The 123,089-nt window shown below is 40.4% G+C and overlaps 10 protein-coding genes, 1 long non-coding RNA gene and 1 pseudogene across 14 annotated transcripts; 7 read left to right on the top strand and 5 right to left on the bottom strand.

Moving 5' to 3' along the window:
* Positions 1 to 4,693: 4,693 nt before the first annotated feature.
* LOC147305787 (uncharacterized) lies at positions 4,694 to 9,182 on the bottom strand. The gene is made up of 6 exons (XM_086278412.1): positions 9,102 to 9,182; positions 7,216 to 7,566; positions 7,025 to 7,117; positions 6,767 to 6,862; positions 6,538 to 6,578; positions 4,694 to 5,066 (listed from the first exon to the last, which is right to left on the bottom strand). The coding sequence occupies exons 1-6, from the start codon at positions 9,139 to 9,141 to the stop codon at positions 4,953 to 4,955; spliced, it is 735 nt and encodes a 244-aa protein (XP_086134538.1). The 5' UTR covers positions 9,142 to 9,182; the 3' UTR covers positions 4,694 to 4,952.
* A 9,111-nt stretch (positions 9,183 to 18,293) lies between these two features.
* LOC147305786 (polymeric immunoglobulin receptor-like) lies at positions 18,294 to 21,038 on the top strand. Its single transcript, XM_086278132.1, has 6 exons — positions 18,294 to 18,452; positions 18,876 to 19,214; positions 19,299 to 19,622; positions 20,353 to 20,457; positions 20,532 to 20,566; positions 20,671 to 21,038. The coding sequence occupies exons 1-6, from the start codon at positions 18,413 to 18,415 to the stop codon at positions 20,800 to 20,802; spliced, it is 975 nt and encodes a 324-aa protein (XP_086134258.1). The 5' UTR covers positions 18,294 to 18,412; the 3' UTR covers positions 20,803 to 21,038.
* A 1,276-nt stretch (positions 21,039 to 22,314) lies between these two features.
* LOC147305785 (uncharacterized) lies at positions 22,315 to 27,064 on the top strand. Its single transcript, XM_086277513.1, has 6 exons — positions 22,315 to 22,405; positions 23,522 to 23,860; positions 24,552 to 24,632; positions 25,165 to 25,257; positions 25,342 to 25,397; positions 25,485 to 27,064. Exons 1-6 carry the CDS (start codon positions 22,360 to 22,362, stop codon positions 25,587 to 25,589), a joined length of 720 nt encoding a protein of 239 aa, XP_086133639.1. The 5' UTR covers positions 22,315 to 22,359; the 3' UTR covers positions 25,590 to 27,064.
* A 3,959-nt stretch (positions 27,065 to 31,023) lies between these two features.
* LOC147305784 (torsin-1A-like) lies at positions 31,024 to 39,405 on the bottom strand. Its single transcript, XM_086278492.1, has 5 exons — positions 38,845 to 39,405; positions 35,192 to 35,457; positions 34,920 to 35,092; positions 32,794 to 32,921; positions 31,024 to 32,718 (listed from the first exon to the last, which is right to left on the bottom strand). The coding sequence occupies exons 1-5, from the start codon at positions 39,011 to 39,013 to the stop codon at positions 32,459 to 32,461; spliced, it is 996 nt and encodes a 331-aa protein (XP_086134618.1). The 5' UTR covers positions 39,014 to 39,405; the 3' UTR covers positions 31,024 to 32,458.
* Positions 39,406 to 41,332: 1,927 nt separating this feature from the next.
* LOC147305783 (torsin-1A-like) lies at positions 41,333 to 47,952 on the bottom strand. The gene is made up of 5 exons (XM_086278934.1): positions 47,769 to 47,952; positions 46,272 to 46,537; positions 46,002 to 46,177; positions 42,467 to 42,591; positions 41,333 to 42,397 (listed from the first exon to the last, which is right to left on the bottom strand). Exons 1-5 carry the CDS (start codon positions 47,950 to 47,952, stop codon positions 42,156 to 42,158), a joined length of 993 nt encoding a protein of 330 aa, XP_086135060.1. The 3' UTR covers positions 41,333 to 42,155.
* Positions 47,953 to 53,246: 5,294 nt separating this feature from the next.
* On the top strand, positions 53,247 to 54,132 carry LOC147305782 (uncharacterized; annotated as a pseudogene).
* Positions 54,133 to 54,463: 331 nt separating this feature from the next.
* On the top strand, positions 54,464 to 68,925 carry LOC147305781 (uncharacterized). The gene is made up of 3 exons (XM_086278933.1): positions 54,464 to 54,620; positions 63,825 to 63,839; positions 68,432 to 68,925. The coding sequence occupies exons 1-3, from the start codon at positions 54,464 to 54,466 to the stop codon at positions 68,923 to 68,925; spliced, it is 666 nt and encodes a 221-aa protein (XP_086135059.1).
* A 4,984-nt stretch (positions 68,926 to 73,909) lies between these two features.
* Positions 73,910 to 89,665, top strand: LOC147305779 (uncharacterized). Of its 3 annotated transcripts, XM_086278153.1 has the most exons (5): positions 73,910 to 73,994; positions 77,271 to 77,367; positions 77,799 to 77,843; positions 83,476 to 83,490; positions 89,092 to 89,665. In XM_086278153.1, exons 3-5 carry the CDS (start codon positions 77,837 to 77,839, stop codon positions 89,583 to 89,585), a joined length of 516 nt encoding a protein of 171 aa, XP_086134279.1. In that variant the 5' UTR covers positions 73,910 to 73,994; positions 77,271 to 77,367; positions 77,799 to 77,836; the 3' UTR covers positions 89,586 to 89,665. The 3 variants fall into 3 exon arrangements, with proteins under 3 accessions (XP_086134279.1, XP_086134280.1, XP_086134278.1); XM_086278154.1 differs by lacking the exon at positions 83,476 to 83,490 and having other exon boundaries at positions 73,911 to 73,994; XM_086278152.1 differs by lacking the exons at positions 73,910 to 73,994; positions 77,271 to 77,367; positions 77,799 to 77,843 and having other exon boundaries at positions 83,340 to 83,490.
* LOC147305780 (uncharacterized) lies at positions 75,118 to 76,424 on the top strand. The gene has a single exon (XM_086277288.1). The coding sequence runs from the start codon at positions 75,118 to 75,120 to the stop codon at positions 75,724 to 75,726; it is 609 nt and encodes a 202-aa protein (XP_086133414.1). The 3' UTR covers positions 75,727 to 76,424.
* Positions 89,666 to 94,706: 5,041 nt separating the features above from the next.
* On the top strand, positions 94,707 to 102,177 carry LOC147305778 (uncharacterized). 2 transcript variants are annotated; one of them, XM_086277084.1, is made up of 3 exons: positions 94,707 to 95,858; positions 96,198 to 96,275; positions 101,347 to 102,177. In XM_086277084.1, exons 2-3 carry the CDS (start codon positions 96,269 to 96,271, stop codon positions 101,835 to 101,837), a joined length of 498 nt encoding a protein of 165 aa, XP_086133210.1. In that variant the 5' UTR covers positions 94,707 to 95,858; positions 96,198 to 96,268; the 3' UTR covers positions 101,838 to 102,177. The 2 variants fall into 2 exon arrangements, with proteins under 2 accessions (XP_086133210.1, XP_086133211.1); XM_086277085.1 differs by lacking the exon at positions 101,347 to 102,177 and adding an exon at positions 96,610 to 97,201 and having other exon boundaries at positions 95,356 to 95,858.
* A 3,644-nt stretch (positions 102,178 to 105,821) lies between these two features.
* On the bottom strand, positions 105,822 to 107,921 carry LOC147305777 (uncharacterized). Its single transcript, XR_015126604.1, has 2 exons — positions 107,214 to 107,921; positions 105,822 to 106,421 (listed from the first exon to the last, which is right to left on the bottom strand). It is a non-coding gene; the product is annotated as an uncharacterized LOC147305777 (long non-coding RNA).
* Positions 107,922 to 109,169: 1,248 nt separating this feature from the next.
* On the bottom strand, positions 109,170 to 113,726 carry hsd17b10 (hydroxysteroid (17-beta) dehydrogenase 10). The gene is made up of 6 exons (XM_086277262.1): positions 113,573 to 113,726; positions 111,546 to 111,710; positions 110,409 to 110,573; positions 110,186 to 110,314; positions 109,992 to 110,100; positions 109,170 to 109,863 (listed from the first exon to the last, which is right to left on the bottom strand). Exons 1-6 carry the CDS (start codon positions 113,594 to 113,596, stop codon positions 109,673 to 109,675), a joined length of 783 nt encoding a protein of 260 aa, XP_086133388.1. The 5' UTR covers positions 113,597 to 113,726; the 3' UTR covers positions 109,170 to 109,672.
* Between the last annotated feature and the right edge of the window lie 9,363 nt (positions 113,727 to 123,089).

Below are 123,089 nucleotides of genomic sequence, written 5' to 3'. Positions count from 1 at the left end.
AGAGCCGCTGAAAACACGAAAAATCATTATTTACTGTCTTCATGTAAGACAAGACTGCTTTATATTTAAAGATACACATGTTGCTTTGATTTTAAACTATTTAAAATGTTCTAATCAATTCTGTTTACAGATACTCTACATAAAAAGGTCAATCATGATCGCAAAGATCTAGATTGCTGAGAATTGTTTAAAAAAAACCGACACGAAAAATCATACAACGATTTTTGATACATTAGTTCTGAATTTAAAATTTACCAGTAGCCCAAAGTAAAACTCCATACTGTGTTGCAGTTGTCTTAGAGAATTACTACAACTTACACATATGAAAAAGAATATTTTCACATGACCCTGTGTACTTCTGTGATTGAGTAGCTTGCTGAACCACCAGTGGTACCCTGAAATCATTGCTTCTAACATAAAAAGTGTTTGTTTTATCAGTCTTTCATATCTTTGTGGACACAAAGATATGGCCCACTCTTATTTACAGTGTAGGCTCAGTTCAGTCGAGGCTTGCAGGTATTCATTTGTGCACTGCTCTCTTAAGTCCCACCAAAGCATTTTAATCAGGTTGAGGTTTGGACTTTAACAGGGCCATTGCAATATCTTTATTCTTATATTCTCCCTCAAAGGGAGGCAGTATCAAATTGGTTCCATTTGTTTGTCTGTTTTTTAGAAATCCATCCATCCATTCATCTTCTTCCGCTTATTGTGGCCGGGTCGCGGGGGCAGCAGCCTAAACAGAGAGAACCCAGACCTCCCTCTCCCCAGCCACCTCCTCCAGTTTCTCCGGGGGGACACTAAGGTGTTCCCAGGCCAGTCAGGAGCGTGTCCTTCGTCTGCCCCGTGGCCTCCTCCCAGTGGGACATGCTTGTTACACTTCACCCAGGAGGCACCAAGGAGGCATCCTTATCAGATGCCCAAACCACCTCAACTGGCTCCTTTCGATGTGGAGGAGTAGCAGCTCCATTGAACTCCTCACCGTATCTCCAAGGAAGAGGCCAGCCACCATTTGGAGGAAGCCCACTTCTGCCACTTGTATCTGCGATTCTTGTATCTTTCTTTCGCTCTGTCTTCACCACAGTGGACTGATAGAGTGTCCGCATCACTGCAGCAACAGCACCAATCTGTCTGTCGATCTCCGGCTCCCTTCTCCCGTCACCAAGACCCCGAGATACTTGAACTCCTCCACTATGGGCATGAATTCGTTCCTGACCTGGAGTGGGCACCCCACCCTTTTCTTGCTGAGGACCATTTGCCTCAGAGTTGGAGTGGCTGATTCTCATTCTTACTGCTTCACTCTTGGCTGTGAGTGCTAGTTAGAAATCTATCCTTCAAATTCTTATCATATTCTTAAGATTTTGATTCTTAAGATATCATGTTTTGTGTGAAGACAGACAACAACAACAACTCAAGCTGATTTAAGTTTGGTGAAAATCGGGTCAAGGTCACACCGTTTTGGGGGAGTCTTATTTTTAGGCTTCTGTTGTGATTTAGGTTTTGAGTGCTCAGATGAGTAGAAAAGCGTTATATAAGAACCAGTCCATTTACCATCAGCTCATCACAGCGGTTGATAGGGGGGATAAAGTAATAGCTAAAGATGCTAAAGAGGATGATGAGACAGACAAAGGGTTATTTAACCTCACATTTCAGCCTATCAATCTCAGGCTATGTTGGCTGATTAGTTTTGTCCTAATCATAAAGTGAAGCATCTGATCCACTGATGTCATTTCAGTTGCTGTGTAGAAGATGCTTAAAAAAGATTGTTCTAACTTATTCACAACAATAAAAGGAGACATTGAAGAGAAGCCAGGAGCCTGTGAAACTGCATCAGTGTCAGACAAGCTGCCCACTGTTCATGTCTTTGAGCGTGAAATTAGATTTTTGATGTGTTGCTCAATAAGCAGTTTACTGCCGCACTGCTGTTCCTCTTTAACATTAGTCTAAAAAACAAACAAACATGTTTTTCGTCACCAGCTCTACAAGGCATGTAGAACTATTTACAACACACTTTGTGTAGAATGAAAGGTACACTCTGTGAGTGGGTGGGGATGTTTCAGGCTATTTGTTGATTATAGTTGAATAACCCACAGATCACCTATAAATAAATGAATAAAGCAACAGGAAACAAAGAGGTGGATGTACTTACTGAGGAAGATAAAGGCGATAAAAGTGTGGCAGACTTTCATTTTGATGCTTTGATCGTTTGTCGCTACCTCCTCGTCCTTCTTCACTGGCAAACCCGAAGCGTCTCGTTCTTTTTATGTTTGGGTTCTTCTTCTAAACACAGGACACACTCAGCCCTACTCTCCTCCCCATCTCTCTTTACTCAAGGTTCAAGGCTCAAGGTTCTTTATTTGTCACATGCATAGTTATACAAGTATAACACACAGTGAAATGTAGCCTGACACGCTCCTCGACATGTGCAAATTTGGGGGGGGTGTAGAGGAAGAACATTATATATATATATACATATACATACATATAGTATGTACATTGGGTGAATGTGCAGTAGTAGCAGCAAGCAGGTGAATTCTGTACATTAATATGAATAGACATCTGACTATTTTACAGGATAGACAATATAAACATATTTAAAATTAAAGGAATTGAAATGTACATTGTGCCTTGGTTTAGAGTGTCTGGAAGAGTCCTGTCTCAGTCAATTATAGATGATGTGAGAGGGCGGGTGTGTGTGTTTAGGGCACGGATGGCTTGGGGATAGAAGCTCCTCTTGAGTCTCTCTGTCCTTGCCCGGATGATGCGGAACCTTCTACCAGATTGCAGAAGTTGGAACAGTTTGTTGCCAGGATGGGACGGGTCCTTCAGTATCTGCGCTGCTCTAGTCCGGCATCTCCTGGTGTAGGTGTCCTGAAGCGGGGGGAGAGCAATCCTGCAGCAGCGTTCTGCTGTACGGATCACTCTCTGGAGAGCTTTTTGGTCCTTCACACAGCTGTTCCCAAACCACGATGTCATGTTCTGTGTGAGGATGCTCTCTACAGCGCCTGTATAGAAAATCCTGAGGATCTTTGGAGAGACCCTGAACTTCCTCAGTTGTCGTAGGTGGTACAGGCGCTGCCTAGCCTTTTTGGTCTGGACCTGAATGTGGGCAGACCATGTCAGGTCTGAGGAGATGTGGACACCAAGATACTTGAAGGACTGCACCCTCTCCACTGGAGCTCCATTGATGATGATGGGCTTGTAGTCTCTGTGCTGACCCCTTCTGAAGTCCACCACCAGCTCCTTGGTCTTGCTGACGTTCAGCTGGAGGTGGTTGTCCTGGCACCACGATGCCAGATTCTTCACTTCATCCATGTAGGCCGCCTCATCGTTGTTGGAGATGGCACCCAACACCACTGTGTCGTCAGCAAACTTCACAATGGTGTTGGAGCCGTGGGTGGCCACACAGTCTGAAGTGTAGAGGGAGTAGAGCAGTGGCGAGAGGACACATCCCTGAGGTGCTCCTGTGTTGATGGTGATGCTGTTGGAGAAGCACCTGCCCACCCTCACCACCTGAGTCCCTGCATTTGATCGTATTAACTGATATAATACAATGAAAGGATAAAAAATTAAAGCCCCATCTAAATGTTCAAATATGTAGAATTCATGTGGTGACAAATGATCCAGTATAATTCCTGGAGCAATTTCTTCACAAATTTCAGAAGTGGAGTTTTTGGTGTAAATTCGGATCTTTTACTCAGTAAAATCATTTTTTTTAGTAGTAATGAAAGACTTACAAGAGCTTAAAACCATTAACAACAACCAATTAACTAAAGAAGAAGTTAAACATAAAGAAAAAGAAAATAATGTTTAAATACAGTTTTTGTCATGGATCCTATGTGTTAGCACATGATACAGAATATAGCGGTGCTTCAAAAACAGATGTCAAGTCATGATTCTGTCTAAATCTTTTTATGAAGTTTTGTCTTCTGCTGGGAGTCATTCCACAGCAACATCAGACATATTTACTTTATTAAAAAGTCAGACCAGATTTTGGGGCAATTTTATACTTCTCTTTTCGACCCATTATCACAGATCAAAAATAAATAAATAAACATAACTAAAAATCCCCCCTCCATGAATCGGGGTTTGTGTCTCCCACAGGTTCCAGGGTGTGTGCTGACAGTTAGCTTTTGTTCCCTGGTAGGGTCTCCCATGGCAAATTGGTCTGGGTGAAGGACCCGACAAAGGCACTTATCAGTGTAAGCTCAAGGGAACAGTTCACCCTGCCTGGGATAGGGTTACCAGGGCCCTGCCCAGGAGACAGGCCTGGAAGGGGGGGGGCCCAAGGGAGAGATCTTGGTGGCCAGGTTGGACCGGAAGAAAATGGGTGGATGACAAAAAAAAAAAAATCCCCCCAAATAAATAAATGAAATTGCAATTATTTTTTCTTTTTCTGTTGTAACCATCTCCAAGTAGGTTATGTTTCTGGTAGTTTTAACATGCATGTGTGTCATTCTTTCTGTGTGTAAACACAATAACTCAAAAAGGTTTGTGTGAATTCTAATAAAACTTTGGTGGATGTTTGCACTCTCAGAGTGCTTCGTGGTTTTTAGGGTAGGAGGGTTTGTTTTCCCCTCTGGTTCTCAGATGTTCTCAGAGTTTGGAAAACCTGTTTGGAAAGAAGACATACCAATATACAAATGTTTATTATTGCTTTGCAACTTTACAGATCAGTTTGATGAGCTGTTATTTAATCCTGATATTTGTCACTACTCCTACAGCACCCCCAGGTGGTGCCTTTGAATATAAGATGAGCTCTAATTTTGCACCAGAATGAGAAGAGAAATTATTTTAAACCAAAATATTATAATGATCATAATGCTCAATCTGTAAAATCGTTATCTTTTAGTAAAGTGAAGAATAAAGAAGTGTTTAAAGATGTTGTCTGTTGTATCAATCTGTGTCTGTTGTGACACATAAATTCAGGCCTGAATGCTGGATTATTTGTGCTTTCATGTCTGTTTAAGTGTAAGGTACACTTGGTCTTCATCCCTGCTGGCTGGATCCAGGCTCTGGTATACTGACTCTTCAGGTGGCAACGTCAGAGGATTGTCATAGAGAACAATCTGGAAAAGACAGAATGATGAAAGTAACCCTGTTAAATCAGAAGCTCTTGAGGTTTGAGATAAGCACCTTTAGGTGGGGGAACTCCAGGCCTCAAGGGCTGATGTCCTATCTCCTCAACATGTCTTGAAGTTCTCCAGAGGCATGGTAATGAACTAATCATTTGATTCAGGTGCGTTAACTCACGGTGATATCTAACACCTGCAGGACACCGGCCTTTGAGGCCTGGAGTTGCCCATCCCTGATATATAGTAATAATAAGGACTACATTACCCAGAATGGCTCCAGGCATTCTGGGTAATGTAGTGCATAGAATGAGGCATTACGAATAGGGATGGGTATCGTTTAGGTTTTATCTGATACCGGTGCCAAACCGGTACTTTTGAAACAGTGCCAGTGCTTAAACGGTGCTCAAACCGGTGCTTAAAGAATGGAGAACACAAACTTTGTCGAAAAACCTCTCATGTTTAGCTGTTTTCCACTTTTTCTTTGGTCATTTTTGGCCAGGGTGAAGGGAGTATCTGCCATCAAGCAAGAAGACAGCCGCATTTAACTACGATGGTGTTTGCTAGTTCACCTTACATGCATTAATGTAATAACGTGGTTAGCCTACTCAGCGTAAATTACACATGAACAACATTATGCTACTCACGCAGAGAAGAACGGCTGCTGCTGCCGTCATCATCCGTCATCATTTCTGCTACACTGGCAGGGCTAGGGATCTGGACTGTACTCTTCGGGTTTTTGGAGGATGTTGCTAACTCCAGGTCCGATAACAGACACCACACCCGCAGTAGATGTGCTCGGTGTGAGGTCTCGCAGCAAGCTATCAAATACGGCGCATTTCTGGGCTTTTAAAAAAAACGCTATGCGTCGCCAGGTGTTTCATCAGATTCGAGGTGTTACCTCCTTTGACAGTATCACAGTATCAGCTTAAAGCACTTGTTGCAGGCTGCTGAGTTTGCATATTTTGCTGTGAAGTACAGCCAGACTTTTGACCGCTTCGCCTTGGGCATTTTTAATCTGTAGCTCTGCTCTAAAAGAACGTACGTACCTGGCCCCGCCTACTATCCTCGGAAACGTAAAATGATTGGCTAGAATCTAAAGTGTATCACAGCTCAGGAAAAAAAAGCACCGAAATGTGCGCTGCTTTTCGGTCTGGTTACTACCGTTTAATCAGAATCAGAATCAGAATACTTTATTCATCCCGAGGGAAATTAGGGTTACAGCAGGCAGCACGCTAATGGCGCATGCGCACTTACAATGTCAGAACGATACCGGTACCCATCCCTAATTAGGAATAGTGCCATCATTATTGTTGTTCTGGCTGAGTATAAAACTTTTGGGCCAAGTCAGTGTACTATAAGCGCTGCTCTATGCTGTTCATAAAAGATGCAAAACAAGATTCCTCCCCCTGCCTTCATTGGTATTCGTCATGTTGACATCATAAACAATAGATTCTGTACAAATTACCTCGCTCTTTTCATAATTCAGAATTTTCTGTTTCTTCAAACCTGAAAACGGTAAAACACAGAAAAGTATTAGACAAACATGAAATATTCTTAGATGTAAGGCTGGTTGGAGACTGTACACTCTGTGCGCTCCACAAATGTCAGCAGTCGGTTACAGGGTTAAAAATCCACACATTAGAATCACTAATCAGCTTATCATAAAGGTGCCAAAGAGGTGAAACATAACTCACAAGAGTCCGTAGTCTTCTTTTTGCAGATGAGATGCACAACAACAAACAACACCAAAAACACCATGACTACAGCTATAACCACAGGCCAGAGAAAACCTGCAGAGAGAAAAGAGAAGACCAAAATATGGGAGAATATAATCTTTGTATAAAAACTACTGTTCTTATATATGTATGTACGTATGTATTTATGTATAGAAAAACTACCCCTTCATGTTTCTGGATTGAGAGAAATAACTTGTGAAATATATTTCACTGCACCTGAATTTACAAATGTTATTTCAGGCTGTTTAGTGATTGCTGTGGAAGATTGAAAAGATTGCGGGCCCAATGCTGGTGTTGAAGCTGTTGATGCTGCAAACAGGGACACAATCAGAAACATTACTGATGTAAAGAAGTTATCAGTGAGCAATGAAAATATTGCATGTTAATGATGACTAGTAAAAACTCACCTTCTGTCACCGTGAGCTGAAAGCTATCAAACAAATATGGATCCAAGTCTCTGTCCAAATAGCACCGGTACAGCCCCGAGTCAGATTTTTCCAGCTGTGTGATGCTGACATAAAAAACTGCATGACGTGTTGGAAACTCTTCTTCTTTGTATTTAATAAAGTATCTGCCTCTTTGAGCTACAAGGTCGGCTGTTTCAATGAGAATGTTTCCCCTTTCACATTGGTCCTTACATAAGAGCTTCCACTTTCCAAAGATATAAAATGAACATTTAACTGTGATGTTTCCTCCTTCCACTCCTGTGTGCATGGCAATCTTTGCATTGTAAGGAACAGTGTTTCCATCCTGCAGTGCTATGGAAAAGATTAGTAAATCATTACTATCACTCAAATAGATATTCGGGTCTGGTGATAATTTGAAGATCAACAAATTGATTTAACAATAATTCTCTGTACAAATATCCACATTTCCTAACACCTGAAATACTATATTAATGTTTTATCAGCTGTAATTAATATTTAGAATCTCTCTATGTTCACCTAGGTTGATTTTCTTGCTTAATTTTATCCTTTAACCATCAACTAAATGCTGATGTTCTTTCAGTGGATACTGAAGCTGAAGACGTACTTACTTGTGAAAGTCTGCTTTGTTTTCACAAGTATTTAAGCCTCAGCTCCACCAAGAGACTCATTCTGCTTTTATGAACTTTATAAAGTGCATTGGCAAAATTCAAGTGGCGCTGTGGGAGTGTTGAGGGTGCCACAGCACCCCCTGTGTAAAGCTAAGATCACTGCATTCCCAGTCAAGTGCAAAAATAAATAAATAAATGCACAATGTAATAATTTAGTAAAATAAACAAAGGTGTTAAAACACTTAAAATATTATTTATCTAAGAAATACATGAGTTGGACAGCTGTGGTAAATAAATCAGTAAGGATTTTTCAAACATATGGTCTTATGATTTTACACGTAGCCTCTTCGTCACCATTGTATTTTTATTTTTATTCCTATTTATTCTATTTATCCCCTTCGTATATTTTATTTATATTGTCTCTGTATTTATATATATGTGTGTGTGTATAACTCTGTAACTTCTGTCGGTGCTGTGCTTTTTTGGAAATCGAATTTCCCAGAGGAACCCACCCGAGGGATTAATAAAGTTCTATCTTATCTTATCTTATCTTATCTCATTAACACGAAATTATGCAAAATGAGCTGACAGATCATTTTGCATAATTTCCGGCTGGTTCAAATGGGCTGGTATCTGATAATTACCACAGCTGTGGTAACGAGCTTGCAGCTGCTGCTGTGTTTACCCATGTCAGTGGCCTCATCCAAGTGAGCATTACTGACAGACCACCATAATGCAAAAGTGACTCACGCACTGTTGTTTTATTAATGTCTTCACAGACATTTTGAACACATCAGTGCCCCTCATGAAGAAATTTATCACCAAGTCACATTATAAGTCACAATATCATAACTGTGCACCCAAATCAAGGTAAGTCTTTGGCTAATTATGAGCAGCACAAGACCCGTTTAACATTAAGCAGTAGTTCACCACTGCTGCGAAAGGGTGTTTGATTATGTTATAATATGTTGATTATGTTACTCAACCTCACGACTATTCCTGAGGCTCTGAATGCAAGTTAACAAAAAAAAGTTTGGTTTAGAAAATGCTAATATAGTTGGAAAAGGCTCTTTGGTTAATCAGAATAAATGTGTTCCTGTGTTGATGTATAAACTATTCTGAGAAATACATGAAATGCAAGAAAGAGACAAGTGGTGTCAGAATGATGAAGGTAAAATCTCCATAGTGACTAATGAATCTTAAAAATTAAATCAAATAACAAAAACCTTTAGAAATAATACAGGTAAATGTACTTACTGAGGAAGATGAAGCAGATAACAATGTGACGGACTTTCATGTTGAGACTTTATCACTCGAATCCTTGAATTTCACTGTCATATCAGAAACTCCTTATTTATAAATGAAGAACTTGTTCTGCTAAACAAACAGTCAGCCCTACTCTCCACCCAAATTTTTGCATCATTTCTCTTATTACAGTCACAGCAGGACACTTGATTTAGCTAAGTCACGGTCAGATGACTTTGAAAGAAAGCTGTTATTGGTATTTTTTTCTTATAAAGATATGAAATAAGAAAGTTTTTTTTGTTTAGTTTTTTTTTAATTATAAGATTAACTGTATGCTCTTTCATGAACCCTCACTGACCTTTAAGGTGTTGTAATTACTTTAAGATTTCACAAGAGAGATTGCAGGAAAACAGCTGCTATGAGGAAGCACGCTCAATGAGTATATCATTTTGAAATTTCTAAAAATGCAAGAACATGAACATGCTGGTGGCAGAACTGCATTTTTCTTTTTCAAAAAAAGAGGGGGAAAGGACATATTTTTCTCTTCCGGGTACTGGTTGTTTTTTCATTTGTTTGTTTTGAAATAGAAATGAATACCTAAATTTAAAAATGTGCATTCTGAAACTAGATGAAAAAGTAGCTGATATAAACGCATCTGAAGCGCTATTATTTTGAAATCCAAAGTTCCATAAAGTAACGCTGAGTGTGTACCCTGTCATCTACTCTTCCATTGGTCTGTGGAAACAAAAACTTTCCTTGCAATAGATTCTGAATTCACACACAAACAAGATCATGGTAGCGATTTCACAAGGCTATTATTATGAAATCCAAAATCAGACTGACGTGTGATATTGACTGAGTAACAATATGAGGGCGTATTCTGTTGATCTACGTATAAACTGGTCTGTGGAAACAGGAAGTTTCCTTATAACAGCCTTCTAGTTTCAGAGAAAAATTGCGCATATAAGACATTTCTGAGGGCTTTCAATTTGAAATTAAAATTCATGTTTCTTTTTTTACAAACAAAATATGATATTGGCACAATAAAGGATTTTCTTTTTACCACACAAATACAAAATTAATTGGTATTTTGTAATGAAATCGAAATTCAACTGTAGACAGGCTCATTTGTGTTATTGTGTCTGTGTGTGTTAAAACAGAATGATAATGATATTTATTATGACACTGATGTTTACACTCTGTGAAACAAAGTAAGCATAAACAGACCGGTGGAAGTTTGGAAAGTTTCCTTAAACGTTTTTCTTCCACTTTCTCTTTGAGAAACCTGTCACGCTGTCACTTTTTTTAATGTGTAAATAACTTTGAGACTATGGGGTAAATAGTTTAATTTTATCAGAAGCATAATGACCATGCTGAGGCAAAATCAGGTTTGAAAACTGTAACAAACTCTAATCAATAAAGATGTGCCTATCCTCACCTATGGTCACAAGCTGTGGGTAGTGACCAAAAGATCAAGATCGCGGATACAAGCGGCAGAAATGATCTATCATGTAGATCGACTTCTTTCCATAGTAGAACTTTTGGAAGTATTAGAAGCAGGTGTTACTGGTAGGGACTCAAGCCAATACCATCATTTGCAATAGTTAATATCATTGTATGTATTATGTAGAGACAAAAGTAGTAGTTTTCATCAGGAACAGGTTCTTTAAAGTGCAAAAGAAGGTTCTGGAGAGCTGCTAAGTCTGCAAAGTTTTTGAAAACTTTATTGAGTTGAATGAACTCATTAAGTAAAAAGAAGACAGAGTCATTCAAATGAAAAGACTGAAAATGCTGAGATCAATTAATTAATAAAACTTCCATACTTAGTAAGGAAAAAACAGGTAATTTCAATTTCAATAAATGTAGTGAAGGAATAATAGCGGTGCTATATTAGGCTTAAATGTGGCTCAGCAGTGCACATTCTTGACTCACTACTTCCTCATTTTAAAATGCACTAAACGTACAAATAATTGTTTTCTATATTTATCTATATTGTTTTGGGTTTCAGACATTTTTAAGACATGTACCACAGCTATTTAAATGCAAAGTATATCCTTTATAATATTACTGACTGCATCTCATTTTCACTGTATTTTATTTCATTTTTACAGCTCAGTATCCAGAGAAAAGCAAAGAGCTGCCTGAGGTGTCAAGACACAAGCGATCCAATTTCAGGTAAAACACACCTTACAAAGTAAGTCTCCCACTTCTATGGGAGTTTCCCTGTGTGAGATTCAGGGAGTGTAAGTGTGAATATGTTAAGGCAACATTGAGTCAGTTCAGTTCGACTTTCTATGACTATTTCATACAGTTTCATCTCCTGTGTTTAATAAAACAAAATTAAGAAAAAGCTAAAGTGACTGTGGAAAATTACAGTATGTAATTTTCACTGTTCACAGCGTCAACCACGTTCCCTACAACCACCAAACTGTATGAACGGGAGCTGGCTGAGAAATCAACTACAGGTATTAATCCACCTTCTTGGCTTTAATTACCTTGCAGTCCTACAGCTGATCATTTTATTAAAGATGAAAGACTTTAGACAGTTTTTCAACTCTCAGTAATGCCATAGTGATCGTTTGATATATGGACCTGCAGCGGAGTTTAGGTCCAGACACGGCTAGTGACGTCAGACTGAACAACCAGATATACGCGGAATTCTGAGGACTCTCCTTATCAATCTTGCACCTTCCGCAATGGGTGGCTCGCGTATACGGACAGGACATGGCTGCGACAAACTTCCCAAATCCACCTTCGCTTTTATAGCCGTGGTCTCTCATCTTGCTTACATGAAGTAATTTACTATTACTACTCTGAACTGTGAATTACATCTGAAATAATCAAATACATGAAATAGAATGATTAATAGTACATTTCCCTTTTTTTAGGAAATGACCTGTATGTATCTGTATGAAATCAATAAAAGGATCAAGTGCTGCATTATCTTTAGTTACATTGATAATATTTATTTATGGTGAAACAGTGGTAAAATATCGCTGTTGCTTTCGTATAAATGAAGCGGACATACCTGAGTGGCCGCGATCTAATCTTGTTTACATAAAGTAAACCTGCTCCCGAGCAGGTTTACGCTTACGGATCTGTTGCTATGACAGCAAGTCCCGTATGAGCTTCGGAGAACCGAACGATCCAAGATCACGCGAAATCATCAGCAATCAAATCCAGCGAGGTACGAAGAACGGACCCCAGGTTATTCTCCTGCTTGTCTTTTTAGTAGACCACATATTGTAGTTATGGCTACAATATGTAATAATACATATGATTTACGTACTACATATTGTCGTATGTAGTACATAAATCAGTTGACACCAAATACTGTACTCAGACCACTTAACCACCTGCAGTATTTAAGTGTTCATGATCTTTTCAACTTTTTAGCGTCCATCAACAGAGTCTGAACAAAACAAGAACAATCAGTAGCAACTTGGATACTTTAATTGGATTGAGAGAGAAAACATTGTATTGTGCTTAAACAGCACAGCTGCTTTGAAAAGTTCAATAGGTAAACGCTCTACAGCAGGGGTGCCCAATCCCGGTCCTCGAGAGCTACCGTCCTGCAGCTTTTAGATGCATCCTTGTTCCCACACACCCGAATCAAATGAATGGCTTGTTATCAGGCCTTTGCCAAACATGATGGCATGCTGAAGAGGTAATCAAACCATTTGATTCAGCTGTGTTGGAGTAGGGATGCATCTAAAAGTGTTCCGTTATTTGAGGTCATGGATGTTATTTGACTGGAGGCATAACTCACAGACACACGAGACGCGCCATTACTCCAATGAGTGTCCTTTATTATTTTTCATCCCCCCCCCCCACAACAACAACCCAGCAGAAACGTTCCTACCACTTAACATTTACCTGATACTACAAAAAGCTGCAGGATAGTAGCTCTTGAGGACAGGGATTGGGCAGCCCTGCTCTACAGTATTTAATGAAAATTATTACCACAAGGGGGCAGTGTTTTCATCAGGTTTTAGTCAGGCAGCCGCAGTGGATTCAGCTCTGTTCTTCTGTACTGTTATTTTCATGAATGACTTTCCAACGATTCTAGTGCTTCTGTGCTCTTCTAGCTACCAAAATAACTGTGAAATTATTTCTGATCAAAAGTTGAGCTAAAAGTAGCTTTAGGGATTGTAGAACAGCTCATGTTGGGCAGATTTTACTTTACTTTTTAAAAAAAAAAAATCATCCAAAACCTACATTAAATGAATAAAATGAAGAGATAAGGTGCTATGTGGAATGGCAGAGCTTGGTCACTGTCTTAAATAGACACTACCGGTATGAAGAAAAGTGTATTTATCATGTTTATTCAACACCAAATCTTGCAGGTATTCGTTAAAATGCAAACCACACCTGATCAACTTCCTAATTTCTTGCTTTGTCTCTTATAGTTTACACCCTGATTGTCATATTTACTGCGGTTTGTGCTACGATGGTTGTCATTGTGGTGCAGGTGGTTTTACTACTACTGTTTTATAAATGGAAGTCAAAGGTGGAAACTGCTGGTGAGTTACCTGCTCAGGATTTTATTTATTTATTTATTTATTTTTAGTTTATTTAAATATACCACTGGGGATGGGAACTGATAAGATAAGTTCTCATTGGCTCATTGTCACCTTGATCTCTAATCAGCATACCAAAGACATTACATTCATGCAAATGAATCACATGCTACTAAGTCAAATGTTTGTGAATGTTGGCGGTATTGGCCGTCTTTGTTGTGATTGGTGTTGAATTCATTGCTCAAAAAAAGTAAAGTAAAAAAAGTTATTACACATATTGCACACAACACTTTTCTTAAAAGTAATGGAGTACTTTATATAATTACACCCAGTAGAAAGACATTCATTATACTACTTGTTACATTACTTTCATGTCAACAATACAACCCTACAGGCTACAGCCCTGCACACCAACACACACCAGCACAAAGAGACTTTAAAGCATCACTGTGATTCTACTGCAGAAACATAAACAGGTAGAAACGGAGGCAGCAGCATAACTGCTCATCAGTTTGTTACCTGTTAAAGTGACTTCTTGACTAGCTTATTGTTAGCATACTGTCTGTGCAGGTGCTTGCTAAGAGCCGAAGTTGCGTTAACAGTATAATGCAGTTGTTTCTGTCTTTGAGCATTGTCCACTTTACCATTTGTGCAACAAAAATAAACGTAATGTCCATAGTAGGGTTGCCAACTATCCGGCTTAGTCCCTTATGAAATGTCCCGCATATTGACCGGTACCTGCAATGTCCCTTTCTGACCAACAGATGGCACTGTGATACATACCAAATCTGATTTGATCGTGATTATATCAGATAAGCGCTTGTGTCCAGTCAGTGATGGCCCATCATGCACACCAGATGTAAGGTGTTATACGTGATTCGTAAAACTATGGCGAGGTTTTGTCTGCGTAGCATAATAACATGAGTCATTAAAGCCGGTATTTACAGTATTTTAAAATTTTTGTCTTGCTTATTTTTCAAAGGAAATGCCCAGATATGACGCAAATAACAAGAAACTGCATGCAGTCATGACGTAGTCTGACCCAAGACAGTACAAATTTCCTGCGAGTAATTCTTCCTCCCTGTGTTTATTTCAGGAGTTAGAGCTCGATATAAGGGTTGAGTCTAAAGTCTGCACATTTAACCTCATTGCATAATACTCACCACGTTATCATTTACAATTTTTGATGTCATAAAAAGCATTTATATAATAAAACAAGTGAACAGATGTTTTTTCACATTTTTACACCTGTAATTTTCTGTTCAATAAACGAACGTTTTGATCTCATATTGCTGGAATTTGCTCACTTGGGAAAAAATATAAACTGATTAAAAATAAAAACCACATCCTAAAATTGTTGCACTTTAAATGTTTTTATTTTAATGAACACATTCTTCAATCTAAATGAAGCAGCCATCTGATGCTAATAAGAAAAAGAATACAGCAATAAATGCGAAATATGCTGTCACAGCTTCATAAGTTAAATTACACACACAAATAAAAAGCAATTTTATGTGGCAAAATGTGATTATTATTCTTACTACTCATCTGAATCACCTAATTAATCTAGTTACTAATTGATCTAGTTACTTGTCCTCTGAAAAGTGCCAGGACAAAATGTATAGAAGTAGTACAAAATAAGCTACAGCCAGATTTCCAACCACTTGATTGGTCTGTTTTTAATAAATCAGCATGGACTAACAATGCCATATGTGAAAAATAATCAGATAAACTGAATGTCCAATGCATCTCACCTGTTAACCAGTACCACCACAAAGAGATCAACAGCCTCATGTATGAAAACTTTTTGCACCTGAATTTGTTTGTACTTTATGAACAAATAGGCCAGTAGCATATTTACTGAAAACAAGTAAGAAAAATTCTGTATCTGATAAAACTAGACAAATGTTTACAGACGTTTTTTCCTTTAAGACACTTTGCCAACAGAAATTCTGTATTTTAACTAGCATCATTAAAAGAAGATAATCCCTGTTAGCTAAAATCAGAGGTTTCAAACTCCTCTGTCTCTGGTTTAAACAGTTCTCTCTACGAGGCTCCATAAGGGGTCAAAGGAACTAGAGATCCTTAATATGGTCTACCCACCAACCAACTGTTCCAAACATCTGTTTACAAGAGATAGCCAATTAGAGAAAAAATAGCTTAAAAGAGGTTAGCTTTAATGCTACAGAAGCTGATTTCAAAAAGAAGATTAACTACAGGGCTGCACCAAGAACCAGTATAAGATAAAGGAGGATTACCTTGCTGACTGAGGTTAGCGAAACGAGATTAGCATAGCAGATTCAGGTGGGGGATTCAAAACATTATTTGATTTAAAAAATTTATGTCATTGTCATTAAATTCATTTTCAATGTGAGATCTTTATATTTAGAATCTTAACACTTTCTTTAACAGTATATTACTTGAGCTAATTCATACTCTTTGAACCATCAAATATACAATATAATCAAAGTTGTTCTATTTTTTCCTACTAGATACATGTTAAGAAATTTCTGTTTAATTCTATTCTTTTTTTTGATGATCACTTCCACTTTCATTTATATCAATTTAAGAAATCTGTATTACCACAGGCTTTCGGACCCCTGAGGAGAAAGGGACTCTTGAGATGCAGATATCTCTAAATATCACAACCTGTTATGTACGGAAATAGACACAATATATTATCTAATGTGACTCCACAAAGTACTGATTAATTCTGATCATTTTTATTTTTTACAGAAAATCTAATCGGTCTTTCTCAGATCTGTCTCCACCACAATAAGGAAGTAGTCACTTCCTTATTGTGGCACCTGGCATCTATTATTATGTTTAAATTATGCTGCATACCTTCTATGAGTAACAGCCAATGGAATTCAACTGAAATTTGTCAGATGTCCTATAAAATAGAAATTGTATGTTTGGAGGTTAAACTGAGACATGTGTTTATACAAAAAGAGAAATTTCAGGGTGGCACATTTTTCTCAGTTTAGAATCTAAAGTGAAACTTGAAATAAGTTTTTTCTTTTTCTTTGTCATATATAATCCCTGTAAATACAATTCAGAGGGACCGGGGGCTTTAGAGACTCATAAGACTTTATCATTGCATTGACTAAACAAGTCAAATTTATATAGCTCAGTTTAAACCACCAATATACAAATCATTTCAAAATTATTTAATAAACAGACTTCAGTTTGAATTAAGTTCTGGAGGTGGAAGTTTAAAATAGACTTTGGTAAAAGAACGATAATCATAAAAACAAGTGTGCAAAAATTACTGAGGATGCAAGTGTGTGTGGGTGCAGGAAAATATGTTGTAATGAAAACTTTTCAGAAAAGGGAACTAGAAAAAGAATGTATGTGTCACACAGGCAGAAACAGAAAGTGTTTTTTCCTTTACACTTAAAAGAAATGTCCAATCTGTCTCATGTGCTGAATGCTGGGTGGGGACTCATCACCTTAATTTATCTTAAATGCTTTTCTTTGTGTAACATTTGTTCTTTAGTTGTGCTCAGATGGAAAGTTCTGACTACTCTAATTATTATCACCATAGTCTTCCTGAACATGCTCTTCATCATCATCCACACAATCATCATCATGTTTATTAATATAAATCCTTAATTTATAAAACCTGGAGTGTTTCTGTGGACGTAAGATCTAGGCGTAACCAGGTGGTGGAGTGTGTCCACTTTGGTGGCCTCAGGATTTCATGTTTGCTTTTGACAGACAGATTGAGGTGATGTCCGCAGTGATGTGGAAGCTTTACTAATATGTTGTGTTAGAGAGAGACCTGAGCATAAAAGTGAAGCTGTCGATTTATCAGTCAGTCTATCTTCCTACCCTCACCTATGGTCACGAGCTCTGAGTAGTACCCGAAAGAATGAAGTCGTGGATACAAGCAGCAGAAATTAGTTTCCTCTAAGGAAGAGTGGCTGGGCTGTCCCTTGGAGATAGGGCAAGGAGCTGGGTCATTCAAGAGGGACTCAAAATAAAGCCACTGCTCCTCCACATCAAAAGAAGCCAGCTGAGGTGGTTTGGGCACCTGACAAGGATTCTTCCTGGGCGCCTTCACGGTGAGGAAGTCCAGGCATGTTGTACCGGGAGTTGCCCCGGAGCAGACCCAGGAGTTGCCTTGGAGATTATGTCTCCCGGCTGGCTGTCTCAGTGTCCCCCTGGATGAGCTGGAAGAGGATGCTGGGGTGAGGGAAGACTGCGTTTCTCTGCTCAGACTGTTACCCCCGTGACCTGAACCCTGTTAGGCACAAAAATCACACAGAAGTGTAAGAATCAGTCTCAGTACTTAAAAAATGATGCTGCAGTTTTTTTTGACACATCTGCCAGTTTGACCTTTTCAAGAAAAGAATATGTTTAAATATCTAAGGTGTTTGTTTAGTCAGTTTGTAGAGAATCATCCTTGTCAGTTGTATTCAACCGGGAGAAAGATCTGTCAACACCTGAGACGTAAATGCCAAATAGATACCAGTGAGGAAGAGTGAAGTGGTTTAACTGGAGGAAAGGGGTGACAGGCATCATCTAAAAATGTTCAACATTTATCTCAGGTTATTATTTCCAAATGAGGTCACAGTCAAAACAAAAATAAGGAAGACTGAGTGGGAAATTGAGTAAAAGCTCAGTTTTGGAGAAGGCGGCAGGGGGGTGACATAACAGTTTAGTGGAGTAACTTAACTCAGGAAGTTGGTAAAGGTTAAACTGAGAAGTTGCAAGGATTTATTTAAACACCAGACAGAGGCAGTTCTCCAGCCATTTGTTGATTGTCTGACTGTCAAACCAACAGGCTCAAGATTCAGAATGAATATCCACCATGTTCTGTTCTTCTGTGTCTTATCAGGTGAGTATCCGTCACCAGAATGACTCTTAAATACAGCAGCTCACATTTTGTGAAGTTTTCATTATCATTATTACCAGTTTCTGGGCAAAAAAAGTTAAATTCATACTAATTTATCTCTGAACACACAGAGACTATGAATTTGCAAATTTTGAATGTTTTTTTATTGATATTGATATCATTGTTTGTCAATAAAATAGTCCAAAATATTTCTTACTGTCCAGGGTTTAAATCCAAAACCCAGAAATGTCAAATTTGGATGACAAAAGCAAGAAAAACACACCTGCAAATTTCATAAATTAGAGACATTAGAGAAAATAATCAAAATACAAGAAGGTATTAAATTAGCTAAATACTCACAACTCTTGAGTTGAGTCACAAACAAGAGTTTTATATTGACCAAGGGTGTTGTTCTTTATATCACAGCAGGACTATTTGACAAAAATACTCATCTCATCAACGCACAAACAAACCTTTATACAAAAGTGGAAGGCGAAGACTTCAGAATTGAACTTGACCATGAAGTGCCTGCAGGAAGTAGAAAATATATCTGCAGGAATGACACTGAAAAGGAAGACATCCTCATTGAAACTACTGAAAACAGAGCTGAGAGTGGCAGATACATAATACGATATGACATAAGTGACAAGAGAGTGCATGCAGTCATCAAAGAGCTGACCCAGTCTGACTCTGGACGGTACAAAATTGGTGTGAGCAATTCTTCATCCCTGAATTTATTTCAGGTAGTAGAGCTCAAAGTTAGAGGTGAGTTTCTTCCAAAGTCAAGGATTTTATATTGATTGCTTCAGGTAGTTCTCTATGTCAGTCTATATTTTTATATCTCAACAGAACTCTGTGAAGAAGATATCACCAATGGTAAACCCAAAGTCTACAGTGCTACTGTGGGAGGAGAGGTTACAATCAGATGCCTCTTGCCTTTACATTCACGAAACATAAAGTTCCTCTGTAAAGATGAATGTAAAACAACGATCATCAACACAAATAATCTCACAATTATGAATGGCAGACATGAAATTGAGTATTGGAGTAACACGGTGTTTAACGTGACCATCACAAACCTAATCAAGTCGGACTCTGGGCGGTACAAGTGTGGCGTGCGAAAAAAAGATGCAAAAAATACATGCCTGGAATTTGAGATCTCAGTAACAGATGGTGAGTTTCTACTGGAAAATGTACCTGCATGTCTCCGGGTCTGATGAACGACTTTACTGATACATGCAATGGTCCATAGTAGTCCTTCCATTTGCTTTCATTGTGTTTTCAAGATGAAGAATGAACTTTTCCAGTCCAACTTGATGCAGTCTGCAGAAACCCTGTGTCAACTTACATCCCTTAATCAAAGAGTAGCAGGTTATAATCAAGCTTATATCTCATTTTAAAATGGGAGAATATGTGAGGCATCTTTTAGAGCCCTTATCACAAATAAAGTTCAGTATAACCAGAAAATCCTTTCCTTATCTGATTAAGTTTACTTCAATATCAGGAATCACACAAAGACGGTTACCACCTCAATAAGTTGATCCAGGGTTTCAGGCAGTTTGTTAAATTATTTTAATGTGCATAAAACTCTTTTCTCCTCAGTCGTTTAGTCCTCTTCTTTCAGCTGCAGTCCCAGGAGTGTGAAAAGTGAGATCATGCAATGAACAAGTATGAAAACAAGAATTAAAACCAGCAGGAATGAAGTTTGTAAGAGTCAGTGTTTATACAACTACTACTTTGGATCTTATTAAGCAGACTCCAATCCTGCTTCATCGTACAGACCTTGAAGGTGTACTATATGAGAGAAAATTACAAGCTAATTTGCCCGAGGTCATCTGCAATTCTCATGTGCAAATGGTTTAATTTGTTCAATCGTTCCCACTCTCCCCCGCCTCTCAATCAGGTAACATCCTGCTGCTGGCTGTATGCGTGACTGTGGTTGTGGTGCTACTCGCTGTTTTTGTTCTGCTCTTCTACAAACTGAAGATAAAGCGTAAGCGTGTTCAGTGTAAGTTACTTTTATTGTTTATTAAGTTTCTATTAAAAGGAAAGAAAAAAACACGTTTCTGCTATATCTTACAGATGTGAACACGAGAGGTAATGGAAGAAATATGGAGGTATTTCTCTCTGAAATCAGTTATTTCAGCTATCACTCCTTGTCATCCCAATAATTTGTTTGTAGGTCTGTCTGTTTGCTTGATCGATTGTTTGTTTGTTTTAGGTTGCTGTCTATGATGATGTTGCTGAAGTCTACCAAAGTGCCACTGACGGGTCAACATACCAGGAGCTCAGCAGCAGGGAAGAAGCGCTGTACTCTTTATTTGAGCCTCCACCAAATGCAAATCTGCACTGATAATCAATAGATTATGTTCGGGGGGGTTTCTTTCTGGTAGAATGTGTCTTTTCCTTTTCCTCACATTGTTTATAAATTTAGTTAGAAAAGAAGAAGAAAGGCAAAAGGTGTGGATTTACTTTGGTAAATCTTTTATTCAGTTAAAAGTAAGTGTTACCTGGTTAGTTATGGAGTATTCAGTAAAGATGTAGTAGTTTCTCGTGGTATTTTTGCTGCATGTGACAATAAAGCTTAAACAGTACGAACAATTTGGAGAGTTTTACTTTTTTTCATGTCTACATAATGAAATAAAGAGAAAAAACATAAAATCAACATTAGCCTTCACTGGTTTATTGCTAGGCAAGGAATGTCTCAAGTCAATGAGCGTGAAGTTAAATTTCAATGTTTAAATGATATCTGATCCCCTTAAATGCGGCCCTGTGAATGTAATTTATTGGTAATGTCACATGAATCATAATTATTCTTTTGTCTGCTAGATACATGTCAAGAACTTCCGTTTATTTCTATTCTTTTTCATGATGACTTCCACTTTCATTACTATTATTATAAGAAATCTGCATTGCTGTAATTTTTACGGCCCTGAGGAGGAACTCAGGTTACCTCAGGTTATATCTCAATATATATATATATATATATACAAACACAATATGCTATCCAGCCTCAATCTGACTCCACAGAATACTGATCACTTCTGACAGGAGATGTAGATGATCTATTTTTTCTTACATCTGTCTTCACCACAATAAGGAAGCGACTACTTGTCAGAGAGGCACCTGGTGTCTATTTTTAATCTCTTTGAAATTATGCTGCAGAGTTTTCAGGAGGAGCTTATCAAATGTAACTAACTTTGATGTTCATATATTTACTCTTTGTAGAGTAAATATGTATATTTTAGAGACATTATCACGTAAACAGAGGATATGACTTACAAAATATATCCACTTCGTGCTGTATTAGGCACATGGCAACTTAGAACAAGACAAAAAGAGCATTTACCTTCTGCTGCCTTCATCAAAAATGGGCACTGATGTACATGAAATACATAAACTGTAAATAATTAAACAATGTGGTCAGACATACTGTGACCATTAAATTTCAGACAGTCAACATCCCAACAAAAAATACTCAGGTTGAAAAAGTTATTGTAGGAAGGAAGATGTGGCGTTAAAGTTCACTCCAGGTGAACCTCAGCGGGGGTTCAGTTAAAGTGTTTTTGTTTTTAAGATTTTATTTTCTGCAGCGTTAGCGGGGAGGGTAACCTTTGTGTTTTCAAAACAAAGAAAACAATCTTTAAATCCTATATTTTACTGGTAACCAGTGAAGATAGGCCTTTACTGGGCAAGTATTACTGGTGAATTCTGAACCAGCTGCAGGTCAATAGGACTGACTGATTCCTAACACAATTAAATGGTGGGTGTAGAAGAAAAGTTCAAAGCAAAATGAGGAAGCGAGACACTGAAGTGTGTAGCTTCAGCTTCCCGACTGCTCAGATATTTAGAGACTAGAAGCAGTGAAGTGATCTCCTGCAGTTTATTCTCCTACTGAATTAACTTCAGAATGAACATCCACTGTCTCCTCTTCTACTGGTCCTTCTTCTTCTCAGGTGAGAACTCATTGTCCTTCTCATCATATTGATTCAAGCGGTTTAAAGCAGCTATAGGTTCACTCAGGCGCTTTACTTTATAGTGCATTTCAGTGTTCCAGTATTAATCATATGCATCTGTTTCAATATATTTTTGTAATCTAATTTAGTAAGAACTAAAAGGAGTGTAAAAAAAAAAAAAAACCTATCTAAACCTAACTGGCCCAATGCTAAAAGAAAGGAAACCACGCAAATTGTGATTAATACTTATTTCCTTTTGTTTTCTGTCATAGTGCTATTTAATTTATGTTTTTATTTATTGTTACGTTTCGGTGTTGTCAGTTTTTTGTTTTTTGCGTGACTGTCATGTATTTCCTGCTTTACTTTGAAAGTCTGTGTTATCTTAGTGTGTTCAGTTTACGTTTCCTTGTCTCGTCAGGTCTAATTTGCCCCAGCTGTGTTTCCCTCCTGTGGTCCATTCCCTGATTGCTCCTTCTATGTATTTAAGCCTTGTGTTTCAGTATGTCATGGTCGCGATCTCCCCCTGTGTTGTAAATAAATAGTTTGTTGTAAATAGCTGTAAATGGGTTTTGTCAATACTTTCGTTTTGAGACACTTCCGTTTTGGGAATTTGGTGGAGAGCCTTAGTGGGTTTTTTTGTCGTGTGTTTTTTCCTTATTTTTATTTTCCTGCGTTGCACGCCGGTTGCCTAGGCCGGGGTGTAACATAATAAACATTATTTTGACAATTTTCCAGCCAAAAATTAACATTTGTATATATATTTGGTTTCCTTTGACGAAGTAGTAAAACCTTGTGCAAAGAAAGAAGGGAAACATATTTAATGAGAATGACATAAGGTAAAAAGAAAAAGAGTTTTAAAATTTTAACTTAGCAGTTAACTGACTGGACCTTTTAACCCAGAGTAAAATTTCCACACTGTAAGATTTAACAAATATAGAGTTAATTATATGAAAGAGAGACGAATGCAGACGTAAATCTTGATTGTCGGTAATAAACTAGATGAATTAAACAGAATCAGAGATATGCTGAACGTTCTCAGCCTGATGCTGGATTCTGTTCAACAATTAACGTTTAACAGAAAAGAGTAATCACTATCATTATGTATGTTTTCCACAGCGCTGTGTAGCTGTGGGCTCATCAATGCAAAAACAATCATCCACACAGAAGGAGGCAGTATCACAGTGGAGTGCTCCTTCTCCTTATCTGGAAGAAAAAAGTTTCTCTGTAAGGATAAATGCGAAGAAGGAGACGTTCTCATTGAAACTGAAGGTGACACAGCTCAAAGGGGCCGATATAGCATCCAGTATGAAGAGGGATCCTTTCCAGTATCGTCTACAGTTCTGTATGTGAGCTTCACAGAGCTCACAAAGTCCGACTCTGGACGATACTCGTGTGGTTTGGAACGGCCTCTCTTACCAGACTCATATCAGGAGTTTGAAGTCAGAGTTATAGATGGTGAGTTTCTTCGTCATTTATAAATAAGGACAAATCAAAATCCTCAGTCATAATCCTCACAATGCATTGCATTTTTATGGATCAGCCATAAAGTTTTCACCATTTCGTTTCATCTGTTTTGTGTAATACAAGTGCCGCACCTGCAGATTTACCTGCAAGAACAGTCAAGACATGTTTTACTTTACAATCCGATATTGAGCCAGTATTGATAATATTAAAACTTTACAATTTTAACATGAGGTTAAAAAAAACTAAACAAAAAAAAACAACCTTTTACTGTTAAAGTCTGATGTGAGCCTTTGTTTCAGACATGAAGGTCACAAATAAGAAAAATGACCTCACATAGACATTGAACAATCCCACTTAATTCTTAAGTCATGCCTTAAACCAAGTAATGGTTTAAGAAATCAATGGTTCTACGTTTTATTATCAAGATTTCTGCAAATGTTAGCTTAATGTGTTCCCGGGTAACATGTATAAAAAAATACTCTGGTCCAAAAATACAGTAATTGGTGGCGACAGTCGATGTTGCCAAAACCCTCGTTTCATTTTTTTTATAGATTACAGACAGCTGCTGATCTTTTAAATGTCATAGTATTATATTTAAATCAATAAACTTAGTTGTTGGTCATAAAGTATTGCATGCATCATGCAGCTACATTAATTAACTGGTTTATTTTGTTATTCACAGCCTTGAAGACTTTCCCTGAGACACTGAGGCAGCTTGAACAGCAGCAGACTGACGAAACCGCTCAGGCTCTTAGTTTCAAAGGTACGAGTGTGCGCAGCTACCTCTCTCATATCTACAGAATATTTTGTTATTTATAACAAAATGTAAAGACTACTTCAAGTTTTTAAAACCTTGTTTTAGGAGTCAGTCAGAAAGCTTAACTAGTGACTCTCTGGAGTGTTTTTATTGTCTGGTACTGAGTGAAATTAAAGTTGATGCCTTGGACTTGGGAGCTGAGAAAGCACAAATAAGCATGTTGAGCAAAAATAAGCAAAAAGAACTCCCTGTATTTTCCTTGTCCTTGAAAATATTTGTCATCTGACTGCTCTTGTATATACAGATTCATGACTATATACACAAAATGCAAATTTTTCACCTTTAAGCTGTTAAAAGTACATTTTTGAAGGCAGAAGTGGTTGGAAGTAGCATAAATAAACTTTATATACTGTCTATATATTCTACATCAAAAGGTATTTAAGTGGGTAAAGTATTCACTTAAATAATGATTTAATTATTATTCATTTAATTTTTCTGATGTTTTCTTTTACTCCTCTGTCTCTTCTTACCTGCTCAGCTTATGTCCTGCCTTTGGTCACATGTGTCTCTGTGCTGTTTGCTGCTGTTGTGTTGCTCTTCTACAAATGGATCAGAATAAGGGAGACTGACGGTGAGTGTCCCTCTAGCTCAATATTAATAATATTTTAACTAAACAGAAAAAGAAAAGAAAAGCTTTTGTATTTGTGCTCCACAGGTTTGACCACCAGGAGGCAGTCAGACACAAAGAACAACACAAGCAGAAACCTGGAGGTGAATCATCTCTGTTTATGTCTAAATTCAGAGGCTGGATCACCGAGTATATGAATGTAGAACTAATACTTTACACTGTGTTGTCAGTTTTCCACATGCAGGAAGTGCTCTCCAGTCTCTAGATGTGCAGACTTCACCCCCCCAGTGGATGAAACCTGCAGCAGTCATAATAAAATCTACTGTAACCTCTGAACCTTTGTTTCACCTTCTCACCATCAGAACTAATGCAACTAAAACGATCTAATCACTCACCAAACAATTTATTAGGAACATCTTGCTTTTACCAGGTTGGGGCCACTTGTCCCATGCTGGAAGCACCTGCCGTGTGGTCATAAGGTGTTGTACATGTTTAGCAACAATACTCATGAAGGCTGTGGCACTTAAACAATGCACAGTTGGCACTAAAGCCCCTTTTCCATTAGTACCTATTCGACTCGCCACAGCTCTACTTGTATGTGTGCGCTTGTCGTCAAACGCATCTCTTATGACTCGAGTGACGCTCATAAAGGGAGCAGCTAAAAGAAAAAGAACATTAAGATCAGAAAAACATCTTGAATCCACAAAAGACTGTTTATATGTGATATAGTGTTTGTTCAGTTTGCTTATAAATGTTATAATTGTGCCAAAAAGGACCTCCCAAGGTGTATAACCTAATAAACAAAGCAGTCTTTATTTAGGTGAAAAACTGAAGTCCATAAAAATCCACAAAGAAAACTCAGAAATGACTCCAAAATCTTCCTGAGCTCCAGAAGCACACATGAATAGGCAAAATAAGCAAACTACAGAATAAGGAGAACATTACACAGGGTTGAAACTCGGGCCAAAAATATAGATGGTCTGACTAAGGAGAAAGTGGAGACAATTTATATACACACAGTAGGCAATAAGGAAAGACTGACAATAACTAAAGTGTTAAGGTCAGGCTGTGTGGCAGGCAGGACGAAGGAGCAGGACTCAAGACAGAGGATTAAAATCAAAACGGCAGCTTTTATTGCTGGAAAAAACTAACATCAAATGCAAAACTAAACTAGAAACAAGAAACTTCAACAAGAAAACAAACCAGAATCTGTCAACTTGGCATAATGAGGGTACAACACAACAAAGAATAAGGGAAAACCCAGGGCTTATATAAACAGTGGCATAACAAGGGAATGAGACACAGCAGGAGAAAACAGTTGGGAGTAATCAGACTTAATAAGACAAAAAAAAAAGCAAAGCAGAATCCAATGACTAAAAACAGACTGTCAAAATAAAAGAGGAAGTATAAAACAGAGAAGCGGACTCTACACTGAAGCTGTGTCCCAATTCAGGGTCTGCACGCGCACTACACGTACTACGTACGGTGCGTACTATAAGTACGAGAAGTGCGGAAGTGAGAGGCTTGTGAAATGGGACGGTATACGCTTCGTCGCGCTGTTCAGGTTGCCTAGCAACCATGATACTAACCGCGAGACACGGTACATACAGCGTTGTTTGACAGAAATGAAGGAGAAAAATGTTTTGTTGGTCATTCATTTTTGTCATGACATCACTATGATTGGTTGAATATCTGAGGCTGAGACCACGGGACTGTAAAACATGATAGTTGGGCTTCATTTCTGTGCTGAACAGTCATTTAAGATTAGTTAGTGAATAACAATTAGCTAATGTTGTTCATTAGACTAAAGTCATCTCACTGTGGTAATGTAAATATAATATAGCCAATATTATAGTATTGTCAGATTATTATGATATAACACACCCAGCACGCCCCTGCGGGCGGTTTATCCTTCAAGCTCGGGTCCTCTACCAGAGGCCTGGGAGCTTGAGGGTCCTGCGCAGTATCTTAGCTGTTCCCAGGACTGCGCTCTTCTGGACAGAGATCTCCGATGTTTTTCCCGGGATCTGCTGGAGCCACTCGCCTAGCTTGGGAGTCACCGCACCTAGTGCTCCGATTACCACGGGGACCACCGTTACCTTCACCCTCCACATCCTCTCGAGCTCTTCTCTGAGCCCTTGGTATTTCTCCAGCTTCTCGTGTTCCTTCTTCCTGATATTGCTGTCATTGGGAACCGCTACATCGATCACTACGGCCGTCTTCTTCTGTTTGTCTACCACCACTATGTCCGGTTGGTTAGCCACCACCATTTTGTCCGTCTGTATCTGGAAGTCCCACAGGATCTTAGCTCGGTCATTCTCCACCACCCTTGGGGGCATCTCCCATTTTGACCTCGGGACTTCCAGGTTATACTCGGCACAGATGTTCCTGTACACTATGCCGGCCACTTGGTTATGGCGTTCCATGTATGCCTTGCCTGCTAGCATCTTGCACCCTGCTGTTATGTGCTGGATAGTCTCTGGGGCATCTTTACACAGCCTGCACCTGGGGTCTTGCCTGGTGTGATAGACCCCAGCCTCTATGGATCTTGTACTCAGAGCTTGTTCTTGTGCTGCCATGATTAGTGCCTCTGTGCTGTCTTTCAGTCCAGCTTTGTCCAGCCACTGGTAGGATTTCTGGATATCAGCCACCTCCTCTATCTGCCGGTGGTACATACCGTGCAGGGGCCTGTCCTTCCATGATGGTTCCTCGTCTCCCTCCTCTTTCTTGGGTTTCTGCTGCCTGAGGTATTCACTGAGCACTCGGTCAGTTGGGGCCATCTTCCCAATGTATTCTTGGATGTTCCTTGTCTCATCCTGGACTGTGGTGCTGACACTCACCAGTCCCCGGCCCCCTTCCTTCCGCTTAGCGTACAGCCTCAGGGTGCTGGACTTGGGGTGAAACCCTCCATGCATGGTCAGGAGCTTTCTTGTCTTTATGTCAGTGGCTTCTATCTCCTCCTTTGGCCAGCCTATTACCCCAGCAGGGTACCTGATCACGGGCAGGGCGTATGTGTTGATGGCCCGGATCTTGTTCTTACCATTCAGCTGACTCCTCAGGACTTGCCTGACCCTCTGCAGGTACTTGGTGGTTGCAGCCTTTCTAGCGGCCTCTTCATGGTTCCCATTTGCCTGCGGGATCCCCAGGTACTTGTAACTGTCCTCTATGTCTGCAATGTTGCCTTCTGGTAGTTCAATCCCCTCAGTTCTGACTACCTTCCCTCTCTTTGTTACCATCCGACTACACTTCTCCAGTCCGAACGACATTCCAATGTCATTGCTGTATAGCCTGGTAGTGTGGATCAGTGAATCGATGTCTCGTTCACTCTTGGCATACAGCTTGATGTCATCCATGTACAGGAGGTGGCTGACAACTGCTCCGTTCCGTAGTCGGTATCCGTAGCCAGTCTTGTTAATGATCTCACTGAGGGGGTTCAGGCCTATGCAGAACAGCAGTGGGGACAGAGCATCTCCTTGGTAGATCCCGCACTTGATGGTAACTTGTGCTATGGGCTTGGAGTTGGCCTCTAGTGTTGTACGCCACATCCCCATTGAGTTCCTGATGAAGGCTCTTAGGGTCCCATTGATCTTGTACAATTCTAGGCATTCCAGTATCCAGCTGTGGGGCATTGAGTCATAGGCCTTCTTGTAATCAATCCAGGCAGTGCACAGGTTGGTCAGTCTGGTCTTGCAGTCTCGGCTGATTGTTCTGTCTACCAGTAGCTGGTGTTTTGCACCTCTGGTATTCTTGCCAATTCCTTTCTGTGTCCCGCTCATGTATTGACCCATGTGCCTGTTCATCTTAGCCGATATGATGCCTGACAGGAGCTTCCATGTAGTACTGAGGCAGGTTATTGGTCGGTAGTTGGAGGAGACCGGTCCCTTCTTGGGGTCCTTGGGGATCAGGACCGTCCGGCCTTCAGTTAGCCATTCCGGGTGTCTTTCGTTAACTAGCAGCTGGTTCATTTGTGCTGCCAGACGCTCGTGGAGTGCAGTCAGCTTCTTCAGCCAGTAGGCGTGAACCATGTCCAACTCTTCATACTGGAGACCCTTTCTTGGATATCTGCCACTGTGATGGTTACTGGACCCTGTTCAGGGAGGTCGCTGTGGTCTGCCCTCAGATCCTCTAGCCACTGAGCATTGCCGTTATGGGTTGCATCCTTCTCCCATATGCTCTTCCAGTATTGCTCCGTCTCCAGCCTTGGTGGTGCTGTTCTCTTATTGTTCCCTTGCCACTGAGAGTACACCTTTGCTGGTTCTGTGGAGAACAGCTGGTTTATTCTCCTGCCTTCTATCTCTCTGGTGTACCTCCTCAAGCGGCTGGCCAAGGCTGTGAGTCTTTGCTTGGCAGTTTCCAAGGCCTCAGGTATGGACAACTTGCTGTATTTCTTAGGCACCTTATTTGTCGCACCTTTCTGCAACTCCGTTAGTTGGCTAACCTCCCTCCGTGCTACTTTGATCTTGCCCTCTAGCCTCCTTCTCCATGGAGGGTACTGCCCCTTGTGGCTGTTCAACTTGTAGCCAAGCATCTCACTGATCACTGCTGCCGTATTGTAGATCAGCTTGTTAGTGTTGGTAATCGTGGTTGTAGGTATTGCCCGTAGTGCTGCATTAACATCATCTAGCAGACCTTCTGAGGGTACTTCACGTAATCTTGGTAACCGGCTACGGGGGATCCAGGTTTCAAGCTTGGCCATGATCCTATTTTTCAGGTCAGTTCCTCTCGCACTCAACGATCCTTCTCCTATCGCACTTGGGGCTATGTACCCAATCTCGGGTGGGGGTGATGATATCTCCCCCCTGACCTGGCGTCCTGACTCCTCCTTGCCGTAGCATTTGTGTTGTACCTCGTCAATCTCTAGCTGTGAGAGCAGTCCCTTCTTTCGAATGTTGGAACACTGAGCTACTAGTTGTTTCGCCGTCATTGTGGATGTTGGGTATCGAAGAATCCATAGGTCCCTCATCCTATTCATGTAGCCCCTTCCGCCGGGGTTACTTGCGTAGTAGCATTCCAACAACGCCCTGTTTTCGTCCCTTGCCCACCGATGCCTTCTTGTTCCAGTAGCCCACTTCTCGTCAGGGTGCCCTGGTTCCTCAACACCTGACGCGGACCTTGTTGATCCGGGCGACGTCCGAGCCGGCATGCCTTCATATTTATCTGTCTCGCTCATGTCTGCGGTAGGCTTGCTTAGCATAGGGGGTCTAGCCTTAGGACCCTTACTGGATACAGACGCCCCAGGCAGGAATCGAACTTGCGATCCTCTGTTCCAAAGGCGTGTAGTTTAACCACTACGCTATCCAGCTGCATAATATATATATATATATATATATATATATATATATATATGTGTGTGTGTATATATGTGTGTGTATATATATATATATATATATATACACACACACACACACACATATACATATACCACTGACTTTCAGCTTGTTGTGTTTGTGGATATATGACTGACTTTAATTATTAAACATTCGCACATAAATAAGTGACGTCATATTCAGTACTTTTGACAGTTCACTCTTCGGCCGCTCCATCTCATTAGGGAAATTCCATATACATAAATGTAAATTTCAAAACTCAACCCCATCATTTAATTTGTTTTTGATTAAAATTGAATATTACTTAAACTCTCTTAAATTAACTTCCAATAAAAAAGGTTTATCATTGATTGAAATTCATTCAGAAATGTTTAACGAATGAGCTGTCACAACTTTCAAGTACAAAGTTGTTATGAAGTCTGTCACATCCCCCCCCCCCCCTTTTTTTTTTCTTTTTTCTTTTCTATCCTTTATTTATTTATCCTTCTTATTTCATTGTACTGTATATTGTTACTCTTATTTGCCTTGTATGTCTACTGTACAAACTGAACTGGAATGACTGACTGTTCGCTTTATAAGTTCAATAAAGTTTTGGGAAAAAAAAAAAACCTCTTCGGCCGCTCCCTTCTGCCGTATTTTGCGGCAAAATTCTCCACACCCACCGAAGCGCTATGAATTGTGGGATATATGGGACCACGAAGCGTGCACCGGACCACGCTTGATATTTGGGGAAATCGACGGCGCATTTGGAGTATGCATTTGAAGCACACTTCGAATTGGGACAGCCGTCGTCGCGTGGCGGTGACGTAACCGCACTTGAAATGCGTACTTCAAGCGTGCAGACCCTGAATTGGGACAGAGCCTGTGGCAGAGGATTGAACCGTGGGACGGGAAAAAAGCACAGAGTAGATATAACATGTTCACAGGGAAGGCACACTAACTGAAACTATAAGCTAGAGCAACACAATATAACCTCAAAACAACTAAAACCATGAATAACAAATAATCAAGAAATATTAATTAAACACAAAACACTGGGTCACACCCAGGACCATGACATTGAGAATTACACACAGCTGAACAAGATCAGATAATGAGATTTGAGAAAGTAAAATAAAAACAAGGCACAAAAGACAAAGACTGTCAACTTAAAGCAGAAAGTAAACATGGCAGAGAAACAAGAAACAAAGTATACAAGGGAAGCTTAAGTAAACTTAAAGACAAATCATTACAACAACATGATGTCACAGCCCTGGGCCTCGGAGGGAGTGAGACCTCCCTTTGCTTCAAGCAAATCCAAGAGTGCAAGGACTCGTTGACAATTGGTTAATTGGAGTCCTGTGCTTCCCTCTTGTAGGCAGATTGAAGTGTGACAGCCCACGCAGATGATTGGCTGCCTGGGGATCCCATGGTAATCCAAGAGGCAATGAGTGGCTGATTGTGTGCACTGCAGTTATAAAAGGCTGAAGCGCCTTCACTCTATTCACTTCTTTCTAATCAATGATTTTAGATGTTATTTTTTTCTCTTTTTATATAAGCAAATATGTGTTTTTGTGCTTGAGTAAATTAAAGCCCAATTTAAAAAATATAAGATGTACTATGTTTCATATTATAATCATGATGATTTTCTTTTGCGTGTACGCCAAAAATCCTGTCAAGTGGAATCAAAACATTCTTGTATGCATAAAAAATTCCTGCAACACATTTTGGAAAACTTTATATATGTAATATGAGACAGAAAATGGCATCATATTTTTATTTGAAAATCTTGTTTTCTGTAACATGCTTTGCTGACTTTTGAGTTGTCTAGTTTAGAGTTAATAAAATAAAAAAAAAGAGTTAATAAAATCATACATACAGTAGAAATCAGAGTAGAATCAGTCTTCATCTGTATATCTGCATAAGTGCACCCTATTTGCTACTGTCTTGCAGCCACTCGTGGCAAATACTTGCTCCAGTTTGGGGTAATAGACTAAACTTCTGGCCACCTGGTCTGCCACATTTTCATCTGGCTGAAGACCTTTGTCTCTCATCGCAGCCATCGCACACTGTACAACATGTTTGTACTCCAGAGGCAGGAATGGGATGAAAACATCAACCAGACAACTGTCAATCAAAGTTGACTTTGAAAAACCGCCTACAAAGAGAGATTTTCAGTAAGAAAGATGATCATCGTAAGTGGTGAATGATAAAGACATAAGGATACACTCACTTTGATCACTGTTGAAAACTATAGGAGAAATGAAACTTTCAAAATCTTTGAGCATCATCTCTTCTCGATCTTTTCCATTTTTCCAGAAATCTACAGCTGTTTTTGTAATTTGATCTGCTCCTGTATTGCTGTGAGAAAGAAAAAAGAAATAGTAAAAACATAAGAAGTGTCATAATGTGAATGAGCAACTGGTCCGTTTTCAAATATTTTGTATTTTATAATAGGTGCTAACAAATATAACTATATATAACTATAATATATTTTATAGATAGTAGATGCTAAGATAGCATCTTAGTTAGTTTGTTAGTTATCACTTTTCTAATCACATGCCTGTTATCATCCAGATTTCGGTGCCATGTCCTCCAGTTAAACCTCTTTTACCTGCACATGAATTCTGCATCATCACTCCTGCTACTGCTGGACATTTCTCGGCTGTTTATCAGAATATTGGTGTCCCTTCCTTGGACAATTGTTCCCTTAAACCGCATGCTGATCATTTGCTCACTTTGTTCAATACCACTTGTTCAAATGTTCTTGATATTGTTGCTCCTTTTAAATAAAACAAGTTTAATAGGTCTAAAATGATCCTTGGTTAAACTATGTCACTCGGGCTGTCAGAAGGACGTGTAGAAAAGCGGAAAGAAAATGGAAAAAGATAAACTCCAGATTTCCTTTGATTTGTTAAGGGAAGCCCTATTTCTTTATCAGGATGCTATTCAAAAAGTATTTATCAGATATAATCTCTAACCACAGCTACAGGCCCCGTGTCTTATTCAACACCATTAATTCTGTTATCAACCCTCAACCCACCTCACACCTACCAGGGTCTCCAGCCACCTGTGAAAACATTTTTATGTTTTTCTGTCAATAAGGTTGATACTATCAGTTCTCATATCTCTCCTCCAGGTTATGATCCCTTTGTTCCCCTGATTTCCTCAGTTGTGTTTGATCACTTTGAGCCTTTTTCAGTGAGCACTCTGCCCGAAATAGTCTCCCATCTTAAACCCTCTATGTGTCACTTTGACTTTTTTGTTTTTTCTTTCTCACCAAATGGACCATCCCAGCCTTGCCATATTGGTCTATTTGATTCACCTTTGATTTAATTGATTATTTTATTTTCACTTGCTGAACACAGGACAGACTTGACTGGGGAAAAGAAAAGGGAGAAAGAAAGAGGGAAAGAAAAATAGCGGGGAAGAGGAACGGTGATAAAGGGCAAAAAACAAAAACCAACAAAACAAACTGACAAAAAATACATAAATCAATCACCTGTTGAGAAAGAAAAAAGAGAAAACAAGCAAAAAAAGAGCAATATAATAAACAACATCATTGCGATGATCTATGCAAATATAACAGTAAATACTAAATATTGAATGTTGTTGTGCAGCATGCAGGACCGACAGCGCACAGTGTGCTTTGAGCCAAAAAGGGTGTAATTTGTGTGTGTGAGCACCCGTGTGTACACCTGTGAGCATGAGCGCGCTTGTATTTAAAAGGTTCCTTCATGTAATGATCTGGTAGAGGGTGTGAGGGGGGCCATAGCCCCATCCTCCTGGGCATGAAGCAGGTATGGGGGAGATCCAGGCTCCAGACATCCAGAGGCCCTCAGAGCACAAGAGACCAAGGAAGACCAACGGAGGGGCAGCTGCCACTATCCCAGAAAGAGCTGAGGAGAGCCCCAGATGAGGGGTCACTCAGCAGCCGCGGAGCAGAAGCCAGAGGGAGTTGCAGTGACGTGCCCGTGAGCTCCGCCGGCAGCCAGCTGTGCCAGAGTGACCGAGCCCCAGGCCGAGAGCCCGGGGGCACCCCACCTCCGAAGGGGCCCGAGCGAGCCCCAGGCTCCAGGCCCCGACAAGCAGCCACCAGGAGTGAGCTGGTGCGTACCTGGACGCCCATCCCCGAACACAAAGAACCACCAATGCACCGATGTCTGAGAGCGTCTGCCACTGGCAGGGGGAGTGGTGGGGGGAGATAGGCCTCCATACCTTGGATGGCCTGAGATGTCCCTAGAGAGGTGGCATCTGATACCCGACCTGACATATATTGTAACAAATTAAGTTATTTTACCAGTCCCTAACAAAGTGGAAGCATTAAACTTACCTCTGGAAAGGCTTCCAGATTTTTACCTGAGAAAGATGATGATCGATCTTTGAAAAAAAACTCCTTCCACTTTTCCATAGTCCAAATATGGCTTTATGCTGTCAATCACACCAGGAGGAATTTTGTCCATCTCATCAAATATGAACATTGAGCGTTCACAGTTTGTAACGCTGTTTTTGATGGACTCCTGTAACTGAGACTGAGGAGAGAGCAGCAAATAGAATTAATACAGACAGAACAGACAAACCAACCAGAACAAATAAACTGAGTTTCACTTGAAACACATGATACTCCATACTTTATAGGTAACAATTTCACTTTGATGGGGGAAGTGAAGTGTAGCTGAGAACACGTGAACAAACTTGCTGTGATGTCCCTTCTTGTAAACATTGTCTGCAATCAGCTGGCTAACAAAGTTCTTCCCTGTGCCAGTTGGTCCGTGCAGAGAGAGCACCAGAGGCTTCTTCGGGTTATTATCTTTCATAAATCCACTCACAGATTTAAAAATGGTATTTGAAGCAATATGTTGTCCAAAGAGTTTGTTTCCCAGGTCAGCCTTCAGACCTATAGAGTGGAAGAATACAGAAAGTCACCAGGATCCGTTGCTAAAAAGTGACTGAAATTACACTAATCCAGTAAAATTCTACTTCCTGTGGTAACCTAACATGTCAAGTCAGCCTTCAGACCTTGAGAATACATAGCAGAAAGTCAGCAGGATTAGTGACTGAAAATGTGACTGACGTGAGAGGAGGTTTAAAAGAAAAGCTATTTGAGCAAGGGTGGACTTAGCAGATCTACCCACGCAAAAATTGAGACAAAATTAATTTTTTGTTCAGTGAATGGAGAAATTGCATAGACTGCACAAGAGCCCTGTCTACTTTCCAAAGGGGTGGGCAGGCTGCAGGCCGACAAAAATGTGTAGATCTTCACTCCTACAGCAATGACTGTTGCTCTGAGAAACCATCACAAAACTTGTGTACATGTGTAGTTTAGTGGAGTTGTTTACAGTGCTAACTTTTGTTAAGTATCATATACAAAACTGCCATCTCAAAAATGCCAGGATCTCAATATGGACTCAAAACAGAAGCCTGCTACTAATAAATACTGCTTTTTAGTGCCTAGCCTGATCAAGTATCTCCATAAAGATTTTTAACGCTCAACAACTGCTGTCTTTTCAGCCAGTCGTGGTTCATGTCATGAAGTCATTACAGTTAAAGTTAAAGAAACAGAGCAACAGAACTCTGTCTTTTTGTCAGCCTGACTACAGTGCTGAAGAGAAATGTAGGGTTGTTCTTATTTTCTTCAATCAGTGATGAATAGTAAAATGATCTAGCTTTATAGAGGGCTTTTTTATAAAGCAGTAAACTACTTTTCTAGACTAAAAGATGATCTTCTAAATTAGTGCACGCCATTCCTTCTCAGGCTTTAACCTCCTAGGACCTGGCGTCCACATATGTGGACATCACATTTTGGGTTATTTAGACCAAAATACTCAATTTTGCTCTGCAAGGGCCTGATATCCACTGACGAGGACTTTATAATGCTACTGTTCAATTGAAATTTTAAACGAATATCCTCATATGTGGCTCTCATTTTCTTAGAAACAAAAATTAGGTTAAAAATAATCTGGTAATTCTTTGTTTTTACATTCATCGGGTCCCAATCAGTCCAAATATCAAAGAGAAATTAAAAATGCATGCTGTGGAAGAGTTTGGGACTTAGGAGGTTAAGGTGAGTTTTTGAGAGTTATACCAGGAAATCAAATACTTCTGATTTAAGGCTCTCTGTTTCTGAGAAGCTACAGTATCCAGTCATCCACAGTGAAGATGTAAAACCATTAACAGTATAATCGACCTCTGTTGGATTTGCGTTCATGTAGCTGCTCTCCACTGTGTTGGTTCAGGGCATTGAAGATGATAACAGTGGGTGAATTATATTTTTCAACTTAGTTACAGTGTTTTCAGAAAGATATCTACTGTGATGAAATCTACTACCCAGTGCTGTGTAACCAAAATGTAAATGTTTTTAGGAAATGATCAGAAAAAAGAGGTATTTCAGGAAATAATGTTAAATGTTACGTTTCTATGCCATATGTCAGAACAAGATCTAGAGTGTGATTAAAGTGCTGGGGGGCTCTTTTACATTTAGAATTAATTTAATTCAGTCTAATAACAGATTAAATGCTATGCTGAGGCTGTCATTGTTAGCATCTAAACATATATTAAAGTCTGACCACTAAATCAGATTAAATAAAAGCCCTGAGAAATCAGACAAAAACTTTGTGTAAGGCCCAGGTGGACGATAGATAATAACAAATAAAACAAGTTTTTGAGTTTTCCAGTTAGAGTGGACAAGGCTAAGCATCAGACTTCAAATGAATCAAAACTCTGTCTGGGTCTTTGGTTAATTGAGAGTGGAAGACTGCTGCCACACACCCTCCTCAGCCTGCGCTTCAAGGATTCTGATAGTATGACTCGGGGGTGTTGATTTATTTAAACTAACATAGAAACATCAAGGATGATCCAGAAGCAATCTTATCTGGGGCAAAGCTAATTTAAAATAAACTGAAGCAAAGTGCAAAACTGTTCTGTGGTCAGATTTGATCAAATCTGTTGGGGTTTTTTTGTTTTTGTTTTTTGGGGTTGTTTTTACCAGCACTCAGTTCAAAGCGTGCATTTGCTGATAGGATGTTCGTGCATTAGTACCTATGGAACTGGCAGCTTGAACAGCTGGAAAGATTTTTAGAGTAACATATGCTATCATTTCTTTTTCTGCAGGGAAAGCTTTGCATACTTCAGGAAGACTGTGTTAAATCATACACTACATCTATTGGAGATTATGTATCTGAATTTCAGGAGCGGGACCACGCCTCCAAACACGCTCCTTCTGGTTGCATCTATATAGGTTCCCCCCAGTTCCACAAACTGTTCATTCTCGTTTACGTGCCCCACCCACCCTCCTTGTTCTCAGTTCTTTAACTTCTTCACTTCTATTTAATACATGGGGATCTGCCAGGCCCGGGAGCCGTCGCCAGTCCCCTTCGAGGCCTTCCCCACACCGCAGCTCAATTCATGTCCAAGCATTCACCTTTACCTACTAAAACGCTGTAAATCCTAAAATGAAGACGTGGGCCCAGCCAGTGAATTACAACAGCATGACTTTGTAGAAGACTCTGGATGCTTTACATTGAGCTCTTTGCCCAGTAGATTTATATTTAAAAAAACATAACATAATAATTCTCAATTGAAATAATATCAATATCTGTACTGTATATCTATGGAGCTATTTTTTTAATCATACTAGAATGCTAGTTCTAGTAAAGCAGAGATCACAAGCATTTCAGAAGCAGTCAAGTAAGCTAGGACTTTTGCGCCCCACCCTGAAAGCAGGTTAAACCAGCACGGCTCCTTCTTGGGTTTTGTTTTAAGAGACAACAGACACTTTGATATCTAGACTGTGTAGAATCACAAAGACTCAAGGTTACACAGTTCTTCCTTTTCTACATGGCAAATGTATGAATAATAATAATGATAATAATACACAGTGGATCACCCAAACTGTGTGACCATGTTTGCTTCTGTATTAATCTTTTATATTGTTTTGTATTTTTTTCATGTAGATTATTTAATATACAGTAGTTTTCAGTAACCACAAGGACTTATAATTTGGAAATACAATAAATATTTGTGATGTATTATTTTGTTATATGGACTTTTGTTTTCAAGGCAGATGCACCCCAGTTGATTTAGGGGGTGGACTTCAGCCCACTACCAAGATCCAACCTGTAAAGGTGCTGTATCTGTGTCATTTATAAACTATATTCTTGTCATCAGTCTTTTTTCTAAACTCAATTTAAATCATGAAAATTGGTTACCTTCCCAAGTAAAGTTAAAAAATAATAATTAGACCTTTACTGTTTAGATTTCACAAGCTGTTTGCTGGGTGTGTTACCTGTCTGGTTGAAGGAAATCCAGTATGAATTACATCTCTCGCCCCAAATAGAATTCCATGTCTCTTTGATATTAGGGAATTTGAAACTGCTGAAGGGCTCAGTTTCCTTGATCACAGTGGAGGAAAGTAGAATCCACAGCAGCAGGACATGTTGCTTACTTGGTTTCATTTTGCAAGTATTGCACCTTAAACTAGCCCAAAGAACAAACTAACCAAGAGTTAACATCATGTAACTTCAGGGCGTTTCATCGTGAAATCTAAAAATAGACATCAGTTCAAACATACAAAAGGAAAGCAGTCTGTCCTCTCAAACAGTGTTGTGTCACTTATAGTATCGAATAGTCCCTGTTTTCATTAACCCTGTATTGTAGCGCCATCTTGTGGCCATAGTTGGCCATTGTATTTGTAACGTGTGTGAACACTCATTCATCATTTTATACTTTACACTTTATTCTACACTTTTCTAAGTACACAGTTAAACTGCTTATTATTGCAAATATCTAATCAGCCAATCACATGAAAGCAGTGTTAAAATGTACCTTGAAAGACCTTGAAGGTTGATAATTAGTATGACCACCTTTATTCTTCAACACAGCCTGAGCTTACTCATGGACTCTTAAAGTCACCATCAAAACTGAAAGCAGAACAATTTTTTGGCAGAAATTAAAATTTTCAAAGACCGAAATACCATTAGCTCACCATTTTTTTTGTTTGTAACAGCGTGGCAATGAACATTTAGATGTCCACTGCTGTTCTACCAGCAGGGTATCATTTGCAATGGTAACTGATTTAGTTTTACACACTTGAGTTTCATAATAAGACTGCCAGCCAGTTTCCGCTGTACCCGAATAATTTCCTGAATGTTACTCTAGTAAACTCTTAAAAATAACATTTGTTGGTTTACAGTTTTAAAAACATTACACACCAATAAATGATCAACCATTTGTTGTCCTGTAATAAGTCATAGTGATGTAAAAATATTAATATTAATGTTCTTTTTTACTGAAAGAAGGTTGGAAGACAATCTAGTGGTTCACACTATTTTATTATCAAACAATTCGAGATGCACAGCTGTGCACACAAAGTACAATTTGTTATTAAAGACAGACAATACATGTGATTAGCCATTGATGGAGAGAGTCTGTGGTTTAAACTTGATTCTGATTTGTCCTCCTTGTGTTCTTTCCGCATGCCAATTGTTGGTGTTGGTGTCAGCTTTAACCCGACACCTTAAAGTCTCTGTGCCTTGCTCCACCATCACCAGTGCAGGAACACCATTCTATCATAACCCCCCACTCATTTCTAAGGCAGCTCTCGCTGATAGTGATCTGTATTGGTGTCAGTGTGAGCCAGTCTACCTTCAACACGCCCCTTCATACCATGAAGTTAAATACATGCAACTTTCTAATAAGAAGTTAATCAACTCTATTATGAACATACATTACAATTATTATTAAAAAGGTTATTAAAACTTATTTCTAACATATTTACAGGCTCTTGATGATGTGAATAAGCTGGTTGTGACTGCTACACCTCTGGAACACTAAAGCGTGGTCCTTCAGATGTTCATTCCCACTCTACCGTTCAACAAATTTGTCTCATAAGGGAAACAACTAGGTCGTGTAAGAAAAAGCTAATGTTCTGTCATGTTAACAACTGCATTTCCTGCTGGTGCTATAACTTTAAAACCACTCCCTTCATAATCAAGCTTTAAAAGTCCTAGATAGCAAACCAGTTTTATCACTGCAATGTTCTTGGTAAATATAAAATTATGCTTTGTTAAGTTCTTTATTCACATGCGTGACTATGTGTCATTTTATTAAGACTTGGGCATTGTTTGTGATTTTGACATATCAGCTTGGGTGTTTTATTTGTCCCTTAATTTATTGATTTTGTTATTAAATATTATTAAATATTTACAATTCGGTTGTTATCTTATTATCGTTTACATTTTCATCTTGTATTTCCTTAATATTTTGAGTCTTTAGTTAAACTGGAATTAGTTGAATTTCATAGAGTTGATTAGTTCCTTTTGTTTTACCCTCTTTGCTTTATTGTCTTTCTCCCATCACGTTTACTACTGTCTGTGTTTTCCTATTTGTTGGTGGCGGTGAATTTTTTATTTATTTATTTTTTAAACCAATGTCTGGTGATAAAGTGGTTTTTTTTTAATTAATTTCTCTTTTTTGGGGGGGGTTGACAGTGCTACCACTTAATTTGCTGTTTTCTTTGCCACAGGTCCATATTTTCAGTTATTTTGTTTAATAAAATTATGTAAATTGATTTGCCATGCCTCTGCCTTTGTTAATAATGAGCCTGTGTGCCTTTGCAAGTAGTAAAACCTTTGCGCTGGTTTATGGCAGTTCATGAGATTTTAGATTTTTTTATTCTTTATTTCTAGACACCAATTCCTGTTGTTTGTCCATTTGAAAAACAAAAAATCTATTTCTTCAAATTAGAGCCCGACTGAAAAACCAATGGGAGGTGAAATGTTTTGGGGTTTTCTTTGTGATTTGTTTTGTTTTCAAATGTATAAGAAATCCTTATAACCTGTATTAAAACATGTCTTGCAAAAGTTGCTTTCAATATGATTTATTAGCAGTACAGTTTTTTGATTCATATCTGTGCAAATGCCCATTTCTGTAACACATTTGCTGTGATGACCTGTGTACGGTAAACATATGCATAAAAAATCAAATAAAGACAGTGTTTATTGTTTATCTACTCACATTAACTAAACAAAGCTGGGCCATTTCAGACCAATGCAAAAAAGTAAAATCAGGAGCAAATACACAGATTTAAAAAAAAAAAAAAAAAACAGTGACAGTTTAAAAGGAAACCAACACTCATTCACATATGACAGCGTTAATCTTGAGGTACCCATTTGTTACCTGAAAAAACAGAAAACTCCTCAGGCTCTTTATTCAGTATAAATGAGACAGGTGAAGGCTTCCTGATATCAAAGCTCAGACACAGAGACAGACCTCCACACAGACAACAGTGAAATATTTGAAATAACCGAAATATATTTAATTGTGAAGGAAAATAGCACAGCTTTCAACAGTGCAGAAAGTGTATGGATTACGATGGATTTTTGGTTCATGGATCTAAACCATAAACCAAACATATTCCTGATTACTGGGGAAAATTCAGTGTTGGCACACATAGACCCCTTGTACAGCAATCTGAGAAATTAGTTAAGGAATGACTCCTCTTTGGACCCACCTCTAACAACCTCAAACCAGGATAACAGACAAAGGGAGAGAGTGAGCAGTCATCACAAGTGAACTTTACCTCCTTAGATGCTGACATTAAATGTACAAGTACAACCTGCTTGCTACAGTCATACAGCCACTCTTGACAAACACATTCTCAGAGAGGTGAACATAGGATATATCTCTGACTACTCTGTCTGCCACATCTTTGTCCGGCTGAAAACCTATGGCTTTCATCTCAGCCATCACACACTGGATAACATGTCCGTACTCCAGAGGCAGGAATGGGATAAAAAAGTCGACCATGTTGTTATCAATAAAACCTGAGTGGATAATTCAATCAGTAAAGAGATTTTCAGGAATAAAAAGGGTTTTCATCAACACTGAGTATTCATGCATTTTATACTCACTCTGGTCATTGCTGAACTGAGAAAGTGACGTTTCCAAATCCTTGAATGTGATCTCTTCTCGCTTTCGTCCTTTGTTCCAGAAATCCAGAGCCATCTGTGTAATGACGTCTTCTCCTACATTGCTATGAGAAAGACCATAAATAGGTATAGACAATTGGTATAAAGGTGAAATTCAGTGAATTAATTTAATTTGCATTAACTCAAATGCAAACTAATCTAGGGACAACAAGTAAGCCTGCAGTGCGAGAGCAAAGCACTCTAATGGGGTATGAGGGTACTATAAGGTCATTAAACGATGAGGCCTGATTATTTAAAATCAGGCCTTTCAAGAAATTAAATTTTTTTTGAAGACAAGTCATTTTGTTTGTGTTTTTGATAAACCAAGATGAATAAATGTGTTATACCTAACAATTAGGGGTGCAACGATACACAAAATTCACGGTTCGGTTCGATACTTTGGTGTCACGGTTCGATATTTTTTCGATACAAAAAATGTTCATGCCTTTTTAATTTGTCATTTATTAAAATTATAAATATATATTTTAACTCAAAAGTACAGTTTTTTAATTTAATGTTGCTGAAACAACAAAATAATAAAATAAATAAATAAATCTATCTGATCGAGAAATCCCTCATCTTTGGAAAAGAGAGTTTATTACAGAGAAATGGCTCTTTCCAAAATAAAAGCTATACTATACGCTTCTTCTGGGCTATATTCTCAGCAGCATATTAAACATATCAGGTCCCCATAAGGAGAATCATGTGCTAACGGCTGTCTAAATGACTCGGGTAAAGTTTGTAGCATGTGTGCTTGTTGTTTTTGTCTGCTTCCACTTGTCTTTGCACTAGGATGATGTCGGCGTAAATGTGCAGTCATATTCGTTGTGTTCCCACTAGTGCTGTCAGCGTTAATGTTGTTAAAATGACTTTAACGTCATAATGCAGAAAATCTCCGTTAACGAGTTACCGCGGATCGCCCCATGCGAGGGGCTGGACGGCGTCAACACGTTAACAAGCTAACTGCGCTAACACACTAGTTCCCACCAATTGAGCATTGTGTGGCACATCCGACATACTGTTTTACTTTTGTCCATGACCTGCTCATGCTTCGCATGAAAACCAAGATAGTTTCAAACGCCAGATCTGAATGAGGGTGGGGGAGGTTCAATTTCGGGTAGCATTGAGGCAGTTGCCATGTTGCAACGAGCTTAGCTTCTGTCTTGCTAGCTTGCGCTGCGCTCAGTGGATCTGCACTCAACAGTGCAGCCTAGGCGGAGTAGTCGAACGCAGATCCACTGATCTCTCAACACAGACAGCATCGTCAGAAGAAAAGTTGATAAAATAAATTTAAAAAATTGTATTGTTCGATACATATGCGTACCGAACCGAAGGCACTGTATCGAACGGTTCAATATCGATATGAGTATTGTTGCACCCCTACTAACAATAGAGGCTGCCACGCCTCCTCACTGACAAAGGTTTTATTCCCTTCCTTGCTCTTAGAGTTGCTCTTAGAATTTTCTCCAAAAGTTGATTCTGTTCATCTGGACATAGCGTTTTCAGTGGGAGAAACAGTTCGTCACTCATCCAAGTGACTTCTTCAGTCTCAGCTGACTGCAGGTTCCCCCAATCTTATAAACAGTACATTTGCATAATGACTGAAAAGGTCAGTTCCTTCTTCATAATTATGCAAATTCTCATGACCATTGATCAACAACCACTGATCAATGGCCATGAGTACCATTTACAGAGAGTTGGGGAATGGCTGCAATCACAGCATTGTAAGATGGTGAAAGATGTACCCTTAGGCCCCCTCCTCAATTCAGAGATGGTTTTTCCCTTTTCACGTAAATGACCTCCTTGACTCCGCACTCAAACCAGCGTTCCTCCCTGTCCAGGATGTGCACATCCTCATCATTAAAAGAGTGTCCACTGGCCTGTAGGTATAAATAGACTGCTTAGTCCTGGCCTGACGAGGTAGCTATTCTGTGTTGTGCCATCCGCTTAACCAGAGGTTGTTTGGTTCCCCCGATGTATAAATCCTGGCCATCCTCCTGGCACTTAACAGTGTACACTATGTTACTCCGTTTGTGTTGGGGGACTCAATCCTTGGGGTGGACCAATTTTTGGCGCAGCGTGTTTTGGGGTTTAAAAGCCACAGATACGCAGTGTTTAGAAAAATTGCGTCTCAACTGTTCTGATACTCCTGATACATACGAGATCACTATAGGTTTTTGCTTTTGGCGCCTTCCCAGCTTTGACAAAAGTCCAGCTAGGATAACAACATTTACTCAGGGCCTTCTTCATGTGCTGTTCTTCTGCCTCCCTGGCCACTGTGTGTGTGGGGATGGTGTTCACTCTGTGTTGTAGCGTCCTGATGATGCCCAGTTTATGCTCCAGTGGATGATGAGAGTCAAACCTTAAATACTGATCCGTATGCGTAGGTTTATGGTACACATCAACTTTTAGATGTGCCACATTACTGATGGAAATCTCACAGTCTAAGAAGGCTAACCTGCCATTTTTCATATCTTCCCTGGTGAATTTGTGTTGGTCCACCTTAAATGTGATCTGTAAAATGTGGTATGTCCTGGTGTCCAGGTGTCATCCACATACCTGAACCAATGACTTGGTGGTGTTCCAGGGTAGGACAGCAAAGCCCTCTTTTCCACTTCTTCCATTTACAAATTGTCCATGAGGGGTGAAACTGGGGAGCCCATGGCACACCCACGTTTCTGCCTGTAGAACTGACCCTTGTATATGAAGTAGGTGGAATGAAGACACAGTTCCAAAAGCAAACACACTTGGTCAATGCTGAGAGTGGTCCTGTTGCTGAGGTTGGGGTCATCCTGTAATCTCTTACGAACTACCTCCAATGCTTCGGTGACTGGGATGCAAGTGAAGAGAGATGTAATATCGTACGAGACCATGGTTTCATCTGCCTCCATAATGACATCTCTCACCTTCTCAACAAATCCAAGGTGTTCTGGATGTGGTATTCAGAGCTGCCTACCAGTGGGTTGAGGATCAAAGCCAGAAACTTAGAGATGTTATAGGTAACCGAGTAAATCATGCAGACAATCGGTCTTAGAGTTGCACCCTGGCAGCTCTCACTCCTAACTCCAGTGAATCAATCCTGTGTATTTTCCTCTTTGAGTTAAAGTCTTTAAAAACGACATTTTCTGCCTATTTTGTGTGAGCATTCGAGCCCTCTATTCTTTTCTGGTGGTCACAGACTTTAAAACAACTCCAATTTAGAATCTCCAGGTAACCTGATATGAACATCTTTGTAATGAAAGAAAGCCAGAGAGAACCCATGGAGGTAAACACCTCACCACTGTGCACCCAAAAATGCAAGACTGAATGGCAAAATTAAAACACGAATCCAAAATTCAACAACAAATGACAACAAAATTTACTTTTGAACAAACACTACACAAGAAACAGCCAAATAATTACAGGTATTTTATTAATGTCTGAAGCCAATCGTGTGGTTATGAACCTGCCCTGTTGAAATGCTTTTAGTTTTTACCTGAGAAACATGAAGATTGATTTCTGAAAAGAAATTCCATCCAACTGAACCTGGTGGCTCAGAAATGGCTTAATACTATCAATCAAACCAGGAGGCATTTTGTCCACATTTTTAAAAATGAACATGGAGCGTTCACCGTTTGTGACATTGCTTTTGATCCACTCCTGTAACTGAGACTGAAGAGAGAGCAGAAAAAAGAAATACATATCAGTGGCCAAACAGAAAAGTTAAACCATTTTACTTGAAAATAAAACGTGTGGTACACCATACTTTATAGGTTACAATTTCACTTGGATGTGGGAAGTGATGTGTAGCTGAGAACACGTGAACAAACTGTCTGGCTTTTCCCTTCTCATAAATGTTTTCAGCAATTAGCTGGCTAACAAAGTTCTTCCCTGTGCCAGTCGGTCCATGCAGAGAGAGCACCAGAGGCTTCTTCGGGTGGTCATTGTCCATGAATCCACTCACAGCTTTGAAGATGATGTCTGATGCAATGTGTTGTCCAAAGAGTTTGTTTCCCAGGTCAGCCTTCAGACCTATAGAGTGGAAGAGTACAGAAAGTCACCAAGATCAGTTGCTAAAAAGTGACTGAAATTACACTAATCCAGTAAAATTCTACTTCCTGTGGTAACCTGACATGGCAAAACAAAGTTAGACCAGTTTTACATAATGGCCATATAACAAGCCATTTAACATTATGAGCAAATGTCATCTTGGCTGCTTCGAAAGGTAAACTAGTAAACAGCTATATCAGTTCAACTGTTGCCGGAGAAGTACTGCAGGAGAAAATGTCTCCAAACGTAGTGTTTAAATTGTTCAAACAACCCAGTAAACAACCCACACTCTGAAATCTTGTCTCACAGGATTTCAGAAATCTTGTCTCACAGGATTTCAGAGTGTACTCGGGCGGGATTATCGCTCATGAAGTCAAGCTTTCAGGTCCAGCGAAGTTTTGTTAATTCACTTTTTAATTACGTTTTCCTTAATGCCCGAGAGAATTACCTCAGTCGCTTTGATACTGGGAATTATTGTCATTGAGCACATAATTTTTTAATTTAAAATTTTCATGAAAAAGATCAATTTTTAATCTTTTGTAAGGCAGACTGAAAGGATCAGTGTTTGTGGAAGCATTGCTAGTGCCCGTCCATATGGTGCCATTTTTGCTGTAACCAGTTTTGACTGATTGACAATATCATGATGTTTACAGCTGCCCAAACCAAACATGGCAGGTAAAAACCCATCCTGCTGCTTGTTAGGTTTTGGCTGTGAGAGTTGAAAACCACAAGTCACGGATTTTTAATGTCTAGACTGTGCAGTAATTTAGATAATTAAGGTTAAAGCCAATTACCTATAGTAACAGTTAAACATACCATTATCATATTGCAAATATCTTTACACGGTTCATCATTTCCATAACCACTTATCCAATTCCATGAGGAGTTGGAGTCTATCCCAGTTAACTCTAAAGAGGCAGGATACACCCTGGACAAGTCACCAGTTTAATTAGCCAGTGTGCACCACCGGGTCCTTGATGCCACCAGTCCCTTTACCATACAATAATAATAATAATAAATTATTATTAACTATTATTAGCCTATTTATATCTCAGTTTACAGCCTGCTTTGGGGGATGGAGAAACATAAGAACATTAAAACGGTATGTTTAAACAGAAGAACACCAAAGTCACAAATGAAACAATGAAGGAAAAGATAAGAAAAAAAAAGAGGGCAACTGATATCGAGTCTCTTACATTATAACACTACCCACCTGCTGCATTGAAGCCCGTCCCTTCATTATCACGCCGAGTGCGGTGCTCTGTTTTTGGAATGAAATACTTGAACAATACCCCTATCCCAGTCCCAAGTAAGACACTGAGAGGCTCTATTGCTTGGTTCGAGCCCGAGCAGAGTAGTATCCCCAGCAGCAGGATGTGTTGCTTCCTTGTGTTCATTTCGCACGTCTTCAACAAACTGAAAGACAAACTGCAAAAGTAGACTTAGTCAACATCATGGGTGTTCCCTGAGGGCATGCAGAAGTGCTGAGTGAAGTCCATTAAAGTACAGGGTGAGCCATTTATATGCATACACTGTAATAAAATGGGAATGATTGGTGATATTAAAGTCCTGTTTGTGGCACATTAGTATATGTGAGGGGGCAAACTCCTCAAGATGGGTAGTAACCATGGTGGCCATTTAGAAGTCAGCCATCTTGGATACAACTGTTGTTTTTTCAATAGGAAGAGGGCCATGTGACACATCAAACTTATTGGTAATGTCACAAGAAAAACAATGGTGTGCTTGGTTTCAACGTAACTTTATTCTTTCATGAGTTATTTAAAAGTTTCTCTTTGTTCACAGCCATTGACATGTTGAAGAGGTTAACACGTGAGGAGCGGATTGAAATCGTGTTGATATCTGGTGAACGCAGTAACCGGGTCATTGCAGCAGATTTCAATGCAAGACACCCTACGAGACCACCCATCTCCCATGCTACAGTTAGCAAACTGCTTGCTAAGTTTCGTGAAACTGGTTCAGTGTTGCCAAAATGTGGACGCAAGAAAACTGTCATTAATGAAGAAACATCAGTGGCTGTCCTAGCTTCATTCAGCAAGAGCCCACAGTGTAGCACTCGCCGCATGTCACTGGAGAGTGGCATTAGTCGAACATCCCTTCGGCGGATGCAGAAGATTTTGTTCAGTGATGAGGCAAACTTTTATGTGAATGGTGAAGTTAACAAACAAAAGTGATGGTTTGGTGTGGTATATGGGGTACAACGATAGTGGGTCCATTCTTCATCAATGGAAACCTCAAGGCCACTGGATATTTGAAATTGCTACATGATGATGCGTTTCCCTCTTTATGCACTGAAGCTGGCACGTTCCCTGAGTTTTTCCAGCAAGATGGTGCACCACCACATTATGGGTGCCAGGTCCAAGCATTCCTAGATGAACAGTTTCCTGGAAAGTGGATTGGTTGTAGTGGGCCAGTTCAATGGCCCCCAAGGTCTCCCAATTTGACCCCCTGAGACTTTTATCTTTGGGATCATCTGAAGGCAATTGTCTATGGTGTGAAGATACGAGATGTGCAGCATCTGAAACTACGGATACTGGATGCCTGTGCTGGCATTTCTCCTGCGGTGTTGCTATCAGTGAGTGAAGAGTGGGAGAAGAGGGTTGCATTGACAATCCAACACAATGGGCAGCACATTGAACACATTTTATAAGTGGTCAGAAACTTGTAAATAACTCATGAAAGAATAAAGTTACATTGAAACCAAGCACACCATTGTTGTTCTTGTGACATTACCAATAAGTTTGATGTGTCACATAGCCCTCTTCCTATTGAAAAAACAACAGTTGTATCCAAGATGGCCGACTTCTAAATGGCCGCCATGGTCATCACCCATCTTGAGGAGTTTGCCCCCTCACATATACTAATGTGCCACAAACAGGACTTTAATATCACCAACCATTCCCATTTTATTACAGTGTATCCATATAAATGGCCCACCCTGTATACCAAAGTGATCTCTATCCACACATTTCAAACAGTAGTGTTCTGTACCACAGAGATGCTAACATTGTCTTTTTGCATCAAGCCTGTAAATTCCTACCACCTTGTGGTTGTAATTGGCTGTCATCTTTGTAAGGTAACTTGACTACCAGCAACAGGAATAAGTGTATAGTTGGTGTAGCAGTCCTGTTAACAACTACTGTGAGTAAAAAACTTCTTTTTTTTTTTTTTTTGTGACTTATTACAGTCATGATAATTTTCCTTAAGGACCTGAATCCTGAGTTCGAATTTTGGTTGGTGCACAGTGTTTAATATTGATTGGCTAGTAAATAACTTTGAAAAGTAACTTTTTATTTACTGAAAATGCAAAAGATTTCAGGGCTGGGGAACGCCCCCATTGTTTCCCTATCCTAACAATGCCTCTGGTGATCATCAAAGAATGCAATAACATTTCCGACCATTATTCTATGTTTAGAAAGTTGTTTATCCTCTACTGAGGGGGTATCAGTTTCATTCTGACTCACATAAGTTTCATTTTGAGTCTCTGCTCAACAGAAAACAAAAGTTAAAAAGTTCAGACCAACTAAGGCTACTCGTGGGTGCACTCAGCAGAAACGCACACACTACACTCTTTGTTGAGCAAGAGTAGGTGCTCCTGGTTCAGTGTTTATATTCAGTTTTGGATTGTGTAACACCTATGCCAGTCAGTCTTATCTGGCAGTGCTCTCTGAGTTACTCAGCTCCACCTCTCCTCCTTGCAGTTGAGCTAAAACCATGAGCTAAATCCTGTGTGTTTGTTTCCATTCAGAATTCTGTACAGTACCTACACCCCCCTGCTGAGAAAAACAAAGCCCCAGACAAAGACAATAAAAACCTGGCCTGAAGGAGCCCTTTCTCAACTGCAGGACTGCTTCTCAACAACTGTATGGGATTTGTTCTCCAGCCACAACCTCCAGGAGTACACGGACACTGTACTCTCGTACATCAGGAACTGTGTTGACAATGTCACCGTCAACAAAGGGTCAGGGTGTTTCCAAATCAAAAACCCTGGATGAATAGCGAAGTGCAATCCCTCCTAAAAAGCCGCAACACTGCCTTCAAGTCAGGGGACAGGGCTGCGTATAGGGCGGCCAGGGCAGACCTGAGTAGAGGCATCAGGAAAGCTAAGGCCGCCTATAGGAGGAGGATTGAAGATCACTTTGCTGACAACGACCCCAGAAAAATGTGGCAGGGGATCAATCACATTACCAACTACAGAAGCAATAACCAGGCAACATCTAGGACTGATGCCTCACTGGCTGAGGATCTAAACTGTTTCTTCGCCCGCTTTGAGACGACCAGGCCCTCAGCTGCCACACCACTTCCACCCGCCCCCAGCACTGGCACACTAACACTCAGGGAGCATCAAGTGAGGTGTGTTCTAAGGTCAGTGAATCCCAGGAAGGCGGCAGGTCCTGATGGAATACATGGAAAGGTTCTCAGAGCATGTGCTGACGAACTGACCGGAGTCTTCACTAAAATCTTCAACCTTTCCTTGTCATCAAACACCGTCCCGCCCTGCCTCAAAACCTCCACCATCATCCCCATCGCCAAGAAGACAGCTGTGGCCAGCCCAAATGACTACAGGCCTGTTGCAGTTACGCCTGTAGTGATGAAGTGCTTTGAGAGACTGGTCTGTCAGCACATCAGGGCCGGTCTGCCTCCCACTCTGGACCCCCACCAATTTGCCTACAGGACAAACCGATCCACCGAGGACGCTATCACCATAGCGCTCCACACTGCGCTGAGTCACCTGGAGCACCGAGGAAGCTATGTGAGAATGCTCTTTCTGGACTTCAGCTCAGCATTCAACCATATCATCCCGGAGATCCTGGTCCAGAAACTGTCTCACCTGGGACTCTCCACCCCCATCTGCCTCTGGATCAAGGACTTCCTGACAAATAGACCACAGTCTGTCAGACTCGACCCCCACCGGTCCAGCACCATCACACTCAGCACCGGGTCTCCACAAGGATGTGTTTTGAGTCCCCTCCTGTTTACGCTCTACACATCCGACTGCTCCCCTACCCATCTCTCAAACACCATCATAAGGTTCGCGGATGACACCACAGTGGTTGGACTCATCTCAAAGGGGGATGAGTCGGACTACAGAGATGAGGTCAACAGACTGACTGAGTGGTGTTCAGTTAACAACCTCCAACTGAACACCACGAAAACTAAAGAACTTATCTTGGACTTCAGGAAGGGCAGAGCAGACCCGGCCCCACTTTACATTCACGGGAACTGTGTGGAGAGGGTACGCTCCATGAGGTTTCTGGGCGTGCAGATCTCTGATGACCTCTCCTGGACTGCAAATACTACGGCGGTGGTTAAAAAGGCCCAGCAGCGTCTCCACTTTCTGAGAGTGCTCAGGAGGAACAACCTGGAGGAGAGGCTGCTGGTGACATTTTACAGAGCCACCATAGAGAGCATCCTAACGTACGGCATAACAACATGGTATGCAGGGTGCTCAGCTGTGGACAGGAAAGTACTGCAGAGGGTCATCAACACAGCCCAGAAGATCACTGGCTGCTCTCTGCCCAGCCTGGAGGTCACTGCAAACTCTCGGTACCTCAGCAGAGCTGGCAATATCATCAAGGACTACTCTCACCCCAGCAACCAACTGTTTGAACTATTACCGTCAGGCCGACGGTACAGGTCACATAAAACCAGGACAAACAGATTCAGGGATAGCTTCTTTCCCAGAGCTATCACCGTAGTAAATAAGCACAAAAACAATTGAACCTATTCCATACGTCACTGTCATTATATTAATGCTGCTATTCATACTGTCATTATATTAATGCTGCTATCCTGTATATATTGTACATACTATTGTTTGAGTACTTACGATTGTTTTTTTTGTACTTTTTATATTTTACATTTATATTTATTATTGAAACTTGCACCAAGGGAGTGGCACTCCAATTTCGTTGTACTCTGTACAATGACAATAAAGGCTATTCTATTCTATTCTATTCTATTCTATTCTATTCTATTCTAGTTGAGAATTAAAAAATGTATGATACAGGTGATGAATGCTGTAATGATTTTCCAAACATCATAGTAACATAAAAGTTGTATAAATGGCGGGAATACATCTTCAATGTTAAGCCAAGCTTCAGTGTTGCAGTTAAGATGGCGCGGCCATGTCCAGACGCCTTCCTGACCGGTCCGCTCCGACTATGCACGTTTTTAGTTTTTCACTTATTTTTTGCTCTGGTTTACATTCCAAAATCCTCTAGTTTTATAGTCTACGACAGCAGATCACTTGTAAACATTGGTGACAAGGTTGCACATTTAATCTTGGACACTTTTAAACCCGACCCATCCTGGCCACCAGCGATACTACTTGGCACGGAGAACAACAACGGACGGGCCGCTCATCCAAGGCGTAGAACAAAGAAGCGCGCTGGCATTCGGGACAGACTGAGACAGCAGGCGCATCGCTCACCGCTGGCTGCCCAGCATTCTACTGGCCAACGTACAATCACTGGAGAACAAGCTCGATGACCAAAGAGCAAGAGTCACCTTCCAACGTGACATGAGGGACTGCAACATTCTGTGCTTCATGGAGACATGGCTGACCCCCACCGTGCCGGACCAGGCCGTAACTCCGTCGGATTCATTCTTTGTGCTCCGCGTGGACAGAACAGTAGAGTCAAACAAAACCAAAGGTGGAGGAGTGTGTTTCATGGTAAACAGAAAGTGGTGTGATGCCGGGAGCATTTCTACTCTTCCCAGCGGCTGCTCGCCACATCTGGAATTCCTGAGCATTAAGTGCCGCCCTTTCTATCTGCCCCATGAGTTCACCTCGGTCATCGCCACGGTGGTCTACATCCCACCCCAAGCGGACACAGGTATGGCTTTGTCCGAACTACATGATGTGCTGAGTTCGCTTCAAAACCAGGACCCGGGCACAGCCCTCATTGTAGCAGGAGACTTTAATAAAGCGAACCTTGGACAAGTCATGCCAAATTTCTACCAGCATGTCTCGTGTCTGACGAGGGGGGAATCGAATTTTGGACCACTGCTATACGCCATACAAGCAGGGCTACAAAGCTGTCTCACACCCGGCTTTTGGGAATTCTGACCACAACACCATCTTCCTCATTTCCCAGTATAAACAAAACATACGGAGGGAAGAAGTAACCACGAGGGACGTGAAACGTTGGTTTGCCCAATCAGAAGCTACACTACAGGACACACTCAACAACATGTTCAGAGCATGCACAGTCGGCATCAACGAGTTTACGGAAGTAGTAGTATGCTTCGGCAATATGCTAGCGGAGGCGATTATCCTCACTGCGAGAGTCACCACATTCCCGAACCAAAAACCGTGGGTGGACAGATCGATCCGCACTGCAGTGAATGCCAGGACCGCCACCTACAACGCGGGTCTCGCCACTGGCGATATGAGCTCCTACAAAGCAGCCTCATACGGCGGTGAGAGATGCCAAGTGCCGGTACCGGGAGCTACGCACCATTATGGACTACAAAGCAAGGGACACTGCACTGATCAACGCCGACTCTGCATTCACCAACAAGCTGAACCAGTTCTACGCCCGTTTCGAGGTTAGCCAGGCAGCTAATGCTAACTATCGCCTGACTACCGAGGACAGTGACGTCATCAGCGAGAGACCGGCGATCAGCATCGCGGATCACGATGTCCGAGCGGCACTGAGGAGAGTGAACACAAGGAAAGTGGCGGGGCCAGACGGCATCACCGGCCATCTGCTGCGCTGCTGTGCTGACCAGCTAGCAGGTGTGTTCACTTCCATCTTCAACGAGTCCCTGGCAAATTCTCTGGTCCCCACATGCTTCAAAAGATCCACCATCATCCCTGTGCCCAAGAACAGCAAATCCTCATCCCAGAACGATTACCGGCCAGTTGCACTGACCTCGGTAGCAATGAAGGTGTTCGAGAGGCTGCTGAAAAACATCATCTCCTCCTCCATCCCACACACCATAGAGCCGCTCCAGTGCGCCTACCGACCCAACAGATCCACAGAGGACACCATCGCCCACGTCCTGCACACCACCCTTAGCCACATGGACAAGAAACAGGGTAACTATGTGAGAATGCTGTTTGTTGATTACAGTTCAGCGTTTAACACAATAGTGCCCAGCAGACTGTTCACAAAGCTGATGGATCTGGGACTCAGCAGCCGTTTGTGTGCATGGGTGTTGGACTTCCTCACTGGCAGAACTCAGGTGGTGAGGGTGGGCAGGTGCTTCTCCAACAGCATCACCATCAACACAGGAGCACCACAGGGATGTGTCCTCTCGCCACTGCTCTACTCTACACTTCAGACTGTGTGGCCACCCACGGCTCCAACACCATTGTGAAGTTTGCTGACGACACAGTGGTGTTGGGCGCCATCTCCAACAACGATGAGACAGCCTACATGGATAAAGTGAAGAATCTGGCATCATGTTGCCAGGACAACCATCTCCAGCTGAACGTTGGCAAGACCAAGGAGCTGGTGGTGGACTTCAGAAGGAGTCAGTACAGTGACTACAAGCCCATTATCATCAATGGAGCTCCAGTGGAGAGGGTGCAGTCCTTCAAGTATCTCGGTATCCACATGTCCTCAGACCTGACATGGTCTGCCCACATTCAGGTCCAGACCAAAATGGCCAGGCACCGCCTGTACCACCTACGACAACTGAGGAAGTTCAGGGTCTCTCCAGAGATCCTCAGGATTTTCTATACAGGCGCTGTGGAGAGCATCCTCACACAGAATTATGGTTTGGGAACAGCTGTGTTAAGGACCAAAAAGCTCTTCAGAGAGTGATCCGTACAGGAGAACGCTGCTGCAGGTTTGCTCTCCCCCGGCTTCAGGACATCTACACCAGGAGATGCCAGACTAGATCAGCGCAGATACTGAAGGACCCGTCCCATCCTGGCAACAAACTGTTCCAACTTCTGCAATCCGGTAGAAGGTTCCGCATCATCCGGGCAAGGACAAAGAGACTCAAGAGGAGCTTCTATCCCGCCCCACCCCACCCCTTTTTGCACAAGTCGAGGAGCATGTCAGGTTACATTTCACTGTGTGTTATACCTGTATAACTATGCATGTGACGAATAAAGAACCTTGAATCTTGAACCTTGAAGCCAGAACACTGAGGATGGGTCACAAATGGGTCCAAATCATAACACCGATGCAGCAAAAAGAATGGCTAAAAAAGAAGCATATTAGGGTAATGAAGTGGCCTAGTCTGCTGCAAAAACAGACAAAACCCATCATTTCCATGGTGAAGAGAAACCAAGTGAACAACACTCTCCAAGAGGTGGGCACATCGATATCCAAGTCTACCCTAAAGAGAAGACTGCATGACAGTAAATACAGATGCCACTGTCATTTTCGTTCATAGCCTTGTTACCTCTCAGATCTACTGTAATTTACTCTTATTTGGCCTTACACAATAATCCTTTAATAAGCTTCAACGTGTCCAGAACTCAGCCACCCGTATTGTCACTAGGACTCCCTCTACCCACCACATCACCCCTATTCTGAAGCAGCTTCACTGGCTCCTGGTCAAATCTCACATTATATACATTTAAGGCTATTCATTCTCTCTCCCCACCATACCTTTCTGACTTGGTTCAGATCGCCATCCCATCCCAGTGCCTCAGATCATCCTCTTCCCTTTCTCTTTCTGTTCCTTCCTCTCCTCTTGTTTCTATGGTGTGGCAGGGCTTTTAGTCGCTCTGCCTCTTGACTTTGGAATTCCCTACCCACTTACCTCAGAAACATCACTTCATTCCCTCTTTCGAAGTCCAACCTGAAAACCCACCTTTTTAAAACTGCCTACTCCATATAAATTATCCATGATCTTAGACTTTCTATTTGCTACTCTAATTATTGTGTATATTTCATGTTTTTATCACTTTTTTATTTTGCTGTACAGTGTCCTTGAGTGTTTTGAAAGGCACTTTTAAAAAAAATGTATTATTATTATTATTATTATCGTTAATATTACAGAGGGTTCACTGCAAATGCAAGCCACTATAAGCTTCAAGGATAGAAAGGATAGATTGGACTAGATTGACACTAAGACACTCCCAAACCAAGACATTCTCCTTTGGGATTTTTGGTAAGGGGGAGAATTCATAGCTCCATCAAGTACGGTAAGTCGTTCAGGTCCTGAAGCAGCAAAGCAGCCCCGGACCAGAGACACACTACCACCAGAAGGTTTGACTGTTTGTATGATGTTCTGTGTTGTTTTTACAGCAGACATAACGAGACTTCAGGATGAAACAAACAAACAAACAAAAAAAAAACAGCAGCAGTTTTTACCTTGAAACTCTCCCGTGATTCCATTTTCACCCAGTCTCTTTCTTATGGTTGAATTACAAACTCTGATCTTAACTGAGGCAAGTAAGGCCTGCAGTTCTTGAGATGTTGTTCTAAGTTCTTTTGTGATCTCCTGCATGACTATTGTCAGTGTGCACTTGGTTGGTCGTCCCAAAGTCATAGAAATGGATTTGCAACCCTTGTCACACCAAATTTGTTGACATCTGTCAGTTGCATAGTTATCTGTCAAAATCATCTGAGGAAGTCATCTGACAAAGTAATCTGTCAACAATGCCATCAACTTTATTTCTGATCTTGAGGTTTTTAGACTGTGGCATAACGTGATGCTTTTTTAAAAATCTGTTAGCCTGATTGTTCAGACAGGTTAAATTTAAGCGATTTCTCACTTCAACATGGAAGTAATCAGGGTGTTGTAAATTAAATCAACTCAGATGATCCTATTTCATTATCACTGTGTGCAGTGATACAGCTTGTTTTAAGTTCGTCCTTCCTGATGCTTGCAGAGTTCAGTAAACTCTGTGACTAGATTTTACAATGTTCCTGTCTGATATTTGTCATCAGTTCTTAAGCACTACATCACTGTGAAAACTGTACCTCCAAAAACAAAAGTTTTTGTCTGTGCAAACTGATATAAATCAAAAGATGCAAAAAACCCAACCTATCTCATAGATATTAGATGACTTTAGTTTCATTTGGAATCACAAGTTTTTAGTATGTTAAACAGAAAGCAATTAAAATAATTGTTTTTCTTCTAATGGTCTTCTATTATGCACTTGTCATAGTATTTGAAAAAAGCGGAAGCTTTTTTTCTTAACAGTTTTTAAGATTTTTAAGTTTTGAAAGACTTTGATAAACTTATGCATACATTTATCACCACTAGACTGGACTACTGCAACTCTCTACCTCTGCCTCCAGCACTCTTCTCTCCATCGTTTGCCGTTATTTAAAAATGCTGCTGCACGCCTTTTAACTGGTACTAGAATGTATGATCACATCAATCCAATTTTAGCTAACTTGCACCGGCTCCATGTCAAATATCACATTGATTTTAAAATTCTCTTGCTTACTTTTAAAATTTTAAACAACTTGGCACCTAGCTATCTATCTGAACTCCTACAACCCCCAAAAAAGAACTAAGATCTTCTAGTCAGATGCTCTTAGTTCAACCAAGGTCTCGGCTGAAGTCCAGAGGTGATCGTGCCTTTGCAACTGCAGCACCTAGACTCTGGAGTAAACTTCCTGTTGATATTCATACTTCTGAGTCTATTCAGTCTTTTAAATCACTTCTTAAAATTCACTTTTTTACTTTGGCTTTTAAATCAAAGTAGTTTCACTATCATTCGGCTTGCTTTTTATGTTTGTCATCTGTGTTGTTTGTTGTTCTGTTTTGTTTGTTGATGTTTTGTATTTAATTTTTTATTCTCTTTTTTGCTGATTGTGAAACATTTTGGTCAACACTGTTGTTTTTAAAATGTGCTATAGAAATACATTTTGATTTGATTTAATTTGATTTGATTTAAAGAATCACCGACATTGCAAAAATCAGTGGCTATGTATTGTTATTATTATTATTATTATCATTATTATTATTATTATTATTATTAATAATAATAATAATAATAATAATAATAATAATAATAATAATAATAATAATAATAATAAACATTGACTTACCCTTAGCATCTGGATTTGAAGGAAAGAAAAAATGTTATTTAGACAAGATTTTTAGTCCTTTTTAAAAATCAGATCAAACTTGTTGAACTCAAAATTACTTTTTTACTTTTTTTCTAGTCATGTTTACTCCATTCGAGATGGAAGCAAATGAAAAAACATACATATCAGAAACTTTTAAGGTTTACGAAAAGGTGATGGCGTTGGTTAAAATATATTTCTTATATTTCTGTACAGTAAACAAGAAAATATGTTTGTTTGCATACCAGGCATCTTCACATGATTTTTAGTCTCTCTTTACTCTGAAATGAAATGTTAACCCATGATTAAATTATTAGACTAGTAAATTAGTAAATTATAGATTATATAATATTAAATATTGAATCCAGAGAAAATGATTTCTGTATGAATGTTCAACAAGTATTTAAAATTAATTTTAAAAGTCACAAAAAGCTGATTCACAGTCCTCTGCAAGTCAGCTTTAGAAGTAACAAAATATCAAAAATCAGACAAACTATAACTTGCACTAAAACATGCCACACCATTTATATTATAACACACTCACACACATAGAGTTTTTTTAACTCAATAGTTACATCATCCCATGATTACTTCCTTAGAGAAGTTGCTCAGATTATAGGAAATGGTCTTGTGCTGGATGCACCGAGGCGGAGGGGAACAAATACCAGACCAAAAATAGAAGAGCCCTCCCACCCAGTTACTGTGTGTGTGTGTGTGTGTGTGTGTGTGTGTGTGTGTGTGTGTGTGTGTGTGTGTGTGTGTGTGTGTGTGTGTGTGTGTGTGTGTGTCTGAGAGTTTGACAGTAATATAGTGCACGTAAGAAAGAAAATGAGAAGAGACTAATACAATTAATAAAATATGGTAAAGGGCTCATACAGTGTTGTGTACAAGCCCTGACCATCTTTATGCTTTACTTAGCTGACAAACTAGTATTGAAATAAGTTGAAAGATAAAAATTTAAAAATTCAGCTATTAGTAGGTAGAAGACTGACCATTCTAAATTAAATACCGCACGTGTTTATTATTCATCATTCTATTATTCTTCATTTCTCTAATAAGTCTTTATTATTCTTATTTTACCATTTCACACATCAAGGTCAGTGAAACTGCTATATAACTTACCATATGGTTAGGGTTAGGGTCTTAGAGGGTTAGATGCCTTGATATCTCGCTCTGTGACTTTGCACTTGTGCTGGATGCACAAGGGCGACCGTGCTGTACAAACTCTAGCACCAAAGCTGTGGAACAGTTTACCTCCCCCTCTACATACCATTAACTCTGTGGCTTCTTTTAAAAGCTGGTTTTTATATTCCCCGTAAAGCACTTTTTAATAGAATCCTGTTGTTAAAAGTGCTATATAAATCAGTTTTACTTACATACTTAGCCTGATTCTCTGACCTCACCTGCAGCTCAAGTGTTATGTAACCCTCCATGGCGTCAAGGCTCTAACATCAGCATGTGTAGTAGGCTATCCACAGAAACCTTAGAATCTCAGCTAAATTCTCATACAAACCTTTTGTACAACCACCACATGTAAACGGCTAAAGAAAGGCTAGTTAGCTTCTAGAGCTATCACCAATTCCAAACACCAAGTTTCACCATGCTCCAACTAAAATTCAGTGAACGAGCCACAAAAGAAGACCACAAAAACGTGTAGTGGCACAAATGAAACTGAGTTTTTAATTGCAGAGAAATGCTCCACTGCTTTTGGGCATTTCATTTTCAAGCAGGAAGCTCAGAAAACCCCTAGGGGCTTAACAGTGACCAAATATATGGGTCCATCTCTCTGTTAGCACTGCGTCAGACTGACCAGGGTGTTCCCTGCCTCTCGCCCTGTGCAAGTTGGCTCCTCTTTTCCAGATATTTGCTCAGTAGGTACAAATGAACAACTTAATAATAAATCTTAGGATGTCCCATTTTTCTTCATGACATGTTTACTTTTGTGCTATATCAGTATTTGTTTTTGTTTGTGTGTCTGTGCCTGCTTGCACATCTTATAAGGCTGAAAACTAAAGCAGACAGAGCTTTCACCACAGCAGCCTCCAGACTCTTTTTTGACTTGCGTTTGGTAAACTTTTATTTTCTTCTTTTTAATGATCTGGTATTTTTGTTGTGAAGTACTTTGTGACTCAAAAGGCGGTATATAAAAACTTACTTACTTGTTTATTTGGTGTCAAAACCAAAAGGATGAGAGAAAAAACAAAGACTACTGTATGATACACAGTCAGTCTTAAACCTTGTGAAGTAGTATTGACCTCCAGCTCCAGTCCATCATTTACATAACCAGGAGGCACTCTGAAGGGCACCTCTTAGCCAAACAATGGACTGCTACCCAACTTCTGGAAAAGGTGCAGCAGACTGTTTTTCTAAACCAGCTTCTGTCTCCAAAAGTCTTCATATGTACTCTGCAGATGTGTATATTACGTACATGCAGTACCTACATGCATGTATTGATATAGATATGGGTAGATGAACATTGGTGTGTATATACTGAAACCAGGCTGGAGGGTTCCTGTTTTCTTATTGTTAAAGGGATGTAGTGGAGTGTGGTCTGTGACTCGGCTGCAGGGAGGGGTAGTGCATTGGGTTTAGGGGGCAGTGCCAGGGGAGGCTGGCCAACGCAGCTGGCAATGACCATCTAATCATGCCTTTCCTATTTCAGTGGCACGTGGAGACCTGGAAGGGAGAGGAGAGAAGCGGGAAGTGGACAGCAGCAGAGAGCAAAACACAAACAGAAACTCTCTATGAGCTAGTTGATGACATCATCCTGAGCCATCCTGTAAATCAAAGACTGTAGAGCACTGAAACGGTTGTCCTGGTCAGGAATAGCACCGAATCATGTTACAATCCCTGTGGGATGGAGTTTTTCCAATCCCACATTAGCAAAGAGCTTGCTCATGGGGGTCATTTGATTGTTGGCGTTTTCTCTGTATTACATTGTGTAGTCTTTACATTATAATAAAAAGTGCCTTAAAGAAAGCAAAGCAAATCAGTTCTGTCAGTTTGACAGCTTTATACTCCATAAAATGTTACCATTGTTTCATTTAAGTCTGTAAGTCATGACAGAATATTGAAATTGTCAAAAAATTTTATACAAGTATTTTAAAATGTATTTATCACGGTTCAGCATAACAGAATAAAAAAAAAACAGTCAGTTAAGGCCACGTGTTTTTTGAGCAATGATAATTACTAATTTGGTAATTTTGGATAGGTATACCATTACAGCACATTTTAAGCAAACAGCTGAGATGAGATTAAAGTGCAGAGTTTCTGAAAATGAAACTGTCAGTTGGGTTAAGGATAAAAAACTTTCCAAACAGAATCTATCAACAGGAAATACACTGTGAATTTACCACATTTTACTTTCTATTTAAACCAGTCAACTTTTCACTGCTGCTGTCGGTGTATAAGTTTGTGTGTGTTTTGGTGGATTGCCTCTAAAACTACCTAACTGTTCTTTACGGCTTTTGTCTTGTCTTTCACTTTTTCTTTCTGTTTACTTCAAGAATATCCAGTGCTTTATGGTACGTTAATCATGTTTATACAAATCATATCGTGTGATAGAGTATACTAATACATCTTGTCGCATAGCTTTACTCTGTGACAAGATGTTTCTAATTTAAAAGATGTTGCAGAAATGCAAGAAAGCAGTCCTAGATATTTGAGATATTTGTTAAATATGGAGATTAAAGTACATAACATGGTCAAAAGGGATTCTAAGATTCTTCACAACCAAGGCAATAACATCCAGAGTCTGGTTAGACACCACGGCTTACCAGAATTATAACCATTAAAATTTCACTATTTATTTTAGTGCTATGAAGCTTTAATAAGGACAAAGCTATTTTTTAACTTTATTATTAAAAATGTATTGATCAGAAAAAAACAAACAAACTGCACCTTCCATCTACTAAACCAATTCAAACGATTTAAATAAAAAGACGACTGCCTAACGTGAAGTAAAAAAAACACCTTCAGCTGCACAATGTTGTTAATTCTCACCTACTGTACAGATGTCTCAAAAAACATTTCTAATTTCCTTTTCTTGTTTTCTGTTTGATCGGCTTGTCACTCAAAATTTTAATGAAAGCCTTCTAACTACCCCTAGCTCAAATTAATGACACCCCCTTTTCCTGTCAGTTGTCCTTTTACCTTTTTCACATCTTGTAGCTATTTTTGGCTGCTAGGACACTCACAGGCAGAGGGTGGACTTTTGATCTAGTATTTAGTCGTCTTCCCCACAGTGGACACACCATAAGAGCATTTCTTATAACCCAAGCAACTTCAAGTAATTGAAGTAAGTAATCATGAGATTTTTTACATATGCGATTTTTTTCCTTCTAAAGTGTATACATTAATTGTCAGTGTGCGCATTTTGAGTGTCTTTTGTATTTTTGATTTCTTTTTGCTGTTTGGGGAAAATGTTTTAGTTCTAGTGTTTACAGTTAGAACCTAACCAAGACTAAACTCCATACCAAGTGTAAGTGTAGTTAGTCTTATGCTCTGTTTTCTTGTTGATGTGTCTTTCCCTGTTTCCTGTATGAGCCTGTATGTCTCTTAAGTTATGCCCGTGTCTCCCTCTGTCTAAAAACTATGTAAACTCTTTCGGTTTACATATTCCCCTCATTATATTACTCTGTGTCTCCCCAGCATGTCTCCTCCCATCGTTGTGTGAAATAGTCTGCGTCTTATTGTTTCCTGTTTTACTTTGACAGTGTCGTGTCCTGTGTTCAGTGTGTATAGTTTTGCTTCCTCTGTGTTGTCAGTCCAACTTGCTCCAGTTTTGTTCCCTGTGTGTTTCCACTCTCCCTAATTACCCTTGTGCACTTATATTGTGTCTTTTTTCCTCTTTCCTTTGTCAGATTGTCTCTATTTCCTCTGTGTCCTTTGTGTTATGGTCCAGTTCGCTCATTCGATTTTCCCTGTGTTTTACTTTTGCTTTTGTTTTTCAAGTTTAGTCAGTTAGGCTGGTCTCGGTTTCATGTTTTGCCTTTTATGTTAACATTGCAGCTTCAATAAACGGCTCGCTTTCTGTTCAGCTTTATTAATTTAAAATGTCTGTAGAACATTAATCAATAATTAATAAATTGTTTAACAACTTGTGTCAGAGTGGAAATATATATGGGCCTGACTGTATTTACATATATATTGGTTGGGATTATTTGAAGTTAAATAAGGCCAAGCGTGAATCTGACAAACATTTTTGCAATTTTGAAAAAATAATACTTAAGCTAATGAAATTTCTCTTGTTTTTTCAGATATGGAGGCTGAGGGTAAGTGATGTAATGTGGCAGTCCTACAGTCATTTTCAGAATGTCTTTTAAAACTAAAATAGTGGTAAGGTGTGCGGTGAGATGAGAGATGAGAGAAAATGGGAGTAGAGAGATACGAGAAGAAAACACAAAGTAAGGAAGCTGTTTGAGAGGAGTAGATTAATAAGCTGGAGCCTGTAGCGTAAGAGGCAGGCTACATCCTGGACAGGTCACCTGTGGGCTAACACTTAGAGACAGACAACCATTTGTACTCACATTCACACCTACGGACTCACACCTAATCTAGAATGACCATTTAACCTAACCTCACTAAATGTCATGGTCCTGGGTCATTTGACCCAATGTTTTGTTTTAATTATTATTATCTTATGCTTTAGGTTATTCTGGTTATGTCTTTTGTTATGATTTCTCGTTCCTAGGTTTTGGTTCCCATGCTCCCTCTGTTCCAGTTCAGTCAGGTCTTTGTGTAAAGCCCGTGTCTCTTAGTCTGTGTCTTTGCATGTGTTTTTTGAGTTTCCTGTTTTATTGTGAAGGTCTTTGTCTTATGTCAGTGTGTTCAGTTTTGCCTGTCTCGTCTTGCTTATTAGGTTCAGCTGTGTCTCCCTCCTGTGTGTGGTTTCCTCATTTCCCTTTGTGTATATTAGTGTGTGTTCTCCAGTCAGTAGTGGTTTTTGAGATGGGCGACTGGTAGTGGTGTGCGGATCGATACTGAAGTATCGATTCTTCTGATACCAGTAATTTATGTTCTAGAATTGATTCTCATATTAAAATATCGATATTTTAGTACTTTGGGGTAAATTTGTAGTTTATCATTAACAGGAACACAGTGGAAAGAAACTCATTCGGATCATCTGGATTGTAAGGAACTACTTCCCCTTACGCCTTTCATAGTCATGTGCGAAATACGGCTGAATAAATGTGTCGCAGCCCCTGGCATGCGCACTCACAACAATGGCTGAGCATAAACGGAGTGGCACCTAATAACCAGCTCGAAAAACAAAACTACACAAAAACAAACCAACAAACTAGGGCTGTCAACGTTTTACGCTGTCATCACAATTAACGCGATTAAAAATTTTAACGCAATTAATCCATCTGTGGCGCAGAATTACTCAAAATCCCTGAAATGTTTCTGTCAAAGCATTTCAGGCTGTTTGTCCAAAGTTTGTCCATTCTGCGCTCCAGATGGGTTGATTGCATTACAAATTTTATTCGCGATAATCATGATGACAGCGTTAACGCATTAACATTGACAGGCCTACAACAAACACAAAAACTGAAGACATTATGATATAGACTTATAATTTGCACCGATGTGTTTTCTAAATTCTATCACACACATATACGCGAAAATGTTCGCCCAGGGCACCAAACAGGCTGTTGGTCCATCTGTGTTACCTACGTTTCTCTGCTCACCGTGTCCCGTGTTTCTCCCTGTGTGCTTATACAGTGGGATGCAAAAGTTTGGGCATCCTTGTTAATAGTCATTATTTTCCTGAATAAATCGTTGGTTGTTACAATAAAAAATAAAATGTCAGTTAAATATATCATATACGAGACACACACAGTGATATTTGAGAAGTGAAATGAAGTTTATTGGATGTACAGAAAGTGTGCAATAATTGTTAAACAAAATCAGGCAGGTGCATAAATTTGGGCACAACAAAAAAAGAAAGAAAATCAATATTTAGCAGATCCACCTTTTGCAGAAATTACAGCCTCTAAACGTTTCCTGTAGGTTCCAATGAGAGTCTAGATTGTGGTTGAAGGTATTTTGGGTTTGATGGCTTCCGAGCATGGACAGCTCTCTTTAACTCACACCACAGATTTTCAACAATATTAAGGTCTGGGACTGAGATGGCCGTTCCAGAACGTTGTACTTGTTCCTTTGCATGAAAGCCTTAGTGGATTTTGAGCAGTGTTTCAGGTCGTTGTCTTGTTGAAAGATCCAGCCCCGGCGCAGCTTCAGCTTTGTCACTGATTCCTGGACATTGGTCTCCAGAATCTGCTGATACTGAGTAGAATCCATGTGTCCCTCAACTTTGACAAGATTCCCAGTCCCTGCACTGGCCACACAGCCCCACAGCATGATGGAACCACCACCATGTAGGTAGCAGGTGTTTTTCTTGGAATGCTGTGTTCTTTTTCCTCCATGCATAACACCCCTTGTTATGCCCAAATAACTCAATTTTAGTTTCATCAGTCCACAGCACCTTATTCCAGAATGAAGCTGGTTTTTCCAAATGTGCTTTAGCAAACCTCAAGTGGCCCTGTTTGTGCTGTGGGCGGAGAAAAGGCTTCCTCTGCATCACTCTCGCATACAGCATCTCCTTGTGTAAAGTGCGCCAAATGGTTGAACGATGCACAGTGACTCCATATGCTGCAAGATGATGTTGTATGTCTTTGGTGCTGGTCTGTGGGTCGACTCTGACTGTTCTCTCCATTCGTCGCTTCTGTCTATCCGAGATTTTTCTTGGCCTGACACTTCGAGCCTTAACTTGAACTGAGCCTGTGGTCTTCCATGTTCTCAATATGTTCCTAACTGTGGAGACAGACAGCTTAAATCTCCGAGGCAGCTTTCTGTATCATCATGATGGTGAACAATCTTTGTCTTCAGGTCATTTGACAGTTGTTTTCAGACCCTCATGTTGCTACTCTTCAGGGAAAATAAAAAGAGGAGGGAAGCTTACAATTGACTCCCTTAAATACTCTTTCTCATTATTGGATTCACCTGTGTATGTAGGTCAGGGGTCACTGAGCTTACCAAGCCAATTTCCGTTCCAATAATTAGTTTCAAAGCTTTTGGAATCAATAAAATGACAACAGTGCCCAAATTTATGCACCTGCCTGATTTTGTTTAAACAATTATTGCACACTTTCTGTACATCCAATAAACTTCATTTCACTTCTCAAATATCACTGTATGTGTCTCCTATATGATATATTTAACTGACATTTTTTATTGTAACAACCAACGATTTATAAAGGAAAATAATGACTATTAACAAGGTTACCCAAACTTTTGCATCCCACTGTATAAGCACACAGGGAGAAACACGGGACACGGTGAGCAGAGAAACGTAGGTAACACAGATGGACCAACAGCCTGTTTGGTGCCCTGGGCGAACATTTTCGCGTATATGTGTGTGATAGAATTTAGAAAACACATCGGTGCAAATTATAAGTCTATATCATAATGTCTTCAGTTTTTGTGTTTGTTGTAGGCCTGTCAATGTTAATGCGTTAACGCTGTCATCATGATTATCGCGAATAAAATTTGTAATGCAATCAACCCATCTGGAGCGCAGAATGGACAAACTTTGGACAAACAGCCTGAAATGCTTTGACAGAAACATTTCAGGGATTTTGAGTAATTCTGCGCCACAGATGGATTAATTGCGTTAAAATTTTTAATCGCGTTAATTGTGATGACAGCGTAAAACGTTGACAGCCCTAGTTTGTTGGTTTGTTTTTGTGTAGTTTTGTTTTTCGAGCTGGTTATTAGGTGCCACTCCGTTTATGCTCAGCCATTGTTGTGAGTGCGCATGCCAGGGGCTGCGACACATTTATTCAGCCGTATTTCGCACATGACTATGAAAGGCGTAAGGGGAAGTAGTTCCTTACAATCCAGATGATCCGAATGAGTTTCTTTCCACTGTGTTCCTGTTAATGATAAACTACAAATTTACCCCAAAGTACTAAAATATCGATATTTTAATATGAGAATCAATTCTAGAACATAAATTACTGGTATCAGAAGAATCGATACTTCAGTATCGATCCGCACACCACTACCAGTCGCCCATCTCAAAAACCACTACTGACTGGAGAACACACACTAATATACACAAAGGGAAATGAGGAAACCGCACACAGGAGGGAGACACAGCTGAACCTAATAAGCAAGACGAGACAGGCAAAACTGAACACACTGACATAAGACAAAGACCTTCACAATAAAACAGGAAACTCAAAAAACACATGCAAAGACACAGACTAAGAGACACGGGCTTTACACAAAGACCTGACTGAACTGGAACAGAGGGAGCATGGGAACCAAAACCTAGGAACGAGAAATCATAACAAAAGACATAACCAGAATAACCTAAAGCATAAGATAATAATAATTAAAACAAAACATTGGGTCAAATGACCCAGGACCATGACATTTAGTGAGGTTAGGTTAAATGGTCATTCTAGATTAGGTGTGAGTCCGTAGGTGTGAATGTGAGTACAAATGGTTGTCTGTCTCTAAGTGTTAGCCCACAGGTGACCTGTCCAGGATGTAGCCTGCCTCTTACGCTACAGGCTCCAGCTTATTAATACTTATTATTAAGTACTTCAAATAGTGTAGTGGTTAATACATTAAAAACTGTAAGGCTGCACATTTAATTCCAGCTGGAGATATTAGCTTTTAATAGTAATAAAATTCTGGAGCTTACCACCAGCACATTGTTATTATCCATCATTAAGATGGTATATTTCCTTCTGTGTAGCCCATGCAGATATCTGAGGACCTTATGTTGGGTTATTTGGCAGACTGGAGGTGATCGACACTTTTCTCTTTTCTCTTTATATCTCTGTATTTGCAGCGCATGCAGTTCTGCAAGGAGGTGCAGAAATTACTGTTAATATGGCCGGGATAGTGGAGATGATCGACACCTTTGATCGGCCCGGTAAAGCTTTTGCTGCTGGTACCTACGCAGGAGCAGATGCATTTGCAGATGGATTTGAGGACAAACCTGGAAAGCGTGTTCCAAAGGCAGGAGTGTATGCTGCTGCAGGAGTGGGCTACGCTCGTGCTGAATGGAGCGTTTTTGACGCGGAAGCCAAAGGTCCAAATGCCAGTGCAGGAGCCGGAGCTTCTCTATCTTCTCTCAGTGCACGAGCTTTTGCCAGAGCAGAAGTAGCCAGTGCTTCAGCCTCTGCTGGTCCATTGAAAGCTAAAGTTGGCCTGGCAGTAGATACAGGAGTTGGAATTGGTGCCAGTGGTCTAGAAGCACAATTTCTAGGAACTGGTTTCACTATTGGCCCTAGAGTGAAGATTTCCCTGTTAGGCAACAGTTTTGAACTTAACCTTGTATAGATGTCGGCTTTATACCAAGAAACCATCATCTATTTATGGCTTCTTGGTGAAACTGATTACTAACTAATAAATAAATAAAATAACTAATTATTTATTAGTTCTTTTAGTTATTTTAAACAATCTGTTGGGTAATGAACTTACAATGAAATTCAGAATCCACTTTAAAACTCTGTTATTAACATATTAAGTTGTAGATTACAGGTCCCTGCTTATATATCACAGCTTCTGAGACCTTATCAATGAAGCTGGCATCTCCAGTTCTCTAACCAGGGTTTCCTAACTTTGCCTCGCACTGATTTTAAAAGCAGGGCTGATGGTGCTTTTGAGGTTGGTGCGCCCAAGCTGCTTACTGCTGAAAACACATTTTTATTCATTAGCTTTTCTTTAATGTTCACCTTACAGCCATAGTTGGCAACTATTTGCAGGTATGTGTGTTTGTTGGAATGAATGTCTGAATGCTACGGTTGATTATGTGTCTGTAAATTTGAACATGTTTACATAGCTTCAGTCTGTGGCTTTTGTTTTAATTCAATCTTTTGCTTCAATCTGTTTTGAAAAGTGCTATACAAGAGTATACAAATAAAGGTATTATTATTATTATTGTTACTACTACTATTATTGTTATTATTATTGTTGTTGTTGTTGTTATGGCAAAAAATTATAATCATGACTACTTTATGTAAAGCGCTTTGGGGTCCTTAGGGACTAGTAAAGCGCTATATAAATACAGGCCATTTACCATTTACCATATTATTGTTGTACCAGCATAATATCTACACGATGTACTCAAAGATAAAAATAAAAATAAAAATTTAAGCTTTAAAATAAACTATATGTACAACATAGTGGAACAAAGAACCATAACATTGAAATACTGAAAGCATCCAACATTTTAAATGTACTTAAGTAAGAGTAATCCTCCTCCTCATTGCAGCCCAAGCAGTCCAGTTAACACGTAAAGAGCTTGTGGGACCTGGACTACTGGGGTGTGCCAAAATGTGAATCGGTCCGGTAATGCTTTTGCTGCTGGTACCTTCGCGGGAGCTGACGCATTTGCAGATGGATTGGACAAAGCAGGAGCGTATGCTGCTGCAGGACTGGGCTGCGCACATGCTGAATGGAGCGTTTTTGATGCCGAAGTCAAAGGGCCTAATGCCAGTGTAGGAGCAGGAGCTTCTCTGTCACCTGTGAGTGCCAAACCCTTCGCCAGAGCAGAATTAGCCAGTGCTTCAGCCTCTGCTGGTCCAGTGAAAGCTAAACTCGGTCTGGCAGTAGACACAGGACTTGGGATCAGTCCCTCTGGAGTTGAGGTGCTGGGAACTGGCTTGTCTGTAGGTTCTGGTAAAATTAGTGTTTCTCTCTTTGGCTCTGGGTTTGAAGTCAGTTTCTGGTAGATTGTACAAAATACAGATTTTCTAAACTATATTCTGCCCTTCATTACAATATTGAAGCCACTTTTTTAGCATTTAATATCTGTCATGTGCATAAAATGTTCTAACATTTCAAATCATCTGTTAGAAATGTTTTTATGTAGTTTACGTTAATCTTTTTTAATGTTTTATTTTATTGAGTGTGCATGATCAGATTTATTGATATGAGATGAGTGAGGTTTTTTTACTGTTTTTTTATTTGTTTATTTTTATTGGTGTAATGATTGGTTCATTGTTGTAACAAACTACTCAGCTGCCTTTCTGCTATCCTGTCTGATTTCAGTTTACTTTATATGTAATGTGAGTCAGTATATGTCAGTGTAGAGAATAAATGACTATTCAAGCCCATCTTCCATTACTGTTGGTTCTTGTTGTGGTGGAAAACGATTCTGGAATTTACCATAGTTTTCTGATTATATAAGACAATTATAAGATTATAAGGCGCATTAAACGAAACAAAACAGTCAAGTAAGTCAAACTTTATTCAACTCAGTCACAATAACGTTCAACATTGTTTAGTTGTAACACATAAATTACAGAACAATACACTTTCAGTTCATTCCTCTTTCACAATTCCATCAAATTCTTCATCTTCAGTGTCTGAGTTTAACAGTTGGGCGTTTTTTGGCATCAAGTATGCCCAGATCCCTCTTATCACTATCTGAGTCAGTCTTGTTCTTGTTACTTAGCTGTTCAGTAATGATTCTAGCCTTTTGGAAAACAAGGACGACACTTGAGGCTGATACCTTAGCGCAGTCATCCATGATCCATTGGCAGATAGTGGTGTAACTCACCCGCTTCATAAGCATGTCTCTTAACAGGTGCCATTTTGGGGTCCTTATACACACATCATAATATTATGTTGAAGCACAGTACATATTACTCCGTGAGGCTCCTGACTACAGTAGCCATAATGCTCCAACAATCCATCAAGCAGTGTGGTTTCTTAGCTTACCAAAGTCATACTAAAACATTTTGACAGATTTTAAGGATTTTAAGTGCACCTTATCTCTGAAAAATACAGTAGCCTACTAAACAAAATAGCGGAAAACAGTAACCAGACATGAAATCCAATCAACATGTCATGTACTGTAAAGATATCTGAAGAAAGTAAAAAACAAAAAAATGGAAATACACTCGGCATTCACACCTACAGGCAATTTAGAGTTTTCAATTAACCCCTATCCCTACTAAATGCATGTCTTTTGGGAGGAAGCCAGAGGACTCACACAAACACAGGGAGAACATGCAAATTCCACACAGAAAGACCCGAGCCTGATGGTGGAATTGAACACAGAACCTCTTTGCTGTAAAGTAGCAGTGCTAACCACCACACCACAATGCGACAGCATTTGCAGCACATTAACTTTATATTTAAACCAGGTAATTTATTTTTGTTTTATTAATTTTGTATTAATACCACGTGGAAAGCATGTGATATACTGCAGCTTTATTTCTGACAATGAAAATGATCCCAAAACATTTTGCCAGCCCAGTAAATTCATACCCAGATAGAAAAAAAGCACAGTGGCCATGTATTGGCCTCTTCACAGCCTGGACCTCAAGCTTGCCGATAAGATAATTCAGACAATGTTGAAAAATCAAGGTGGATATACCAAATATTGACTTTCACTCTTGGCAGAAGTGTACTGATTCAGTTTTTGCCGTATATACTGTATTTTCATGCATGTTTACGCAAGTTTCAATAAATCACTTCACCTATGTCACATTTTCCTGGAAAATCCAAGTGAACCAAAATGTGTCACTACAAACCATGTGAGAATATTCAGTCTTCTTACTGGTAAGATAAGTCTGGGCCATGAGCAAAAAAGTAAATACAAGAAGAAGGTACTGTGTTCTGGACTATCAGAAAAGATAGAGAATTTACATTCTTTGAGTTGGCCCATACCAAGCACATCAGGTGCGAAAACACCCTTAAAATATTTAAATACATTAATATACAGTGATATAATTTATTATCTTATTCATCTAAATGTATTAGTAGCAATAGTCTTTGTTTTAGGCAAGGTGATCCACTTTGTTACCACTTTTGATTTGTTCTGTTTTTTTAGCTGAAGAAAACACAGTAATTGTAATTTCATACCCAGAGAAATTTACTTTCACTTTTCATGTATGAGTTTGTGTGTGTTTTGGGGGATTACCTCTAAAACCACCTAACGGTTCTTTATGGCTTTTGTTTGTTTTCGTTTTCACTTTTTCTTTCTGTTTACTTTGTGTTTTACTTGGCTTCAAGAATATCCAGTGCTTTATGGTACCTTAATCAAGTTTATAGAAATCACATAGCGTGGTGTAGTATACTAATACAGCTACAGTCACAGAGGTTTACTTCACATTGACTGAATTGTTGCATGAATAATGAATATCCCAGAATAAAAAAGCTTACTTTAAATGTTACTTTAAAATGCCTGTAGAACATTAATGAATCAATCGTTTTGTCTGGGTTCAATATTTAACTGGATATATAATTTCCTACACCAGTTTAACCAGCTTTTGACATTTTCTTTCAGAGTAAAATACCTGAAAATGGAAGGTAAGCAAACATAATCTAAAAGAGTAATTCTCAATCTGGCAGTCTAATTTTTTAAAGCTATATTGACTGATAGTTTAACTATATGTCTCTCATTTTTTATATACTGTATATAAAGCATTTTATGTTTTTGCTGAAATATAATTTAGGGACAGATTTGCTAAACCAGGCAATATAATGTGTGACCACAATAGCACTGATAGGTTTGGTTATTTTTGCAAATGATTTATAAAAGTTGTGATGTTTTCAGGTCATATATGTGTACGTTAAATACAGGCCTACGGTGGCAATCAGGCAAATAATGGACACAGGCTTAAGTAATTGACAGGCTCCAATGTAGGACTTTAAACTGTGCAACAATATACAAAGACAACTTCAATGGATAAAACGACCTAGAAATGTCTGACTGAAAAAAAGTTTATTTCTCTCCTGGCAGTGGTGATGTTAACTGTCCACCACAATGTTTTTGCTTAGTTACAAAAATAAAGTTGCTAGTGACCCAGGATGTTATAAAGCACATTCCAGGCTCCTTCTATGCCAAAAATGATTTAGCTAGATGGCTGACATGTACAGTTAGGTCCATAAATATTTGGACAGAGACAACTTTTCTGTGCATTACCACAATTAATTTTAAATGAAACAACTCAGATGAAGTTAAAGTGCAGACTTTCAGCTTTAATTCAGTGGGTTGAATAAAAAGATTGCTTAAAAATTAGAGGAACTAAAGCATTTTTAACACACTCCCCTCATTTCAGGGAAGTAAAAGTAATTGGACAAATTAAATAACTGAAAATATAGTGTTCATTTAGAATACTTGCTTGAAATCCCTTTGCTGCAATGACAGCCTGAAGTCTTGAGCTCACGGAAATCACCACATGCTGGGTTTCCCCCTTTTTCATGTTGTGGCAGGTCTTTACTGCAGCAGCTTTCAGTTACTGTTTTTTTTAACAGGCCTCGTTAAACGGCTCGCTTTTTGTTAACATTCAAGTTTTGTTCCCTGTTCCTTGGAGTCTGTGTTTTGGGTCCTTTTCTTCAATCCTACAGTCTGCCTCTGCCAGACTGTGACAGAACGTCCTGACCACGCTTTTATGGTAACCCTCTATAACTCTTCCTTACTTTGCTTCCTTTCCTGTGAAGGTGGGGGTTAGCTGTTTTCCTGCACCATGCCATAGTTCTTCATACATATTCTAACAGTACTTTCTATTTGTGCTCTACGCCCTAGAAACTGCCATATCATAATATTGCGAGCAATCACAAACTATAGCCTCCTTAAATAATGTATAGGGTGGGCCATTTATATGGACACACCGTAATAACATGGGAATGGTTGGTGATATTAAAGTCCTGTCAGAAGAAATGCCAGCACAGGCATCCAGTATCCATAGTTTCAGGTGCTGCACCTCTCATATCTTCACACCATAGACAATTGCCTTCAGATGACCCCAAAGATAAAAGTCTAAGGGGGTCAGATCAGGAGACCTTGGGGGCCATTCAACTGGCCCACGACGACCAATCCACTTTCCAGGAAACTGTTCATCTAGGAATACTCGGACCTGGCACCCATAATGTGGTGGTGCACCATCTTGCTGGAAAAACTCAGGGAACGTGCCAGCTTCAGTGCATAAAGAGGGAAACACATCATCATGTAGCAATTTCAAATATCCAGTGGCCTTGAGGTTTCCATTGATGAAGAATGGACCCACTATCATTGTACCCCATATACCACACCAAACCATCACTTTTGTTGTTCCAACAGTCTTGGAGGGATCCATCCAATGTGGGTTAGTGTCAGACCAATAGCGGTGGTTTTGTTTGTTAACGTCACCATTCACATAAAGGTTTGCCTCATCACTGAACAAAATCTTCTGGGTGAACTGAGGGTCCTGTTCCGAATTTTTGTTTGACCCATTCTGCAAATTCTGTGCGCCGATCTGGGTCATCCTCGTTGAGATGCTGCAGTAGCTGGAGTTTGTAAGGGTGCCATTTGTGAGTAGCTAATATCTGCCGAAGGGATGTTCGACTAATGCCACTCTCCAGTGACATGCGGCGAGTTCTACGCTGTGGGCTCTTGCTGAATGAAGCTAGGACAGCCACTGATGTTTCTTCATTAGTGACAGTTTTCTTGCGTCCACATTTTGGCAAATCCAACACTGAACCAATTTACTTTCCCTGGAACAGTCTCTCACTTTCGTTCTCTAAACCTAAAAGAGAATTATGGATTTGATCAACTGGTCTCTGAGTGCTATTGACACCCTTTTCTCAACGAGAAGTCGGGGCTCGGGAGAGCCTGAGTGCCCTGGAGGGACTTTCTCTGCCGGTTACACGATGGACGGGTGGCAGAACTGGAGGACCGTGTGCCTGGCGGGACTGTCGATCGAGGACGCTGAAGATATCTACCTATTCGGAACCATGATAACAGGGTTCATGCTGATCGGCGTTGGCTTAGCCCTGGTTTATCAGAGAAATAAGAAAGCGGAACCGGCTGTTCAAACCCCCACAAGGCTGCCCGCTGGATTCGAAGCGACGGGACGAGGTGCGACCTCTCACAACGAACGTAATATGGTCAACACCTTGGAGACGCTTACAGCTGCTGTGAAGGCTCAAAACAACACCATTGAGCGTATGAGGGGAAACATCAGAGAGAGGCCTGCTCAAAATGAGACCCTTGAGCGACAGTTGGAAAACATCGCGGAACGGATCACTGTAGTTGTGAGGTCTCAGAATCAAAAGACTGACAACACCACGGAACAGAAGTTTGATACCATCATGGGGAGGCTCGCAGCTCTTCAACGGGAGATCGAGAGACCAGCCTCGGAGTGCTAGAATTCGAGCTGCTCACAAAGGAGAAATCAACAATATTCAACATTTGGACACCACGGCCCCAGCTGCAGGCCCAAGGCTGGAGCCCACCAAAACAACTCCCTGATAACGACTGTGTGATGACTATTCTTCCCGCCCCATGAAGGACACCTGGATTGGCTGGAGGACTGTTTACTTAGCCTGATAGGCCGAAGGACACTGTCTCAGCTAAACTATGGACACGCACACACACACACTTACACTGATAAGCACTCACTCATCCCCCTCCCTTTCCAACGCCTTCGATGCTTGTGCCCTACCGGGGATGATAGCAGTCAACTGGACCAGCACAGATGCTGCAGGACCGGATGCGCTGTCTACGCCGGCTCTCTCTTACCCTTTACCCGCCCTGTTGCTTGTCTCGTGTTTCTATGGTGTATTGATAGTCATGTGCTTTTGTGCTGAGGTGATTTTTCTTTTATCAAACTGTTCTCCCACTAGGAGCTCAGTCTGAGTGGAGTTTTTTTTTCTCCTCCTCTTACCTCATGTAGTGTATTTTCGTTGTTTTTTTCCTATCAGCCTACCTTCTGACATGTCTGCCCAATGTGATGTTTGTGTAAAGTTGGTCAGAAGGTTCCTTTGTGAGTGCGCATGCGCCATTAGCGTGCTGCCTGCTGTAACCCCTAATTTCCCTCGGGATGAATAAAGTATTCTGATTCTGATTCTGATTCTGAACCAGTTTCACGAAAATTAGCAAGCAGTTTGCTAACTGTAGCATGGGAGATGGGTGGTCTCGTAGGGTGTCTTGCATTGAAATCTGCTGCAATGACCCGGTTACTGCGTTTACCAGATATCAACACAATTTCAATCCGCTCCTCACGTGTTAACCTCTTCGACATGTCAATGGCTGTGAACAAAGAGAAACTTGTAAATAACTCATGAAAGAATAAAGTTACGTTGAAACCAAACACACCATTGTTTTTCTTGTGACATTACCAATAAGTTTGATGTGTCACATGGCCCTCTTCCTATTGAAAAAACAAAAACAAAAATTGGATCCAAGATGGCCGACTTCTAAATGGCCACCATGGTCATCACCCATCTTGAGGAGTTTGCCCCCTCACATATACTAATGTGCCACAAACAGGACTTTAATATCGCCAACCATTCCCATTTTATTACAGTGTATCCATATAAATGTCCCACCCTGTATATTAAGGAATTACTTTTTTTTTTTTTTAAATAAACGTCGATTCTTGTCTACTGTGCAGATATCTAAAAACAATCAAGTTATTTGAACTTGAAGCCAAACAGCAACACTGTAAAATCTAGAGCAGATTTTCGTTACTTGAATATTCTCACTTTGACAACTTTAGCTTATCGTACAGTACAGATATCTGGGGTGGTTTTGATCCCTCCCTGTTCATATTTCCTGCCTTCACAGTGCAAGCTGGAACAAGTGCTCCCCCACAATAACAGTCTATGCCGCTTTTAGTTTAACTTCTGCATTTTAACAGAATCTTGTGAGTCACTTGTAAACACCCCCCCCCCCCCCCCCCCCTCCCAAGGCCTCCACCCTCCTGCTCTGCTATTTATTCCTCTCACCCTCAGTGCTTAGAGCAAAGGCGTGCAAACATTTCCTGTAACCCAAGCGACATTATTCAAGTAAGTAATCATCGGATTATTATCTGATTCTTACATTCTACAGTCCATATCAAATGTTGTAGTATATATTAATCTATGATATTTTAATTGACCTGTTCTTGCAAGTTATTGTTTTAATGAGAAAACTTAACCCTTTCTCACAGATGATGACACATAATCTATTATCAGTGTGTAACTGATAATTTTCTATATTAATTTTTTACAGCAGCTCTCCCAGTTTTCTTAACAATAACTGACCAAAAGATGCCTCGCAGGCAAACTTTTTTTTTTCCAGGCTTTTCCAAGAAACAGATTAACTTATTAACTTACTCGTACTTTGTTCTGAAAAACAAATCAAAACAATAAAAAAAAAAAATACTGCATGTTTAAGCACCTTTGTGTTTAAATGTTTATATATTCAAGTATTTCAGAAGTAACTTTTTTCTTTCCAGGACATATCCAAACAAGAAGCAGCTCAACAGCAGCAAATATGGGAGGTAGGTTTCACCCACAGGCTTCTAACATAATTTTAAGGGTGTAATTTAACCAAAGTTACTAATTTCTCCCAACAATGAAAAAGTACGTGTGATGCAGTGTTGCCAAATTATTATAGGGTAAGGTTTGATAGACTAAACCCTTAAACACAAAACTTCAAAAACCTAGAGAGTGAGTAAGACTGCTAACTGTATCGTTCAGCAATAAACTTATCTACAAATGTGTTAGAAAAGAAACTGCAAACTATAAAAGGAATCTGGATTTAAATAGAACATAGTAGTGTTGGAATAAGTGCAGGAAACACTAGTATTAGGTGTCTATGGAACAAATCTCCTTCAACGTTCAAATGACCAAAGTGAGGACTACAGGCGTTTCTCTCAGTTGGTTGTGTTCAGGGAAAAAGCAGCTAAATACGCTGAGACTTCTCCACATTTGTTAGTGAGTTAACTCTGGATATCTGTAGGTTTTGTCAAACTTGGAGTGAACAAAAGCAGAAAAACAGTAAAAGATGCAGACAGTGAAAGTCTGGTTTATTTTATAAGATAAGATAAGATAAGATAAGATAAGATAAGATAGAACTTTATTAATCCCTCGGGTGGGTTCCTCTGGGAAATTCGACTTCCAAAAAAAAGCACAGCAACGACCGAAGTTACAGTTACAGAATTGTTATATATATATATATATATATACACACACACACACACACACACACACACACACACATATATAAATACAGAGACAAATATAAATAAAATATACAAAGGGGATAAATAGAATAAATAGGAATAAAAAATAAAAATACAAGTGAATTGCACATTTCAAGTATTGAGTCTATTGCACTGTTGACTATTATGAACACAATAATACTATTATAACACTATTATGACATTATGAACACAATGAAACATTTTACAGTCCACAGAGCAAAGTAGCATACATGATAAATAGATACACATAACACGGTCAGTGAGAAGTAAAACTCATCGTCTTACCACGTGTTATATTCTGTAAACTTAAAATAAACCACAGAAATTAGTGTTTAGTGTTTTAAAGTCATTATTAAAAAACATGAGTCAACATTACTGAAGTGACACTTTAACGATGCTTCATATCACAGTCTTTATGATGATAAAACATATTCTCTCGTTAGCACATGTCTGCGCTGACACTTGTCATGAAAATGTCCTGAGCCAGGGTTCAAGCTTCCTCTTCAATTACCATTAATCATTAATAGGACGCACAAAAGATTTGTCGCATTATCCCCATAAACAACATGCTTTTATAGAAATCATTGTGACACAAATATTTAGATTCTTGTTTCACAATGTGCCTGAACTCAAAATCTTTAGAGTTTCATATTTATAAAGTATCGCAAAGAATACATTTATACCATTGTATGAGCTACACTTCTTGTAAAAAATAAACTGATTGGTAATGCGTTTGAGAAAACCTCCTGCTGTGACCTTCCTTCTGTGAGGGCACACACACTCACACAGAGAGAGAGGGGGGAGATCATTAATACAACGGCTTGGAACCGGTTTTTGGATTTTCACTTGTTGTTGGCTTTAATATGAACAGTCACATAAAATTCATTCCAATTTTTTGCCTTTGCTTCAATTAAGATGTTTCTTTAAATCTACAACAGCTTCCTTTTCGAAAAGTTTACTGACATAGTAAGGAAGTAGCTAGGGAACTCAGTAAGTATGAGCAACAATAGCTTAGGGAAAGTTTCTACAATAAAGAGGATTTCATCATCTGCGGTTCGTCAACAAGTGTCGTATTAAAAACAATTCAGCAGACTCTCAGAGTGCAGATACAAACTGTTTTCAGCTGTAGAGGTAGAGATACACTTCATGTACTTATCAACATACAGTTTAGGGGCTTGCATTAGAGTGCTTTGGTGCTTGGGCCTCTTTTATTTAGCATAGTTATACCATTATGAATTTATCATATCAGCTATCATATGTTTGACATGCAACTAAAAATTCGAAAATATATTTTTTTTAAATCAGTAACTTTGCAAATTTAGAGGAAATGTTTTCGGACAACATATGTGTCACATTTTAAACAGGGTTTGAATAATCAGCGCTGACATACAGACATTTATGCGCTGGGTATAACAGACATGCTTACCTTGTGAAAGGCCCTCGGATTTCTTGGAGCAGAGAAACACACTGTATTGTTGCTTTTCTCTATTGTATAAGCAGCGCCCGACTGTCAGAAACGCTCTGTGTGGGTAGCAAAGTCGGCTCCAACGCACATCCAGGAATCCGTGTGAAAGAAAGGTGTCGCTGCAGCTAGGCTCTCAGGATAGTGAGGCTTTTATTTATATTTGCATTCTGGTGTGTTAAAACTAGCAGCCTCTGTGTCCCGCTTGGATCCTCATTCCGAAAATTCAGATATTTAAATAAAATGGTGAATTGGCTAGTGATGAGGAGCCACTTAGATCCGTAAAATGAGGTTTGATTAAGTTGAACTCTTATGAACAGCTATGAATTCTACCTCTCTGCTGATGTGTTCCAAACAATCGATGTTTTTTACATGGCCAAATTGTGTGCTAACTACCTCCCACCGCTGTGTCTGAGATCTGAAAAAATAAAAAGTTAAAACGATATACCTTGCGGCAGTTGTGAAGTGCTGAGGAAAATACTGTGTGTCTGATGGGGTGTTTTTATATAGGTGGACTTGGTTTCAGTTGGGCTCTGAGATGCAGATATAAAGAGCAGGTTGTAAAGAGAAAGGTGGAAAAACTATGGTGGTTCAGTTAGTCAGTAGGAGGTGTAATTGTCTGCCTGTAGAGATAAAGGTGTGGGGTGTAAGAAAATGTGAAAAACCTTTGGAGGTTCAGTTGGACATGGTTTCAGTTGACGTCTGACATGATAAGATAAGATAATGGAACTGTTTGTAATTAAAAAATGTGGAAACTATGGAACTACAGTTGGGATGTGTGTGCTGGGATGGTCTTGATAAGGGAGCCTCTTTTATTGTTTTATGACTTCTTTTGCTGACTGTTGGGGCCCTACCTGTAACCCACTCTGTCTAACTGTTACAGAGTGTGACTAGGTGTGAATATGTGGTTTTAGAAGTATCACAAGAAAAGTTTATTTCTAAAGGAATACCTGTTGTTGTTTGTGGTACTCTATTTAAAACTATTAGCCTCTGTGTCTTTTCGGAGCGCTAAAGAAAAAAGTAAAATGCCCCTAAAGTAGTTAAATCATCTATGTGTAATCAACAAGTCTTACTGTTGCAGTGTGTTTGTGACTAGTAGATAATTATAGGGCTAGTTGCATTAAAGGAACATTGGGGTTGATACAGTGCTAGTGTGACTAGGTGTGAATATGTGCTTTTAGAAGTATCACAGTTTATTTCTAAAGGGATACATGTTGTTTGTGGTATTCTGTTTAAAAACTATTAGCCTGTGCAAAAAAAAAGTGCCATTATATTAGGGAAAGGGGAAGTTGTGAGGGGGGAAAGGGGAAGTGTGGGTGTGGGCGGTGAAGGGGGAGGCAAAATAAAGTACCATTATATTACTACTCTTTTGTGTTGTTAACATGTTTAATGTTATGTATTTTCTTCTATTTAATCTCAAAAAGCTCCTAAAACAGTCAGTGATCACTGTTGACCTCCCTCGGCTTTTATTACCGCTAATCATTTATTTAAGCTCAGTTTTTAAAACCTTGGGATGTAACTACAACCCAGCCCATGCATCAGTATATGAATGACTAACCTCGTATTGTGGATGGATTATCTCAGTTGTTCTCCTGGCTGAAGTTTGGTCCTTTTACAGCATCCTGCCATGCGATTACATTTGTTCCTGACCACTGAGAACACTCACGTTAACTTTTATCGAGTGGAAAAAAAGTTAGCTTGTTTATATTATGCTAACATAGCTGTGTCGCTAGCGGTCATGTAGCACATCATTATATACCAGCTAGCCAAACTTCAGTAACCCTACAAACGTCACTGCTGTTTAGCTTTCTGTCATTTATGTTGGAAGTGATAACAGAGCTGTACGTTTTAATTTGTTTCCAAAACCCCGCAGTCAGGACATGCTATATTGTATTTAGATAGAAGCTAGCGAGCTAACTTCCTGCTAACTTCTAACTCCGTTAAATGTCATAAATTCCGTTTTCATGGATGCCTGGATGTTAAACTCAATTGTTACACCTGTTAGAGCAGAACGCTGATCATTTTATTAAAGATGAAAGACTTTAGACAGTTTTCAACTCTCAGTAATGCCATAGTGATCGTTTGATATATGGACCTGCAGCGGAGTTTAGGTCCAGACACGGCTAGTGACGTCAGACTTTACAACTGGATACATCTTGTCACAGAGCTTTACTCTATTTCACTATTTATTTGAGTGCTATGAAACTTTAATAAGGACAAAGCTGTTTTGTAAATTTATTAATAAAAATGTATTGATCACAAAAAACAAACAAACTGTACCTTCCATCTACTAAACCAATTCAAACTATTTAAATAAAAAGACGACTGCTAAACATGGAGTAAAAAACACCTTCAGCTGCACAACGTTGTTAATTCTCACCTACTGTACTAATTTCCTTTTCTTGCTTTCTCTTTGATAGGTTTGTGTCTCAAAATTGAACTGAAAGCCTTCTAACTGCCACTAGCTCAAATTACTGACACACCCTTTTCCTGTTGGGTGTCTTATCATTTGTTTCACATCTTCGAGCTATTTTTCAGTCCTTATTTGGTCCTTATATCCTTCTGATCATTATTCCTCTTAGCCACAGTGGACACACCATAGGAGCATTTCTTATAACCCAAGCAAATTCAAGTAATTGAAGTAAGTAAACATGGGATTATTGAAATATGGGATACATACACCATGCATTAATTATCAGGGTGCTGAGATGTTGACCCAGCATTTTGAGTGTTTTTTTGTTTTTTTTTTGTATTTTTTATTTCTTTTTGCTGTTTGGGGTAAATTTTTAAGTTTAATGTTTACAGTTAGTATGGAGTTCAGTCCTGGTTAGATTTTAAGTGTAGTTATTCTTATGATCTGTGTTTTCTTGTTGATGTCTCATTCCCCATTTCCTGTATGAATCTTTCATGTCCTCTGCTTATGTCTCCTAAGTTATGCCTGTCTCCCTCTGTCTAAAAAATACAATATGTAAACTCTGTCGGTTTACATATTCCCCTCATGTTATTACTCCGAGTCTCCCCTGTCAGTATTTTGTTTTGTGTATGTTCTACCGAGTCCGCCATGTGTGTCTCCTCCGTTGTTGTGTGACTTAGCCTGTGCCTTAATATTTCCTGTTTTAATTTGATTTTGTGGTTGTGTGCTTATATTGTGTCTGTCCTTTGTCAGGTTCTCTGGATCTCTCGTTTTGTGGTCCAGTTATATATATATATATATATATATATATATATATATATATATATATATATATATACACACATGTGTATATATATATGTGTGTGTGTGTGTGTGTGTGTGTGTGTGTATGGAACGCCAGGACTGCCATAATATATATATGGACCTGACCGTATTTACATATAAATTTGTTGGGATTGTTTGAGGTTAGATCAGGCAAAGCATGAATCTGACGAGCTTTTGGAATTTTGAAAATACAATATTTAAGCTAATGAAATTTCTCTTTTTTTCAGATATGGATGCTAAGGGTAAGTAATGTAATGTGGCAGTGCAACAGCATTTTGAGAATATCTTTTAAAACTAAAATAGTGATAAGGTTGAGGGTGAGGAGGAAGAGAAGAGAGAAAATAGGACTAGAGAGACACAAGAAGAAAACACAAAGTACAGAAGCTGTTTCAGAGGAGTACAAGTTACATGTATAACGTGTACAAGGTATAATTACATTAATTATACCCATACAAGAATAGTACTTCAATGAAATACTTAAGTAAATAACCTACTAGAGTACTTGTTTTTTTATTATTATTATTATTATTTAATTAATATTAATATGGGTTAGCACAGTGGCACTGTTGCCTCACAGCAAGAAGGTCGTGAGTTCGACTCCACCAGCGGGGTCTTTCTGTGTGGAGTTTTCATGTTTACCTAGCATTTGTGTGGGTTCTCACTGGGTACTCCAGTTTCCTCCCACAGTCCAAAGACATGGAGTTAGTGGGGTTAGGTTAGACAGGCGTAGGGCCATGCAAAGATGTTTGAAGGGGCGGGGTCTCAAAGTTAAAAAAGGGGCACATAGAACCAGGCTGAATAACAACAACCGATGACACGAAGTACCATCATGTGGTGGCCTTGCTGGATCCGCTGTCCACTCGTCGTGTGATGACCCTCATCCGGGATCCCCCCACCCAAGGGAACAACCAATCAATGAGTCGGTGGCCCCTGGGAGATTTGGTGGGGACGCGGGAGATGCCATCGGATGCCGAAGCTCCTAGTAGCCGGGAGAATGTGATCCGGTTCTTCTGTGAGTGAGTGGTAATCCTTCGCGGCCAGCAGCAGGAAGTTGGCAAGGCCAGCTGGCATTAGAGCCAGCAACTGTTGAAGGAAGAGGTGAGTGAAGAGGAATCCGCCATTATCCATTCCTGGCAAGGACAGCATGCTCTCCATGAACTCGAGAGCGGTACCATCACCCAGGCCTGAGTGAGAGAGGAGTTTCTCAGCCCGCTCTGCATCAGATATCAAATTCAAATTCAAATTCAAATTCAAATTTTATTTGTCACGTACACAGTCATACACAGTACGATATGTAGTGAAATGCTTGGACAACTGCTCGTGACCTAAAGAAAACAAAAAAGGAAAAGGCTATGAATAAGATAGGAAATAAATATGAAAAATTAAAAAGGGTAAATTTAACTAGGAAGGAATAGAATATAAATTAAGGTTAAAAATGAAATAACTGTACAACACAAATTAGAATGAAGGGTAAATTTAACTGGGAAGAATAAGATAAAGATAAATATATAAATTAAAGTTGAAAATAAAATAACTGTACAACAAAATACACAATACACAATATAGAACTATATAAGAATGTATGAAGAAATCTAAATATAAATAAATATATACACAATAACAGCAGCTGTACAAGTATTAACCGGAAATGAAGAATATAGTGACCAGTGTTGTGCAAAACCAAAGTCCAGAAAGTCCAGTGTGTGTGTAAGAACTGTATGTGTGGGTCAGTACTGTGTGGTGGTGTGATTGAGAGACCGTATCGCCTGCGGGAAGAAGCTCCTCCTCAGTCTCTCTGTGTTGGTCTTCAGGGAGCGGAATCGCTTTCCTGACCTCAACAGAGAGAACAGTCTGTTGTTGGGATGGCTGAGGTCCTTCACGATCTTCCTGGCCTTGGTCCAGCACCGCCTGCTGTAGATTGAGTGCAGGTCAGGGAGCTCGGAGCGGATGGTGCGCTCAGCTGACCGCACAACCCTCTGTAGAGCTCGTCTGTCCTGCATGGTGCTGTTCCCGAACCAGGTTAAGATGTTTCCCGCCAGGATGCTCTCTATGGTGCACGAGTAAAAGTTCCTGAGCACCTTGGAGGGCAGTTGGAAGTCTCTCAAGCGTCTGAGGTGGTAGAGACGCTGTCGGGCCTTTTTCACCACGGTGTTGATGTGACAGGACCATGACAGGTCCTGCGTGATGTGAACTCCGAGGTATTTGAAGCTGTCCACTCTCTCCACTGGGCACTCGTTGATGACGGGGGTCTGGTAGTTCCTCTCCTGCTTAGTGCTGAAGTCCACTATCAGCTCCTTTGTCTTACTGACGTTTAGAAGGAGGTTGTTCCTCTGGCACCAGTTCTCCAGATTCCTAATCTCCTTCAGGTAGGCCGTCTCGTTGTTATCAGAGATCAGGCCCACCACGACGGTGTCGTCAGCAAACTTGATGATGGTGGTGGAGCTGGTAGTGGCCACACAGTCATATGTGTACAAAGAGTACAGCAGGGGGCTCAGAACACACCCCTGGGGGGCTCCAGTGCTGAGAGTGGTGGAGGCTGAGACATGTCCGCCCATCCTTACTGCCTGTGGTCTGCCAGTTAGGAAGTTGGAGATCCACTGACACATAGATGAGCTGAGTCCCAGATGCTCCAGCTTGGTGGTGAGTGTGGAGGGAATTATGGTGTTAAATGCAGAGCTGTAGTCTATGAAGAGCATTTTAACATAATTCCCCCTTCTAGTGTCCAAGTGAGTGAGTGATGTGTGGAGGAGATGAGAGATGGCATCGTCTGTGGAACGATTTGGACGGTAAGCGAACTGTAGTGGGTCCAGTGTGTCTGGTAGTGAAGAAATGATGAAGTCTCTGACCAGGCGTTCAAAGCACTTCATCACTACTGAGGTGAGGGCTACAGGGCGATAGTCATTGAGAGAAGCAGGGTGGGGTTTCTTCGGGACAGGAACAATGATGGACTCTTTGAAGCATGTGGGGATCACCGACTGAGATAAAGAGATGTTGAATATCTCAGTGAACACAGGAGCTAGCTGGTATGCGCAGTCTCTTAGGATACGACCTGGGATGCCGTCTGGTCCTGCTGCTTTCCTGGTGTTCACTCTCTTGAAGGCTCTCCTTACTTCATGCTCGGAGATGACGAGCACGTTTCCGGTGCTGGCAGTATCTTCCTGTCTGCAGCCGTTAGCGCCGCTAACACTAGCATTGTTGGAGACCTTAGCTGCAGCCTCGAAGCGAGCATAGAAAGTGTTCAGCTCGTCTGCCAGAGTCACGGCCGCGTTCGTCATACCGGTTGTTGGTGCTTTATAGTCCGTTATTGTCCTTAGTCCCCGCCACAGGCTCCTAGAGTCACTCTGTTGGAGTTGTGACTCTAGTTTCCTCCCGTAGCGCTGCTTCGCCTCTTTCACCGCCCTCCGCACGTTATATGACGCGGCTTTGTACGGGTCCATGTCCCCCGTCATGAGTCCCGTGTTGTAGGCAGCGGTGCGGGATCTCAGAGCGTCGCGGATGGTTTTATCCACCCACGGCTTCTGGTTGGGAAACGTTGTGATAGTCTTTGTCTCCACGGTATCATCCGCTAGTTTCCCGATGAATCCCACAACCGCTTCCGTAAACACGTTGACATCATCGTCGGAGCTGTTTCTGAACATGCCCCAGTCTGCGTCATCGAGTGCGTCCTGTAACGCGGCCACCGATTGATCCGTCCAGCGCGCGACCTTCCTCTGAACCGGAACTTCCTGTTTCAGCCTTTGTTTGTATTTTGGCATGAGGAAGATGGCGGCGTGATCAGATTTGCCAAACGGAGGGCGGGATTGTGCCTTGTAGCCGTCCTTGACCGTAGTGTAGCAGTGGTCCAGTGTCCTTTCACCCCTGGTGGGGCAGGTGATGTGTTGATAAAAGTTCGGCGCTGCGCGTTTGAGGTTGGCGCTATTAAAGTCCCCCGTCACAATAAGCGCAGCGTCCCGGTGTTGTGTCTGGTGCTGTGTGAGTGCCTCATGCAGCTCGCATAAGGCGGTGACCGTGTCCGCTTGTGGTGGAATATAAACGGCACTTACAATGACCGATGTAAATTCCCGAGGTAGATAAAAAGGACGACACATGATGGACAGTAGTTCCAGATTTGGTGTGCAGGAGCGTGTGAGAGGAACAACGTTCGCACTGTTGCACCAGTTGTTGTTCACCATTAAACACACGCCGCCTCCCCTTGACTTCCCCGAGTCCCGTGTCCTGTCCATGCGGTGAACCGAGAAGAACTCGGCCGGCTGGATGGCGTGGTCCGGCACCGCTGGGTTCAGCCATGTCTCGGTGAAGCAGAGGAGATTGCAGTCCCGAATGTCTCTCTGGAACTTTATCCTGGCCCTGAGGTCGTCAAGCTTGTTCTCCAGTGACTGGACGTTGGCGAGCAGGATGCTAGGCAGAGGTGTGCGGTGTGCACGAGCTCTCAGCCTGTTCCTGACGCCGGCTCGCTTCCCTCTAGGCCGCCGCCGCTTCCCTTTGTTCTCCCTCGAGATCTCACTCGGCCAGCTCGGATCCGGAGTTAAAAACTTCGAATTGTGAGTACATTGTATACCAATAGAAACAAGAGTGTCACTGTCATACCTAATGTACCCAATGGTGATGATTTTGCCGATTTAGAAACGCTGAAAACTAACTTAAAAAACAAAGACAAAGAAAAAGTGGTCGGAGCAGTCGTGACGGCAGCCGACCTCACCGGCGCCATCTTAGAAAGAGAGGGAGTAGTGCCGCAGCAGTGCCTTCAGAGTGGTGTATTTACCTTGGGTTCAAGGTTCAAGGTTCTTTATTTGTCACATGCATAGTTATACAAGTATAACACACAGTGAAATGTAGCCTGACACGCTCCTCAACATGTGCAAAGAAATTGGGGGGGGGGGTGTAGAGGAAGAACATTATATATATATATAGTATATACATTGGGCGAATGTGCAGTAGTAGCAGCAAGCAGGTGAATTCTGTACATTAATATGAATAGACATCTGACTATTTTACAGGATAGACAATATAAACATGTTTAAAATTAAAGGAATTGAAATGTACATTGTGCCTTGGTTTAGTGTCTGGAAGAGTCCTGTCTCAGTCAATTATAGATGATGTGAGCGGGCGGGTGTGTGTGTTTAGGGCACGGATGGCTTGGGGATAGAAGCTCCTCTTGAGTCTCTCTGTCCTTGCCCGGAAGATGCGGAACCTTCTACCAGATTGCAGAAGTTGGAACAGTTTGTTGCCAGGATGGGACGGGTCCTTCAGTATCTGCGCTGCTCTAGTCCGGCATCTCCTGGTGTAGGTGTCCTGAAGCGGGGGGAGAGCAATCCTGCAGCAGCGTTCTGCTGTACGGATCACTCTCTGGAGAGCTTTTTGGTCCTTCACACAGCTGAAGGATGGGGGTGGGGGTATCTCCGGGTGGGGGTATCCCGGAGTAGGGTCATCACACGGCAGGTGGACAGCGGATCCAGAAAGGCCACCACATGATGGTATTTTGTGTCATCGGCTGAAACACCCCAAAGAGCAAACTGAGCTTCGACTTGCACAAACCGCGAAGGAGGGTCGTGAAGCCAAAAATCTGGCCGCTTAACCGCCACAGCAAAAATGAAAACATACAGCTCTGCTATCACTTCCAGCATAAATGAAGACAGAAAACTAAACAGCAGTGACGTATGTAGGGTTGCTGAAGTTGGGCTAGCTGGTATATAATGATGTGCTATGTGGTGGCTAGCTACACAGCTATGGTTAGCATAACATAAACACAGTGCTGCCAGTGTCCGGCAGCCTCGCCTCTATCAGTTGGGTTATTTGGCAGACTGGAGGTGATCGACACTTTTCTCTTTTCTCTTTATTTGCAGCACATGCAGTTCTGCAAGGAGGTGGAGAAATTACTACTGATTCGGCTGGGTTAGTGGGGATGATCGACACCTTTGATCGGCCCGGTAAAGCTTTTGCTGCTGGTACCTACGCAGGAGCAGATGCATTTGCAGATGGATTTGAGGACAAACCTGGAAAGCGTGTTCCAAAGGCAGGAGTGTATGCTGCTGCAGGAGTGGGCTACGCTCGTGCTGAGTGGAGCGTTTTTGACGCGGAAGCCAAAGGTCCAAATGCCAGTGCAGGAGCCGGAGCTTCTCTATCTTCTCTCAGTGCACGAGCTTTTGCCAGAGCAGAAGTAGCCAGTGCTTCAGCCTCTGCTGGTCCATTGAAAGCTAAAGTCGGCCTGGCAGTAGATACAGGAGTTGGAATTGGTGCCAGGGGTCTAGAAGCACAAGTTCTAGGAACTGGTTTCACTATTGGTCCTACACTGAGGATTTCCCTGTTAGGCAACGGTTTTGAACTTAACCTTGTATAGATGTCGGCTTTATACTAAGAAACTGTCGTGTTTTTATGGTTTCTTGGTGACACTGATTACAAACTAATAAATAAATACAATAACTATTTATTCATTGATTGAGTGATTGATTAAGTGATGACACTGTGCAAGAGAGAAACATTATTTTGTGTAATTAATTGTCCTCCTTTCCTCACTGTTTTGCATATTCAACCTGTATGCCTCTTTTATATGTTGAAATCACTTCTAACGGATACACCTGTGTGTCATCTGACAGGAGTCGCTTCGCCACATACAACCTGATCGGAAGGTTGGTGGATTGATCCCTTGCTGCTCTAGTCTCCATGCAACTTGGGCAATATACTAACCCCAAGTTGCTCTCCATGCATACATTTGAGTATGAATTTCTGTGATTAGTAGCTAGTAAGCCCTTAAGTATAGAAGAAAGTGCTTGGATGAATGGGTGTGAATGAAACAGGTATACATGTATAAAGTGCTTTGAGTGCTCTGGGAGAGAAGAAAAGTGCTACGTATGAATCAATCCATTTACCCCCTTCCCCCTCTCCTCTTCATTTGTCTTTGACCAAGAGTTAACAATAATCCTGGACCAAGATTATTGTTACCCTAGACCCAGATCAATCCAGTATGGAAATCTTATTTTTGATGATCTGCATGTTTGATTTGGTGAATGCTGTTTTAATGCTGGACACCGTTCCTCGTGCAACCGTCTACATATATACAGGCTTGGGACCAGCCTAATGTGACCTTAAAACTCATTACAGTTGAAGAAACTTTTGTCGCGGGGTCCTGAAGAAATGCAGGCGTAGTCAGGAAGCGTTCAGTGTGGATAGTTTATTCTGCCGGCATCCCAGGTGCACAAAAGATTATTTACAAAGAAAATAAACAACTAACTTAATTCAAAACAAAACAAACATCTATATACAAAACACAAGCAGCTGAGCCAGTCTTCAAGTTACCCTCACTGTAACATCTCACAGAAAGCCCAGGTAGGCCCTGACGGCCTCCCTTTATATCCCATTGCCCCTCCCACTAGGCATAATAGTCATCCCTTTATCATTTCTTTCCCCAAAACACTCATTTTTCCTCAGCTTATTTCCAGCTGTATTCCTACAATACATATATGTATACACAAATTTATGGCCACTTCCAGACAGCCTAAAGTGTTTCACAGTAACAAAAAAAACACAAACAAAAATAATGCAGTTCACGTGACCTTTCCAAGCGCATGCGAACCCACTATTTGAACCCCAGAACACCATACCATTATGGCATTATTTTTGTGCCACTATTCTGAGCGCACGTAAAAAAAAATTGAGCGCACGTAAAAAAAAATTTTGCAGGTGCAAGTGTTGCATTTTGAGGAGAAATTTTATTTTGAGCGAAGAAAAGCTAAATTTGAGTGAACAAAATTCATTGCTGCATGCAAAAGATGTATTTCAGTGTTTGCTATTATCCACACACACACACACACTAGCAGCCCCTCTCGCTCAGTTTTTGCATTTGTGCTTGCTCGCAATGTGTTGCTTGCGCTCTCAACATTTCTGCCCGTCTGCGTCAACTCTTTCTGTATATTTGTGCCACAAAACCAGCCAATCACAGACTTGGATGCAAAAAAATCTGATTGGCTGTTTTGATCTCCAATCAGCTCGAAATGACGAAATGCAATATCCCAGAATCCATTTCATCCAAAACTCAAACGAGGCAGTGGCGGAAGAACACAGAGTGGCGGAGTTTGAAATATTACTCTTTCTGGGTCAAAAAATAAACTTTTAAGATATTTTCATGCGAGAATGGTGCTGTGTAAACTTAAAATACCTGCTCGATTCATCAAGACATCACATATTTGCATAAGTGCTCTAATGTTTTCGGAGATGCCTGTTACCCACCAGCTGACCGGGTGGTCACTCGGGTTAAACATAATATATAAGGCTGAACTGACAAAAAATCACCGACTACACCACCAGGTATTATAGGAAAAACCATAAAACCTTTGAACTAAAACAAGCTGACCACCAGCTGACCAGGAGGTCAAGGCTCAATAGAGCGTGCGAGCACAGCTAACTCCTGGAGTATGGTTTTCAACCCCCCTGCGGTATTTTGCTACTCAGGTTAGTTAGTTATGGCTACGATTGAAAATACCCCCCACACCCCACCCCTAATGGTTGCACCTCCCGAAACTTTTGTCTGGGCTCTTATCTCATTTTTTTATTTGAAACAATCAACAGAGAATTTCACACATTTCACATATTTTTATAAGGTTTTTAAGGCTGTGGTGTTAGTTTTTTAAGTAACATGAGCCCAGCAGCAGCAGCAGCAACGCTAGGCTAACACTAACTAGCTAGCCATATTATAAACCTCATGCTAAACTAACAGAAGCCACAAAATCAGTTTAAATAATAGTAAACATTTACTCACCAAGTCAGTGTATCAGGTAAAGATCCACAGCAATGACAACAATAATCTCTTGAGCTGTAGCTTCTCCAGGTTTGCTCAACATATTCCGGAAAAAAAATGCTGGCACCGCAAACATGCGGACTGATCTGTGCGAGGGAGGAGGATGGTAGTGACGTGGCATTTTCAAAACACATCTTTCATCCTTCCGCACTGACGAGCAACATTTCCAGTTTACTTCGTTTTTCTAAGTTAAGAAAACTCAAATAAATTGAGCTGATCAGCATTTTTGCATAAAAAGTATAGGTAACTTATTTAAATTGAGTTCTAATAACAAATTGATAAAGATTGAGTTCAGCATACTTTTTAATTAAACACAATATTACATTTTACAGTGTAGGTTAATTGGTAATTCTAAATTACCTGAATGCTAATGGTTGTTTGTCTCTATGTGATAGGCTGGTAAGCTGACCAGGGTGTACCCTGCTGCTTACCCTATCACTTCTTGCCTCAATGACTACCGCCCAGTAGCACTCACCCCCATCATCACTAAGTGCTTAGAGCAGCTGGTCCTAGCACACTTCAAATCCTGTCTCCCCCCCACCCTGGACCCCCACCAATTCACATACCGCCAGAACAGGAGCACAGAGGATGCAGTCTCCATCGCACTGCACTCTGTCCTCTCACACCTGGACAACAACAACACCTACGCCAGAATGCTGTTTATAGACTTCAGTTCAGCATTCAATACAATCCACCCCTCACAACTCACGAGGAAACTGACAGACCTGGACATCAGTTCCCTCATCTGCAAATGGTTACTGGACTTCCTGACCAATCGCCCCCAACATGTCCGGCTGGATAACCACTGTTCATCTACAATCACGATGAACACCGGTGTACCACAAGGCTGTGTGATGAGCCCTTTCCTCTACTCCCTCTTCACCCAGGACTGCAGACCTGCTGATGGTTCCAACACCATCATTAAGTTTGCAGATGACACCACGGTGATTGGCCTCATCAGTGACAATGATGAGGCCGCCTACAGGGAGGAGGTGGATCGTCTGGCTGAGTGGTGCGACACAAACAACCTGCTGCTTAACACCGAGAAGACCAAGGAGCTCATCGTGGACTACAGGAGGAATGCTGACCCACATCCACCCATCCACATTAAGGGGACGGCTGTGGAGCGTGTGAGCAGCTTCAAGTTCCTGGGAGTCCACATCTCCGAGGATCTCACCTGGACGACCAACTGCTCCAAGCTGGTCAAGAAGGCTCACCAGCGCCTCTTCTTCTTGAGGACTCTGAGGAAGAACCACCTGTCCTCAGACATCCTGGTGAACGTCTATCGCTGCACCATCGAGAGCATCCTGACCAACTGTATAACAGTCTGGTACGGGAACTGCTCTGCCTCGGACCGGAAGGTGTTGCAGAGGGTCGTGAAAACTGCCCAGCGCATCGCCGGAGCACCACTTCCTGCCATAAAAGACATCTACAGGAAGCGGTGTCTGAAAAGGGCTGGGAAAATCATCAAAGACCCCAGTCACCCATCACATGGACTCTTCACCCTCCTGCCCTCTGGGAGGCGCCACAGGAGCCTCCGGACTAAGACCACCAGCTTCTTCCCCACAGCCGTCAGACTCCTGAACTCTGCCTCCTGACATCTGACCCACGTTAACACATGAACTGAACATACACACCCCCACAATGGACAACTGTACCCTCAAACACACAATAATAACATGGACTGAACCACCACTCACAACCACTAGCACTTTATATAGCCTCTGTAGAAATTATCCACACCCTCACTTATCTTAACTGCACTACTGTATAGCTCTGTGTAAATAATCATTCTGTACATTCGATAATTTTTAATCCTACAACTGTTTACAACTTGCATAGTTCCCATTTCTGTAAAGCTGTATATCCCAGATTCTGTAAAGTTATTTATTTCATATTCTGTATAGTTTTTCATATTTATATCCTGTTCATAGCCTGTACATAGCTTGTACTCACTACAGCCTGTACATACTTATAGTTATAGAATATTCACAACATACTTCATACCGTGTACATTATAACATACCATAATAGACCCATTTCTGTAATATACTTACATATCTATACTATTGCTAATATATATTGTAATATATCTATATCACTAAAGCACTTCTGGATGGATGCAAACTGCATTTCGTTGCCCTGTACCTGTGCATGTGCAATGACAATAAAGTTGAATTCTATTCTAATTCTATTCTATTCTGGGTTATGCCCTTGCAACCCATATAAAGATAGGAGGACGGTAGTCATTGTAGATCCATTCAATTCTTATGTCAAACCAGACTCTAGACTTTGTTGAACATTATGTAATATGAAGACAACATGTAGTATTTAAGTGACCAAGTAGTATTGGGGTAAACGTTATTGAATAGTGTTGAAATAAAATGAAACTTGTTTTATTAGTTTTAATCTTTTAACTTTACGAATGAAGCAAAAATTAAATTATATGCACTGGAAGAAATTTGTTTAACATTTAAACCTATTTTCTGCATATTCCAGCATATAAAATAAAATGTTTTTTGTGTTTACACTCACTCTTTCAAACAAATGCAAGTAACACACAGCAGAAAATAAATAAAATCAAAGGCTCAGCGGTCCTTTTGCTCTATTTTCACCTGTATAGCAGGAGTGGGGCAGGCGGAGGTTTGCCGTGGTGCAGGTGTGTCATAGCGGTCAGTGGAAGGATCTGGGAGTTTCACATTCCCGTGGCAGCGTGTGGGTGCTTGCTCGGAAGTTTAGGGAGTTTTTTTGCTGTAAAAAGAAGTTTTCTTCCCACGCACATCTTTTTACACACATGACTTAAAATAATTGAATGTATTTTTTATAGTTATGTTGCATATTTGCATTTACAGTCATGAAGTATAACACCTTTGCATTCAAGACACTCTTACTATAACATCATAACATCATTCTTGTATAATTACAGAATTTTCCATTCTGTTTAAATGATACTCTATGAATAATTTACACTGTAACATTGTCTTCTATATCCAGTTTTGGTCAGAAGTTTACGTACACTCATCATGGGCATTAATGACAGGGCAATTTGAGGGTTTTGGTGATAAACAACAGTTCAAATGACACATCTTTAATGATTATAAAAACAAACAAAAAAATGATTAAAAGCCCAAAATTGCCACAACATTGATTCTGCTGATGAATGTATGTGTCTTCTGGCCATAACTATATCTCAAATATGATATTTCTCCTTACTTACAGCACATGCAGTTGTGTGAGCAGGTGGAGGAGTTACTGCTAGTGTTAGTGGAGATGATCGATACCTTTGATCGGCCTGGCAGAGCTTTTACTGAGGATACTTTCGCTCGGGATGGAACATTTGCAGATGTTTGCAGTTTAAAGACAAGCCTGAGAGGCATCTTCCCAAAGCCAGAGTATATGCTGAAGCGGGAGTGGGGCACGCCCGTGCTGAATGGAGCGTTTTTGATGCAGAGGACAAAGGACCCAATGCCAGCGCAGGAGCTGAAGCCTCTGTGTCATCTCTTGGTGTAAAAGCCTATGCAAAAACAGTAATAGCCAGTGCTTCAGCCCCTGCTGGTCCAGTCAAAGCTTCAGTTGGTGGGAATCGGTGTAACAGGAGTGGAGGCCAAAGTGCTGGGAACCAGTATCTCCTTTGGTCGAAACTAACAGTCTATGCCACTGTTAGTTTCACTTTTGCATTCTGTTTAAAAGAATCTTGTGAGTCACTTGTAAACCCCCCCAAGGCCTCCACCCTCCTGGTCTGCTATTTATTCCTCTGTCCCTCAGTGCTTGCAGCAAAGGCGTGCAAACATTTCCTGTAACCCAAGAAACATTATTCGGGTAAGTAGTCATGGGATAATAATCTGATTATCTGAGTCTTACATTCTACAGTCCATATCAAATGGTGTAGTATATATTAATATATGATATTTTAATTGACTTGTTCTTGCAAGTTATTGTTTCAATGAGTAAACTTAAAACTTATTCACGGATGATGACAAACCATCTTTTATTTGTGTGTAACTGATGTTTTTCTATATTAATTCTTTACAACAGTTCTCCCAGTTTTTTAAACAATAACTGACCAATAACAATGAAGAAAGTACTGGATGTTTAAGCGCTTTATAGTGTTTAAATGTTCATATGTGCAAGTATTTCAAAAGTGACTTTTTTTTCCAGGACATATCGAAAAAGGAAGCAGCTCAGGCTGGGAGAAAGAAAGTGGAAACAAAGGCACAATAACAGAAAATATGGAAGGTAGGTTTCACCTGTGTGTGTGTGTGTGTGTGTGTGTGTGTGTGTGTGTGTGTGTGTGTGTGTGTGTGTGTGTGTGTGTGAGAGAGAGAGAATACAATATTGATACTTATTGATAGAAAAACAATATTGATATTTTCATGTGATAGGACATATTTGCCTTTCATATTTGTGAGGTTTAACACCTTTGCATTAACAACAGTGTTTGTTAGTCCATCATTAGCATAATTCTTGTTTTAGTACATTTTTAAATCCCATTTCTATAATATTGTAGGAATATCCACTGCTATAACATTGTCTTCTATGTATCTCAGATTACATTTCTCCTTACTTACAGCCCATGCAGCTGGAGCACTTGAGATGATCGATACCTTTGATCGGCCTGGCAGAGCTTTTACTGAGGAAACCTTTGCTCGGGCTGGAACATTTGCAGATGCGTTTGAGGACAAACCAGGGAAGCGTCTTCCCAAAGCCGGAGCGTATGCTGAAGCGGGAGTGGGGCACGCCCATGCTGAATGGAGTGTTTTTGACGCAGAGGCCAAAGGACCCAATGCCAGCGCAGGAGCTGAAGCCTCTGTGGCCTCTGGTGCCCAAGCCTTTGCCAGAGCAGAAATAGCCAGTGCTTCAGCCTCTGCTGGTCCAGTCAAAGCTACAGTTGGTCTGGGATTAGACACAGGAGTGGGAGTTAGTCCCACAGGTGTGGAAGTCAAGGTGCTGGGAACGGGTATCTCCCTTGGTCGCAAAATGGGCATTTCTCTGTTTGGCACTGGTTTTGAATTCAATCTGTGGTAAACTGTGCCCAGTACAGATCTTTCTAAACCGTGCAGTGCCTTGTATTAAAACAACAAGCCCTCGAATCTGCATATAATTAATAAATTGTCATGACATCTCCAATCACTGAAAGATTTTTCTTAATATGTGTTGTCGCTGGTGATAAAAACATTAAAATTGATAAATGATATTGTGTGTGTTTATTTTTATTGCTTTCAGATTTAATATTCTCATATGAGCACAAAGTTTTACCACTTCGCTTATTTTATCATCTTACTTTATCACTTTATGACACAGAGATTAAAGAACACACACCATCCCGCAGGTGGTGACAAGGAAAAGGAAAATTCATTGTAGCTTATTAGAGTTGGATGTCTCGAGACTGGTCTTGGTTGCAACACGTAGCAACTAAACTTTCCACACTGTGTCACGCTGAATATGATATAAAACTTTAACCTATAATAACACAAAACTCCAGACACTGAAACGGGTCACTCAGCAAACACTGGGCCCATAAATCGATTTATTCCTACCTACAAAACTAAATTCAGAAAAATAGCAAAATGTTATCTGAACTTTTTGATTTCTCTTTAACGTGCAGGGCTCGAAAGGATGCCTTCACTTCCTCAACTAAGAATAAACTACTTTGAGAATTCGGTATGACGCTTGTTCTACTTTTCTTAATATGACCTCAATATCATAAAACACTCAATAAAAGCACTGAAGAGAATGTGAAATCTAGTGAGTCATGAAGCTGCAGAAATTCCAAAAAAAGCACTCAACAAAAAAAGGACTGGGAAAAAATCATCAATTAAGTCTAATGTGGCTATGAATTTTCTTTATATAGTGAGGAACTTTGTTTCTTTCTTTCTTGTCTTCTGTATCACCACAATACTGTGATAACATACAATGTCTCCCAGAGGCTCCAGGAAACTGCAGCTCTAAACTGATGTTGGCATTTGTTCATTCAGAGTAAAACACCTGAGGATGGAATAATGGCAAAAACTGTTTATTGATCCCTCTCTTTCAAGCAAAAGCTAAATAAATTCTCATCTACTGTGCAGATATCTAAAAACAAACAACTTATTTCAACTTGGTTTTGCTTTCTCTTTCAGGCTGGAGGCTTGTGACTCAAAGTGAAACTAAAAGCCTTCTAACTGCCACTAGCTCACATATTAAATTATGACACTCTTTTTCCTGCAGTTTGTCTTAATTTGGTTTTTTTTACATCTGGAAGCAAACCAGTGAACCTTTGGTGTCAGAATCAGCTGGTACAGACTTAAAACCTGTTTTTTTGTTTGTTTTCTCTTTAGAAGCTACATAGTTTTTAGGTTTTGATACATTCAAGTGCAGATTTGATGATTTAGGGGTGGGCGATAGAAACGATATACGATAGAAACGATATAAATTTGGCCAACGATAGAGATGACTATATCGCTCTATCGCGATAGCGCATGTTGATGATGTCATCCGGCTGCGCCTGTTTTGGTCGAAAGCATCGCAGCGGCTACAACCATTATCATCTGCAAATTATGCTGGACGACAGTCATAGCAAAGAGATGAAGCACTTTTGAAATATGGGGAAAGCCAAAAACTGCGCTTCCTCCACTTCTGTAACATTGATTCATTAATGTTGAATTCTCTCGCAGCTGCTCTATTCCCATGTTATTGCAGTATATTAGTAACTAACCTCGTATTGTGGATGAATAATCTCAGTTGTTCTCCTGACTGAAGTTTGCCCCGTGTATAGCATCCTGCCATGCGATTGCATTTGTCCCTGACCACCAGAATCCCTCACGTTCACTTTTATCGAGTGGAAAAAAAAGTTGGCGTTCATCCTCCAGCTTCACTGTGCTAATGTTATGCTAACATAGCTGTGTCGCTAGCAATCACGTAGCACATTATATACCAGGTAGTCCAACTTCAGTAACCCTGCAAACGCCACTGGTGTTTAGTTTTCTGTCTTCATTTATGTTGGAAGTGGTAGCAGAGCTGTACGTTTGAATTAGTTTCAAATATCGTGATATATCTCTCAGTCAGAACATGGTATGAAATGTTTAGGTGTAAACTAGCGAGCTAACTTCCTGTTAACTTCTAACTCCATTAAATTTCATAAATTCTGTTTTCATGGATGCCTGGATGTTAAACTTAATTGTTACACCTGGTAAAGCAGCAATGCTGATGATTTGATTAAAGATGAAAGAATTTAGACCGTTTTTAACTCTCGGTGTTCGTTTGACTTTGGGACTTGAAGGGGACGGAGTTTTGGACCCAGATTACTCCGCGAAGCTCCTCACTATGGCAGCCGTAATGCTCTGACAATCCATCAAGCAGTGCGGCTTACCAAAGTTGTACTAAAACGTTTTTTAACAGATTTCTGCACGCCAAAATCTGTTCGAGGTCAGTAAGCACAACCAGAATTCATACATAAGGCACACTCTCGATTTTTGAGAAAATTAAAAGATTTTAAGTGTGCCTTATCGTGTAGAAAATACGTTATACAGAAGAAAATAATATATCGTGATATATATCGTTGCCGCACATGCTTCAAATTATATCGCGATATGAATTTTAGGCCATATCGCCCAGCCCTAGAAGAACTTTCAGTTTCCATGTAGCACTACAGTTAAGTGATGTTCAAGAACTGAAGACAAACAGGAACACTGTAAAATCTCGAGCAGATTTGTATTACTTGAATATACTCAATTTAACAACTTTACCTGTATCATACAGTACAGATATCTGGGGTGGTAGAAGTTGAACTTTTAAACCCTCAAGTACTGTTTATATATATCCTGCCTTCACAGTGCAGCCTGGAACAAACTAACAGTCTATGCCACTGTTAGTTTCACTTTTGCATTCTGTTTAAAAGAATCTTGTGAGTCACTTGTAAACCCCCCCAAGGCCTCCACCCTCCTGGTCTGCTATTTATTCCTCTGTGATGAAAGATTTTTGAGTTTTGTGTTATGTTTATTTGTAGCTTCATTTAAAGGAAGAAGAGCTTGTGAGTTGGACAATTGAAGGAAGGGAGTGAGGCACTGTGTGCAGAAAATATGGAAGGTAGGTTTCACCTGTGTGTGTGTGTGTGTGTGTGTGTGTGTGTGTGTGTGTGTGTGTGTGTGTGTGTGTGTGTGAGAATACAATATTGTTACTTATTGATAGAAAAACAATATTGATATTTTCATGTGATAGGACATATTTGCCTTTCATATTTGTGAGGTTTAACACTTTTGCATTAACCCTTTAGAGCCGATCGGAGCGGGAACGCTCTGTTATGCGTAACTATTTTTAAATCCCAGTAGCACTGCAACCACGTAAGCTAGCGCAAAAATTTTTTTTGCATATGAAACCGGAGGAGTTGTACTTACATCTGATGCCATCAGCTTGTCCTAGGTCACGGTTTCCTTCCACATAAAGCTTTGCAAAAACTGCATAAAAAGCGCTTGCAGGAACAAAAACATAATATTCCAGAAACACGCTTTACCGATCTGATCAGCTGTTCAAAACACTTCCTACGTTGGAATAGACGTCAGCGCGAACTTTTGCATTTCCGCCATTACCTGCCCGAAACCGGAAGTGACGTCATTTTCGCGGAAATGTAGTCTTTTTTGCGATCAGGGCCTCAGGGCCTATACTGCTCTTTTTAAAAGTTATCTTTGACTTTATGACTTTCTGTGTCGTTTCTGGGATGCTTAGGACTCATATTGCACTGCTGGAAATAGTTTATTTTGATGCATATGTTGCTTTTTTGCAAATTTGCAGTATAATATTTATTTTCGTTTTTCCTGCAGTGTATAAAAATTGGTGTATTTCAAAAATAAAACTATGAAGACACTCAAAATAAATTTCCTGTGGTAGGAAACTATTTTGTGCAACTTTTTTGTATTTACAGTTTTGAGGGATAAGACTCTTAAATTTCTCTAACTACAAATATATGTTAAAAAATCAAAAACGATTTTCAATTTTTTTGTAGTTTATTGCACTTTTTTGCAATTTATGTAATTACTATGCACTTAATGAATACATATTATTAAAATCTGGGCTATAATGGTTGTATTGATGTATAGCAACTTGAAATGCTCCCAAAAATGGCTCCACAGCATGTAAAAATATAATATAAGCTCTGGCGGACTTGGTTCTATGGTAGGTCTTAAAGGGTTAACAACAGTGTTTGTTAGTCCATCATTAGCATAATTCTTGTTTTAGTACATTTTTAAATCCCGTTTCTATAATATTGTAGGAATATCCACTGCTATAACATTGTCTTCTATGTAGCTCAGGTTACATTTATCCTTACTTACAGCCCATGCAGTTATGCGAGCAGGTGGAGGCATTACTACTAATACAGCTGGAGCACTTGAGATGATCGATACCTTTGATCGGCCTGGCAGAGCTTTTACTGAGGAAACCTTTGCTCGGGCTGGAACATTTGCAGATGCGTTTGAGGACAAACCAGGGAAGCGTCTTCCCAAAGCCGGAGCGTATGCTGAAGCGGGAGTGGGGCACGCCCGTGCTGAATGGAGTGTTTTTGACGCAGAGGCCAAAGGACCCAATGCCAGCGCAGGAGCTGAAGCCTCTGTGGCCTCTGGTGCCCAAGCCTTTGCCAGAGCAGAAATAGCCAGTGCTTCAGCCTCTGCTGGTCCAGTCAAAGCTACAGTTGGTCTGGGATTAGACACAGGAGTGGGAATTAGTCCCACAGGTGTCGAAGCCAAGGTGCTGGGAACGGGTATCTCCTTTGGTCGCAAAATGGGCATTTCTCTGTTTGGCACTGGTTTTGAATTCAGTCTGTGGTAAACTGTGCCCAGTACAGATCTTTCTAAACCGTGCAGTCCCTTGTATTAAAACAACAAGCCCTCAAATCTCCAGTCACCCTGAGAGACTTTTCTTAATATGCTGACAAAAACCTTTAAAGTTTAACACTATTAGTGCCACCAGAGCAGACACCAGGTTTGTTCTAGAGATTTCACTCAATCTTTAACACACAGGAAGCACAGGTCATCCCTCCAATCTTTATGTATGTATTAGGGGTGCAACAATACTCGTATCGATAATGAACCGTTCGATACAGTGCTTTCGGTTCGGTATGCATATGTATGAACAATACAAAATTTTTTATTTATTTTATCAACTTTCCTTCTGACGATGCTGTCTGTGTTGAGCGCTCAGTGGATCTGCGTTCGACAGTGCACCCTAGGCAGAGTAGTCGAAGCAAATTCACTGAGTGCAGGGCAAGCTAGCGAGACAGAAGTTAAGCTCTCCTTGCAACATGGCAAATTGGACCTCCCACCACCCTCATTCAGATCTGGCGTTTGGAATTATTTCGGTTTTCATGTGACGTATGACCCTGAAGGTAAGCGCGTCATGGACTAAAGTAAAACAGTATGTTGGATGTGCCACGCAATGCTCAATTACATGGGTGGAAACTAGTGCGTTAGCGCAGTTAGCTCGTTAACGTGTTGGCCGTCCAGCCCCACGCATGGGGCGATCCGCGGTAGCTCGTTAACGGAGATTTGCCGTGTTGTGGCGCTAACGTCATTTCAGATTAACGCTGACAGCACTAGTGGGAACACAATGAATATGACTGTACATTTATATGGAACTCCAAAGTGTTCAAAATTAAATAAATAAATAGGTCAAGATGAAATAAATAACTATGTGAATAAATAAGACACAGATATGTAATGTGAGAATGATATTGTGAAATAATGGAACACATTTTGAAAACAATGCTCATTATTGTGAAACATATTACATTCTGCTATATAAATTTTCTTATTATTGTGAAATATTATTTCATGGTCATTATTTTTCACAATAACAGAGATTATTCCTGAGGCATTTTATTTATTTCCAGCCGTTTTTAGTCCAAAATGACCTTTTTTCAAAGTCAGTCTTTATTTCAAAATCCCGTTTTTCCCGATGGCCTATTTATTTCATAATGCGACTTTTCAGCAGAATGACTTTGTCTGTCAATCAAGAAAGACAGGGCGGAGCCAGTTGTGTGATTGGTTGCTCCTTTACTCAGACATAAGTAATAGCACGTGAATTGTCGATTTAGGTTTAATGGTGCAATGCATCTCCTATGCAGCTGGCGGCAGTATGCAGCTCAAAATAAACTTAAGGCACCGACAAATGCAAAACACTGGGCGCGAATAACGTTACAGGTGTATCAATTCTTGTGAAGGGCATGGCTGCAGGAAACAAGTCCGTTTCTGAGTTACTCAGAGAACTTGCTAACCGCTTAGATTGAACGTCTTCACCTCAGTCTGCGTATTGCAGCAGTGTACTGGAGATGAAGTGGTCCCTGGTCCAAGTTCTCATCACAACCGCACAGTGTTAACGTTAGCAAATGCTAACGCTATCACAGCTAGCTCCACTCCACGAAACGCTGTTCAGGGTAAGTAACGATATGTTATTATTGCTTGGTTAGTCTGTCTGTCTGCCAAATATGAGCTTTTTAAACAGTTTAGTCACAGATTTTTTTTAATACTGTTTTTTATCATAGCAAAGAATTCTATAAATTAGGTAAGAGAAAATAATTGTCTTCTGGGTTAATGTCTGTATTACTATTTACATTGTTGTAGGTAATAGTTATTCATGACTGTTTTAAAGTGGCTTATCTTCTGTGCTAATATGGAAGACAAGTAATCTATGTGAAAGAAAAAAAAGCAATTTTAGTTCAACGTAGTGATTTTGTAAGTGGGTATAATTTGAAAATGCTTTTACTAGTACAGTGGATGTTCTTTAAATATTTAACATTTAAAGTGTGTGTCACTTTACAGACTCCAACTTCAGTTTTGGTTTGGTCTCACCGTTGTAGGTCATAACACAAACAAGTCGTCAAGTCAAGCAGCTGAGGAAAGGGCTTAAGGAAACCATGGTATGGCCGCTTCTGACAGAAAGATCAGACATCATTCCTCCTTTCTTACCAAGGGAATCAGAGACTGCTCCCTGTTGTGAGGTAAGGTCAGGTCACATCTTTTAACATCTGAATAGTAAAGCTATTTGGTTAATTTATGAAGGATGAACATTAATTGTTGACACAAAACACCAATATACTGTTTTGTATGCGTGGGTTAGTTGAACAGCTGGGTTACATTTAATAAAAATACACCTAATGTTGCTGATGCTCTTAAGACTACAAGATAAGTAAAGCTATAAAATGACTGTGGCCTGCCACAGAAGATGAAGATGAGGAAGAAGAGGAATGCTCTCGAGGATAAAGGGGTGGCTGTAGCTCAGGTGGCAGAGCAGGTCAGCCACTAATCAGAAGGTCGGTGGTTCGATCCCAGGCTGCCTCCTGGCTGCATGCCAAATATCCTTGGGCAAGATACTAACCCCGTGTTTGCCTACTGGTGGTGGTCAGAGGGCCCGGTGGCGCCAGTGTCCGGCAGCCTCGCCTCTGTCAGTGCGCCCCAGGGCAGCTGTGGCTACAACGTAGCTTGCCCTCGCCAGTGTGTGAATGTGTGTGTGAATGGGTGAATGACTGAATGTAGTGTGAAGCGCTTTGGGGTCCTTAGGGACTAGAAAAGCGCTATACAAATGCAGGCCATTTACCATTTATTTACCATAAATGCAGAGTGGCAGGTTACCTTCGGTCCTTCATTGAAAATGGTAAGTCTGCTGCGATAGGTATTTTGCCATTGGTTTTCTCTGATTATACTTTGGTAAATGGTAAATGGCCTGTATTTATATAGCGCTTTAAGGACCCCAAAGCGCTTTACATATCCAGTCATCCACCCATTCACACACTGGTGATGGCAAGCTACATTGTAGCCACAGCCACCCTGGGGCGCACTGACAGAGGCGAGGCTGCCGGACACTGGCGCCACCGGGCCCTCTGACCACCACCAGTAGGCAACGGGTGAAGTGTCTTGCCCAAGGACACAACGACCGAGACTGCCCAAGCCGAGGCTCGAACCGGCAACCTTCCGATTACAAGGCGGACTCCCAACTCTTGAGCCACGATCGCCCCGATCGCCCCTTTGGTAAATTACATACAGTCCAGTGATCTTGGGTCATTAACAAAGTACACTATAGTAGAGCTGGGCGATATGAGATTTTTTCATATCACGATATTTATTTTTATTTATTTTTTTATAAAAAGGACAAGAGCGGTGAGGTCTATCGCAATAGTTTAATTTTTCTATTGAGAAAAAGTTATTTCGCAATACATATCGTTATCGTTCTATCGCCCAGTTCTACACTATAGTATAATTTTGTTTTGTTATTTGCTCCATGCAATACATAAGAGTGGTGGCATTATCAGTTGCACTAGAATTGTATGTAGACTACTTTTAGCTTTGTTAACATAAAAATATCTATAAAAGCTACAACAGCAATTTGAGTGGGGCAAAAATGTCTGGTGCCCTGTATGTAAGTGGTCATCTTTTATGGTATTTCTCCATAAAAGATTCAAAATAATGAATATAGGATGTCATTATAGTTTAAAACAATCTTCTGTTGCAGCATCTTGTGCACAACAAAAAGCCCTCATCAAGTTTTGGACAGGATGGGAAGTCTTGCCGAGAAATGACTGTGGAAGTGGTCAACAGCAATCTTCCAAAGTCTTCCACCGGTTTTGAAGTACTACGTCTTCCTGCACACTACTGTACCTATGAGTCATTTCTAATGGACATTCAGGTGTGTCTCAACTCTACTGACTCAGGTTTTGGTCTGGTTTACGATTGATTCCATAACCACATGGTAAAATTAGACCATTTCTTCTTTCTTGCATCACATTACTGTACTCGGTGTTCAAAGAAACGGACAATCTAGTGAGTTCTAGTTCTTTTTAATACACTTGACAGTGAAAAATACAGAGTACAGGTGTGCATTTATGGCTTTTTTAATATAAACTGATGAAGAGTTCAGATATCAAAATCAGTTGTTCACTGTACATTATAAATTACACAATATGTTTTGTTTATACTCGCTACTGATACAAAAAAAATTTCTAGAAAAAATTATTTGAATTAAGATGTTACACTACTGTACTGTGTTCATTGTATTAAATCTGCTCAGAGTTGACATGTACTGTATATCCAACCACGAAATGAATATCATTAAAGTGACAGCTGTATAAAACAAATCCTGTTTTATAGCCACTCACTGTTTTGTTGAAAATGAAATTGGTTATGCTGTTTTGAGTCAGTATTAGCTACAAAGCTGTAGAAATTTAAAAAAAAAAAAATCCTCCTGACATAGAAACTGATTAAATGTAATAATGTCTTTCTACAAGTGATTCTGAAGTATTGGTAGCACAGCAGGGTCTTGTTCATTCAGTGCATCTGGGAGCTGAATCTCAGGAATGGTGATCTCATTTGATGGGCGGCGATTATGTTGTCCTGTCCAGTCCACACCATAATCCTCATCAACCTGAAAGAGCATGCACATGTTTTAAATCTAAACTGAAGAGGTGTTTCCTGCAGCTGTTCCTAGATGGACTTATTGAGTCTGCCAGGGCCTATGTGAGTTGCTTAGGCATTGGCTACCAACTAATTATTCATTCACCCATTCTAGGTCAGGATTGGTTCTCTTCAGGTATAACAAATTTAACTTTGTTTAAAGTATTGCCATCTATACCTGACAGGTGGGATAAAAGAGAATGGCTTGGGAGGCGCACAGCAAATCTCAAAGTTTTCCAATTAATGCTGAAAGAACCAAGGATGTAAATGTATTCTTGTTTTAGCTTTGCCGAAGACACCAGAGAAAGTATGATATCTATAATGCTGCTGAAATAGACAAAACCATTTCAATAAACTCGCTATTTAACATCAACCTTGTTATGCGTTATCAGAGAACAATCAACTACAAACAGCAATGAAACATTCAACTATGTACTATTTAAAGCACTAATGACCCTGTTGTCTAACAAGATGTGATAAGTAAGTAGACTGTGGAAAGCTGGTGGGTCTACTCTCTGTGTAAAAGGTTCCTACAGGCTCCACTGACCCCAGTCTCCGAGTTAACACACTAACAGCTAACACTGCTAAACGTGTCTCAACGCCGAGATGGCGCCGATAGCTTTAGCCGTAGCTGCCCCACTTTAGACAGTAACAAAAAAAAGTAAGCGATAATAATTCATTGTCAAACGTCATAATTAAGGTCAACATCTAAACAATGCTGTGTACAGAATCACACAGGTGCTCAATTACAGCATAAACTTACCTTAGACCATCCTCCGTCATTTTCCTCCTAATTGTGCTCGGAGACACAGAAAATGTATCGGCAATTACCCCGACGGTTATCCCGGACAGCACTAAAGTCCTGAGTGCTGCACCGGGATTTCTAGACGTGGACGGCCAACATTTGAAGACTGTTCTTCCTCGGCGTATTCCAAACGAACACGGTGCTGAATTGATCTTAAACCTTTGACAATGCTGTCATCGATGCGAACATCTTGAAGAGCAATTATCATCCCAAGCATTTCAGAAACATCTAAACGACTCAAAACAGTATCTACAGGTAAATGATCCCTCTCTATCTGATTTGCTTAAATGAGCAGAACTGGCTGAAGTTCACACCAGTCCGCCATCCTCCGTGACTTTTGACCTAGCACGCTGTTGCTAGCTGCAGTAGCCGTCCGCGGAGCCGGTATCCAGGAAAACTAGTCGATGGTAAACGATAAGCCAATAGGTGCAAAGGTCCAGCCCACTTACATTGATTGACAGACAAAGTCATTCTGCTGAAAAGTCGCATTATGAAATAAATAGACCATCGGGAAAAACGGGATTTTGAAATAAAGACTGACTTTGAAAAAAGGTCATTTTGGACTAAAAACGGCTGGAAATAAATAAAATGCCTCAGGAATAATCTCTGTTATTGTGAAAAATAATGACCATGAAATAATATTTCACAATAATAAGAAAATTTATATAGCAGAATGCAATATATTTCACAATAATGAGCATTTTTTTTCAAAATGTGTTCCATTATTTCACAATATCATTCTCACATTACATATCTGTGTCTTATTTATTCACATAGTTATTTATTTCATCTTGACCTATTTATTTATTTAATTTTGAACACTTTGGAGTTCCATACATTTACGCCAACATCATCCTAGTGCAAAGACAAGTGGAAGCAGACAAAAACAACAAGCCTGCATGCTACAAACTTGACCCGAGTCATTTAGCACATGATTCTCCTTATGGGGACCTGATATGTTTAATATGCTGCTGAGAATATAGCCCAGAAGAAACGTATAGTATAGCTTTTATTTTGGAAAGAGACATTTCTCTGTAATAAACTCTTTTCCAAAGATGAGTGATTCCTCAATCAGATTTATTATTTTATTACTTTGTTGTTTCAGCAACATTAAATTTAAAAACTGTACTTTTGAGTTAAAATATATATTTATAATTTTAATAAATGACAAATTAAAAAGGCATGAACATTTTTTTTGTATTGAAAAAATATCAAACCGTGACACCAAAGTACAAACCGAACCGAACCGTGAATTTTGTGTATCGTTGCACCCCTAGTATGTACGTGTACATACATACATACGCATGTGACACCAAGCTGCATGTCAGGTAAACATCCCGGGGAGATTGTAATAATTATAATAATAATTACAGTAAATGGACAGGCGTGCACTGAGATTTTAGACTTTTCTCTTTCCATGGATGAAAAGTAGATTTATTAAGAAGTATATTTGTCTAGACGATAAAGGATCTTAACACAGAGCAAAGAATGCTCATGTTTTTCTTCCGAACCGACATAATGACTCAGTGATGTGTCCCACAAACAGACTGGATGTCAAGACAAATAAAAATTTATAATAGAAATTGAAGGGGGAAAAAAGTTCATGGCAATGCAAAATCTCTGTCGGTTTCTATTTAAGAAAGCTGGAAGTAACTTTATTGAGAATATTCTGATTAGAGAGGTTTGAGAGTTTTGCTGAGGATTTTTTTCCCTTGTACTTGTTCTGGAAAACCAATGTGCCAGTAATTAAAATAATTTATCCTCCAGCTTTCACAAGGCTGGAAAGTTCATGTACTAAAGCAAAAATAAGATTTGTGTTATATATTTGTTTGGGTTTTTTGCTACAGATTAAAAAGGAGAACATCAATCACGTGAGGTTAATTTCCATCATTTTTAACCACTTTCACTCACAGATTAGTCAAACTTGTGATGTTTATTGTACCATAGTCAGTTTTTACATTCCCATAAAATTTTGATAAAACAGTCAGTGATTCCTGACAGACATATTTACAGTGTGCAGATTTTTACAATGTAAATACAGCCACAAAGACAAACATACAAGACTTGTTCTATGAACTCAGCAGCCTGTTCTCACACTGTAGATGCTGTCAGATGCACAATGTTACGTATGATTCATAGCAAGAGTCGGACCCATTCAGGACCACCTGGCGTCACATTTAAAGGCACTCGGGCACTTTTTTTCTCTGCGTATGGATTTCTGTGTATTTTAGCTCCAAACCTACACGAGTAGCTAGAAGTTATCAGTGAGTGAACACAAAATTTAAAATGGAAAATGCTACCATACGAGAAACAAACCGCAGCCCTCCTGCTTTCTCAAACTCCTCACATCGAACTACATCTTTCATGTATCTTTGTGTCGCCAGCAGATTCTGATAAAACACTGAGCTGAGAACGGCTCAGGGCTGCATGCGAATGGCTCCGTCCAGTCTAATGACCTCCCCGTTGATCATGGGATTCTCAACCAGGCATGTGACCAGGTGAGCAAACTCAGCGGGGTCACCCAGGCGCGAGGGGAAGGGCACCTGGCGCGCGAGGAATGAGCGCACCTTCTCTGGAAGACCGGCGAGAAGAGGAGTGGAGAAGAGCCCTGAAGGAAAAAACAGTTTTGTTGATTTTTGTGTCAATTTTTGATAAAATAATCAGAAAATCTAATTTCTCCACATAGTTTTCGGTTTAGTCTAAGTTAACTATAACGGGCTAAGTAGGAACACTAACCGGGTGCTATGGTGATGACTCTGATGCCCACGGGTGCCAGGTCTCGTGCGATGGGAAGAGTCATCCCAACGATGCCGCCTTTAGAAGCGGAGTAAGCCGCTTGTCCAACCTGAAGAATAAATAAATACAAAATCACTCATTTATTTTATCACTCACTTAAGAAATACTATATATAGTTTTTTTTTTAACCTTACCTGTCCATCGAAAGCTGCCACGCTGGCGGTGTTAATGATGCAGCCTCGGTGTCCGTCTGCGTCGGGTTCGTTCTTCCCCATCTCGCCCGCAGCGAGGCGAATCACATTAAAAGATCCTGCAATGTTCACCTGCAGGTTAAATTAAATAAATAAATAAAAGCCACATGTGATTCTCTGATTACTACTTCTTCTGTCCGTCTGATCATCTGTCCGGCCGTCTTACATTGATGACACGCTGGAAGTCCTCCAGGCTGTGAGGGAGGTCCTTCTTAAAGTTATATGTTTTCACAGCCACAGCAATGCCAGCGCAGTTAACCGCCAAGTCCAACTTCCCAAACTTCTCTTTGGCCAGGGAAACAGCTGACCGCACCTCTGCCTCTGATGTCACCTGGAAAACGACGAGGACAAGAAGCCCTTTTGCTCACATCAAATTATAAAGCATTCCAGCCAATAACAACCCCAGTAGAAGAACTCGAAATGCACCAAAGATTCTTTATATTCCCTGTTTGCAGGAAAATAGAGGACAAATAAGAATAATTATGGCCAAAATATACAACATGAATGCACTGGGGCTCAGCATCTACTGTGTGTGAGCGCCATCTACTGAGCTGACAGGGTATTACATTTCCAGTGGCACATGCAGAATCTACACGATGGTGAGAATTTCACATCCAAACGCTGAACAGACAAAGATTGTATCCACGTGATGGCTATAAAGGAGCTGTTGTAATTTTGCCTTTGTGTCAATGCTGGTGTGAACCTCGTTCATGCTGTTTTGATCCCTTTCCGAAGGTTTTCACTTTCTTTCAACAAATCTCAGAAATCTGTTTAGTTTTGATGCTCAAATTATTTTTCCACAACTCACCCCACTATATATTTATCTGTCTGTCAATCAATCTAGTGGTCTCTGGCTCAGGTTTTAGCTGCCTTCATGTCAAAATGTATGCCACATTCTTTTCTATGGGGTCAGAATGGCGTCCTCGATGGTTCTAGGTTGAAGTTGTTGCACTTTTTTTTTCTTATTAATCCCACACACCCCAAAAATCCACTAAAATAAACCCTTTTTAGGAAAAGTCACGAAATATAAGATGATTGTGTTTTAATTCAACAGAGTTACTTGATTTTTTTTTTAAATGCCAAGGATGTCAAAATGACCGCTTTTGTGGTTCTAGTGCTAAAGGACAATCAGTATTCATTTCACACATGGCGTAAGAAGCATTTTGGTCCATTTTGTTCTATTCGATTCATGTAAACTCTATGCCCCGCACAGCTCGCACAGATAGGAGTGTTTACAAATGTGACTTTCTCTGTTAATGTTTCCAAAATATGCAGTCTCGCGTCGGTTGAATTTTGGACTCACATCTGCAGGAGCAAAGGCACAGCGGTTTCCCAGACTGGCTGCCACAGCCTGTCCGTCAGAGGAGGGCAGGTCCACGATCACAGCAGACGCTCCGCTCTGCACCAGACGCTCCACGGTGGCCCGCCCCAAACCGGAGGCACCGCCTGTTACCAGGCCGACCAGACCCTGCTCAAGATAAGATAAGATAAGATAACCTTTATTAGTCCCACACATGGGAAATTTGTTAAAAACACACGTAAAGAGGGACGCCCACCGGGACAAGAGGAGGGGGCAGAAGAAAAGGGGAAAGAAAGTCGCAGGCCAATAAGAAAGACGAGTGAAAGGACAGATCAGAACATCACTGGGTTCCTTTCAAAAAGACACTGCATGTTTTATCTGTTAAACGTTAATTCCTCAGTAATGGATTATATTAGGTACACTTCATGAAATTGTGATGGGATTTGTTTTTGGTTAGTCAAACATATTTGATGTTAAAGCTGCTTCATTGAATTTAAAATACTTTTAAAATCTTGTCCAGTGTCTTTAAGGTGACTACCAATGAATCCTATTCAATATCTCTCTGCTGTGGTTTTCAATGATCGAAATTCAATAGTAATCAGATCAATACATCAATAAAGGCCTTTCAGAAATAGTATAATACTGCAACATCCACACTGTATTGAAAGAAAGCTTTAATTCGAAATAATCGCATGCCACAATTTCCCTAAAGATACTGTTGGAGTGGAAAAAACTGCTAGTTGAATGAACTAGACGAACTTTGGCACCATTTCTTCGTAACGCTGTACCTTGTACTTTGACCTTCCTGCCGTATGTGTAGCTGCTGCTGTGGAATGAGGAGCATTTTAACCCAAAACATAATCTTTACCGACATCTAAGCAAATGGCATTGTTACTTAAATTTAACAAAACGGCGACTGAAAACATGTTAAAGGAATGAAACCTTTATGGTAGAAACATTGAATATAAAGTAGCCAGTCGCCATAAAGAACACAAATAACATACATAACTTCTGACTGTCTGATCACAGACATTTCATAGGAAATTTAGCTGTCATTCAAATGTTTTAATTAAAGAAAAAAGAGACATGAATTAAGGTCTGCGCTGCAATAATATGAACTACATTCCTTCCATTGTATAGGAGGCATATGAACCATTATTCTACATGTAAACGTCTAGATCGTGTCTTTATATGGGAGATGCAGTCAGTGTTTCCTCAGCGTTTGCTGGGATCAGTCGTTCATTGTTTGCAGTCTACATCAGGAGACCCATTACATCATAATGCCACAGGTTTCCCTGCATATGAACATTTTGTCACCCACCAAAGAGGCTTTTGTTTCCCCCATGAAAGAAAATCACAGGATGTTTAACCAGGGTTTTATACACTCCAGCATAACATAGACTGTTTGTATCAAATATCCGGAGATTATAAGAAACTTCCCAGGCTTCCGTGATGTAAGGTGACACAGACTCATTGTGCTTTTGTTGGCAGACAGTCTCCAGAGACCAGACTTGAGCCTGAAAAAACCTGATGCGTAAAATACTGGGGGGAAAAACATTTTAAACACCTTCTTCTAAATGATCTTATTTGTTATTTGTCTTATTTGTTTTTGCAAAGTTAACAAAAAAAGGGGGCTAAGCACACATGCGCGCACCTTCATTTACTCTTCAGATTCATCTCAGTGACCGGTTTTTATTAACTGAAATATAAATACAGCATTATTAATTTAATTAATTAATTTAAGCTGCCATGTTTAAAAGCCCTCGTGTGTCCTGTGTCCATCTAACTGACAGCCGGAGGTCAGCCGGGAGGGCTGAAGGGGGAGCTATCAGCATGTTTGCTAACCTGCAAGTATGCTAGCCGAGCACTCAAACTTATGGACTACAAAGAGAGCGTGCACGCCGAAAGAACCAGAAAAACTCGCACAAATCGAAACCGAAGCAGGGTGAAAGTCTAGCGTCATATTTCCTCAGAGGAAAAGAAAACGGCGAGGCAGCGCGGAGGTGTTTCATGTTTATTCTGCTGCTCACCTTCACACACCGAATGTTCGCCATCGTAGATCCGACTCGGCTGACGTCATACCAAAGATCGTGTGTGTACGAGAGAGGCTGTGATTAGTGATGGGACGTTCTGTATCGAGGCTTCGGAGCGTGTGTCGAGTAATGGAGGGGGCGTTTCCGCGAAGCGCGTATCGAGGCTTGCTTCATTTATGGGAGGAGCTGAAAATGATGACGTCCGAAGCCTCGCTGCCCGGCTGTACCACGTGACTGGTTCATGAAGCGGTTCGAACTTTGCCGCAAATAATCATTTTCCATACTGCCAGCATAAATATACACAGTATACTGCCATCACTACACTATAGGTGTTTTACACACTCCTTTTGTTGTTGACATTTACAGGCTGTGTGCAAAATGCCACACTCTTCAAATTCATGCCAGCTATTATTTTTACGTCCAGTAGGTGTCCTGCTAGAGCAAATGAAGCTTCATGAAGCTTCGCGTTGGGGTGAACCAATTGGATGAAAAGCTTCAGTGCTTCATGGGGCTTCATCTGCCCATCACTAGCTGTGATGGATCTTCTTCTTCTTCTTCTTTGTGTTTAACGGCGGTTGGCAACCAACGTAAAGGAGCATTACCGCCTCCTACTGTTCCGGAGTATGGGTCAGACAGTGAGTTCACAAGCTGTATAAAAAAAAAAAACTAAAAAAAAAAACCCTACACTCTTTCATAAACACCTATAGCCTTCAGAAACCCCACCAGTTCCCTCACCTGTGCCCTACTACCCTCCAACACACTCTTCAGATTAAATTCCCCAATTCCCCGCTCCGTCAACCTATTCTGCAGAACTGACCTCTCCACATCATAACCCTTGCACCGCAGTATTACATGCTCTACTGTCTCCACCTCCTCCTGGCACACTCCACAAAGCCCCGTCTCATGTTCTCCTATCATCTGTAGCGTTTTATTTAATGCACAATGTCCCAGTCTAAGCCTGGTAATGACCGCCTCATCTCTCCTATTACCCCTATACAACCTACTCACTGCCACCTCCTTCTTAAGATGATACAATTGCCTGCCCGTACTCCCTGAATCCCACCGCTTCTGCCACTCCTGAACAACCTGCCTCCAAACAACACCTTTCCCTTCAGATCCACTGCTTGTAAGTTCCATCTCAGTCCTACTTTTAGTCAACGCTCTTTTCGCCAACCTATCCACCTTTTCATTTCCACTGATCCCTACATGAGCTGGCACCCAAAGAAAGTGAATATTGCCACCACAACACCTTATCCTGCTTATAGTCTCCAGAATAGTATACAGCATGCCCTGCCTTGTCTTCGAACAAAACGACTGTAGACTTGAAAGAACAGCTGCCGAGTCAGAACATACTACCACCTGCCTGATTTTCGAACACTCTACCCATTTCAATGCTACCAAAATTGCTACCATTTCAACCGTGTATACTGCCAGTCCATCCGAAGTGTATTCTGTGTATTCCAATATTTTTTGACGGAACTGTTTCCAAACCCTGTACTTCCAGTAACTGGACTTTTAGCACCATCCGTGAACACATGAATACACTCAGGGTATTCAGTCAAGCTGTGAAAATGAAATGCTGAAACAAGATCGACTCTGCCTTTCAATGTTCTCTTCAGATCCAGCAAGTACCAGTCCACAGGAGGAGTCTCCAATAACCATGGGGGAACCACAGAGAACACTACTGCAGGACATATTTTAAGTTCATACACCTGACACTCCTTAGCCCACTGATTCCCCACCTTTCCAAAATGAGCCTTCTGACTTCTTCCATACTCCCAGCATTCCAAAAGTACCTCCTTTGTGGGATGTGCATCACCATGACCACCAAGATGAACCCAGTAATTCACCGACACTTGCTTCCTCCTAAGATCTAGGGGCATTTCTCCCATCTCCACCTGTAGGGCACCGACTGGAGACGTCTTAAAAGCTTCACAGCACACTATAAGGGCTTCCGATTGCAGAACATCCAAACGTCTCAACGCAGAAGGAGCTGCTGAACCATATGCCACACACCCATAATCAAAGACCGACCTAATTAATGCCAGGTAAAGTCTTTTCAAAGCAGAAGAGCTCGCTCCCCAACCCCTCCCAGCTACACACCTCATAACATTAATAACTTTTTAGCATTTGGTTTCAATCCAATCAATATGCTCCCGCCATGTCAGTCTCGAATCAAACACAACACCTAAGTATGTAAAAGAGCTCACTTTCCCAATTACCTTGTCATACAGTGTCAATGTCAAAGTCTCACTCACTTTTCTTTTGGTAAAGAACATCATTTTTGTTTTTTCCAAAGAAAACCTGAAGGCTGTGATGGATGAAGACGAGCTGAGCTCTTTACTGTTACTTTACTGATTTACTGTGACCGATACCGCGTCTTTAATATGAGATTTAAAAAGGTGTAAAACGTTCTTTACGTCCTCACCGACTGATAATAATAATGTGAGCAGCTATTTACAGTTTGCACTTTATGCTTTATTCTGCGTTTGTAATATGAAATGTTTGTAGCATAACAGCTACAAACACTTGGTAGAGCCTACATTAAGACAGACAGACACACACACACACACACACAGGGTTCACACACACACGGTTTGTGTACCCGAAAAACCATAAAAGTGAGAGCGCTTTTACTTATCTTTGCTCAGAACCCTGCCCACTAAGTTCTGACCAATCCGGTCTTTAAGTCTGACATCGTAGGGTCGCTGTCAGACCGGATAGATAGGCTGAACTACTGTAATTCATTATTATCAAGATGTCCTAAAAATTCCCTGAAAAGCTTTCAGCTACTCGAAAATCCTGCAGCTAGAGTACTGACAGTACTGCATACTGCAGCTTTCAGTTTGGATTCGGGAAATTGACACTATCTCTACTTTTAAGATTAGGCTTAAAATTTCCCTTTTGCTAAAGCATATAGGGCTGGATCAGGTGACCCTGAATCCTCCCTTAGTTATGCTGCAGTAGGCGTAGGCTGCTGGGGGGTTTCCATGATGGATTGAGTGTTTCTTCTTCAGTCACCTTTCTCACTCACTATGTGTTAATAGATTTCTTTGCATTGAATCATTCTTGTTCCTAATCTCTGGCTCTCTTCCACAGCATGTTTTTTGTATCCCTCTTATCCCCTCCCTGAGCCTGGTTTTGCCGTAGGTTTCTTCCTTGTCAAAAGAGAGTTTTTCCTTCCCGCTGTTGCCAAAGTGCTTGCTCCTAGGGCGTCATATGATTCTTGGGTTTTTCCTCTGTATGTGTTATTGCAGGGTCTAGTATAAAGTGCCTATTTTTTAAAAAAAAAGGAATTGAACTGAAAATTGTTCCCGTCCTGGTTCCCTGCGAAAGCAAAAACCCGTGCCTCCACCGTGACAGAGCTGGAAACAGCTTGAGGTTATTGGTGCTCATCTCCTTATCAAGAGCATTCTCAGTCCATGTGACAAAGTCAGCCAGGGTGAGACTCCCTTCAAGGCTGTTGTCATCTTAAACTTTTCACAATATTAAGCACGAACTGCCTAGACTTACTTTATCATTTTAATCACTGGTGGTTCAAGAAATGAAGTGTAATCTCACAGACTCAGATTCATGGAATCACGGGTGTTTGAAAGATTTTATTGCATGTGTTGTAAAAAAGTTGTGTTTAACTGCAGTAACATCATAACTTACAGGGCAAAAAGTGACTTAATAACAATAATAATAACAACAACAATTATCATCATCATCATCATTATTATTATTATTATTATTATTATTAATACGACAGTGTATTTGCTAAAAACATCAGTCATAATCAGGACAATCTCAAGCCCACCAAGGGAGGGCTCCAGCAAAGTAAAATCTATGGCCAGGATTTCATTTAGCCTAGATGCCTACAAGTGGCCCATATAGCTATGCGATACCAACCCTGAATCTTTTGTAGTTTGACAACGCTCACAACCCTGGACCCACTGCTTGATGTCAGAGGACATCCCTGGGCAGTAACAGTGCTGTCTGACCAATTCGGTGGTATGCTATGGTCCTGGTGCAGCTGTCTCAGCTGAAGTCCCAGAGACTTTAGAGCATCTGGGAGGACAAGTTGGAGCACTTCCTCACCCCCATCAGGACGTGAAGTCTGCTGATAGAGTATGCCATCCTTCTCTACCAAACGGTCCCACTGACGTAGCAGAACCATAACTGGCTTGGGAACCTCGCTCCTCTCCCTTGGAGATGGCGGAGACTGCCTTTTCCAAAACACCAAGAAATCCCTCAGGTGTGGATCAGCCTGGTGTCCTCTGGCAAATGCTAAGCTTATGTACTAAGAAGTGGTCTGTGGTCACCACCTTGCTAATTGCCTATAATTTCCACCTATTGTCTATTCCATTTTCACAACAGCATGTGAAATTGATTGTCAATTAGTGGACAGTTTGATTTCACAGAAGTGTGACTGACTTGGAGTTACATTGTGTTGTTTAAGTGTTCCCTTTATTTTTTGAGCAGTGTATATACATCCCAAAAGGCTCACACAAGCTAGGTCCCTTAACTTTTGGTAGCTGTTGAAAGGATTAAGTTGTGGTATACCAATGGCCAGAAATGCCATTATTATTACTTCATCACAAAGTCAGGGGTGATCTGAGACGAGTGCTGCAAGGTACACTGTGCTGCAGATGTGCTGTTGCTATCCTCCATCTTCAAAATGCATCACCCTCCAGGACCTGAAGATCAGTGAAGCACCAGCCAAACCAATCTTAATATTGGAACAATATTATAGTTTGATGTTGAATTTCCACCACCTTTGCACCAGTGGTTAATGTTGAAACAATAATAAAATCATGATTAAAAATCAACAGGACTTCACAGATATTTCAATCAATACTAAACCACTGCAAATTACCATCAATGTCTTTTTCAGAGGTTTATTATCTAAAAAAAAAAAAAAGGACACAATTTAACATGTCCAAAATAATATCTCTATAACATTGAGTGCCAGACCTGATCTAATAAAAAAAGAAGACATTTTTGCATCAATTAAGAAAACAGTTTATTTTATGAAAACATTTTTTTGTTAAATCTATTATTTACACAGTGTTTTCAGTTTACTCTGTGATGGGGCTGGACCCCCCAGGACCGTGACTCAGATGTTGCAGGACACTAAAAGCTGTAAGGCTTGCAAAGAAACAACAGAGAAGCACCTAGAAACACTGTGAGACTAGTTAACAGCACCCAGTGCAGGAGGAGTTTCAAGTGAAACCATTGTGAGACCTTCTCTCTTTAAATGCCCTCTTTTGCTTAGTCAGGCCCTTATTTTTTCCTCCCAGCCCAGTTAGGTCCAGAGGCCAGCTCAATTGTAATGGGAAAGGCCAGCATGCGACAGACTTGCACCTCCTGTGTGTTCCCTCCAATCAAAGAAAAGCCTTCCAGGTTTTGAATTAGTTTTTCTCTCTCTTCCTGATAATTTTGACAATGGAACAAAACATGTTTAATAGTTTACTACTACATTTCCCCATTTGATTTTTCCCTATAATGAACAGTGAACTGTTTAACCCAGTGTGTCCGAATCTGAATCGAGATATTGTCTCTTCTCTCCTGGTTCTCCTACTTTCCTTTGAATAGAATAAAACCCTCTCCCTGTCCTCTCCTCCTCCCACCGATTTGCCATCTTTCCCTTGTTTTCTGTTTTACCATGCTCTTCATTTCAGCTTTGCCAATACTGACATTTAAATCAACTTGATCTCCTTTAGCAGCCTGCTTTGCAATTTTATCTGCCACCTCATTGCCAATAACACCATAATGTGCTGGTATCCATACGAATTTAACTATCAGTCCCATTATATTTATTCCGTAGATTGTCTGTAAAATCTCAATTAAAATGTCTGGTCTGGCATCTGAATGACTTATCCAAGCTGGTCAATGATGAACTAGAGGGAACAGATTATTGTCCATAATGGCTTGTTATCCTCCACCCACTGAACAGCTAACAACAATGCCAACATTTCCCCTGTGCACACTGAAAGTCCATTATTGAGCCTTTTTCCAACCTTTATCTTCAATTCTGGAAAATTGAATGCCACACCCACTTGATTGCCTATATTTTTTGCTGCATCTGTATAGAGTTGTTCAAAATCATAAAATTGATTAATATAACCCTGCACTATATAGGAATTCAAAATAAATTCCTTGTCTTTGAAAACATGCGACACTGAAACCACCACGTGTGCTGCAGGCACTTTGGAAAATCTGATCACATTTCCACAGATAACCTAAGCAAGGATCTATAATCCAAAAATAATAGAAAAATGATTAAATATTTTTAAAAAAAGACCAGTAGAAAGTTACAACACTGGAACAAATTTATGACCAAAAACCTGAGGAGGTAAGACGATGGAGGGGATGGTTTCGGTTGCCGTGAGAAAGACAGTAGGCTGTATAGTTATCTCCCAGATCTGGTGTGATCCTAAAACTATACAAACTACTACCTCATTCCACAGCTCCCACTTTCTCCCTCAGTCCACCCCGGTCATATATTAACTTTATATGAGCATAATAAACATGGCCCTGCACTCTTGGAAACAGGACAGATGACCGGTCTTCAGAAAATCCTGCAGCCTTCTTCCCAGAAGCTCTTTGTTCTTGAGGATAGGTAGGCATCTCCCAGGACAAACCTAGGAGAAATTTAAAAAAAAAAAGTAGTAATAATAATAATAATACTACTACATCTTTAAATGATCACAACCAACAAAACCTGAACAAAACAAAAAGCATCAAAGAAGAGTCAAATAAGATGTGGGAGATGTTATGACGCATCATTTGAAGGCCAGCAGAAGGTGACATTAGATGTGCTGCTAATAAAACGTGTGAATTAAGGTATTTGTTTGCGGTACCTTTTAAACTCATCTTTGCTGATACTGTGTTTGAATATTATCACATGTATCTGCACTGCATAGGCTCAGGAGGGCATTTCCTGTTCTACATGCAATATATTTTTACAAAGCAAGAAACTTCTTCCTGACAGTGAGATACGAGAACAATGACAGCGAGCAGATGTGGGGAAAAAACAAACCCCAAAACAGTCAAACAGGGTTTTTAACATTGCTTCTCTGATTGTTTAGTGAACTTCTGTCATTGTCACTGAACCCTGGTAGATATACAAGATATTAAATGGTGGATGGCTCAGAAATTCCTGCAGCTAAAGAGGAGATCATTACCTGCCCTCACAACCATGTCAGAAATGACACTTTCCAGTTGTGTTTTATTCAACAACTCAGTATGATTAACTCAATTTTATAAAAAAACAAACTCTAGGGACAGCCATGCATGCATTAATCTCCTCAAGGTTAGATAATTGCACTTTATGACACACTTTCAGGCAATATAACATGAGGTTGCTCTGCTGACCATCCCACAGTCTTGGCTAAGAACCAAAGTGATTGGGCTTTTTCTATCAGGACACCCATCCTCTCCCTGAGGAGATCAGTTTGACGAGCACACTGTTATCTTTTATATCCGTCTTAAAGACCTTTTTAAAGCAGGTTTTTATCTCTTTAGTGTCCATAATTGTTTTACCACCTCCTCTACATTTTTTATTTGTGCTTTTAAAATACCTGCATTTCATTTTTAACTGTCCTTATTTCCCCTTTTAACTCCTTCCTCTGCCATTATTGATGTTCACTTTTTCCTCGTCATACATTTTTTATTTCCTCTGTCACATTATTCTTTACACATCAAAATCAACAGACATTGTGACGGTCCATCTGGATTTAAATGATAGATTCACACAGTTAACAGCGTGGAATAGTGGTCAAAGTTTTAGTCATTTTTGATGGGTCACATCACACTGGCCACTAATGAGTGGCATGACGGGAATCTGCAGTGTTTCTGGATGCAGCTGCTTTTTGAATTGAAAAAGGAAGAATGTGATACAACACCACAAACCTACAGCCGAAGCAAATCCAACATGCAAGCTTTTCCCCGTAACAAAAGCCTTTACGTTTTGCTATTTCTCTGTGGGCGCTATCCAAACACAGCCATTTCTAAACATCAATTTGTGTTATTATATTAATAAAACGCAAATGAAACCCTCAGCTTTCTGCCTGTGTGGTGTTCAGAGGTGATACTAAAGGTTTGGGTGGGCCCCCTGCAGATTTTCACACTTCAAACTGGTTAGTCTGATGTTTGGAATGACTGCAGTCAACGATGTGGAGTCACTATTTTAAACATGTACGCATAAAGTGTGTGCGGCAGAGAGTTAAACTAAAGCAGGGATCCCGTATCATTCTACATTATTAGGTGGCGCTAACATGCTAACCCGAGCACAGTCTCAGCCTCTGGAAACATCGGCTGCTTGGTTTACAGTAACCCTGTCCCCGTCAGAATCACAGCAGTATCTGTTAAAGGAGGATGGAAAGCAGCCACTGCCACCGTGTGTGGAATATTTATCTGAGCCTGCCTCAGAAGTAGCTAGCCCGCTGTTAGCTCACAAAGCTAGCTGACAGCTACCTCGAATTGGCGGTTCTCGACCTGCTGTCATATCCGCACCGCACGCGACAACACACACCTGCCTGTAGGCTCGGTACTTCCCCCCGTAACTAATCGAGTGTTTGGGTGCCGACCTACAGTAGTGGTTTACCTCAGAAGCCTCCCTGTAGCCTGGGTGGCCCCCCATATCATCGTCGCCATCTTTCCGAGCGGAGCGGTTTGCAGCCAGCTGCTGATACGCACAAATATCGCGAGATTCATGTGTCGTGCCGGGATTTTTTATTTTTTTTTTAACGCGTATATAATCCCTGAGCTTATAAAATATCAAGATTTCCCACTTTCAGGACTTCTTACTTCAGAGTGGGCGCCAATAATATGAAAATTTTGTGGGGGGGGGGGGGGGTAAACTTCATGATAGATTTAGGCGATAGATTTAGTGGAGTCGTTTTTTTATGAAGTTCCAGTCTGAAAGTCACTGTTAAGCATAAATTAGCAGAATGCTAGAAAATTAAATTAAAATTTTATGTCTAGAAGACAGTGTAAATAATAATTTTAAGCGCTTAGTTCTATCATGAGCGCCCTCTGCCGCTCTCCAACGTGAATTGCAGCCAATTTCTACATAACGGGAGTCAAAGGAAGTGGAGTCACTCTCGATAGATTGGCTCCGATTTTACATACATCTTCAGCAGAGGTGCTTTTTACTTCTTTATTTAAAGAATTTACACCTGGGTCATTTCTTATTAAGTCATTGGGAGGAGCCAGCGAAGTAGTAGCACACCAAGAAGAGCGCATCTACTGATCATGAAGATTTTGAAACTTAAATTTCAAAGCCGTAACACACATCTGCGAGTACTGAGAAAATTATTTTAACACAGAAGGAATTACATCTAGAAGTTTGTTTTCTTAAATATAAATATGGATAAAAAGGATAAGGTTGAACTTTTTTCTTTGACCAACCAAAACAATATGACAGGACCCTTTAAAGCAGGGGTGGGGAACTCCAGGCCTCAAAGGCTGGTGTCCTGCAGGTTTTAGATGTGTCAGTGATTCAACACAGCTGATTCAGATGGCTACA

The sequence above is a fragment of the Aulonocara sp. 'chitande type north' Nkhata Bay genome, linkage group LG20, assembly GCF_057382095.1.
Source record: "Aulonocara sp. 'chitande type north' Nkhata Bay isolate Kocher_YH1m ecotype deep benthic linkage group LG20, A_spYH_male_GT1.1, whole genome shotgun sequence".
Lineage (NCBI taxonomy): Eukaryota > Metazoa > Chordata > Actinopteri > Cichliformes > Cichlidae > Aulonocara > Aulonocara sp. 'chitande type north' Nkhata Bay.
Note: the sequence above shows the minus strand (reverse complement) of the source record. Positions and strands in the feature narration are given on the sequence as shown.

What these genes read in the sequence shown, in the direction of transcription:
- LOC147305784 (XM_086278492.1), bottom strand. Translation starts at nt 39,013, where the DNA reads ATGAAACCAAGTAAGCAACATGTCCTGCTGCTGTGGATTCTACTTTCC. An exon ending in GTGAAATTGTTACCTATAAA is followed by an intron (nt 35,093 to 35,191) that starts GTATGGAGTATC and finishes CTCTCTCCTCAG; the next exon opens with TCTCAGTTACAGGAGTCCAT. An exon ending in TCGATCATCATCTTTCTCAG is followed by an intron (nt 32,922 to 34,919) that starts GTAAAAATCTGG and finishes TCTTTCTCACAG; the next exon opens with CAATACAGGAGCAGATCAAA.
- LOC147305786 (XM_086278132.1), top strand. Translation starts at nt 18,413, where the DNA reads ATGAATATCCACCATGTTCTGTTCTTCTGTGTCTTATCAG. An exon ending in AGTAGAGCTCAAAGTTAGAG is followed by an intron (nt 19,215 to 19,298) that starts GTGAGTTTCTTC and finishes ATATCTCAACAG; the next exon opens with AACTCTGTGAAGAAGATATC. An exon ending in TGAGATCTCAGTAACAGATG is followed by an intron (nt 19,623 to 20,352) that starts GTGAGTTTCTAC and finishes CCTCTCAATCAG; the next exon opens with GTAACATCCTGCTGCTGGCT.
- hsd17b10 (XM_086277262.1), bottom strand. Translation starts at nt 113,596, where the DNA reads ATGGCGAACATTCGGTGTGTGAAG. An exon ending in CGAACATTCGGTGTGTGAAG is followed by an intron (nt 111,711 to 113,572) that starts GTGAGCAGCAGA and finishes TATCTTGAGCAG; the next exon opens with GGTCTGGTCGGCCTGGTAAC. An exon ending in ACTTCCAGCGTGTCATCAAT is followed by an intron (nt 110,315 to 110,408) that starts GTAAGACGGCCG and finishes TTTAACCTGCAG; the next exon opens with GTGAACATTGCAGGATCTTT.
- LOC147305779 (XM_086278152.1), top strand. Translation starts at nt 83,406, where the DNA reads ATGAATCTGACGAGCTTTTGGAATTTTGAAAATACAATATTTAAGCTA. An exon ending in TTCAGATATGGATGCTAAGG is followed by an intron (nt 83,491 to 89,091) that starts GTAAGTAATGTA and finishes CTTTATTTGCAG; the next exon opens with CACATGCAGTTCTGCAAGGA.
- LOC147305783 (XM_086278934.1), bottom strand. Translation starts at nt 47,952, where the DNA reads ATGAACACAAGGAAGCAACACATCCTGCTGCTGGGGATACTACTCTGC. An exon ending in GTGAAATTGTAACCTATAAA is followed by an intron (nt 46,178 to 46,271) that starts GTATGGTGTACC and finishes CTCTCTCTTCAG; the next exon opens with TCTCAGTTACAGGAGTGGAT. An exon ending in TCAATCTTCATGTTTCTCAG is followed by an intron (nt 42,592 to 46,001) that starts GTAAAAACTAAA and finishes TCTTTCTCATAG; the next exon opens with CAATGTAGGAGAAGACGTCA.
- LOC147305787 (XM_086278412.1), bottom strand. Translation starts at nt 9,141, where the DNA reads ATGAAAGTCCGTCACATTGTTATCTGCTTCATCTTCCTCA. An exon ending in TATCTGCTTCATCTTCCTCA is followed by an intron (nt 7,567 to 9,101) that starts GTAAGTACATTT and finishes TCTTTTCCATAG; the next exon opens with CACTGCAGGATGGAAACACT. An exon ending in AATAACATTTGTAAATTCAG is followed by an intron (nt 6,863 to 7,024) that starts GTGCAGTGAAAT and finishes TTCTCTCTGCAG; the next exon opens with GTTTTCTCTGGCCTGTGGTT.
- LOC147305780 (XM_086277288.1), top strand. Translation starts at nt 75,118, where the DNA reads ATGGATTTGATCAACTGGTCTCTGAGTGCTATTGACACCCTTTTCTCA.
- LOC147305785 (XM_086277513.1), top strand. Translation starts at nt 22,360, where the DNA reads ATGAACATCCACTGTCTCCTCTTCTACTGGTCCTTCTTCTTCTCAG. An exon ending in CTGGTCCTTCTTCTTCTCAG is followed by an intron (nt 22,406 to 23,521) that starts GTGAGAACTCAT and finishes TGTTTTCCACAG; the next exon opens with CGCTGTGTAGCTGTGGGCTC. An exon ending in TCAGGCTCTTAGTTTCAAAG is followed by an intron (nt 24,633 to 25,164) that starts GTACGAGTGTGC and finishes TTACCTGCTCAG; the next exon opens with CTTATGTCCTGCCTTTGGTC.
- LOC147305781 (XM_086278933.1), top strand. Translation starts at nt 54,464, where the DNA reads ATGAAGGTGTTCGAGAGGCTGCTGAAAAACATCATCTCCTCCTCCATC.